The sequence below is a fragment of the Balearica regulorum genome, chromosome W (genome assembly GCF_011004875.1).
Source record: "Balearica regulorum gibbericeps isolate bBalReg1 chromosome W, bBalReg1.pri, whole genome shotgun sequence".
NCBI classification, from domain to species: domain Eukaryota; kingdom Metazoa; phylum Chordata; class Aves; order Gruiformes; family Gruidae; genus Balearica; species Balearica regulorum.
Genome location: NC_046219.1, coordinates 5,466,512 through 5,610,690, shown reverse-complemented (window position 1 = coordinate 5,610,690; position 144,179 = coordinate 5,466,512). Strand labels below are relative to the sequence as shown.

At 44.1% G+C, this 144,179-nt stretch overlaps 1 protein-coding gene across 3 annotated transcripts; it reads right to left on the bottom strand.

Annotated features, from left to right (window-relative positions):
* Window positions 1-24,295: 24,295 nt before the first annotated feature.
* LOC142599145 (chromodomain-helicase-DNA-binding protein 1-like) lies at window positions 24,296-132,287 on the bottom strand. 3 transcript variants are annotated; one of them, XM_075738842.1, is made up of 37 exons: window positions 93,613-93,921; window positions 91,885-92,086; window positions 73,558-73,759; window positions 71,358-71,459; window positions 69,952-70,019; window positions 68,081-68,230; window positions 67,536-67,786; window positions 62,340-62,565; window positions 58,961-59,061; window positions 58,522-58,700; window positions 57,921-58,048; window positions 57,618-57,834; window positions 56,908-56,997; window positions 55,860-56,050; window positions 54,235-54,423; window positions 53,901-54,063; window positions 52,081-52,233; window positions 51,720-51,791; window positions 48,187-48,336; window positions 47,387-47,535; window positions 45,880-45,976; window positions 45,694-45,789; window positions 43,874-44,050; window positions 43,515-43,675; window positions 40,568-40,609; window positions 39,690-39,820; window positions 39,115-39,253; window positions 38,255-38,405; window positions 37,143-37,265; window positions 36,650-36,784; window positions 35,188-35,442; window positions 33,498-33,638; window positions 29,470-29,648; window positions 27,468-27,564; window positions 27,205-27,262; window positions 26,015-26,225; window positions 24,296-25,816 (listed from the first exon to the last, which is right to left on the bottom strand). In XM_075738842.1, the coding sequence occupies exons 2-37, from the start codon at window positions 91,935-91,937 to the stop codon at window positions 25,453-25,455; spliced, it is 5,391 nt and encodes a 1,796-aa protein (XP_075594957.1). In that variant the 5' UTR covers window positions 91,938-92,086; window positions 93,613-93,921; the 3' UTR covers window positions 24,296-25,452. The 3 variants fall into 3 exon arrangements, with proteins under 3 accessions (XP_075594957.1, XP_075594958.1, XP_075594959.1); XM_075738843.1 differs by lacking the exon at window positions 93,613-93,921 and adding an exon at window positions 93,190-93,316; XM_075738844.1 differs by lacking the exons at window positions 91,885-92,086; window positions 93,613-93,921 and adding an exon at window positions 132,198-132,287.
* Window positions 132,288-144,179: the final 11,892 nt, after the last annotated feature.

Sequence of the window (144,179 nt, the reverse complement as noted above, 5' to 3'; positions counted from 1 at the left end):
GGTGTCGTCGGCAAACTTGCTGAGGGTGCACTCGATCCCACTGTCCATGTCACCGACAAAGATGTTGAACAGTGCCGGTCCCAGTACCGACCCCTGCACTTACAGATTTTCTGCCTGGACTGTAAACAATTCACATCATAGGTTTCTACACATTAATAATGCCTAGCCCATTTCTGGATTTACGTAAAGAAATGTCTTGCCAAAGCGACAAAGGAGAATAAAAATAGCAAACTGGAGATCTGGAAATCTAGTGGCAAATGAAAATGCCTACAAAATTGAACCCTTAAGGAGGATGAACATAGAAGTGCATGCTCTTGGATACAGGAAGGAGATATAGCACTGAGCTGCTCAGTCCTTTAAAGCCAGGGGATGGTGTGGGCATGTAATCAGAAGCAGAAATTTAGAAAGGCAATAAATCTTAATATAGAAAACTGAGGTACTTCAGGTACTAGTGGATTAGGCAACAGCTATGTGAAGGCTCTGAGGACTGCAGTGTTAGATTTAGCTGTCAAATTCTTCATTAGTTAAAGGTTGTAGTCTCCATAAATTAACAAGTTTTTATTTTTGCAGATGGGGTGAGATTTTGCAACTTAATACTCAAATATGCCATTAGTTGGTGTGGACCCCAAAGAACGAGGGGAGCCGGTCACTATTAAAGTAAGAGGACTGTCAGAGTTGGCAGCAGGAGTGCAAAAGGCTGCCTGTATTCAGGGGATGTATGAGAGAGGACAATGGGACATGCCGATGGTCGTGCCAGTGGACCTCAGCCACCTTAGACCCCCTCATCAGGAGATTGCCTGATGCTTTAAAAATACATGTACAGTCCTTCAGGGAACAAATTGAGAGAGCCATAGAACATAACTGGCAGGACCTCCAGAATCCAGCACATGTACTAACTTGGGCAAAAGTGCTACACAGTATAGTTACATATGGGCATGAGATGGGGGTGGACTGATCTGTGCAGCGGTGCTGATGGAAGCAGGCAGGTTCGGCAAACTTGCCGGAACCCTCTGTCTGAGCGGTACTCCCCCACACACTGAGCCCTCTCGAGGGAGGTCTGGTAAAGCCCCGGATTCAGATAGGAACAGCCTCTGGCAAATGGTGTTAGCTCTAGGGTTCCCTCGAGCAATGCTGCACAGGCAGTCTACCGACCACATTTGGCAGCTAGTGAGACTGCTGGAAGAGAAGGCTAGGGGTTCAAGCAGTGCAGAAGTGGCTGCCCCACCTCCCTGCTGTACTGCCAACCCTTTCGCAGTCCTGAGGGAGGAACCAAAAGGGTCAAAAAACTAGAGGATGCAGTTTGGGGTTTGGGCTGCCCAATCCGCATAGTGAACTCCTGTCAGTGGCCCCCCCAACAAAGAACCATACATACATATCCCCATGGGTCTGTGGCAGATAAGTTTAGAATTTTTAATTGACACAGGGGGCCCAAATTAGTGTTTTGAATAAGCGGCAAGCTGATGAGTTGGGGATCAAATTTGTGAAAAGCCAGAAATATAGTGGGAGTGAGGGTGTAGCCCAAAAGGGCACCATTTGAAAGTGGTATGCATACATGGAGGGAATTAGCCAGCTACTATAGCTAAAAGAGGGCCCAGTCAAAACCTCCAAAACGCAGCAGCCCATAAACTCAGATCCAGCCATGCTAGGCCAACCCTGTAAGCCCTCTTCCATTAAGGAGGCACCTTAATTTACAACTGACTCAGAAACACAAGGGTTGTGGTTTACCAACATGTCTGATAGACGGGTAGGGCCAAAGTGACAATACAAAGTGTAGCACTACAAATTAGCACCGGGAAGACCGTCAAGGAAGAGGGGGAAGGCAGTGCACAAGTTGGAGAGCTGCGACCCCTCCTGCTAGCTGCCGAAAGCGGCGCCACTGTCATTTGCATTGATTCTTATGCAATCTATAAGGGCACCACTGGGCATCTAGCCAGTGGGAAATAGACCACACTAAGGTGTGGAGGGAAGAGGACTGGCAGTGTCTGCTAGAAATAGGGAGATCATGACACTTAAGGGTAGGATGGATGAAAGGGCACGTGTGGAATGAGACTCCCACCACCAAATGGAATCAGCAAGTGAACCGTTTCGACCAAATCAGAGTAGTTACCTGTGAGAAAGAGGACTGGGATCGTTTAGCCAAATGACTACATGTTAAACAAGGCCATTCAAGCAAAGCAGACCTTTACTCTGAATGCTGATGCTGAGGCTGGCCAATATCCATGAAGGCATGTGAGGTGATTCTTACCACTTTCCCACAATGTCAGATAAGACTTAAAGCCAACCACCCAAAAGCCCCTTCCCAACATATCAGGCAGGGGAAAGCCCTCTGGACCACCTGGCAAATTGACTATATTGGGTCCTTAAGCCCATCCCACGGGAAAAGATACATCCTGGTAGGAGTAGAGGTGGCGTTGGGATTGTCTATGGCCACTGCTGTCAGTGCCGCCATGGATGATCAGTCACGGTTCTGCGGGAATGGTTCGGCATTCTGCCCATATTCAAGTGCATCCAAAGCAACAACGGGTTGCATTTTACAGCTACAGTTGTACAGGACTGGGCACAGGGAGAAGGCATCAAGTGGATGTTTCACACACCATACTAACCCCAGGCCAACGGCATAGTAGAAGGGGCTAATGGCCTGATTAAAAGGCATGCTGATGTCTCACGTTATGATTGGGACTTATGATTGCCCCAAGCAATATTCATCATAAACAATCACTGAGGAGACTATGGGAGCCCAAAGATTCGGGCATTTTGCCTTACTGGACCACCAGCAAGCAACACCCCCCATTACCCAGCAATCAAAGGGGTCAGCTCCCATCAAAAACATATGTGGGACAGCCTGTCATGGTAAAGCTGCATTCTGTTGACATCGTGCCTATGACTCTGACAAAGTCCAGAGGCTTGCATGCCTGGGAGGCCCTAGATGGGAATGGGAAGGCTCATCGCATCAGCACTCAGTGGATAATCCCTGACTTTTAAGACCCGGTCCCAAGGCCCAAGGTGCACTTTGTGTTCTTTTGCAGGATCACGAGAAAGCAGATCCTTCCAACACTCCTGCTGAGACCAATATCGACAGCAGACATGGACAGCCAAGGTCTAGAAAACAATGTGGTAGCCAGATTGATATTGGATTTGCACGTATGGTAAACTTAACTTCAATAATGGCCTGTTTGCCTACCCCTAAGTCAGTGGAGGATCCCCTACCAATCTTTGTGCAAAACATTAACATATCACTAGTCCTTGAATTTACCTGGAGACAATGCAATAATTTCAGCATGGGGAACAGACAGGAAAGGTGGAAGCTACACCCATGCCACCTATAGTTGGTCACCAGGCGCAATAAATGCCAGTTCAGTATGGGAAGCCAAGTGCAACTACCTCTTCCAGCTCCCTGACAAGGCCTGATGAGGTGGGGTTCTAACAGCACAATGCCCTGTTTTAATGTCCCCTGGGGAACCACTGGACATAACACCCAATGGAAGATAGATGATCATTCCCTACAATATACTGAACCGCTGTATTGTACACCAGGCCACCTGGTGTATTAAACACCCTGAAAACAATAGTAAGGAATGCCCCAGCATTTGTCAAAACCCAGGGTTTAAGGGAGCTTGGGAGAACTGCCCCCTCAATTGCACATGGGGACCTAATTGGATTGGGCAAACGAATTGGGCACCTCCAGTAAAGAAATCCCCACTTTGGGACTTCCAGACAGAAATTCACTGCAAAAATATAGACAAAATGCCACTATTATGGTTATACCCTCCCATCTGGGAAGCTTTGATACAGGGCTGCCTGTGTAGTAACACCAGCTATACCTGGCCCACTGCCCTGAAATGTAATATCTATGAAGACTGCCCTGCTCTTACTCCCACCCAAGGCTTATGCCAAACATCCTATGTGCCTGCACCTCCCAATCTAGTATGGGCAGGCTCCAATGGTCGCCTGTATTCTTGCCTACACCCAATGGCCTGCACCTTGGTCATACCCTCCCTTTGCCCTATTTATGAAGAGGGACCTATACCCCACAAGTGATGGGATTGCAGCCCCAGGAGATACAACTGCTAAAAAAGGGAACATGGCAAAGAGTGAAAATGTGACTAGAGTGGTGGCTAGAGGGGCTATTCGGGATGGGGACTGCTTCTGTCAAAAATTGATAGGCCATTCATGACCTAACTTTGCAAGTATCAATTCTAGCCAACTCCACATTGGACAGCCTGGAACTCTTGAATGAATATACCAGCAAAATGATCGCCCAAAATCGAGCTGTGCTAGACTTAATGCTGCTGAAGAGACAAGGTGTGTGTGGGATGCTGAACTTATCCATAGACGACTGCTGCATTTACATCCCAAATGTATCCATACAACTCCAAGACCAAATCGACAAAATGAAGAGTAGCGAAGGATCCAGAGGTGATTGCTGCTGCACTAAACACTAGCTGGTTAGGAAAAATTTTCAATATGTTCAGGTTTTCTCTGTTGGGATGGTTAACAAGTCTTTTACAATCGTTAATAGTGGTTATAGTTGTTGTTGTTTGTATTGTGATAAGTTGCGTTAAGCATATGGTGACATGGTCCATATCCACTGTAAAATATACTCCCTTAAATGCTGCCCCTGAAACTGATGTTCCTCTAAACCCTATCTGTAACATTGCAATTGACATTCTCCCTCCACACCCTGTATGTCTGTTGGATGTACCCATACAACTCTAGAATGGTACCCACCTGTTTATCTGTTGTTATGTGTTTGTTGGTTTCTGTCGTTAATTGACTGTTGATTGTTAACGACATCTTTTAATAGCTGAAGGACACTTAAAGAATGATGATCTAAAATCCATTTATATATTCACAGAATTCTATGATTCTATGATTCTATAAAATGGCATTATAACTTAACCAACAATGTGCCCCATTTTAGCTTTGGAGGCAAGAGGTGTCTGCACCACCACTCCGAAGGAACTGGGTCAGATCATGACAGTGGTCTCAGGGTGGAGTGAGGCAGGAGCACTTCCTCTTTCCTCCCTGTGGGTCTATCAGCATGGCACGGGGGCGGGGGTGTGGTGGCTAGTTTGGTGGGAAGCACATGTGCTGCCAGGCACGTACGCAGAGAACCCCCAGCAACATACCCCAGATACCTGAGCCCATCAGAGACCACCTCAGCCAATAAGTCCACCTAGGAGACCCCCTCCACCAATGGGAGTCATATGTGACCACAACCAATAGATGACCACAGTTCAGATCCAACCCAGGGTATAAATGGGGCCTTCACCAGAGACCTCCTTTGAGTGGTTCTCCTCAGAGCAGTGGGTCTGTGACCGGACGCCCTCCCTTTGGATCAGGAAGCTGTTCAAAGTAACTTCCTGGGATTGGGTGTCCTCACTTTATAGGTGAGTGTTATGCACATTTTGTGTCATCATTCTAAGCTTAGATTCAGTTACACACTGTGTAGTATTAGTTCCCAACTGACATCCTGGACCTGTAAATAAGTTGTGTCTGCCGAAGTGTTTATAATATAAGATCCCTGTTCAGTTTGACTGTTCTACCTTTTTCCTGACTCCATTAAACTTTTTTAGAACATATTTTGTCAGTCTTACACTTCCACGACAGTTGGCGGTGTAAGAATTGCACCTAATGACGGACAACCAAAACTTAAAAACAGAAATTAGGGAACTTAAATTTCTGTTAGTCTCAGTTGAAAGGCAAGAAAAACAACTGCAGGAAAAGTTAAATCTCTTACTAATTCAAATACTGTCCTCAGTCTCAGCTAAACAACTCTGTAAATTAACACGCTGTGTAGACCCCAAGACGTGGGATGGTGACATCTGGTATGATAATGACAATGATGAATTGGTGGCAGATTCTGTTCTTACCCCAGAATCCATGCCTATATGGCCGTTAATCAAAAACAAAACTACAGATGAGGGGGACAATGATGTTCATACTACCATACGCACTATTCCCTGGTCTCCTGCTGAATTGGCCAAGTTGCAGGAAAAGTATTCCAGGAATCTGGAGGAATCTGAGACAGAATATGTGTGGTGAGTCTCCCTTGGGGGAGGGGGGGATCGAATCTTACCGAATGAGGAAGAAGCAGGAGGCTATTGGGGCCCTGGAGTGTTTTTAACCACTACACCAGGCAATCATAATTATTCATTAACGACACAGGCTGCCTATTGGGCTGGCGGCATAGACCCGCAAGAAAGAGGAGATCCCCTTGTTATCAAAACATCAGGATTCTCTGACTTGGCTGTGTCTGTACAAAAGGCAGCCTGCATACAAGCAATGTACGAGAGGGATGTGTTAAGGAGATCCCCAATGCTAGCCCCTATTGACCCAGCAAGGTTAACTCCCCTTATCCATGGCCTCCCGGACAGTCTAAAGACATATGTAGCCAGTATCCGGGATAGGATTAGAGCTGCTCAGGAGGCTAATGCTGTACCTTACCGTGCAGCCCGAGCAGGGAGATCCAACTATAGGGATCAGCTGATTCCCACCTGAAGCAAGTTTGTACAAGAGGTAGTGAATTATGGATACCGCATGGGTTGGATTGGACCGACCACCGGGAAACCACCAGAACCACCCCCTCGACAAGTTCGTCAAGTCCACACCACTAAGCTTAAACCAGAGTTCAAACCAAAGTATTGGTTGGTGCTGCAAACACCAACATATTGGGATTTGATGTGTTGTATGGCAGAATGTGGAAACTCCCCGATGGGTCAATATGGAGTTTTGCCAGACGAGGTGATGGAGAAATAGCATGGCTTGAAGAGGATGAGCCTAAAGCTGTAAATTTATTAAAAATGTCTATACCTTTACCCCCATCAATAATTACCAATGTAAAGCAGTACCCCCTGCCAGCAGCCGCACATTTGAGCATTGACAGAGTGGTAACAGATTTGGAAAAAAGAGATATTATTACTTGCACACACTCCCCCTATAATTCTCCTGTCTGGCCGGTAAAAAAGTCGATCGAACAGTGGTGGTTTACAATTGATTACAGGTGACTGAATGCCAATACCACACCTTTAACAGCAGCTGTACCAAACATTGCAGAATTAGTAACCCAAAGTTGGGAAGTGAAAGATAGCTCTGGAAAACTCCATCAAATCAGTACTAGATGGATAGTACCCAACTTCTAACCTAATATCTGCCAGTCAAATCAAGACCAAGAACTTCTTTTGTGTTCACAGGTACTCTGAATGCCAGGAAATTGCACCAGGGATTGTGGATTCCCCTATACCAATCTAACACGGATTATATGCAGACTACTGACTGGTGCATTAATTGGAATGGGACCACTGGATTACTGGACGATCCCATACAGGTAGATGTCTGTCCTGGTTTTAGCTGAGAGGGTTAATTTTCTTCATAGTAGCTAGTATGGTGTCCTGGTTCTGGCAAGGATAGAGTTAATTTCACAAGGAGCCAGGACAGGTCAGCCAAGCTGGCCAGGGGCTATTCCATACCATGTGACGTCATGCTCACCATAAAAGGGGGCTAGTCGAGGACAGGGGCAGGTGCAGGGCTGTGGGACGGCTGAGTGTCCGGTCAGGGTCAGTCGTCAGATCGGTAAATTGTTTTCTGTTATCACCCATTGTGAATATCTGTTATCAGCACTGTTGTTGATTGTTTCCCTCTCCCTTGCTGTCCCAGTAAACTGCCCTTATCCCAACCCTCGAGGCTTTGCCGTTGTTTTTCCGTTCTCCTCCCCAGCCCGCTGGGGGAGGGGTGAGCGAGCGGCACGTGGTGCTCAGCTGCTGGCTGGGGCTAAACCATGTCATATGGGGATATGTTTTGGATTTGTGCTGGAAATAGCATTGATAACATAGAGATGTTTTTGTCCTATGGACCTACTGTTGAGCAGTGCTTACACAGAGCCAAGGCCTTTTCTGCTTCTTGCACTGCCCTGCCAGCAGGATGGCTGGGGGTGCACAAGAAGTTGGGAGGGGACACAGGACAGGTGACCCAAACTGACCAAAGGGATATTCCATATCACATGACGTCATGCTCAGTTTATAAGGAGCTTGGGGGAAGAGGGAGAGAGGGGGGGTGGCGGCATTCGGAGTGATGGCGTTTGTCTTCCCAAGTAACTGTTATGTGTGATGGAGCCCTGCTTCCCTGGAGATGGCTGAACACCTGCCTGCCCATGTGAAGTGGTGAATGAATCCCTTGTTTTGCTTTGCTTGTGCGCGCGGCTTTTGCTTTACCTATTAAACTGTCTTTATCTCAACCCACGAGTTTTCTCACTTTAACTTTTCCAATTCTCTCCCCCATCCTGATGGGGGGGAGTGAGCGAGTGGCTGCATGGTGTTCAGCTGCCGGCTGGGGTAAAACCACGACAAACTTTAATATTTCTTGCTTAGATAGTCCAAAATGCTATAATTGGAATTGCACTAAAGTTTTGTATTGGGTCTGGCTGAGATGGAGTTAATTCTCCCCACAGCAGCCCTCATAGTGCTGTGCTGTGTATTGGTAGCTAGCAAACTGTTGATAACACACCAGTGTTTTGGCTACTACTGAGCAGTGCCAGCACACATCAAGGCTTTCCAACATTTCTCCCCCCACTCAGCAGTAGGCTGGGGGTGGGCAAGATCTTGGGAGGGGACACAGCCAGGACAGCTGACCCAAACTGACCAAAGGGATATTCCATACCATATGACGTCATGCTCAGCAGTAAGAAACTGAGAATAGGGGGAGGAACAGGGCAGGGGGCATTCGTTGTTTTTTTTTTTTTTACAATGTTTGTCTTCTGGAGTAAGGGGCACGCTTACTGAAGCCCTACTTCCCAGGAAGTGGCCGGACATTGCCTGCTGATGGGAAGTAGAGAATAATCTTTGCTTTTTGCTTTGCTTCCGCGTGCGGCTTTTTTGCTTTAGCTACATTAAACTGCCTTTATCTCGACCCACGAGTTTGGGATTGTTTTTTTCTCCATCTTCCTTTCTCCCCTCCCTGCCTTGCTGAGGAGGCGAGTGATAGAGCGGCTCTGGTGGGCACCTGGCCCCCAGCCAGGGTCAACCCACCACAGGTTTATAATTGCAGTAGTCGAGAGGTCGAAATTCAGAGATTGGGCCCGATAGCTCAAGCCCGCCGATTAGGTTGTATTTGTCGTAATTACACCATTTCAATCATGACACTTGGTCTTATTTGACAAACAGTGATACCCATTCTGATATAATTTGTTCATAACTCGATATACCCTCTATGGGACACACTGTGTGGGTTAGTAGTGATGGAACTTGGACCACAGACTTATCTGTGGAGGGCCGATGATGTCAACACATATTGGGACTGTTAACACTTTGCCCCGTCTGGAGGAAACAACCTCCTGTACCGGCTCTTTGGGGACAAATCAAAAGACAATCGGGAGACCCCTGGCAACACCCGACAACAGGAACTGTGGTTGGATGGGTTCTGGAATCAATTTTCATGCCTCAAATAACAGAATTCCAGAATCGAATGATATTATATAACCTCACCGGACAGATTGAAGCATTGGCTAATGCAACTTGGAAGAACTTAATATACAACTACAGGCAACATTGAAAATGGCATTACAGAACAGACTGATGTTAGATTTGTTGTTGTTGCATGAACATGGAGTGTGTGGATACTTGAACTTAGCCAGCAACACTTGCTGTATCCACATACCAAATGTAACAGAAAGCCTTAATGAACAATTAGACCACATGAAGTGTGTGGCAAAAGTGAGTAGGGATCTTAGGGGAAGCATAGAAGTAGGATGGTTGAACAAACTTTTGCATGGATTAGGATTCTCACTATCAGGATGGCTTGCTGTTTTATTGCAATTTACATTGATAGTAATCATTGTGATTGTTTTATTTTGTGTATTATTAGCTTGTGCCAAATCCATGCTAACCTGGGTATTAATTCATCAAGTACACATAGTGTCTGGGTGGACTGAATTGGAGCTACACCCAAGTAAAGAGAAAGAAACTTAAAATGTAAGGGATACCCTCAAGATTGACTTTATACAAATATGATTTGGATCTTGAATCGACTGACTATAGTCATGGGGTGGATGATGTGAGAATTGCACATAAGAAGTTAAAACCACCAGTGTCTGCTTATCTCTTATACAAACATTGTGGATGGAGATCCGCAAGGTTGGTATGAGAAGCAGCCGAAGGAGGGTGTCTTACGACAGCAGGACAGCCCTGTTTTGGCTGGAGACCTACATCTCCCATCTTCTCCCATCCGTATGTACAATCAGTCTTAAGTGCACTCTATCAAACCATCATGCAATTTTCTCAGCATCACTGTCATTGTGAGACTCAGAATGCTGGCCTTCTTGACATGTCTTCCTCTAGAAAAAGCAGTGTGGTGTGATATTCAGGCAGCAGATGATGGATTTCAAAAACATTAGTCACAATGTACCTTTGTGCCAAACCTAATTTTCTCTCAGGTGGGGCTGACCCTAGTTATGCCACTGCATCAATTAAGTGAAGTTTTCTAATGACATAATTTAAAATATTTCTGTTAGGAGAAGCCATTTTGCACCAAGAGGTGGTGGTTTGTCATGATCTGTATTGGGTCTGGCTGAGATGGAGTTAATTCTCCCCACAGCAGCCCTCATGGTGCTGTGCTGTGTCTTGGTAGCTAGCAAGGTGTTGATAACACACCAGTGTTTTGGCTACTACTGAGCAGTGCCAGCACACCTCAAGGCTGTCTCTCCAACATTTCTTTTTCCCCAGCAGCAGGCTGGGGGTGGGCAAGATCTTGGGAGGGGATACAGCCAGGACAGCTGACCCAAACTGACCAAAGGGATATTCCATACCCTATGACGTCTGCTCAGCAATAAGAAACTGAGAGATAGGGGGAGGAACAGGGCAGGGGCATTCGTTGTTTTTTTGTTTTTTTTTACAATGTTTGTCTTCTGGAGTAAGGGGTTGTGTTGGTTTTGCGTGGCAAGGTTTTGGTAGCGGGGGGGCTACAGGGGTGGCTTCTGTGAGAAGCTGCTAGAAGCTTCCCCTGTGTCTGATAGAGCCAATGCCATCCGGCTCCGAGATGGACCCGCCGCTGGCCAAGGCCAAGCCAATCAGCGCCTCTGTGATAACATATTTAAGAAAGAGAAAAACAGTTAGAGAGCGCTTTTGCAGCCAGAAAGAGGAGTGAGAAGATGTAAGAACATCTGCAGACACCAAGGTCAGTGCAGAAGGAGGGGGAGGAGGTGCTCCAGGCGCCGGAGCAAGATTCCCCTGCAGCCCGTGGTGAAGACCATGGTGAAGCAGGCTGTCCCCCTGCAGCCCATGGAGGGAGGATGAGGGGGTGTAGAGATTCCACCTGCAGCCCGTGGAGGACCCCACGTTGGAGCAGGTGGAGACACCTGAAGGAGGCTGTGGCCCCATGGGAAGCCCGCGCTGGAGCAAGCTCCTGGCAGGACCTGTGGATCCGTGGAGAGAGGAGCCCACGCCAGAGCAGGTTTGCTGGCAGGACTTGTGAGCCCGTGGGGGACCCACGCTGGAGCAGTTTGCTCCTGAAGGTCTGCACCCCGTGGAGGAGACTCACGTTGGAGAAGGCCGTGAAGGACTGTCTCCCGTGAGAGGGACCCCACGCTGGAGCGGGGGAACAATGAGTCCTCCCCCTGAGGATGAAGAAGCGGCAGAAACACCGTGTGATGAACTGACCGTAACCCCCACTCCCTGTCCCCCTGTGATGCTGAGGGGGGCGGAGGTTGAAGCCGGTAGTGAAGTTGAGCCCGGGAAGATGGGAGGGGTGGGGGGAGGTGTTTTAAGATTTGGTTTTATTTCTCATTCCTCTACTCTGTTTTGCTTAGTAATAAATAAGATGAATTCCCTCTCTAAGTTCGGTCTGTTTTGCTCGTGATGATAATTAGAGAATGATCTCTCCCTGTCCTTATCTCGACCCGTAAGTTTTTTTTCATTGTACCTTTTCTCCCCTGTCTAATGAAACAGGGGAGTGATAGAGCGGCTCTGGTGGGCACCTGGCCCCCAGCCAGGGTCAACCCACCACAGGGGTATGCATACTGAAGCCCTACTTCCCAGGAAGTGGCCGGACATTGCCTGCTGATGGGAAGTAGAGAATAATCTTTTGCTTTTTGCTTTGCTTCCGCGTGCGGCTTTTTTTGCTTTAGCTACATTAAACTGCCTTTATCTCGACCCACCAGTTTGGGGTTGTTTTTCCATCTTCCTTTCTCCCCTCCCTGCCTTGCTGAAGAGGGGAGTGATAGAGTGGCTCTGGTGGGCACCTGGCCCCCAGCCAGGGTCAACCCACCACATGATCCCAGTAAGAAAGGCACTCAGACTCTGTTAAGTATCATTTAAAATGCTATTCATTAGAGCTAAAACTATAAATATGACAGTATAGATAATCTTACATCTCTTCAGATGCTGGGAACTCCAAGGCGTGCACTGTGCAGACCCATCTGTGCAAAAGTTCCCTGTTTTTCTCCTGTTGTGGTTTAACCTCAGCTGGAAACTGAGCACTATGCAGCTGCCCGCTGACCCCTCCCCCACAAGGAGATGGGGAGGAGAATGAAAAAAAAACCTCATGGGTTGAGATAAAGGCCGTTTAATAGGATAACAAAGGAAGATTATGATGATGATGATGATAATAACAATAATAAAAATAAAACAAGTAATGCACAAATGCAATTGCTCACCATGATGGAAGGAAAAAAACCCAGCAACCTGATGCCCGGTCTGTTTCCGAGCTGTGATCCTGCCTTCCAGCTGGCTTCCCCAGCTATATATGGAGTATGACGCTATATGGTAGGGAATATCCCTTTGGCCAGTCTGGGTCAGCTGTCCTGACTATGCTCTCCCAGCTTCTTGTGCACCTGGCAGGGCATGAGAAGCTGAAAAGTCCTTGACTTAGTGTAGACACTACAACTAAACCCATTAGTGTTATTGTCTTGGTTTAGCCCCAGTCGGCAGCTGAGCACCATGTGACCACTCGCCCGCTCCACCACACCCCCCCCCAGTGGGATAGGGAGGAGAATGGGAAGACAAAGGCAAAACCTCATGGATTGGGATAAGGACAGTTTACTGGGACAGCAAAGGGAGAGGGAAATAACAACAACAGTACTTAGAATATACAAATTGGGTGATACACAATGGAATTTCTCACCCGACTACCATACACGACTGACCACACACTCAGACCGTCCCGGAGCTGTGCCGTCCATCCCTCCCTGACTAGCCCCCTTTTATGCTGAGCATGACATCATATGGTATGGAATACCCCTTTGGCTAGTTTGGGTCACTTGTCCTGGCTGTGTCCCGTCCCAGCTTCTTTTGAAAATTAACTGTATCCTAGCTGAAAGTAGGACAGTTATCAACATTATTCTCATCCTAAATCCAAAACACAGCACTATACCAGCTACTAGAAAGAAAATTAACTCTACCCGGATCGTCTTGCCGTACCTGATGGGGAGAAGCGAACTGAATGGACTCCAGCGTGCACCAACCTGTTGATGGACTCCATCAGCTCCTCTCCCGCAGTCAGGCAGTAAGCAACACAACAGTGTAATGCTATTGGAAAAAGAGGTATTTTCTAATAGATAAAGTAAGGGAAAAGGGAAATGTCTCTTGGGGAAGTAGCATACATCAGGGGACATTTTCTCCCATCTGAGCTCATAACTATACTGTTTCTACACACTGGTTTTAACAGTGGGAGTTATCCCTCATTCTGTTTTAACGTGGGAGATGTCCCTCGTTCTGTTCTGAATCTGTGAATGATGTAAGAAACATCGGGTTATTCTTTACCAATATGGGCAATGCTACTTCTCAGGAGACTCCCCTTTGTTCTCCCTTAGGATGCATCCTGAAAAATTGGAATAAGTTTGGAGGGGACCTCATGTCAAAAGATAAATTAAAATGATATTGTAATCAATGGTGGCCACAGTATAAATTAGATGACAGTAAAAAATGGCCTGAAAATGGATTTGTTAAGTATATGAAATACCTTTGTTCTTTGCTCTATGAAATGATTGGGAAGTTAGAAAAAAATTGTGGACTTGTGGATTCTAAATATCAAAATGGCATTTGATTAATAAAAAGGATAGTGATTCTTGTTGTACAAGCTATAAATCAAAAAGGAAGGGATGTAAAGCACTATTAAAACTGCAGTGATGACTCATAATCCTAATTGGGGTGACATTCAAGCTCTTTTGGAATATTTGTTTAGTATAGAGGAAAAGAGAACAGTTGAAGCAAAAAGCTAAAGAATGAGGAACCCAGGAATATGGGGGGAGTGCCTAACATGGATATCTGTCTCCCAAAGGGGGATCCCAGGTGGGATCTAAATACTGGTGGAGGGTTACAAAAAAATAAGAAGAGTACCAAAAATTTATCCTGTATGGTATTCAGCATGGAATCCAGAAATCGCAGAATTGGGCAAAATTGCATGAAATACGACAGGGAGATAAGGAACCGCCATCTGTGTTTCATAAAAGATTATGTGAAGCAGCTCAGAAGTGGACTAACCTGGACCCTGAGGATGGAAATATTTCTAAACTTTTTAACGTGCTGTTTATTGGTCAAGCAGCACCTGACGTTAGAAAGAAATTACAGAAAGTAGACGGTGCTGATGACATGCTGCCGGGGTATTGGCAGAAATAGGGTTGGATTGAAGGGGACCAGAGGAATCTGTTAAAGTCTCCCCAGCCAATCCTCTGGTTCCAGTAAAGCTGGGGAATGAAACAGTAGGGTTTTTTAATAGATAGTGGAGCAACTCACTCAGTACTTACTGATTGCAAGGGACCTTTAAGTAAAATTAAAACTAGTGTAATTGGTGCCACCGGGAAAAGATCATTACCATAAGGACTCAGAAATAGCCCAACATTATTTGGTAACGTATTGGCAAAGGAATTAGAACACTGGCAAAATAATAACGGGCACGTAACTTTGTTGCAGTACGTTGATGATTTATTAATTGGCTCAAGTAATTGCAGTGAACATCTAGAAGCTACAATTAGTCTACTGAATTTTTTGAGACTTGCAGGATATTGTGTTTCTAAGAAAAAAGCACAAATAGCAAACGATAGAGTACGATATCTGGGATTTGAAATTATACAGGGACAGAGGAGACTGAGTGCAGAGCGAAAGGAAGCAAGTTGCAGAATTGCTATACCAACATCAAAGAAACAACTAAAAGGATTCCTGGGTATGGCTGGATGGTGTCGGTTGTGGATCCCTAATTTTGGCCAAGAGTCCAGGGAATGGACTGTTGGAATGGACTGCTGAATGCTGAAAAGGGTTTGATGAAATCGAGAAAAGGCTTATGGAAGCTCCTGCATTAGGACTTCCAAATTTAGAAAAACCCTTTCAGCTATATGTGCATGAGAGGCAACAAGTGCCCTTAGGAGCCCTAACTCAATTGTTGAGAAGCTGGAAGAGATCTGTGGGGTATTTCTCCAAACAGTTAGATGACGTCAGTAAAGGATGGCCTGCTTGCTTGAGAGCTGTTGCTGCTACAATTAGTCTACTGAATTTTTTGGGACTTGTAACAGTGATTTTAATTGAAGAAGCCAGAAAACTGACCTTGGGACAAGCTATAACTGTGTTCGTACCCCATACTGTGACCTCTCTCCTAGAAAACAAGGGACACCATTGGATTTCTCCTAGTAGATTGGCCAAATACCAGGCTGCGTTGCTGGAACAGGATGATAATATCCTTTCAATATCTACTACTTTAAATCCTGTGACTCTGCTGCCGATATCAGAACAAAGTGAATTATAACGTGATTGCTTGACAACAATTGAGCAAGTTTATTCCAGCCAACCGGATTTACAAGACACTCCTCTTGTTGATTTTGATCTGGAATTATATACAGATGGAAGTAGTTTCATGTCTGGAGGAAGACGATGTGCTGGATACGCAGTTGTGACCAGAGACCATGTTCTGGAAGCTGAACCTTTATCCTATAATACTTCAGCCCAAAAAGCAGAGTTGATTGCTCTAACTAGAGCTTTAGAAATAAGTATTGGAAATTTGCAATTTGGAAAGAAAGAGGACTTTTGACCTCACAAGGAACCCCTGTTAAATATGGAACTGAGATCATGAAGTTACTACAAGCTGTGTTATCGCCAAAGAAAGTGGCAATAATTCATCGTCGAGCACACCAAAAAGGGAATAAATCGGAGAGCCGATACAGCTGCAAAGGAAGCAGCCCTGAAAAGACTGGATCCGAAAAGGAAGATCAATTAGCTGAACAATTAGATTGTACCAAAATTGAACAAGGATGGTGGGTGACACCTTTAAAGCAACTCCTAATTCCTGAAAGAACAATGGAATACGTGTTAAAGAAATTACACCAAGAAACACATATGGGCTCTGACGTATTAGTCCTGGCTGCTAAAAAAATGTTATAGGGCCGAAAATGCAAAGTATTGCTGCTTATAATCCAAAGGTGGAGAAGAAAACAATAGGGAGAAATGTAAAACAAGGAATAACGCCTGGGGAATACTGGCAAATAGATTATTCAGAGTTACCTAGATGTAACCTATTGGTTAATTTTAACAGATACCTTTTCGGATTGGCCTGAAGCTTTCCCCTGTCACAGCAATAAGGCAAGAGAAGTAATTAAGGTAATGTGAAAAGAAATAATTCCTAGATTTGGTGTCCCAGAAGGAATATCTTCTGACAATGGACCTCACTTCATAGCGGAAGTGGTGCAAGGAGTATTTTTGAAAATAATTTTGAAAATAAAATGGGATCTCCATGGTCCATGGAGACCTCAATCTAGTGGGAAAGTAGAAAGAATGAATCAGATTGAATGCACCTTAAAGGACAGGAAATGATTAAAGAATACTTAATTTCTCTTTTGCAGATTTTATCTTCTTTACATAGGTATTTAAATCAGAGAGCACTGTTGCCGTTGGATACCCCTGTTCATCCCTTTCAGACAGAAGCCCTTGTTTATATTTGGACGTGGAAGGAAAGAGTCTAATTACTAGACAAATGCCTCAATCTTATGTATTAGTTGTGCAAAATGGAAGTGAGACTTGTTGAAAAATAGGATTTTCATAAGTCTCTCTGGTGGGTTGACCCTGGCTGGGGGCCAGGTGCCCACCAGAGCCGCTCTATCACTCCCCTCGTTCACTAGACAGGGGAGAAAAATTATAACAAGAAGCTTATGGGTTGAGATAAGGACAGGGAGAGATCACTCACTAATTATCGTCACGAGCAAAACAGACTGGACTTAGAGAGGGAATTCATCTTATTTATTACTAAGCAAAACAGAGTAGAGGAATGAGAAATAAAATCAAATCTTAAAACACCTCCCCCCACCCCTCCCATCTTCCCAGGCTCAACTTCACTACCGGCTTCAACCTCCGCCCCCCCTCAACGGCACAGGGAGATGGGGAATGGGGGTTACGGTCAGTTCATCACATGTTGTTTCTGCCGCTTCTTCCTCCTCAGGGGGAGGACTCCTCTCATTGTTCCCCTGCTCCAGCATGGAGTCCCTCTCACAGGAGACAGTCCTTCACGACCTTCTCCAACGTGAATTTCTCCCACGGGCTACAGCCCTTCACGAACTGCTCCAGCGTGGGTCTCTCCCACGGGGTGCAGACCTTCAGGAGCAGACTGCTCCAGCATGGGTCCCCCACGGGGTCACAAGTCCTGCCAGCAAACCTGCTCCAGCATGGGCTCCTCTTTCCACGGGTCCACAGGTCCTGCCAGGAGCTTGCTCCAGTGCAGGCTTCCCACGGGCCACAGCCTCCTTCAGGTGCCTCCACCTGCTCCGGCATGGGGTCCTCCACAGGCTGCAGGTGGAATCTCTACACCCCCTCATCCTTCCTCCATGGGCTGCAGGGGGCCAGCCTGCCTCACCATGGTCTTCACCACGGTCTTCACCACGGGCTGCAGGAGGATCTCTGCTCTGGTGCCTGGAGCACCTCCTCCCCCTCCTTCTGCACTGACCTTGGTGTCTGCAGAGTTTCTTACATCTTCTCCCTCCTCTCTCTGGCTGCAAAAGCTCTCTCTCTGTTTTTTTTCCCTTCTTAAATATGTTATCATCACAGAGGCGCTGATTGGCTTGGCCTTGGCCAGCGGCAGGTCTGTCTTGGAGCCGGCTGGCATTGGCTCTATCAGATACAGGGGAAGCTTCTAGCAGCTTCTCACAGAAGCCACCCCTGTAGCCCCACCCCGCTACCAAAACCTTGCCAAGCAAACCTAACACAGTCTCAAAGGGGGGGGGGGAATTGTTACAGCAAAATCAAATGTAACCAAGACTATTGCTGCTAAGGATGACCACTGTCTAGTCCTACCCCTGTGTTAGTTAATGTTTATCCAAACAAATGTACTAATGAAGATGTGATTGTCAAGAAGTAGAAGCATAACTGATAAATTGTTAGTTTGACCAACAAGCCTTGAAGAACTATGTGGACTTGCCAAAAGTACCAGGAAACTAGGGGAAAGGTAATTCCGGCAGGGAGAGATTGCAACCACTGACCCATGGACCACCTACCCGAATTACACCACCTACTCAAAAGATAAAGGCAGAGAAAAAGAACTGAGCATGCATTCTAGTTTGCATGCTAGACGAAGAAATCTAAACCAATCATTTGATAGAATAACAATGCATATGTATTAGAAAGATGAATATGTTAATATTAAGTGTATAAATGACCATCGATTTGTAGATTCGGTGTGCTGTCTTGGGACAGACACCCATATCTGCACAAATATGCAATAAAATACCTCTGCTCTGTGTGTATATTGGCGTGTTGCACACTGGGTAAATGAACTCCCAGTTTTGGGACAACACTGGGACAGCTCCTCTTAGCTCTTATTGGATTTTCTTACAAGAAAACAACTCTATCCATCATTTCTACTGTCCAACAAAAGAATGTTCACATGAAAACTTGTTGCTGCAGCTTTAACGGTGTCCTGGTTCTGGCAAGGATAGAGTTAATTTCCCAAGGAGCCAGGACAGGTGAGCCAAGCTGGCCGGGGGCTATTCCATACCATGTGACATCATGCTCCCCATAAAAGGGGGCCAGGCGGGGAGGGGCGGGTTCGGCGTGTCGGCGTGGCTCCGGGACGGGTTGAGCGTCCGGTCGGTCGGTCGTCGGATCGGTAAAATCGTTCTCTGTTATCACCATTGTTACTATCTGTTATCAGCACTGTTGTTGATTGTTCTCCCTCTCCCTTGCTGTCCCAGTAAACTGCCCTTATCCCAACCCTCCAGGCTTTGCCGTTGTTTTTCCGTTCTCCTCCCCATCCCGCCGGGGGAGGGGTGAGCGAGCGGCTGGGGCTAAACCACGTCAAATGGCAAGGCCTAGTACCAAGTGGGAGCTGCTTGCAATGAGCTGGCTGAGGTTATCTGGCGGCCAAGGGATATATGCAGCACAACACAGGTCAGAAGGTCAAGCTGTACACGCAGCACAACACAGAACAGACCTGGGCCTACTCAGGTTAACAGTTATGTGGATCACTATCTCCTTGAGGTCTTCCCAACAGGATCACTACAGAAACTGAAAACCAAAAAATGATCCTTGATGTTTATTAATTCATTTAACATTGAATTTCATTGGTATTAATAAAAACAACAGTATGAAAGTAGACAACATGTTTTGTAGAAAGTACTAGAAAACAATGTATCAAAATAGAGATTTTTTAAATTTTGCATCTTAAACAGGCATGGGTTGTCTTTGTACCTGCTCTGAAGTGTCTAACTCCATAGTGGGTAATGCTAATAAAATTAACTAAATATAGCTAGAAGATAATTATAATCTCCTAAGATTAGTAAGTCATTATCAGTGCATTCCAGAAATATGGATTGCTTGTGACCTGCTGTGTTGCCCTTCCAGTAGATATCAAAGCCTTGCAAACTTGAAGCTTCTTCCTTTTGTCTAAAGGCCTCATCTACTTCCTGATCAGGCAGTCTGTAGCCAATACCCACCCCAGTGTCACACATGTTGGTCTGCCCACTAATCCTGATCCAAAAGCTCTTATTATCAATCCCTAGGCAGAGCTCCAGGCAACCCTTCTCCTCCCTCACAACTCTCACTCCTTGCCTTCCCAGCCTGTCCTTCCTGAAGGACCAGTATCCAGCCATTGCAGCACTCCAGTCCTGTGAGCTATCCCACCATCTCTCTCTGATCCCAATGAGATTATACACCTGCAAGTACATACAGGCCTCTAATTCTTCCTGCTTGTTTCCTATGCTGTGCGCATTAGTGTACAGACACTTCAGAGAGGTCCACACTCACATTGATTTTCCCAGAAAGGGTGTGAGCTACCCCCATCATGCTGTCCTCTCAGCATGCCCTTATTTGTGTACATACACCTAAGGTCAGCCCCCTTCTGCCCTGTTTTATTGGTGTCAAGGTCTCTTTTGTCTATATCACCCTGCACCTTTTGCTTGCCAACCCAGGCCTCCTCACTTGATTGCAGGTCATTGGTGCTCAAATCATCTGCAAGTCGTGTACTTACTTGACAGTACTGAGAGTCTCACAGAAACCAGAGGCTCTTTAAGTGTAGTTTGTATACCAGGGCATCCATACTGAAGATCACAATGGGGAAAACACTGAGTGACCGAACAGGTAAATGGTGATGCCAACATAAGAGCAGATGAGCTAATGGTAACCAGTGAGAGAATACATTTATCTGTCCTTAAAACACTCATAGCAGCAATGCATTTTTTAATATGCTTTTGCAGACAGACCACCAACCTACTTTTTTTAGGTAATACTGGGGATGGCAGATTAGTCTTAGACTTCCATGTCCAAAGAAGAGCAACAAAGCTGGTGAAGGGTCTAGAGAACAAGTCTTATGAGGAGCAGCTGAGGGAACTGGGGTTGTTTAGTCTGGACAAGAGGAGGCTGAGGGGAGACCTTATTGCTCTCTACAACTACCTGAAAGGAGGTTGTAGCCAGGTGGGGGTCAGCCTTTTCTCCTAAGTAACAAGTGATAGGACAAGAGGAAATGGCCTGCAGTTGCACCAGGGGAGGTTTAGATTGGATATTAGGAAAAATTTCTTCAAAAATGGTTGTCAATCACTGGAACAGACTGCCCAGGGAAGTGTTTGAGTCACCATCCCTGGAGGTATTTAAAAGACGTGTAGATGTGGCACTTAGGGACATGGTTGTTAAAGAAATCTACCAGACGTGAGTTACCCTAGGTTTGCTTTATTGCAGCGCTGGATGCACGGGGGAAACAGCTCCACCCAACGTGCATGCCAGGTGATCACCAACACACAGGTTATATAGGATCGAAACATACATATTCATCATTTTTCCAAGAAAAGGCAGTCCTATGATAATCATTTCTTGGAATCCATTTCCATATTCTCCTCCCCATCACCCATGCTCAGTGATTTGAGTCGGTGGTCCTCAGGGGTCTCTGGTGGTCGTCAGTGGTCTCGCACCCGTGTTCGCTGGATGACCCTCTTCTTGCAGGCATGCGCAGTATCCTTGCTGTGGATGCACCTGTCCATAACAACTTACTTCATAAGATTAATATTCCCAGGCCTATTGTCCGGTTGGGTAGGGACTGTACAAGGAACGTAGCAGCATTGTACATTGCCATGGTCAGTTAGCTTTGTTACCTATTACCTTGATTAGAAACCCCTTTCCCATGATTATAGGCTTTAAAACAGTTCTAGGCCTTAAGCAGCTTTCTAGTTAACATAAGTTTTCTTATAGCTAAGCTTCTATATTTTTTACAATGGTTTAGTGAGGGACTTGGCAGTGTTAGGTTTACGGTTGGACTTAATGATCTTAAGGGTCTTTTCCAACCAAAATGATTCTATGATTCTATGCATGGTAGATGAAACAACTGAATCTTTATCAGCAGCATGAGTTCTCTTGGAGCCGCCAGATTTCTTACTTCCTAAAACCTCTTGTAGAGAACACTAAGATTTGAAACAAGAGGCTTGTTGTCAAATGGATACTTCAGAACTAGACACACTCCTCAATGACTTACCATTATAAAAAAACAAAATAAAGATCAAATCTGCATGTATGGAAAATGAATTATAAATGGTTTATTTGCAGAGGATATGGTACATATCTTACTATTTAGGAGAATCCCACAACAGTCAATCATCTCATAAGCCATGGAGAACACCTCTACCATAAAACTTCATTCCTCTCTGCATTCAGTTAAGTCTTAAACAGCTATAACATGATTAAAGTTAACACAACCTAAATATACTAATTAGCAAATCATAGAATCATAGAATCATAGAATATCCTGAGTTGGAAGGGAACCATAAGGATCATCGAGTCCAACTCCTGGCTCCACACAGGACCAGCCGAATCAGAGCATATGATTGAGAGCATTATCCAGATGCTTCTTGAACTCAGTCAAGCTGTGACCACTTCCCTGGGGAGCCTGTTCCAGTGCCCGACCACCCTCTCAGTGAAGAACCTTTTCCTGATATCCAACCTAAACCTCCCCTGTCGCAGCTTCATTCCATTCCCTCGGGTTCTATCACTGGTCACCAGAGGGAGGAGATAAGCGCCTGCCACCTCAGTCCCCCTCGTGAGGAAGCTGTAGGCCGCGATGAGGTCTCCCCTCAGTCTCCTCTTCTCTAGGCTGAACAAACCAAGGGACTTCAGCCTTTCCTCATACGTCTTCCCCTCTAGACCCTTCACCATCTTTGTTGCCCTCCTTTGGACACTCTCCAATAGTTTTATGTCCTTTTTGTACTGTGGCGCCCAAAACTGCACACCGTACTCGAGGTGAGGCTGCACCAGTGCAGTGTAGAGTGGGACAATCACTTCCCTAGACTGGCTAGCATTGCCGTGCTTGATGCACCCCAGGATACGATCGGCCTTCCTGGCAGCCTGGGCACACTGTTGACTCATGTTCAACTTGCTGTCGACCAAGACCCCCAAGTCCCTTTCAGCATGGCTGGTCTCCAGCGTCTCATCGCCCAGTCTGTATGTATAGCCAGGGTTGCCCCTTCCCAGGTGCAGAATCCGGCACTTGCCCTTGTTAAACCTCATGCGGTTGGTGATTGCCCAGTTCTCCGATCTGTCCAGATCTCTCTGCAAGGCCTCTCCACCCTGGATGGAATTGACAGCTCCTCCCACGACACCTTCTAGTCCTACATCCAAGTCATTTATGAAAACATTAAAAAGAACTGGCCCTAAAATGGAGCCCTGGGGAACCCCGCTAGTGACTGGCCGCCAGCCTGATGTAACCCCATTTACCATAACTCTTTGGGCCCGACCCGTCAGCCAGTTGCTCACCCATCGCACTATGTTTTTGTCAAGCTGTATGCTGGACATTTTGTCCAGAAGGATACTGTGAGAGACAGTATCGAAAGCTTTACTGAAATCTAAAAAAATGACATCAACTGGCTTCCCTTGGTCAACTAGATGGGTGACTTTGTCATAAAAGGAAACTAAGTTTGTTAAACAGGCCCTTCCTCTCACGAACCCGTTGGCTGTGACCAATGACTGTGTTGTCCTTCAGGTGTTTTTCGATAACTCCCAACATAATTTTCTCCATAATTTTACCAGGCACTGAAGTGAGACTGACAGGCCTGTAATTACCAAGGCCTTCTTTCTTGCCCTTCCTGAAGATTAGCAAAGATTCTAACCAAAGCTTATCTTGCTTATCTCTGAAAGATCCAAGATGCCTTTGACAAAAGTGGATGCAGATTAACCATGTCACATCATAGACATGATCAGCCACAATGCCATGCTAATATAGCTACACTGATGGTGAAGCAGACCTAGTGGGACTGCTCTACTGATGTGTTATCATAGTGGATCCAAGATTCCAGCTCACTACCCAAACTATAAGAACTAGGCAGTGGTTGTAGATGCTCCAACTTCTAGATTTTCACCATTTGAAGAGGAAGATGCATAGCACACATGCACAACATTACTAGGCACCACTAGCTAAACACTGCTTCAGCAATTAAGCTCAAAAGCAGAGTTCAAAACCCTCCCAACCCTAGGAAGATGATGAGCTAAGAAATGAAGAAGCATTAATTATCTGAGTTGCAGCCTACATTAAATTAGCTTAAATGTACTTGGCTAAACGATTATTAACTTAGAATGTGCAGCAGCTGTGCCTACAGTGAGATCATAACAGACAGGTACTCTGAAGAGGTTTTGGTTCAATTTTAATGCTTTCATGCAAACTTGGTTAATTGGAAAAAAATGCTCAACACATTGCAAGATGAGAAAAATTGGAGCAACATATTAGCTCCAATCACATGATGCCAGGGTAGATATTTATCTTCCCTAATTGTGTATTAAAATTTAGTAGTTAGAGTTTAATATTTTTATGGTTAAATGAGAAAGGTACACTGTAGAAAAACACCAGCAGAAAACAAGAGCCCACATATCTTTTTAAATTTAATTTGTCAGATAGAAGTTATTGATGTACAATCAGTGTGCATTGTAATAATTCTATTAATAGAAAGCTATTCAAATCTAAAATATTAACTGGCTGCATAGCACATTTGACATTATTGCCCATTTTAAGAGGGAAAACAACTATATTTCCAATAAATTTTGGCTGATTGGGATTCAGAAGTGTTCAGATATTGAACACTCCTTTAAAACCAATGGACTAGAAAAAACTTTCCAGATCACAGTTTAGCTGAATATTTCCCACCATTTCATTACAACTAATCACAATATTGACAGTTTAATAGAAAAACAAACAAAAATGTATCTATCTGAAGCATCCAATAAAAAGGAGGCACTAAATGTAATAATAATGTTCCCTTTCCTCATTTTTGCATTCTAAACAGTGATTTCATAAAGATATTTTATTAAAAAGTGTTAGTACACTGACTTTGTTTCATGCTTGTGACAAGAAGGCCTGAGTTGGTGGGGAAAGGAACAAGCAAAAAAAAAAAAAAAAAGCTCATTTAATTAGTTTGCAATAATTTTTAGCCATTTATTTTATTTTGTAAAAAGGCATTATTACAACTAATCAATCACAAACAGGAGAAATCCTGGCTATTTTACAGTTATAGGTACAGAACTTAAATATTCAAGCTTGTGATGAAAAGCGGCAAGGTGGTTGCAGTGTACAATGTAAACAAATAGCTTTGGAAAGTGAACAAAGTCCTTGAGAATTCTTTACTAAGAAAACAAAACAAACTCCTCATTCCTTTCTGAAACATGATCACAGGTCAGTGTTTAAAAATTCATTTACAAACATAATTTAAACTGTGTTCAGCCTAAAAACAGTTTAATGAGATCCAGTCTGAATGGGGCAGTGTTGAGGTCCCTGTAAAAGTAAACATTTTCCATTTCTTAAAGAGGGGAAGAAAAAAAAAAAGTGCCACAACATTTGCATCACAGTGCAGCATGAACTTTAAATACAAAAATACTTTTCTATTGTTGGGATAATAGACCTTGCATCCTGGAAAGAAGTAACAATACTGCTACTGACCATCCAGTCCATATCTTTGAAATCACATAAGGCAATTACTGTGTTAGCTTACTGTATATGGCTAAAAGAAGGTCCAGAAAATGTTGGTCTTTGTTATGTTTTCCGGCTGCTCCATGTATGTTCGGGCGTACTTTTGTGATCTGATGAGTGTTCAAATGGAGATCTGTGTCCTAAAGGAGATCTTGAACCATAAGGAGACCTCTGATCCAATGGTGACCTTGGGCCACTACCAGAAGCTCTGTGGTCCATTTGCCAGTCTGAGTGGTACCTATAATCTCTGGAAGATTTATGATGGCTGTATTCTGAAGTGGAATGGTGATCTGAATGTATCCTGTGGTCTGAATGGGAACGGTGATCTGAATGAGGCCGACTGTCTTTTAAACTTCCTTCCAGGTTTGACCTGTGATCTCTGCTCCTGTGGTCATCAAACTTTCTATGTTTACTATCACTATAGTATCTGAAAAGATTTACTTATATTAGTATTACCGAACACATAGTAAGAACTACAATTATTTCAATTCGTCAGAACTGCATTAGTTAAATTTCTTTGCAATTCTGCGTTACTCAGAAAAGATACTTTGGTGCTTACTACAAGCATACTGCAAAACCAGGAAGGGAATTCTTAACAGATTTTACAATTGCTGAAACAATTTACCTGCTGTCTTGTTTATAGTGATCCCAGTCTCTGTGTTCTTTTCCATTGCTGAAGGCTGAATAGGACCTTTTCCTAGAGTCACATTTCTTATAAGCATCTCCCTGATGCCTGTCCTTATGATGATCATGGTATTGTGACAAATGTCTATCAGAAGAATAACTGTCCCTGCTACTGTCATCATGATTTGTATTCTCTTTCAGTCTTTCAACATCTGTTTAATAAAGCAGAGGTTATAAGGAAGTCTCATACACTATAAATTTTTTCTTCACCAATTCAAACAGCACTTCTACTTGTCAGATTTAAAGCAATTTAAAAAACCAATATAATTTGACAGGAAAAAAGATCTAAATAATTGAAAGACAAATGTACTAATGTGAGTGAACTGAGAGAAACCTAAGAAGTAAATAGAAGGCAAGCAAGCTAGAAATGTAGATATGTAGGGCTGAGAAACTAAAATTTTCCACCTTACAGACTGAACGGAGAGGATCAGCATGGTCCAAATGAGCAGTGAGAAGAGACCAGGTGCCTTTAGTAGAGCAATTTTAGACAGAATGGTAGGAAGTTCCTCTCTAAGGAGAGATAGCCCTAGCATGAACATCAGTTTTAGAGGTACACTTTGTTAATGAAAGGTTTTTAGTGGTATTCCTAAAATACATTATACTGATTTTAAACCCATGATAATATACTCAAGGTTTTACATAACATGATATAAACCCAAGTATTACAAGAAGTCAAGTGTGGGAGCATAGAAAACCAGTATTATTGTCAACAATAAAAGACATACCATATAACTGATTGCTAACCATGACTTCAGGGAATATCTTTCTTATGATATGGTGACATTACAACTGCTACAAACAGGTACAGAGCCTCCAAGAAGTTTAAAAGTGTTGAGCTGGCCTCTCTCCCTCCTCAAAATTAAATACAAAAAAGTGTTTTGTTTGTTTGGGGTTTTTTAATTAATTTACTTTAAAATAACGGCCAAATAACTTGCTACAAAAATCAGTAAGTACCAAGTTCAGTCTGTGCTCAGTTGAATTTCATCAGCAAACTAGTGAAGTTATGCTAAGTCAGCCTATCCCTATGCTATCCAACAGTATGGGAGTTCTAGGAGACAGTTTTAAACTTATTTCATTTTACATACTGTCATTTAAGATATCCAGCACAATAATATGCTCAATATTTCTTACCTGGATTTCTAATTACATGTGTATTCATGTTGCTGCTAATATTCTGGTCACTGTGTTGCTAAAAGAAACAAGTACAAAAATTGTCATTGATAAATCCCAAAGTTGCATCTGAATCCTTCAGAAAATATCATAAGAAAACAGACTAGTTTACTATGAACAGTAAAATACACTTCAAATATATTGAGTGTACTCAATTGATACTTAATAAATCAGTTATAAAACTTACAATATATATTTGCATATTTAGAGTCTGAAAGTATTACCTGAGATTCTTGGCGTTTTTTGATTGCATGTTTATACAGCTTGTGCAGCTTTCTGGCATCAAATTCTGTAAACTTAGAGACAAAAATCCACAAGTTTCTGAGGAAAAAGAGAGAGAGGTTATAATTCTTCCATATATTAGTTTTTATTGTATCATACAACAGAACATGGACTTAAATGAAATTATTTCAACAGTACTTCAGTAAACTGAAATCATTGTAAAGTCTGTTACACAGAATATTACCTAGCTGCACAGCAAACATTACTTAGCTGTATTTCAAACATTTGAGAAATTAATTCCCTTAATAATTTGTGATTTTGTAATATTTATCACAATGACTGCAGAATGCAAAGTACATGAAAAGTAGTATTAATGGCAATTGTGTTAATAGAATGATTTGTGCAACTGCATAAAAATGTAGTTTTTGATCTGTTGTGCAAGTCTTCTGAAAGATTGTTTGAAATATGTCAGAAAACTTGAGTATTTACTACTCAAGAAAGATTCTTCCAAACTTGAAATCTCTTGCAGTGTAAGAAATTTGACCTACATGCCTAATTTCCGACAGATATCAGGGACAGGATTTTTCCACAGAATTCCAAAGCCTGGTCAAAGCTTTTGAAACCAAATGAGAAATCTGAAAGAGAATGGAAGTAGCATGGCAAAAACTTTGATCCTAATCTATGCTATTAAAGAAAAGGAAAATAAATCAACTCTTTTGGTGTCAAGAAGCCAAAACCCTAAAGACAACATTTGCTTCTATGATTGCAGACACCAGATCTAAAGTCTACAATTCTTTTAGCAAGCTTTACAGGTGGAGTGTTTAAAAGACTACAGAATATTACTGTTCTAATTAGTGTTTAGTTCAGAAACATCTCAAGTGTTTAGACTTAAGAAGCATCTATCTGCTCTTTCACCGTGATGATCTAAACATTATAGTTTTGGCCTAGAGGTTTGCAAAAGTAGATGCAACCAGTCAATGGTGTGCCCAATGACATCTGTATAAGAAATATAGAATTAATACCTTTACTAAATTCTATGTCTTATTAAAGACAGATAAAAGACATATTTTAATAATCTATGTATGGTACTGTAGCATTATTATGAATTAATAGCTCTACTATGAATTTCCACTTAAAGAAATATAATGTTTACCAAGGTGTCTTTAAGACATGGATATTGTTTTTGTATTTCAGTTCACTCTAATATTTTGAGGCAAAGCAAGTACAAACAGCAGAAATATTCTACGTTAACAACAGTCTGCAAGGAAATTAAACACTTGACTGAGTGTTGTATATGGAAGTGCAGGATAGATTTGCAACCATAAAGGATTAAAGTGCACATTATGATAAAACTAACTCAAACGGTATTAAGAACTTAACAACAAAATATAACAAGTTTATAAACCAACATTTTTCTTATTTTTTCCGAAGTTATCACCTCATAGATGCATAAGAACACTTAAAACTCTTCTTTCATTTTGAAATACATCTCTGAGTATGTTATGATAAATGGTTTTTATAAAATCATAGTTAATATCTGATTTCATTTCAGAGTATATTTTTAAAAAGAATAAAGGATTCTGCAACTCAAAATCATTCTAACTTCAACACACAAATTTATAATGGCCTATTTTTAGCATGAATAAAAACCAACCAACCAAACAAACGTCAAAGTTGAAAAAGCCAGATTCTTTAATGATATGAACTCTTTTCCACTACACATTAAATATACTCTAAATAGTTATTTTCTGTTTGCTTTTGGTTTTAAGAAGTAAGATGACTCCACCTACTGGACAAAATGCATTGCTATGCAAGTATGAAAAAGCGAATCCATTAAAAGCTGGAGCCATTTATAATCATCTTTTTATAACTCCTTATTTAATACAGCAGAAAAATACAAGAAAGGGAGAATAAGAAACAAGAGAAATAATTAAAAACTATTCTGTTTAATAGAAGCTATTATAGATTTTCCTTTTTCAAGAAAAATCATGCAGAATAACTTACTTTCTCCACTGTTTAATTTGTTCAGGATTTGTGTACTCCTTTAGACATTCAGTAATGTGGTCCCCAATTTTGATTAAGCACTGTCTAGTATGCTCCAGCTGTTCCCTTTCAGAAAGGCCTTTCTCCGGTCTATCCAGTTGTTTCAATGCTGCTTTGACAGGCCTCATTCTTTCTTTGCACTATAAAATGTAAAAAAGGAATACATTAATTCAAAGGAAAATAAAAAGATTAAAAAAAAAAAAGTAAAACGTGACCCGCCCTTATTGTGCTATTTATACAGGCAAAGACAGTACTATTATAAGCCAAATGAAAAACAAGTCTTCACTCACAGCTCTTTTAGTTTTACTACAAGGTTTCATTTGGAAAAAGTAGTATTTTAAATCCAGTTGAAAATTTACTCCTATATGAAAGCATTAGATTGTATGTAACAAACATTAAAGATTTAAGAAAGCACTAATGTAATATAAAAGATTTTCTGAGGGAAAGGAATTACTCAGTGTCAAGAATAAGTATGAGAATGTTTAATCTATTTTAAGTAGATACTTTCTGCAACAATGAAACTTGGCATTCAACAGAGGATCAGCATTCCTTCTCTGAGCAGTTTTTAAGCCTGAGTTCTATGCAGATACTGACAGAAATTGAGCTATCTATCTAGGATAAAGCTAGTTTAGGTGTGCCCAAATTAGTAACAGTGATGACAACACAGAGGTACCCGTAGATATATTTCATATGTGCATACTTGAATTTTCACACTAATTCAAACGTGTTAATAGTAAATGCAGATAAACCAGTTAGCATGTTTTAAATTATAGAATCGTGTGGTGGGTTGACTCTGGCTGGATGCCAGGTGCCCACCAAAGCCACTCTATCACTCCCCCTCCTCAAATGGACAGGGGAGAGAAAATATAACGAGAGGCTCATGGGTTGAGATAAGGACAGGGAGAGATTGTTCACCAATTACTGTCATGGGTAAAACAGATTCAACTTAGGAAAAAAAAAAAAGAAAAATCTAATTTATTACCAAGAAAACAAAGTAGAGCAATGAGAAATAAAATCAAATCTTAAAACACCTTCCCCCTTCCCATCCCTTCTTCCTGGGCTTAACTTCACTCCCGAATTCTCTACCTACTCCCCCCAAGCAGCACAGGGGGACAACAGGGAATGGGGGTTGCAGTCAGTTCATCACACGTTGTTTCTGCCACTCCACTGTCTTCAGGGGGAGGACTCCTCGCATTCTTCCCCTGCTCCAGCATAGGGTCCCTCCCACGGGAGACAGTCCTCCATGAACTTCTCCAACATGAGTCTCTCCCACAGGCTACAGTTCTTCACAAACTGCTCCAGCGTGAGTCTCTCCCACGGGGTGCAGACCTTCAGGAGCAGACTGCTCCAGCATGGGTCCCCCACGGGGTCACAAGTCCTGCCAGCAAACCTGATCTGGCATGGGCTCCTCTCTCCACGGGGCCACAGGTCTTGCCAGGAACTTGCTCCAGTGTGGGGTCACAGCCTCCTTCAGGTGCCTCCACCTGCTCCAGTGTGGGGTCCTCTATGGGCTGCAGGTGGAATCTCTGCTCCCCACCACCCTCCCTCCATGGGCTGCAGGGGGACAGCCTGCCTCACCATGGTCTTCACCACAGGCTGCAGGGGGATCTCTGCTCTGGCACCTGGAGCACCTCCTCCCCCTCCTTCTGCACTGACCTTGGTGTCTGCAGATGTTCTTACATCTTCTCACTCCTCTCTCCGGCTGCAAAAGCTCTCCCTAACTGTTTTATTTTCCTTCTTAAATATGTTATCACAGAGGCGCTGATTGATTGGCTTGGCCTTGGCCAGCGGCGGGTCCGTCTTGGAGCCGGCTGGCATTGGCTCTATCGGACAAAGGGGAAGCTTCTAGCATCTTCTCGCAGAAGCCACCCCTGTAGTCCCCCCACTACCAAAACCTTGCCACACAAACCCAAAACAACTTGCTTGGAAATACCATTCAATCACCATGGCAAGGTAGACAGATGAAATGCATATTTTTACCTGTCACAAGGTAAACAAGAAGTCAAATGAGTTAGCCTCAACAACCCACAGCAGTAATTTCCATTTGGAAAAGTAAACATGCTAATTAGATTGCATCTGACCATGGCATAATGACGAATATACCTTCTAAAACAGAGGGCGTGGCCAAAAAAATGTTCTATATTCAAACTCAACCTAGAATTGCTCCCACTAAGGAAGAGAGGCAAGTCTGTATATCCAGAATCAAAAATATCAGAGGTTTTGGAGAACATCACCATCACTGTGTCAACATCTAGGGACAACTCAAAAATCAGTGAAGTTGTTCCATTACCAGTTCATGCCATTAAGTAATTAAGCAGCTACATTACATATTGCGCTAACCGCAGCTTAAAGCAACCTTTAAAAAGACAGTTTACAAAGTAGACTGCTGAAGTTAAGTGGAGAGGTGAACAGAGAAGTGTAATTGTACATGGGAATCAAGTGATTTTCAGTCACCTAGCCACATACAAGATATCACGTAAATTACGGATGAGTCACAACATTTAGATAAAAAACAAAAAGCCCACATAAATAAAGTTGTCAGTACCATACTGATGAGACACCAAGATAATTTGCCTCTCACAGCCAGCACCACTGTAAACCTAGTAAACCTGTCTGGCAGTAACAGACAACTGTTGAGACCTGAATGATAGAACTTCCATAGCAGAAAACCCATAGCAGCTGCTCAAACTGACTCCTTAGCATCTTTCCAAAGGCCCCACTCAACCTATAAAACTTTACATAGATTGAGTTTACCTACCTTTTTTTCTTCCAATATCGATTCTGTTGTGGTCAAAAGTAGTGATATAAGTGAAATTCTTTTGGTATCAGAGGTATTACTCTGGTAAGATATTTCTAAGGAACTTAGGATTTGTTCCTTCCTCTAACACAGGAAGTCTGTAATACTTCAACAGCAACTTTGAAACTTAATTTCTCTTAGAATCATAGAATCATTTTGGTTGGAAAAGACCTTTAAGATCCAACCATTAACCTAACACTGCCAAGTCCAACCACTAAACCATGTCCCTAAGCACCACAGCAACGCATCTTTTAAATACCTCCAGGGATGGTGACTCAACCACTTCCCTGGGAGGCCTGTTCCAATGATTGACAACCAATTCGGTGAAGAAACTTTTCCTAGTATCCAATCTAAACCTCCACTGGTGCAACTTGAGGCCTTTTCCTCTTGTCCTATCGCTTGTTACTTGGGAGAAGAGACCAACACCCACCTCGCTATAATCTCCTTTCAGGTAGTTGTAGAGAGCAATAAGGTCTCCCCTTGGCCTTCTCTTCTCCAGGCTAAACAACCCCAGTTCCCTCAGCTGCTCCTCATAAGACTTGTGCTCCAGACCCTTCACCAGCTTCGTTGCCCTTCTTTGGACACACTCCAGCACCTCAATGTCCTTCTTGTACTGAGGGGCCCAAAAGTGAACACAGTACTTGAGATGCGGCCTCACCAGAGCCGAGTACAGGGGCATGATCTCATCCCTAGTCCTGCTGGCCACACTATTCCTGATACAAGCCAGGATGCTGTTGGCCTTCTTGGCCACCTGGGCACACTGCTGGCTCATGTTCAGCCAGCTGTAGACCAATACCCCTTGTTAGCTTACAAAGAACAAAGGGGTATTTGATAAGGCCAAGCCAGAGACTACAGCAGCTGCATTAAAATTCATTCGTTTCTGTCCTTTAAGAAGCAGTATCCACAAATTACTCTTGAGGACAGATCTTCATAGTCTGTATTTTAAAATTATTCAGCGCACAGATGACTAGACAAATACTCTTCACTGTACTGCATAAATGCAATAAAATAAATCTACTGGCCTGAAAACAAAACTGACTTTAGTACAGCATCAATAACCCTTCACTGATCTAAGATTTTACTAACAATACATATCTGTGTTATAATGCGTAACAGCAGAATCAAGAACATCAGAAATTGTGTTCATTTAGAATATCAAGTGTAAACACTAAGTTATCAACAAGGGACTTACCACACTGAATGTCTTCTGATCCAGTTCTTCAGATTCTTCAGATATAGGTACTGGTTCACTAGTTGCAGTAATATGAACTGGAATATCCAACAATGAAACTTTTTTATTTTTTTCTTTATTTTCAGATTTGATTTCATTTACCTAAGAACAAAATATGAAAATGTATTTGATAAGCAAACCTTATTTTGGGGTTGGAATTATACTGTGATTAGGCAATCACTGTAATTACTGCATTCTTTTCAGTAATAAGGAAAAAAAATTCTGACATTCTCATGTTATGTCTCCCATAACATCCTTATAAGCAAGCTTAGGAAGTGTGGGTTGGATGAGTGGACAGTGAGGTGGGTAGAGAACTGGCTGAATGGCAGGGCCCAGAGGGTTGTGATAAGCAGCGCAGAGTCTAGCTGGAGGCCTGTAGCTAGTGGTGTGCCCCAAGGGGTCGGTGCTTGGTCCAGTCTTATTCAACATATTCATCAATGACCTGGACGAGGGGACAGAGTGTACCCTCAGCAAATTCACTGATGATACTAAGCTGGGAGGAGTGGCCGACACACCAGAAGGCTGCGCTGCCATTCAGTGAGACCTGGACAGGCTAGAGAGCTGGGCAGAGAGGAACCATATGAAATTCAATAAGGGCAAGTGTAGGGTCCTGCACCTAGGGAGGAATAACCCCAGGCACCAGTACAGGTTAGGGGTTGACCTGATGGGAAGCAGCTCTGCAGAGAAGGACCTGGGAGTCCTGGTGGACAAGCAGCTCTCCATGAGCCAGCAATGTGCCCTTGTGGCCAAGAAGGTCAATGGTATCCTGGGGTGCATTAAGAAGAGCACGGTCAGCAGGTCGAGGAAGATTATCCTCCCCCTCTACTCTGCCCTGGTGAGGCCCCATCTGGAGTACTGTGTCCAGGTCTGGGCTCCCCAGTTCAAGAAAGACAGGGAACTACTGGAGAAAGTCCAGCAGAGGGCTACGAGGATGATTAGGGGACTGGAACATCTTATGAGGAAAGGCTGAGAGAGCTGGGTCTGTTTAGCCTGGAGAAGAGAAGACTGAGAGGGGATCTTATTAATGCTTATAAATATCTAAAGGGTGGATGTCTAGAGGAAGGGGCCAGACTCTTCTCTGTGGTGCCCAGTGATGGGACAAGGGGCAATGGGCACAAAGTGGAACAAAGGAAGTTCCATCTTCCATAAGCTTCTTGACTCTGAGGGTAACCGAGCACTGGAACAGGTTGCCCAGAGAGGTTGTAGAGTCTCCTTCTCTGGAGATACTCCAAACCCGTCTGGACGCGATCCTGTGCAACCTGCTCTAGGTGTACCTACTTTAGCAGGGGGTTTGGACTAGATGATCTCCAGGGGTCCCTTCCAACCCCTACCATTCTGTGATTCTGTGATTCAATGACAGTACCTTTTATTTTCTCTCTCCGAGGGATGGAGAAAGAGAGTGGACAAGTTTCTTGCACCACTTGCACTCTCAGTCCTGCTAAGCTATGCATCTTTAAAGAGGTAATTTCCCATTTCATTTGTCTGTCCTTGTAGTTACAAGTGGTAAAAATAAAACTTCAAATTATGTAAAAAATTTCAATGAAATGACAACTGTAAAGTAAATGATCCAAAATACCTTTTCAACTCAAAATTGTTCACAAAAACCTGTTGGCCTTTTCTAGTGCTATATAAGAAAAATAAACCTAGTTACCTTTTCCTTTACTTCTTTTTCTTTCTGTGTGGATTCTTTTACTTTGTTTTCTCTCTTTTCTTTAATATTTTTTAATTCTTTCTTTTCATCTTTTTCTTTTTTCTCCCTTTTCAAATCCCTCTTATTTTCTTTTTCTTTTGTCTCTTTTTTTTCTTCAGCATCCTTCTTTATACCAATATCTGGCTCAGGCTTTTCTTCATTTTCTTTTTCTGCTTTTATTTTTTTATGTGGATGTTTCACTGAAACAACATCATCCTGCAATACACAAGTATATATGTCACATGAAATTGAGATCCTAACTATACAAGTTTTGTAACCATCAGTTTAAAATGTACTTTTTATCTGTGTGTGATTTCTTTAAACTTAGGTTTAACACCTATCAAATGGAGCTGGATGCAGTTGTGAAACAAAATGAGACTACTCATTTCCTTGATGTGATACAAAACAAGTACTGATTGGGCAGGGGTAATGGGGGTGTGTGAGAGATTAAGTCCATTTAACTTTCATATCCTGAAAGAAATCTGCCCCTGTAAAAGGTAGTTAAGCTGCAAAGAGCTAAAAAGAATAAGGAAGTGGGCATCACAAGACCGAGCTGATTTTTCAGGGCATGGTGATGATAATAGACCTCTGTTCTGGTTAGCTTTGTTCCAGTAATTTTTTACTGACCAAAAATTAAACATTTACGTTTGCAGGAGAAGGGAACAGAGTTCCAACTTTCTCTTTTCCAGAGGTGTTCTGAAGAATCTAGTGTTCTTTCAGCTGCCTTCAAAGTCATAAAATTAGGTGCAACATGGCCCCTAAACTTCATCTGGTTTGTGTTTGTTTTTTGTTGTTTTTTTTTTCTCTCCAGTGGTTTCTGCTGTGTGATAAATGACCCAACAAAAACAGAGGCCTAAAGGAATACATCAGAAGTAATAAAAACATAACAAAGTTGAGTAGTCCGTTAGAATAATGAAAGCCCTGACATACACAGAAGCCTTCACTTGCATGTCTCAAAACATCATTTATTCATGCTGTTCTTTCTAATCAATCTTTATTTTTCTTTACCTGAGCCTGAACAAAAGTTGCTACCTGAAGAATCATTATCAGTAGTAATAATGGATTAGACAGAAACATTAGTTTTACATTCAGATGTTACATTAAAATTGCATTTCTAGCAGATACAATGCTCAAGTTTTTAAAGAACATTGAAATTGCACAATGTCACTTGTAATTGGGTGACAACATTATTTTATGATATTATAATTTGGAAAACTAATAATAATGTCTGAGCTACAAGCTTATCATTAAATTAAAATAGATATAGTCTTCCATGTGGTTATACTGATGCAATATTAACTGCCGCAGGAGGATGATGCCATTCAAGTGCTCCAATTTTATTAAGTCAAACAGAAGAACAAATAGAAAGTGTTACTAATAGAAACAATTGAATAGCCATCTTTACCATATGAATGATGTTTACCTCATTATCCTCATCATCTTCATCAGATTTTTCTGAGGGTGGTGATGAGGAATCACTTTTTATGTCTTCTTTAATTTTTGCAGCCTTTGTTGCTCTATTCTTCTTAGTTCTTGTTTTCCTCCTCTTTGAATTGCCCTGAGAGCAAATTAGTACCTTTATTATGTAAACTGACAAATATCTTTGCACTACAGTTGCAGAAAAAGATTTGGTTTTTATGTTAAAAAGAAAGCATTCATTTTATTTATTGCCACTAATGACCACCACTTTTCTCAGGACTGGAGACTGAGCCTAATGCAACAGTAGAGAATATATACAAATAAGAGAGAATAAAACAATATTAAACTTGCAATTCATTCCTTAAGTCTCATATATGATTAGCAATACAGAGAAAAATTGCACAAAGCAGAGTGGAACTAAGAATAAAACAAATATTTGCTGACATGCCCATAAGCATATTATGTTATCTTGCTAATGAATATCAAGCTTTACTTACTGCACCAGTAAGTCTTTGCGCTTCTTTTCTTGCAAGGTCTTTATTCAGTAATTTAATGAGGTAATCTGCACGGGTCTGTAATTGCTTGGCCTGGGGTTTCTTATCTGGATCATCAGGTAAAATCTGAGGAAAGCAATAGTAGTATCAACTACGAGTAAACATTATCAAATTAGGAAGCTGCTAGTCTGGAGCACTGGGAACAGAAAAAGCTGAATTAAAAAAGAGGTGAAAACCAATCCACTCCAACTATACCTGACCAATATGCCAGTGTGCTTCAAGGAATGGAAAAATTATTAAACATTTTATTTTTCCCCAAACACACAACTAATGTAGTCTTGGAAATGGTCTCACAAAGTTTACTGTAAACTCAAGAAACTAGCCTCAGATTTCTGTTTCCACTCTCATAGTTTATCTAAAAAGTACAGAGCTCCTGTATCACTGTCATCCACAGATCTCCTAGTTCTGCCTTGTGATTCTAAATGCATTAACTCATTACCACAGGATATTTCAAAAGCCAAAAATATAAATGAGCAGTTTCATAAAACAAGCAAATTAACGGAAGGCAGGGACAGGATATCATTAAACAGATTTGTATACAACCCTGGCTCCTCAAATCTCAAAGATACAGGTTGTTGGCAATATCATTGAGTTTGCTTCAATCCAGTCTTTCCCTAAATGTTTTTCACTATTTCTAATCTGATGAGTATAGCTATTCTCATGTTGTGAATGAAAGAGTTTCAAGCAAAGAAACCAGGGATAGGAAAACCAAACCAAAACCCCAAAACAACCTTCCCTCCAAAAGATCAAGAATAAAATTAACACAACTAGAGCATTTAAACTAGGGAAGCAAAAGATGGAAGAGAAAGAATTCAAGTGACAGAGACCCAAATACATAGAAATACAGAAACATAACAGACTAAGAAGGTACACTTCAACTGAATATATAAAATCTTGAAATCTAATAATTTACCAGAAGGATACAAAGGAGTACAACTGACCTAACTTCTGTGCAATTTCAGTTATCATAAAATAAGCTCTTTCAGTAACTGTTCTTATTAGCATTATTACCTAAACAAAAAAAAGTCCTTGATGAAATTTTGTAGATGACATACCTTCTGTGTCAAACTGAGATCAGGATCCATTTTTATCATTTCCCAGCTGCCATAGCCATATTCATAGATACCTATTAACAGATTGGAATCATCTTCCTTACCCCAATCTATATCAAAATGAGCTGCCTTGGTGTGGCATGGGATGACATATCTAGTAGAAATAAATTAGAAACATAAATAAGTGATCTTCTCCAACTTAGCAAGGGAGAGGGGAACATGCCACACATCACTAAGATCCTGGTATATTTAGGTAAGTAATCCAGATATCTATCAGGTTTTCTTACAATTTCTATAAAATATTTATTGAAATCAGTACTGAAACATGTTTTAAAGTAGATTAAGATATAAAGTACAACAGACATCTATCTGTGGCCATGGATTGAGTCAGAACTGGCTAACCATGAAGATAAGCTTAAAATATTACTCAAGTGTAACTGCTAACTGAATAAGCAGATAGTCTAGAGACTATGATACACAAGGTAGCAAGCTAAAAAGTTCAGAGGGCTAAACTACCAACAATTACCATCTGCTCCACTTTGACAAATACTGCTTTCTCTCAGGCAGAGGTGACACAAAGCAGCTCCTCAACAAGCCTAATTTCTAGTCTGGAATAATTAAGAGTAACTGAACTCGGTCCCCAGTGAATATAGTTCAGAAGCCAAAGCAAATACTGGCTTCTAAGGAGAGGGAAGAAAGAATAAAGAAAGGATGTAGAGCAGATTGCTGCTGCCAGTTCTTAGAGGGAATGGAGTGACACTGGTGTCCCAGTGTGCTTAGAGTCTGGATTGCTTAAATATACGCATAAAAGCCTTGAATAACTGTCTACATTATGATTTCCTTTAGGAAAAGAAAAAAAATACCTTTTCCTTTCTTCTGGATCTGAAGGAATGGATTTGTGCAATGGTGCCAACTCTTCTTCATGAGAGATGACTAGTTTGGCATTCACCTGCACTCCTGATATTCGGAATGTTGGGCCTTTAACTTTCCCAAGTCTACCTCCTTAAAATAAAGGATCAAATTATTAAAATATTTAGACTTTATGTGTATCTTATAGACAAACATAAAGAAAAAAGAAAGTTTGATGCTATAGCAGCAGACATTCAATCATAGCAAATGACTTTTTCTTAACCAAATGCTTTAATTAAACTCCAGAATCTCAAGGTCTTCCAGATAATAATAGCAGATTAATTTTAAATTTCAGGGTAAAGCAAAAACATGCTGCATTCTACTGTGACAACTCGCTCAGGGAAAGGAGGGGAAAAACCAAACCCAAAAAGTCTTCTTACTATAATCCTTTTTTCTAAATCACCTAGCATGATAACATTTTGTTAATGTTTTCCCCTAACGCAACTGTTTTGTTATAATCAGAGTGCAAGAATTATTCAGACCTCTTGACACTTTTTATTTCTCTCCCTCACCCCCAAACATACTTTACCTGCTCTTTCTTGTCCAAAGGAATTGTCCTTTAAAGCCTTAATGCATCCATTATGTACAAGTTCTCCCAGACGTCTAAGGTCCATCTCAGATTTATCAACTAGCTCAGCATCTCTAGCTATAGCATCTAACCTGTAAGAAAACAAATATGTTTTTACAGCTCTAAAACTTTAGTATTATGAATGACTCCTTCAGATTTTGAAACTAGAAGTGATCATGTAAGTTGTTATTCACCCACACTTGCTATGCTGTGTACAATTTTGATCTATGCAGTTAAAAGCAGCTATAGAAAAGAATACTATAACTATTAAAAAGGGTGTTTCACGTAGAGGACATTACAACAGGAACTATAGAGGACCTTAACTGTACAGTTTTGAGTTACATTACTACACATTCTATTAAATAGAAAAGGAACTATTATATATAATAAGATCATATAGACTATAAATAAAGAAAATTAAGGTAGGAAATTATTCTCAAAAACCAGAGTAATACAGAAAGCTTAAAATAAGAACTGACAATGAGAAAAATGGAAAACTGGCAGTTAGTCTGTTGAAAGCCTATGGCTTTATCCACTCTATCAAACAAGAAAATGGAACGATTGTCACTAATGCAGATTAAACAAGACAGTAGGTAAAGTATAAAGAAAAACAAGCAGTTTTGCAAAATTGAAAGATTTGTCATACTGGCTGTCTACATACATACCATATATGAAGAAAGGAAAAAAAAATTTAAATTCATGTTATAGTCAAGGCAAAAGATTAAGCACACTATTTTCTCTTCAACCTAAGTTTTCTCAGTATATTGTTCTAATTTTAATGAAAACAAGGTTCCAAGTTGCTATACAATATACAGTTGCTATACAAATATAAAGTTTACCTTTCAAGTGGGCCACCAAATTTCTTGTAACTCTTGATAAACCTAGTAACAGAAAATAATTTTGCAGTTAAAAAGTATGCTTAACTACACTGGTTTTAAAAATGTATTTGTAAAGTCTTAGTACAGGGCTATGTGGACAATGCGGGGGAAAAAAAAAAAAAAAGAACTAGAGAGACTAAGACAGGTGAGTATGTCAAGATAATCCACCTTTAAAGCCAGAGTTCTGTTTGGTTTAATGACTGATGTAAATAAAACAATAGAAGATACAATTTCTTTCAAAAATTACTTTACTAATTAGTTTCACAAGACAAAGGATTCAGCAATGTGATGTGTCATCATAAAAATCAAATGTGGATTTATAGTAAATAGAGAATTCATACATTATGTTAGGCCTCTCATAATAAAGAAGAGCTAGCTGCAATTTTAAGGTGATTTTGACTTAGGAAAACATAACATGAAAGATAAAGGAATGGAAGCACAAGAATACCCCTGACAAAAGCAGCAAACCATTACATGTTAGATGAAATGAAAAGGAAACAAGGCTCTTTAAGGTTATTTATATAATCAAAAATATTTTATAAGCTTTACAGTATTTCAGAGAAACATGAATACTTAAATTACAGAAGCAAAGTAGCATTTCACAAACCAATCAAAATAAAGCAAAACAATTTCTCCTCCTTCTACCAAAGAAGTAGTTTTAGCACCAAATATTGATGGGACCAGCTGTACAGATTCACTTATGTACTGGGTTTTGCTGAGATAAAGTTAATTTTATTCAGAGCACCATACCTGCTAGTATGTTTTGGATTTGTGACCAAAACAGTGTTGATAACACAGGGATGTTTTCATTACTGTTGAGCAGTGCTTACACAGAGTCAAGGCCTTTTCTGCCTCTCACACCACCCCACCAGCGAGTAGGCTAGGTGTGCACAAGAAGGGAGGGGACACAGACAGGACAGCTGACCCCAACTGACCAAAGGGATATTCCAGACCATATGATGTCAAGCTCAGCAACAAAACTGCAGGGAAGAAGGAAGGAGAGGGGATGTTCGGTGTTAAGGCATCCTCCAAGTAACTGTTAAGCATGATGAAGCCCTGCTTTCTGGGAAGCGGGTAAATACCTGCCTGCTAATGGAAAGTACTGAATTAATTCCTTGTTTTGCTTTGCTTGCGCATGCAGCTTTTGCTTTGCCTATTAAACTGTCTATCTCAACCCATAATTTTTCTCATTTTTACCCTTCTGATTCTCTCCCCCATCCCTCTGGGGGAGATTGAGCGAGCAACTGTGTGGTGCTTAGCTGCCTGCTGGGGTTAAACCACAACAACTTATCAAAATGGATTTTGGGTTTTTTTTTGTTTTGTTTTTTTTTTTTGTTTTAAAAAGCATCATATAACATTAATTCAATTACAATGGCAAGAAATTTAAAACAAAACAAAACTCACTGAACCTTTTGCAGGTATGCTGTGGTTTAGCCCCAGTCGGCAACTAAGTACCACACAGCCACTCGCTCACTCCTTCCCCCTGCTCCCCCCCGGTGGAATGGTGTTGTGGTTTAACCCAGCCGGCAGCTAAAACAACCACAGCCGTTCACTCACTCCCCACTCCCACAGTGGGATGGGGGAGAGACTCGAGAATCGAAAAGGAAAAAAAAAAAAAGTAAAACTTGTGGGTTGAGATAAAGACAGTTTAATAGGACAGAAAAGGAAGATGATAATAATGATAATGATAATCAAAACAAGTGATGCATGGCACAATTTCTCACCACCTGAAACCGATGCTCAGCTAGCTCCCAAGCCGCACCGCCTCTGGCCACCTTCCCAGTTATATACGGAGTATATATGGTCATATGGTATGGAATATCCCTTTGGCCAGTTTGGGTCAGCTGTCCCAGCTGTGTCCCCTCCCAGCTTCTTGGGCACCCCCTGCCTTCTCGTTGCCAGGCCAGTATGAGAAGGTGAAAAGTCCTTGACTGCTTGGCAACAACTAAAAACATCAGTGTGTTATCAACATTATTCTCATCCTAAATCCCAAACACAGCACTATACCAGCTGCTAGAATGAAAATTAACTCTATCTCAGCCAAAACCAGGACAAGTTATATAATATATGCCTTTGCACAGGGCTGTGCTTTCTAATAAGTGTGTTTTATCTAGGAAGAAAATTAACTATCCCAGCCAAAACCAGGACAGATGGGGAGGAGAATCAGAAGACAAAGGTAAAACTCATAGGTTGGTATAAGGATTGTTTACTAGGACAGCAAAGGAAGAGGAAAATAGTATCAACACTACTAATAAAAGAATATACACAGCGGGTGATACACGATGCAAACTGCTCACCACCCAGAACCCGATGCCCAGCCTGTCCCTGAGCAACAACCTCTCCTCCCTGGCCAGCTCCCCCCCCTTATATGCTGAGCAGACCTCATACGGTATGGGATACCCCCTTTGGCTAGTTTGGGTCACCTGTCCTGGCTGTATCCCCTCCCAGCTTTTGGTGAAAATTAACTCTATCCCAGCCGAAAACCAGGACAAGGTATTTCCACAAAAGCGTTCATATCATTTCTTCAAATATAGTTTTTATGTTAAATGATGGGAAGTAGAATATTTAGTTTGTGGGGTTAAAAAAAAAGCTCACCCATTTTAGAAAGTGGTTTTTGAAATCACTGTCTCCAGGGGATGCAGGAAGAATAATACATATTAAAAGACTGTAAAACAATTGAGAACATTTCTCGAACTCAATGTTATCCCTCACCAAAATAGGTTCAAATTTAGGACATAACAGTTCCTTATGTCAGCACCCCAAACTACACAGAGTAAAGCCTTAAATGCCTAGAATAAATTTTTTCAACTAAATTCAGGAAAAACAGACTGTTTTCCATATTTTCCAACTCTAAAATGATAAAAATATGTTTTGCCTCTTTAAACATGCATGTCCCCCCACATCTTACCGCCTAATCTCTGCATCGCTAAATCCTTTAATATTTTCTCGAGGAATAGTTCGTGGTCGTCCACGTTTTTTTGGTCGTTTTCTTTCTGAGATGGAGTCACTATCAGATCCAGAATATCTTCTGCTCCTACTGCGTTTCCCTTCACTTCCATTAAAGCTGATCTGGAATTTCAGATTAAGTAGTTCAAAGCTACATGACTAAAACATTTTATTAATGTGTTATCTAGCCTGTCAAAAATAGGGGGGGGGCACCACCTGTGAAAACCATCCAACCCAAAAGTACAAGCCAAAACAACAGCAATGAAAAAGCAAACAAACAACAACAAAAATAAAAATTAGTTGGTCAAAACCCAGAGATACCTGTTTTGCACAGTTTCTCATCCTTGGGAGCATATATATTTCTTCAAGTTCTTTCTGTCTTTCCTCCTCTTCTATTCGTCGCCGCTGGACTTCTGGAATGATTTCTTCCCAGTTTCTTAAATTTTGTTCTGGTTCCAACTCAATGTCATCTTCATCCATATTGGAAAAGTTAGCCACCTTATGTATTGGAACATAAGTATTTTCACCAAATCAATACATGATTTTATTTAAACACAGAGTCAGTAATTAATATTTTAGGAAAACTTAATTCAGAACGGCATATTTATTTATATATGCACAAAATGTACACATACAAAATGCTTCATGAAGCACTGTCTCTAATGAAAGTATTTTCATATATGAAACACACACACTCCATGCAACATGGCTGAATATAAAGATGAGAATGTTTTTCTTCTTTTATAAGTTGAGTAATACAGAAACACTATGAAATGTCTCCCCAATAGCTGTGATTGTTATTTAATTTCCTACAAAGCAGAAAGCAAGTCTAACTGAATGCCTGAGTTAATATAAAACTATAACAATGTAGAACTAACTGAACATTAATAAACTGTAAAATCACAATATGTTGCAAATGAATGATTAGCAAAAAAGGGATTTAGTACTCTACTGATCCTGCCCTGCTTTAAACAAAACCCAAGCAAAACCACACCACACGTCCCAAACCTAAACAACAACAAAAAGATATAAAAAAACCCCCCAAAACAACCCACAACCACCACACATAATTTGGATCCACTTAATATTTTAAGTGTTATCCAGTTAAGCGTATCTGGCATTCATGTTTACATGAGGGCTAAAAGGAATTTCTAAGTCATCAACTACGAAATTCAAACTTCATTCTCTGTTTTCAGAAGTACCACAGGTGCTTAACAGCATAAAGCATTACATGAAAACCAGCCCTCCCCAGTATTCTAATAATTAAATCAAAGACTAATGTATTTGTAAATCTCTTTCTTATTTTGTTAGCAAAATACATTATGTATTTTTAAATGTTTGCACTGGCAGTATTACCGTGTTGTGGTGGTTTAACCTCAGCTGGACGCCAGGTGTCCACCAAGCTGCTCTATCACTTCCCTTCTCAGCAGGACAGGGAGGGGAGAAAAATAAGATGGAAAAAAACAACCCCAAACTTGCGGGTCAAGAAAAAGGCAGTTTAATACAGCAAAAGCAAAAGGCCACGCTTCGAAGCAAAGCAAAACCAAAAGATTATTCTCTACTTCCCATCAGCAGGCGATGACTGGCCACTTCCCGGGAAGCAGGGCTTCAGTACACGTAGCGGTGGCTCCGCAAGACAAATGTTGTAAAAAGAGAACAAATGCCCCCCCACTTCCTCCCCCTATCTCTCAGCTTCTTATTGCTGAGCAGACGTCATATGGTATGGAATATCCCTTTGGTCAGTTTGGGTCAGCTGTCCTGGCTGTGTCCCCTCCCAAGATCTTGCCCACCCCCAGCCTACTGCTGGGGAGGGGGAAAGAAATGTTGGAGAGACGGCCTCGATGTGTGCTGGCACTGCTCAGTAGTAGCCAAAACACTGGTGTGTTATCAACACCTTGCTAGCTACCAAGACACAGCACAGCACTAGGAGGGCTGCTGTGGGGAGAATTAACTCCATCTCAGCTGGACCCAATACACCTGTATAGGTGAAAATACATTCTATGCCAAAGAGTTGACTTACTGTTGCACCTGTTTCATAAGAATGAAGAAAAGACAAATAGGTGCACAAAAGAAGAAGAAGAAAAAGTAGCATTTATAAAGGAAAGTATAATTAAGGGAAGAGGGAGGGAACAGAGCAATACCTTGAACTGTGAAAGCAACTCATCTCCTACAGTTAGCGGGCCTGGCTCATTATCTCGGGTTTCAGCCCTCTTCAGGATTTCATCTATATCCATTTCCTGAAACAGAAGTTTCTCTTTACAACAAAATAATTCATACATATTTTTAGTTTCTCAGTCCATCAAGTGTAGATGCACTGTTCCATTTACCTGAGGCTCCTCTTCTTCCCCTTCAGGTTCTTTAAAAAGTTCCTCAGCACCAAACTTCAAAATTGCTGATAACTCTTCCTTATGAAAAGGTGTTGAGCTGAAATACAGAAAGTTATAGAATCATAGAATGGTTTGGGTTGGAAAGGACCTCAAAGATCATCTAGTTCCAACCCCCCTGCCATGGGCAGGGACACCCTCCACTAGACCAGGTTGCCCAAAGCCTCATCCAACCTGGTCTTAAACACTTCCAGGGATGGGGCCTCCACAACCTCTCTGGGCAACCTGTTCCAGTGCCTCACCACCCCCACAGAAAAGAATTTCTTTCTAACATCTGATCTAAATCGACCCTCCTTCAGCTTAAACCCATTACCCCTTGTCCTGTCACTACACTCCCTCATAAACAGTCCCTCTCCAGCTTTCCTGTAGGCCCCCTTCAGGTACTGGTAAGCTGCAATTAGATCTCCCTGGAGCTTTCTTTTCTCCAGGCTGAACAATCCCAACTCTCTCAGCCTGTCCTCATAGGAGAGGTGCTCCAGCCCTCTGATCACTTTTGTGGCCCTCCTCTGGACTCTCTCCAACAGGTCCATGTCTCTCCTGTACTGGGGACCCCAGAGCTGGATGCAGTACTCCAGGTGGGGTCTCACCAGAGTGGAGTAGAGGGGCAGGATCACCTCCCTCGACCTGCTGGTCACACCTCTTTTGATGCAGCCCAGGACACGGTTGGCTTTCTGGCCTGCAAGCGCACACTGCCGGCTCATGTTGAGCTTCTCATCAATCAATGCCCCCAAGTCCTTCTCCTCAGGGCTGCTTTCAATCCATTCTCTGCCCAGCCTATAGTCGTGCTTGGGATTGCCCCGACCCACGTGCAGGACCTTGCACTTGGCCTTGTTGAACGTCATGTGGTTCACATGGGCCCACCTCTCCAGCCTGTCAAGGTCCCTCTGGATGGCATCCCTTCCCTCCAGCGTGTCGACCACACCACACAGCTTGGTGTCGTCGGCAAACTTGCTGAGGGTGCACTCGATCCCACTGTCCATGTCGCTGACAAAGATGTTGAACAGTGCCAGTCCCAGTACCAACCCCTGAGGAACACCACTCATCACCGTTCTCCACTTGGACATTGAGCTGTTGATCACAACTCTTTGAGTGTGACCGTCCAGCCAATTCCTTATCCGCTGAGTGGTCCATCCATTGAATCCGTGTCTCTCCAATTTAGAGACAAGGATGTCGTGCAGGACAGTGAAGTTTCAGATAAACACTTTATCTCAGTGAATTTTTTCAAATTACTATAACCATGAGTCAATCAAGCTTCCTTTTGACTTCAATAAAAGCTATATTTAATATGTTAAAAAACGTACAAAGACAATATACTTTGCAGTCTTTACTTACATAACTCCTTACCACATATTTTTTGCCTTTTATTAACCAAGTGAAATGACTTGCATCTTTATTCAAATAGTCAGGTATACTTTAGCATAAGTTAATATCAAAGAAAAAACAAATATACCTGGAAGGAGTAGATCCTGTATGTAGTACAGTTTTCCCTGTAGTGTCCATTCTCTGAATTACTAAGTGATCTAACACCATCTTTTTCTTGGCTCTTTCAAGAATATCTTCTTCTACTGATCCTTTTGTGACTAGCCGATAAATATTAACCTATGCATATTATAAAAAAAGCTTGATTTACATGCCCACAAATTACACATAAAAAAAAAATTGAGATGAAGTTAACAAAAAACCCTTGAGCAATGTTAGTCGTGCTTACAAATCTAAATGTTATTGAACTAGTATTTCATATATGAAACCAGTCAATCATGTTACCATAGTCTCTACATAAACTATTTAAAAAAATAAAAGAAAGAAATTCTTAGACCTCTCCTCTTTAAACTTCCATGATTAGGCACAAGCATGGCCACAAGAAAAAGTGTTAGATCTGATTACTACTTGAAGTATTCTGCAAGAAAGAAACCCAAGGAGAACTATGAAGTATTTAACTTTAAGTAAAATGGATGCACCTGAAGTATAGCGGTTACTTTCTAGAATGACATGATGCCAATGACCATGGGACAAGTCCACAACTCTTCCTACCCATCCATATACTATGGCTGCCGTGCAATCTCTCCAAATAGGGAGATTTTTTAATATTTTTTTAAAAAGGCAAATTAGCATTATTAACATTTTTAGACATTCTTGGCAAGTATTAGTTATTCTCAAAATACATGAGGACTGCGATGGCCCAGACAGACAGCTTATGGCTACCATATGAAACCCTCCTTCAGGTTTGGAGCTTAAAAGACAAGTGTGTACCTGTTTCTTCTGTCCAATCCTATGAGCTCTAGCCTGCGCTTGCAGATCATTCTGTGGATTCCAGTCAGAATCAAATATAACTACAGTGTCAGCAGATGCCAAGTTTATACCTAATCCTCCAGCTCTGGTAGACAGCAAAAAACAGAAGTCCTGAAATTATAAAATAAGAAATAGCTTTATATATATTAGCTATAATATTCTTCAAGAAACCAATATAACACTTCTTTATATGCTCTGTGGAGCAGACTATGAACTCATACACTTCTTTAAAGATACCATAAACACGTTAGACTTGTAATGCAATAAGGTGCTTGTCATGGCTAAAGCCAGATCTGTATTACAATAGAATAGACTATTTCAGTTGGAAGGGACCTACAACAATCTTCTAGTCCAACTGCCTGACCAATTCAGGGCTGACCAAAAGTTAAAGCATGTTATCAAGGGCATTGTCCAAATGCCTCTTAAACAGTGACAGGCTTGGGGCATCGTCCACTTCTCTAGGAAGCCTGTTCCAGTGTTTGACCACCCTCTCAGTAAAGAAATGTTTCCTAATGTCCAGTCTAAACCTCCCTTGATGCAGCTTTCAACCATTCCCACACATCCTGTCACTGGATATCAGGGACAAGAGATCAGCACCTCCCTCTCCACTTCCCCTCCTCAGGAAATTGTAGAGACCAATGAGGTCGCCCCTCAGCCTCCTTTTCTCCAAACTAGACAAGCCCAAAGTCCTCAGCCGCTTCTCATAGGACATTCCTTCCAGCCCTCTTCTGGACACATTCAAGGACCTTCACATCCTTCTTAAATTGTGGGGCCCAGAACTGCACACAGTACTCAAGGTGAGGCTGCACCAATGCTGAATACAGCAGGCTAATCACCTCTTTTGACTGGCTGGTTATACTGTGTTTGATGCACCCCAGAATGCAGTTTGCCCTCTTGGCTGCCAGGGCACACTGCTGACTCCTATTGAGGCTGCTGTCAAGCAGCATGCCCAGATCCCTTTCTGCAGGGCTGCTCTCCAGCCACTCCTCTCCCAATTTATGCTTGTGCCTGGCGTTACTCCATCCCAGGTACAGAATCCAGCATTTGAACTTGTTAAATTTCATCCCATTAATCATAGCCCAATGCTCCAATCTATCTAGATCCCTCTGCAAGGCCTCTTGTCCCTCGAGAGAGACAACAGCACCTCCCAGTTTAGTATAATCAGCACATTTACTAGTGGTGCATCCAGATCTCCTGCATCCAGATCATTCATAAAAACTCCTGCATCCAGATCATTCATAAAAATATTGAAAAGAACTGACCCTAGAATTGAGCTCTGAGGAGGTCACCAGACAGATGTAGCCCCATTCACTACAATCCTTTGAGCTTTGCCATTTAGCCAGTTCTTCAACTAGCACAGCGTGTACCTGCCCATTCCACAGTTGGACAACTTGTCCAGAAGGATGCTGTGAGGGACAGTATCAAAAGCCTTACTAAAATCCAGAAAAACTACATCCACTGCCTTCCCTCCATCCACTAGGCACGTGACCTTATCATAGAAGGATATTAAATTAGTTAAACAGGACCTTCCCTTTGTGAACCCATGCTGACTGTTCCTGATGATTGCATTGTTCTTTAAATGTCTTTCAGTAGCACCCAGTCTGATCTTCTCCATAATTTTTCCAGGAACTGATGTTAGACTAACAGGTCTATAGTTCCCTGGGTCTTCCCTCATGCCCTTCTTGAAAATTGGAATAACATTGGTTAGCTTCTAGTCAGCAGGGACCTCCCCAGGCTCCCAAGACATTTGGTAGATGATTGAGAGGGGTCCTGCCGTAACATCCACTAGTTCCTTCAGTACTCTGGGATGAATCCTATCAGGCCCCATGGACTTGTAAACACTCAGCTTATACAACTGGTCCCTTACAATTTCAGTGTCCACAAATGGAAAGACACTGTTCCTGCACTCATAGTCCTCTGACTCAGGGGACCAGGCAGCCCAAAGTCTATCAGTATTATTAAAGACTGAGGCAATAAAAAGCACTGAATGCCTCTGTTTTCCCTGCATATACAAACCATGGCTCTGTCATCTTCCTGCAAAGCCTGACCTTGCTTCCAGAGATCATACAGTTTCTTTTTCCTCTTGAGCTCCACGAGGAGTTCCCTGTTCAGCCAAGCTGGTCTTCTGCCCCACTTGCTTGACTTTTGACACAGTGGAATTGCCTGCTCTTGTGCTTCTAAAAGGTGATTCTTAAAGACTGACCAGCACTTGTGGACTCCTAAGCCCTCAAAAGCAGGTTCCCAGGGTAGTCCAATAAGTAGCTCCTCGAGTAGCTTAAAGTTTGCTCTCCTGAAGTCCAGGGTAGCAACTCTGCTGTCCTTTTTTCTTGTTACACTGAAAATTTTAAACCCAACCCTTTCATGATCACTGTGGCCAAGACAGTCACCTACCATCACATCCCCCACAACTTCTTTTCTATTCACAAACAGCAAGTCTAAGAGGGCATCTTTCCTAGTTGGGTCCCTGAGTACTTGTGCCAAGAAGTTATCTTCCACAAACTTCAGGAATTTCCAAGACCTGCTTGTCACAGGAGTATGATGTTCCCAGTTGATGTCTGGGAAGTTGAAATCTTCCATAAGGACAAGGGCTACTGATCCAGAGATTTCTCCTAATTGCCTATAGAATAACTCATCAGTGCTATCATCCTGGCTGGACGATCAGTAGTAGACACCCACTAGGACATCTCCTTTGTTTTCCATCCCCCTAATCCTCACCCAGAGGCACTCAACCACATCATCACTAACTGTAAGGGCTGTACAATCAAACCTCTCCCTTGCGTATAGTGCGACACCTCCACCTCACCTGCCCTGCCTATCCCTCCTGAACAGCCTGTAGCCCTCCATCCCAGCACTCCAATAGTGGGAGTCATTCCACCAAGTCTCACTAATACCAATGATATCGTAGCTCTGGGAGCTGACCAATGCTTCCAGTTCATCCTGATTGTTTCTTATACTGCATACATTGGTGTACAAGCATTTCAGATATGCTCCTGAGCCTTCTGTGCTCCCAGAAGTGTAAATGTTCCCACCAGCATTGCTACCCTCAGGCGATGCCATGCCAACCCTTGTGTCCTGGTTTCAGCTGAGATAGAGTTAGTTTTCTTTCTAGTAGCTGGTATAGTGCTGTGTTTTGGATTTAGGATGAGAATAATGCTGATAACACACTGATGGTTTTAGTTGTTGCTAGGTAGTTGTAGTGTTTACACTAAGTCCAGGACTTTTCAGCTTCTCATGCCCTGCCAGGTGCACAAGACGCTGGGAGAGCATAGCCAGGACAGCTGACCCAGACTGGCCAAAGGGATATTCCCTACCATATAATGTCATGCTCCGTATATAACTGGGGAGGCTAGCTGGGAGGCAGGATCACTGCTCAGAAACAGACTGGGCATCAGGGTTGTTTTTTTTCCAACCCACAAGTTATTTGTTATATTTGTTGGAGGGAAAAAAAATAAAGCCAAGTAGATTAAAAACCCAACAACTCACTAATACCATACCTCTGATCCTTCTGCATTAAAATGATCCAGGGCTTGTTTCCTCAATTCCCCTTTTATTGATCCATCAAGTCTCTAAAGAGATTGAATAATACAGTTAAAAAGGAACTCCTACTATATTCTAATAAGAGCAACTTGAATTTTCAATTACCAAAACAATTGCAGGGGAGGGAATAAGAGTAATGTAACATTTCATCTTTCTAATTCATCAGTTTCATTTCAAAATACTATTTAGCATATAGTAATTGCCAGTCTTTTCCTGTACATAAAATTAAATCATAAATCTTTCTACAAAAAGGACACTTTTCTTAAGATAAAGTGGTAAAGATCAAGGCTTCTTGGCTACTACCAGCAAAATTCTTACCTGAAAGGGAAACTGACGATACTTCAAATACTCTGCTAGGATGTCTAGCATCCTCACCATTTGAGAGAAAATCAATACTCTGTTGCCACGTTCTCGTAGACGAATCAGTAGCTTGTCAAGAAGGATTAGTTTCCCACTGCTACGTATTAAATGCTACAAGAGAAGAAAATGTGTATTGCAAAGCAATTTCACCTCAACACTAATATACAATGCAGATGGTTAGACATTCATTAACTGAATATGAAAGTTTAATAAATATTTTAGTCAGTCCTGATCTTGTAAAAACTCATTGTCAAAGCATTAAGTACTCTAACTGAAATCAACAGGAGTACTGACTAGCATGCTTTTCACATAAATGCATTTCTCAACTCTGGCTCATAAAACAGCATCTTAACATTTCATTAAAATATTAAGTAAATATACTGTGCTATGAGTTAGAGCAGTTACACTGTAGACTCAAGTTCTTTTCTACCAAATAAACAACAACAAAGAGACTACCTTAGTACTACTTGCTCCTAACTTTGTCTTTTGAACAGAAATAAGCATTGCTACTTGATCCTCTAAGTATTTTTAAACAATGTCTAATCAGTCAAGTTTCTCAGGCAAGATAAAAGCGAGAGGAATCTTGTTTGTAGAGGTCAACAGGCTTTAGCTAGGTTACAATGTTAAGCCTTCTCAGCTCCAGTGGGAACAACTAGAACAGAAACTCAGGTGCATGCTGAATTTAATGTTGAAAATGTTAGGCCTCTTTAGCTGAAGGGGCTCAGGATAGAATTTTGGGGAATAAAAAATTTGGAGTTAAGTGCTTTTATTCTTTATGACAGAAATGAGAAGGATGTATCATTCATAATTAGAGCTAACAAAGCTTATTCAGATGAGCCAAGGAAATCATTGTTACAAGTATGCAATTATTAGCAATAATGGCTGAACAGTGATGAGTTTAATTATAAATTTAAGAAGTTAGAATGTGCCAAGTTGCAAATGAAACATCCTTTAGCTTTGATAAGCACTTTATAATATAAAATAGCTTGTGATTTCAATCTAGTAGTTTTGAGAAAGTATTTAAATTATGAACTTCAAAGCTTACAGAAAAAAACCCAACCTGATCTTTAGAAACATTTATGTTCTTATAAACTGCATCAATTATAACAGTCCTTTTATTTGTTGCTGTGGTTCTCAACAGTTTTAGTACAAAGATTAGTTACAAAAAAACCCAAACTATAAACTCACAACACAATCACAGACCATCTTTGGTAGTGATGCTATAATTGCTTTCATTTATAACAACAAAACCAGACTAAGATTTGGATGTTTATTACTTTTATTTCCTTTTATTTTGGTTGTTTGAAGGTATGCAGAGAACAGTGTTTGATTACAAAAACGCTTAAAGAGATTCTGCAGATAACTTTCCACTATCACATGAATTGTTGGTGTACCACTGCCAGTCACATGCATTTGCATTCATATTCAATTTACCCTGTTTATTTAACTGCTTTATTTTAATCTGGGTTTAAAATAGGTCTTAAGTTTATTTAGTCTGAAAATACACAGACTATTTCAAACTATTTCCTTTTTATTTTGGTCATAATTCAAGCCAGGGGTATTTTATTTAGTATTGATCTCTCTTATTCAGTTCTAGTTAAAAAAATCAACCAAACAAAAATAATTAATTCACTTATCTGTAAAAGTCTGGATGCACATTTAATAGAGAACTTGTTTTTTCTTAATATACTTTAATAAGAACTAATAAATTGCCAGAACACTACAAAATTACTGCACGCATATTAGAGATGTAAAAAAACTTTAAAAAAAAAAATTACCTGTAAGGCCTCCTGTTTATTATAGAATTCATTATCATCCGGTGGTTTAATGAGGTAGCAATGGTTACAACACTTCTTGAGTTCCATCATAATGTTCAAAAAGCCTGAGGTGCTGCCTTTTGAACCTTTACTCAGGGCTTTATAATTCCTGGTTAAAATCCACCTATGATATAGAATGTGCAATGGAAGTAATTTCTAACTATTTGTGGAAATATGAAGGATGTATGCTCTCAAAATATCAGTTCAAATTGCATTATGAGAACTATTACACTTCAGTAATTTTCATATAGACATATCATTAAAATAGCAGGAATTAAAAAGTGTTATTACTTACTTGTAATATTGCTTCTGCAATGCACTCATTTCCATCCTCAAAATTTGTTCAACCTTAGCAGGTAAAGACTTTTCTACATCTTTTTTAACTCTTCTGAGTAGAAATGGTTCGAGTTCTTTGTGAAGACTTGCATAACCAAACTCTCTCCCTTTGCCATGCTCCTCTTCAAAATGTTCCCAGGAAGAAAACCTTCAACATAGAATCATCATAGAATCATAGAATGGTTTGGGTTGGAAGGGACCTTAAAGATCATCTAGTTCCAACACCCCTGCCATGGGCAGGGACACCCTCCACTAGACCAGGTTGCCCAAAGCCCCATCCAACCTGGCCTTGAACACTTCCAGGGATGGGGCATCCACAGCTTCTCTGGGCAACCTGTTCCAGTGCCTCACCACTCTAACAGTGAAGAATTTCTTTCTAATATCTCATCTAAATCTCCCCTCCTTCAGCTTAAGGCCATTACCCCTTGTCCTGTCACTACATGCCCTTGTAAACAGTCCCTCTCCAGCTTTCAACATAAGAAAGAATTAAAGGTAAAATAGTGACATACTATGAACACAGACACACAAAGACCGTAAATATACCACATGCCCACAAACACATATGGATTTCTTCCTTCTGTTTATTTAATAAGTTTCTGAATTTGCATCTCACAAGAAATTCCAAATATTTTGTCTGCAAATAGGAGAATGGAAATTTCCAAACACTTTTGCAGAATGAAAATTCAGAACAAACTACTGAATTTTAATTTCTCCAGTGAAAACCAAATATTTTACTTTTCTGCATGGAAACCCAGGTAGAAGGTTGCAGAAATTCCATTATATTTCTCAAGAGCAGCATGAAAAAACAGTTGTATAGCTGGAGGAAGTGCAAGAGAACAGACCACTTCACATACTTTTTGCAGCTCGTATGGACTAGCTGAAATGTGATTATCCTTTGGTATGTGCTAACAGACTAAGAGAATGGACTTTGTGATCAAATGAAGAATAGGTGCAAGACAACAACCTTTGTGGGTTTGCTTGTAAGGTTCTGAAGAAGTCAATGCAATGCATAGCTCTGAAACTAATTGGAGCTACAGTGCTTTGTATTTACAAGATATTGAAAAGGAACATGTGCTCTTATTTATCCCAGATATAAAAGATGTATAAAGATAAAGATATATATAAGATATAAAATACCTATGCAAACCATAAGGGCAAATTGGCTGCCTGACTGAACTACTGGATATTGGGCATTGTGGTACAATCTTGTTTTCATTCGTGGTACTAACACAGAAAAGAAGACATCCTCAGCCCTATTCTATTTCCCTAGAGTAAATTCATATGATTTTCCTTTTAGATTAAGATGAAGCATCTTTTCAGGGTTCTGAGCCATACATCAATCTATCTTTTTTGTGGACTGCTAAAACAGAAAAAGTGACAGCTGCTACTAAAACAATTTATCAAGAACAGCATGGAAAATATGTGCATCTATTTTATATAAAATATTTAAACTATTTCATGATGCAATTCTTTATCTATATTGATTCTCCAATCACTACAATATTCCACTGTAAGAAACTTGACCACAAAAAATCCCCACACAAAAACAAACAAACCCCAAACACCAAACAACATGTTCCTTACTTTTCTGGCATGATGAAGTGCAGCAAAGACCAAAGCTCTTTGAGGGAGTTTTGCAGAGGGGTTCCAGTAATAAGAAGACGATGATTAGACTTAAAGTCTATTAAAGTCTTGTACAGAAGGGAATCATCATTTTTTAAACGATGAGCTTCGTCAACTCCTATAAATACCCAATTCAGACCACCAAGGAATGACTTAAAGAAATTGGGGGGGAGGGAGAGACATTATACAAGTTAATATATTATGCAATTTCTGACATTTTACATAAGGTTATATATACACCATCACTCCTTTTATTTTAATAACAAAGACACACCTATATGTTTTTAGTATTAATTATGGTTTTTATGTTTGCTAGATTCAACAAAAGGCTATGCAGGCATCCCAAGTTTCAAAGGAAAGTATAAACCACATTTATACTTGGGGGGGAGAAGTAGGGCAAAAAGTTGATCTATAAATTTTCAATTGACAAAAAAAAAAAAAAATCCACTATTGACTCTCTTCTTTCCAGCATGTATAAACAAATGAAATAGAAAGTCAATAAGCAGATTTTTTTTAATTAAAATTTTCATATGCTGTTAGGATTAACAATAAGTCTATATGCTACCACCATGAAGAAAGTAGTAATATACATATACATAATACTGGACACACAAATACAAAGATAAAACATGGGATTTCAGAGTCGTGAATCACAGGTGTTTGGGGCTAGGGGTTGGTTTATTTTTTTTCAGTTCCTGGATGATGGTCTACAGGAAAGTAGAGATTTTAAGCTGTGAAGAAATTACTACAGTAATGTGAAGCTCAAACAAACTGAAGAAAAAGAAGTTTTACCCACTCAATATGGAGGGGGAGGGAGGGGCAGAAAGCCTCACCACACATACATAAAATCTAAAAGTGCTTAAAGAAAACTTCACCGTCATACTTCCAAGAGTAAAGCTGTCATACTCCCCATCCATTTAATGGCCCAGAACCCAAATATGTGCCAACTCTAAAGGAGTTTTACATTCTACAAATTATTTTATCTCCCTGAAGAAGTAAGTGTGATTACCTTATCCTTCAGCAAAATTTCATAAGTTGTTAGAAGTATATTAAATTTTAATCGCTTGGTCTGTGGATGCATCCATTCATGAGTTCTTATCTACAAGAAGAATCAAGTGAACTATAAGCTAGAGAAAAATGGTCTTATTGATTGGTATGACTTCAGGTAATATAGTAATATAGATGTTAAGTGACATCATACAAAAATCTGATCACAAAAAAGGAACATAACATGTGAAGCTTTTTTTTTTTTAAAGTTATTAAACAGTGGTGGTGGTGGTGAGTGTTCGTTGTTTTTTGTTTGGTTGGGTTTTTTGTGGATTTTTTTGTGTGTGTGTGGTTTTTGTGTGTGCTTTTTTTAAAACTTTAACGGATAAGGTTACTTACATTCCTCCTTTCAGAAAACAAATTAAGATTATGTCTGTCTGTCTTAAATATTTATTTTATGCACCTAAATAATCACATGACAAAAGACAATTTATTTCCAAATGCAAGGCTGAATTTTTAACCCTTTCTATTATTAAGCAGGAATAAAATCTTTCACATACATTTATATTGGATCAAAATTTATGCTTTTGATTTGCACTTTAAACACATACAATGTTTCAAATAAGTATTTGCTCATTCCTAATCAAAATATTAGAGATTAGCATAAGACAGGAACATGAAGTGAGTCTTGTTTACCACTAATCTTTTTCAACGATACAAAGAAATACTCACCATATTTCTGCTAGTTATATCTCCTAAGTAAACCACAGCATTCATCTGAGGAGCCCAAGTTTGAATCTCTCTTTGCCAAGATGTCAAGGTAGAAAGTGGCACGACTAGCAAGAAAGGCCCATACAGTTGATGTTCATGAAACAGGTAGTTGAGAAAAGAAATTGTTTGTATTGTTTTACCCAGACCCATTTCATCTGCAAGAATACAACTATTCCCTCTAAAAAAACAAAAAATAAATAAATAAATAAATTTATAAATGCTTTCAAATTAAAACCAGCAAGACTAATTTAAGACTATACTTACTTGCACCACGAGTGAGCAAGCCAGTTCAGCCCATTTAACTGATAATCTCTTAACTCTAAACTCTCATGTCCTCCAATATAAGATGGTTGCTTCTTTAGTGCAACAAACCTCGGCCTCTGTTTTAGAATCTGTCAAAAGCAAACTTAGCATCAGTCCTACTACTAAGTGAAGTTACCAAAAGGTCTTCTTATAGAAACAAAGTAGCAGTAGGAATCTGTTTAGTCACCAAGTCTAGTCTTTATTCATCACAGACAACTAGGCCAAATAAAAATATCAACCCATTTGCAAGACAAAATCAGTTTGCTGATCTAAATTCCACAACAGAAGTGGCATGAACTTGTTCACAAAGGTTACTTTTAAAACAAATTAAAGTACTAAATAATTCCATCTCTGAATGGCAATAAAATAAGTAGGGAACAAATATCTACAAAAGGCTATTCTTAGCGGTGATACTTACTACATATATAAACATAGCTATCATTATTACTGTTCTGGACAACATTCAAAAAATATTTTATAATATGCATCTGGATGCATAAAATATGTCAACTTTTTTTTTTATTATCACAACTGTATAAATCCATTGACATTACACACTCACCTTGCAGTCCTTAAATGGAGTGGTTTTAGATTGATTTCTGCTAAAATACTCATCAATACACGCCTGAAATTTTTTGGCAATGAGAGCACCATCTTCCCAGCTACATTCTGAGTAAGGCAGACCCTGCCATTTGCAATAGTAATCTGGATAACCAGCTGCTGATTTCTGATTTGAATGAGCTGCAGAAATGTATCAGAGATACCACATCAATATTTTCTTTCTGTATTTTAAGAAAACACTCATTTTAAGTGATAATACAATATGAACTAGTTTCACAGCAAAAACAGTATGACAACTTTTCTCTTCATCAGAGATTTTGTTTTGCCTTAAGTTGTTAGAGATATTAATAATCTAAATTTCTTAACTATAAATTCAACATGCAAGCAATAAACTTGTAATATTCTCAACACTGTTTTCCATCTGGAAGTTTGTCACGTACCAATTATCCTTTCCACTATCTGATATTGTTTATGTAGATCATCTGTAAGTTCCTGCTGGCAGTTATAATATTCCACGTCTTCCGGAGAAGCATTTTTCAGCCTGAAATGGGAATTTATTTGCAGCACTTATTACATTGTGTAGTTCTAAAACTAAGAAAACCTGGCAATTTTAAAGCTCTGAACATAAGCACCATAGGAATGCTGCTTAGAGAGCTTCTTTGAAGCTACAACTCTGAAATTCCTGCTATAAAAGCGTTGCATCTGGCCTAGGTACCTCATCACTGATGACTGAGAAAGCTTATCAAGAGACATTACTATCAGCTACAGCTTGTACTAGTCACGCAGATAGTTTAGAATATCTGTTCTCAGCACTGAGTAGTGTACTTCACATGGTATTTTCACAGAAGAGCACTGACAGCTCACTATAAGAATCTATCTTATGAGTAGGAGTCACTAAAAATCCCACCACTATTCACAGATTATATTAAACATAGTAATAAAATTGAATACCAAAACACAGATAACTTCCTGACACAGCTGGTGAGCGAGCCAACTAGGGAAGGTGGCCTGCTGGACCTGTTTGCAAACAGAGAAGGACTTATGAGTGATGTGATGGTTGGAGGCCGTCATGGGCGTAGAGATCATGAAATGATAGAGTTGTTGAATCTTAGAAAAGTAAGGAGGGGGGGGCAGCAGAACTGCCACCTTGGACTTCTGGAGGGCAGACTTTGGCCTGTTTAGGGGCCTGGTCAACAGAGTCCCTTGGGAGACAGTCCTGAAGGGCAAAGGAGTCCAGGAAGGCTGAACATTCTTCAAGAAGGAAACCTTAAAGGCACAGGAGCAGGCTGTCCCCATGTGCCCAAGGACGGGCAGGTGGGGAAGACCACTGGCCTGGCTGAATAGAGAGCTTTGGCTAGAACTCAGGAAAAAAAGGAGAGTTTATGGCCTTTGGAAGAAAGGGCAGGCAACTCAGGAGGACTACAAAAATGTCGTTAGGCTATGCAGGGAGAAAACCAGAAGGGCCAAAGCCCAGTGAGAACTTAACCTGGCTACTGCAGTTAAAGACAATAAAAAATATTTCTATAAATACATTAACAACAAAAGGAGGACTGAAGAGAACCTCCATCCTTTAGGAGGGAAACATAGTGACAAAAGGATGAGGAAAAGATTGAGGTACTTAATGCCTTCTTTGCCTCAGTCTTTAGCAGTAAGACCAGTTGTTCTCTGGGTACCCAGGCCCCTGAGCTGGAAGACAGGGACGGGGAGCAGAATGAAGTCCCCAAAATTCAAGGAGAAATGATTAGAGACCTGCTACACCACTTAGACACACACAAGTCTATGGGGCCGGATGGGATCCACCCAAGGGTACTAAGGGAGTTGGCAGAAGCACTCACCAAGCCGCTTTCTATCATTTATCAGCAGTCCTGGTTAAGCAAGGAGGTCCCTGTTGACTGGAGGTTAGCCAATGTGACGCCCATCCACAAGAAGGGCTAGAAGGAGGATCCCAGAAACTACAGGCCTGTCAGTCTGACCTCGATGCCAGAGCAGGTTATGGAGCAGATCATCTTGAGTGCCATCACGTGGCACATACAGGACAACCAGGTGATCAGGCCCAGTCAGCATGGGTTTATGAAAGGCAGGTCCTGTTTGACCAACCTGATCTCCTTCTATGACCTGGTGACCCATCTAGTGGATGAGGGAAAGGCTGTGGATGCTGTCTATCTAGACTTCAGTAAAGTCTTTGACACTGGAGAAACTGGATGCTCATGGCTTAGACAGGCAGACGCTTTGCTAGATAAAAAACCAGCAGGATGGCCAGGCCCAAAGACTTGTAGTGAATGGAGTTAAATCCAATTGGCAGCCGGTCACAAGTGGTGTTCCCCAGGGCTCAGTCTTGGGGCCAGTTCTCTTTAATATCTTTATCAATGATCTGGATGAGGGGATTGAGTGCTCCCTCAGTAAGTTTGCAGATGACACCAAGTTGTGCAGGAGTGTTGATCTCCTTGAGGGTAGGAAGGTTCTACAGAGGGATCTGGACAGGCTGGATTGATGGGCCAAGGCCAACTGTATGAGGTTCAACAAGGCTAAGTGCTGGGTCCTGCACTTCGGTCACAACAACCCCATGCAACGCTACAGGCTTGGGCATGAGTGGCTGGAAAGCTGCCTGGCGGAAAAGGACCTGGGGGTGCTGGTTGACAGCCGGCTGAACATGAGCCAGCAGTGTGCCCAGGTGGCCAAGAAGGCCAACAGCATCCTGGCTTGTATCAGGAATAGTGTGGCCAGCAGGACTAGGGATGAGATCATGCCCCTGTACTCGGCTCTGCTGAGGCCGCATCTCAAGTACTGTGTTCACTTTTGGGCCCCTCAGTACAAGAAGGACATTGAGGTGCTGGAGCGTGTCCAAAGAAGGGCAATGAAGCTGGTGAAGGGTCTAGAGAACAGGTCTTATGAGGAGCAGCTGAGGGAACTGGGGTTGTTTAGCCTGGAGAAGAGAAGGCCGAGGGGAGACCTTATTGCTCTCTACAACTACCTCAAAGGAGGTTGTGGTGAGGTGGGTGTTGGTCTCTTCTCCCAAGTAACAAGTGATAGGACAAGAGGAAACGGCCTCAATTTGTGCCAGGGGATGTTTAGATTGGATATTAGGAAAAGTTTCTTCACCGAATTGGTTGTCAATCACTGGAACAGGCTGCCCAGGGAAGTGTTTGAGTCACCATCCCTGGAGGTATTTAAAAGATGCATTGCTGTGGTGCTTAGGGACATGGTTTAGTGGTTGGACTTAGCAGTGTTGGGTTAACAGTTGGACTTGATGATCTTAAGGGTCTTTTCCAACTGAAACGATTCTATGATTCTATAGCACTAAAACATAAGGATTTGTTTCACTTCTTGGTTCTGAGGCTTTAACAGAAGTTTGAGACAAGAAAACTAAATGCTGTAATGTTTTGAGTGCTTTAGCCATTTCTGATTTTTTTTAATCTCTGCAGCAGTTCCTGAAGAACTCTGACCAAAATACAATCAATCAATGACAAAATTAGTAAAAGGTAAGATTTAAAAGAAAAACAGAAAACCCACCACCCATCTTGTTAAACCTTCATTTATAACAGACACATTAAAATCTTGGTGCAGAAGCTGCTTCCTTAAAGGTCTGATTTTACAAGATGTGTGAGTATTCTCACTTACTGAAGTAAAGTTGGTATGCTCAGAATCTTACAGTATCATAAGGTGTTATGGAAGTTTCAACTTTAAAGCTTTTGTCTTCCTGTTGTATAGGCACTTGAAACTATGCCTTCACAAAGAAGCAATAGAACTCACAGAAACACAATAAAATATCTATATTGTTAAAAAAATATGCAACATGGAAGTAGTTATAAAAATACTCACCAGCGTTTTGTTTCCTGATCCTTTTTCTTATAGTTGTCCAGTTTCTTCATTCCTTTAACATTTTGTTGCTTCAGTGTTTCCTCAGTTTCCCAAGTATTATGGATGTGTGACCAGCCTTTCCATTTAATAAGATACTGTACTTCTCCTAACTCCTTTGACTTTTCAAATCCAGTATTTGGGTCACCATCTGCCTCAACTGCATAGATGGTGGTTGCAGCACCAGTGGCTGATAAAGAAACCACAACATAAGGCTTGATTAAGCGTGCACTGCCATAAATTACCCAGTAAAAAACATACTGCAGAAAGCAATTTGTGATGCTCTTATATGAGCATGTAACTTGACTAATTATATCTACAACTCTTATGTCTTATATTGAAGAATTATGATGTAGCTATATTAACACACACAAGTATACCAATGAGATTCAAAATGCAACCAAAAAATTCTGCACCTAACCTACAGTATCTCATTTCATGAGAATTTTCTTAGCATTCCTAGTTTTTCTAGTAATCCCCAGAGAACACTCCACTAACACTGAATATAACAGATATTTGATGTTGCGCTTAATCAGTCTTGAGACTTGAATAACCTACTATTCAATTATTACTATGGATGCTATAAATCCAGTTCACAGAATTGAAGAATGGTTGAGGTCAGATGGGGCCTCTGCAAGTCATCTGGTCCAACTCCCATGCTCAAACAAGGTCACCTAGAGCCTGTTGCCTAAGACCATGTCCAGATGGCTTCTGAATATCTCCAAGAAGGGAAACTCCATCACCTCTTTGCTCAGTCACCCTCACAGTCAAAAAAAGTCTTTCTTGATGTTCAGATGGAACCTCCTGTGTTTGTTTGTGCCCATTGCCTCTTGTTCTGTCACTGAACACCAATGGAAAGAGCCAGGTATTTATATACATTGATGAGATCTCCCTTGAGCCTTCTCTTCTCCGTCCCAGCTCTCAGCTTTTCTTCATAGGAGAGATGCTCCAGTCCCTTCATCATCTTCGTGGCCCTTTGTTGGAGTCTCCCCAGTAATGCCATCAGTTTCTCATACTGGGGAGTCCAATACTGGATACAATACTCAAGATGTGGCCTTAACAGTGCTGAGTAGAGGGGAACGATCACCTCCCTTGACCTTGCTGTCAATACTTTGCCTAATGCAGCCCAGGATATCATTAGCCTTCTTTGCAGCAAGGGCACATTGCTGGCTCATATTCAACTTGGTGTCCACCAGGACCCCCAGGGCCTTTTCTGTAAAGCTGCTTTCCAGCTGGTCATCCCCCAGCATGTACTGCATGGGGTTATTCTCCCCAGGTGCAGGACTTGGCACTTCCCCTTTATGAACTGCATGAGGTTCCTGTCAGCCCATTTCCCCAGCCTGTCCAGGTCCCTCTGGATGCCATCCCATCCCTCAAGCATATCAACTGCACCACTAGGCTTGATGTCATCTGCAAACATGCAGAGGGCACACTCTGCCGTATCATCCAGATCATTAATGAAGACACTGAACAGGACTGGACCCAGTATTGAATCCCTGGGGTACACCGCTAGTTACTGGCCTCCAGCTAGACTTCACGCCACTGATCACCAGCCTCTGGGCCCAGCCATTCAGCCTGTTTTCAATCCACCTCACTGTCTGCTCATCCAGCCCATACATCAACAGCTTGTCCATGAGGATCTTATGGGAGAATGTCAAAGGCCTTCCTTAAGTCCATTTAGACTATATCCACTGCACTCCTCTCTTCTACCAAGCCAGTCACTTTATTGCAGAAGGTTATCAAGTTGGTCAAGCATGACTTCCCCTTGGTGAAGCTATGCTCTCTACTCCTGATGACCTCCTTGTCTTTCATGTGCCTGGAAATGGTTTCCAGGATTAGCTGCTCCATCACTTTCTCAGGGACTGAGTGAGGTTTACCAGCCCGTAGTTCTTGCAGATAGGAGTGACATGCAAACAGGTAACAACAGACAAGGAGAAGGCTGAGGCGCTCAACAACTTTTTGCCTCAGTCAGCACTGGCAACCTCTCTTCTGACACCGCTCGAGTGGATGGACCTCAAGACAGGGACTAGGGGAGCAAAGTCCCTCCCACTGTAAGAGAAGATCAGGTTCGAGAACATCTGAGGAACCTGAACATACATAAGTCTATGGGACCTGACGAGATGCATCCCAGAGTCCTGAGGGAAGTGGCTGATGCAGTTGCCAAGCTACTCTCCATCATATCTGAAAAGTCATGGCAATCAGGTGAAGTCCCTGGTGACTGGAAAAAGGGAAACATTTGCATCCATTTTTTAAAAAGGTAGAAAGGAGGACCCTGGGAACTACTGATCTGTCAGCCTCACTTCTGTGCCTGGGAAGATCGTGGAACAGATCCTCCTAGAAAGCTATGTTAAGGCACATGAAGGGCAGGGAGGGGATTCGAGACAGCCAGCATGGCTTCACCAAGGGCGAGTCCTGGCTGACCAACCCAGTGGCCTTCTATGATGAAGTGACTACATCAGTGGACAATGGAAGAGCTATGGATGTTGTCTATCTGGACTTTGACACAGTCCCCCACAACATCCTTCTCTCTAAATTGGAGAGATACGGATTTGATGGGTGGACTGTTCAGTGGATGAGGAATTGTTTGGATGGTTGCATCCAGGGGGTAGTGGTCAACGTCTCAATGTCTGGATGGAGATCAGTGATGAGTGGTGTCCCTCAGGGGTCTGTATTGGGACCAGTCCTGTTTAATGTCTTCATCGATGACATAGACAGTGGGATCGAGTGCACCCTCAGCAAGTTTGCAGATGACATCAGGCCGAGTGGTGCAGTTGATATGCTTGAGGGATGGGATGCCATCCAGAGGGACCTGGACAAGCTTGAGAAGTAGGCCCATGTGAACCTCATGAGGTTCAACAAGGCCAAGTGCAAGGTCCTGCATGTGAGTCAGGGCAGCCACCAGTATCAATACAGGCTGGGGGATGAAGGCATTGAGAGCAGTCCTGTGGAGAAGGACTTGGACTGGCAATGTGCGCTCACAGCCCGGAAAGCCAACCGTATCCTGGGCTGCATCAAAAATAGCATGGCCAGCAGGTCAAGGGAGGTGGTTCTGCCCCTCTACTCTGCTCTAGTGAGACCCCACCTGGAGTACTGCATCCAGCTCTGGGGTCCTCAGCACAGGAAAGACATGGACCTGTTGGAGCGAGTCCAGAGGAGGGCCACAAAAATGATCAGCGGGATGGAACATCTCTCCTCTGAAGAAAGGCTGAGAGAGTTGGGATTGTTCAGCCTGGAGAAGAGAAGGCTCCGGGGAGATGTTATTGCAGCCTTTCAATACTTAAAGGGGGCTTATAAGAAAGATGGAGACAGACTTTTTAGTAGGGCCTGCTGTGATAGGACAAGGGGTAATGGTTTTAAACTAAAAGAAGGTATATTCAGACTAGATATGAGGAAGAAATGCTTTACGATGAGGGTGGTGAAACACTGGCACAGGTTGTCCAGAGAGGTGGCAGATGCCCCATCCCTGGAAACACTCAAGGTCAGGTTGGATGGGGCTCTGAGCAACCTGATCTAGTTGAAGATGTCCCTGCTCATTCCAGGGGGGTTGGACTAGATGACCTTTAAAGGTCCCTTCCAATCCAAACCAGTCTATGATTTTATGACATTTGCTTTCCTCCAGTCCTCAGGCACTTCTCCCAGTTGCCATGATTAATCAAAGATTATTGAGAGTGGCCTCGCAATGACATCTGCCAGCTCCCTCAGCACTTGTGGGTGCATCCCATCAGGGCCCACGGACTTACGTATGTCCAATTTGCTAAGTATTCCCTGACCTGACCCTCTTCCACCAAAGGTACATCATCTTTGCTCCACACTTCCCCCAGTCCCTGGGGCCAGAGATTCCTGAAGTCTTGATAGTAAAGACTGAGGTGAAGAAGGCATTCAGTACCTCAGCCTTTTCCATGTCCTGTGTTACCAGGACCCTGTCCCATTCAGCAGCATACCCACATTTTCACTAGTCTTTCTTTTGTCACCTATATACTTATAGAGGCCTTTCTTTTTGCTTTTGACAAGCCTCACCAGATTCAATTCCAAGTGGGCTTTCGCTTTCCTAACTGCATCTCTGCATGCTTGGAGAGTGTCTCTATTCTTCTCAGGTTACCAGTCCCTGCTTCCACCTTCCATATACCTCCTTTTTGGTTTTGAGTTTTGCCAGGAGCTCCTTGTTTATCCATGCAGGCCTACTGGTATTTTTGCCTGACTTCCTGCTCGTTGGGATGGGCTGGTCTTGAACTATTTCTTCCTAAACTCGTTTTACCAGTTTTGGTTTTTTCTTCCCTGTCTTTGGAATCTTATGTGGGATAATTTTTAATTAAATACAGTCAATATTTCAGCTGAAGCACACTAGCAGCAGGAAACAGGCTCGTTTCTGTGAGGAGAGCCAAATGAGGAAGTGGACCCAACTAGATGCAGGGGACAGATATAGCAACAGAGCATGGCAATAGGAAAGGACAGCACAAGCACTAACAACATCTGGGAATACAGAACATAAGAAGCCTAGTCCAAAAGGCTTTTAACACATCAGTGACACTGTGCATTGGAGCAAGGGGCTAGAGTAAGAATACACTGGAATTTAGGACAGTATGGGAAAAGAAAGTTGAGAGGAAAGAGGACACTGCATCCCATCAGCTGCTGGAAATATGACACCCCTAGCATTATTCATAAAATTACTTTTAGAAGTGCACATGCAAGTACACCACTGAAATTTTAGATTCCACCATCCATTGCATTGTATTGGGACTATTTGCACAGGAATAACTGAAATCACAGTCTCAATGGTTCAGCCTTCCCAACATCATCCTTCAGCATTCAGGCTACTGGTTAGCTGTCCTACCCAGTCCACTTTTTCTCCATCCCCCTGTATACAGTTTATACCTATCAAATATCAATAAACTGTACAAATAGTGGTGTAACAGTATGGTATGCAATATGGAGCTATATTCTTTTTGCATTAATTAGTTACTTAAGTTCTTCTATATTTTACTTTATAGGGATTACAAAAGAAACATCTTTATGAGTATGAAAAACAAAATAAGATTACTTTCTGGTATTTTGAAACTTATTCTTTACAAACATCATGGGTTACCTACAGCTGAGAACAATTGCTGTTTACATTGCACCACAATGCACTGCAGCATCTTAAGAACACTGATAAAAAAATACCTCCTTTTCGGCCAATTCGACTATCCATAAACTTCTCTATAGTTTCAAATTCATCTTCTTCAGGCTGCGGGACATCTTCTCCACAAACTTCCAACAAGTCATCAGAATCTGTCTTGGTTTCTTCAGCTTCTTTGTAACTAACATTGACTGTTGCCTGGCGACGAGATCCTCTCTTGTCATAGTCATCATCCGATGAATCAAGCTGCCTCTTTTTCTGTCCTGAAATCTTTTTGCCACTTTTTGGCTCAATTCTTGAAGACAATAAGATACAACATAACAGTAGGGTTTCAACATGGACAACTACAAGCCTTCTGTATTTGTTTCTGAATACATATATTTCATGACTGCTCAGTTACGCCACTTTCAGTTGGAGCAGACAGGAAAGAGGTATTCAACACAAACCACTGGTATGATAACATATTTTGTAGCTTAAAAAAAGTCTTCAAGTTCCGTAATAAATATTAATGTTTTTATTTGCTTGTGTAGTAGTACAATATTATGAATTAGAAATAGTACCAGAGTATCTGAAATGCAAGATTTCTTACCTGCTTGGAGGTTTCTGGCTTTTGACCTTGTTTTTTGGCTCATAGTCAGATTCACTATCTTCACAACTGCTTTTCTCTCTATCTTCCTCTGATTCAGAATCAGAACCAGTTCCTGATACTGACCCTGACCCAGACATTTGCCAGTCTTCACTGTACATATTGAGAGACAAAACAGTAACTCACATTAGGTTTTTTGGGGGTTTGTTTGTTTTGGTTTTAAATCAGGTATTCACCACAGGTTTGCTGCTTTAATTTCAACATTCTTCACAGAAATAAAAATGTTATAATAGTCATTTCAGCTGGAAGGACAGAAAGTTATCATGAATCATGAGTATCTCTGTGCTCCTGCTTAGCTGAGATCTACTTTGCAACAGGAAAGATGAACCCACTGATCAACAGTATCTTACTTCAGACTCCGTTTGTACAGAGAAATTTAATCTTAATAGCTTGGGAGGGGGGAAGAAAGGTCTGGCATACATTCTTGAAAGGTTGCTAAATCTTTATACTACCATCTGTTATCAGGTTTAGGGGTCTTTGACCAAGATGCTCAAACAGTACTAATGGCCTTCAAAGGTGGAATATTACTCAAAGACCTTTTCATTAAATTTCAGATCAGGAAGCCTAAAAATCAGTGCTTTGACACTTCTTTCACTTAAATATGCATTGGTCCTAGAAGTTACGTTTTCATTGTGGTCAATACATCTATGTGTCTTGGAAATACTATAGAATCATGTCTCTTTAAAAGATTTTTTTTTTTCCTACAAGCAGTAAAATAAAAAGCGCCCAAACAACAATCTTCCCCAAAAATAATAACCCCCCCCACACACTCCAAACCAACCAACTCCCCCACCCTATGCAAATCCACAACCTGTATTTATTTGAAGATATAGACAACATATAAAACACTATACTCTAGGGCTTGGATCCCATACTAAGTTATATAGAGAGAAATCTGATCTGCATGTCAGATAACTGCAAACATACTTGTTCAAAATAGGTATAAATCAAAATTGAAGCACTGGATATACGAGGTTATTTGGTTACTAGTTTCTAAACTTAAATATCTTTCCTGTAACAGAGTATGTTATTAGGTGTAATCACATTCTTAAATAACAGAAGACTGAATAACAATTCATCACTAGAGAAGTAATATTTTGCATAGCAAGCTTTTTTGCCTCCACCTTCCCCCCCAACCATTTGTTGAAGATATTATATTGGCAACCCTGAACACTGAGATGATTCAATTAACTGGAGAAGAGGAATGAGAGAATGATTCAATTTCTATATGCTGTTCATAAAAAAACCCCAAACAAAAACACCCCCCTATAAACACATGGGTCACTATCCATGAGAAGGTATAGCCTTTTTCACAAACTTTTTGATCTATAGCTTAAAACCAGCTCAATTTCAACTTAGCTTTATTGACTAGCCAAGACAGTTTATTACTGTCAAACCTGTAATAATTTTGGGGGAGTTTGCCTCTAAAGTGTTTAAAAATTTGGCATGAACTACAGGATTCCAACTTAAATTTTATCTGAGACAACCTACTTAAGTAGTTTCCTATTTCTTCAATAATTTTCAGGGAGGATCTTCAGCTCAAAAATATGCCTCAAATAAGACTACTTTAAAAATAAAAAGTGCTGATGAATGTTTTTCAACACCACTGTAGGTAATACAGTCTCTTTTGCTCAGAAATGAATAGTAATATATATGTTCCATTGAGAGTATTTATTTTAAAATATTCTAAAACATTAATCAAAATTGAGAAGCACAAGATTATGTATTTCAAGTGCAGAGAACTGAAGCCTGGGTAATTATAAGCATTATGTCACCATAACAAAAGATTATATTACTAATGAAAAACATCTTACTCTCTATGTTTTTTCTTCTCGGTTTCACTGGAAGAGTCATCTGCAGAATCTTCACTGCTTGATGAATCCTGCAGATGAAGAAAAGAATATATATGATTCATTACCACAAAAAGAATGAAGTATTTTTAGTATTAAAAAGATAATTCAGCTCCCACTTTCAAACTGTAATCATATTCTTCATATCTTATCATCTTCATCCCTCTCAGTGTAGCCACTGATATTGAATAAGATCAGGATTGCTACTGATTTTGTATTTCTCCATCTACGAATATACCATGTCAGCAGAACTCTAGAAAACACTACCAAAAAACCTGTCTTAAACTATAATCATTGTGCCTACATATAGTCATAGTTTAGACTGCTGCAAGTTAATAAATCAAGACAAAGGTTCTATCAAAAGCCTAATAAAATCTCCTGCCCTTTGAGAGCTCTCTCACCTTTCATATCCTCTCACATTTAAACACCACTAAGAAAATTTTGAGAATAGCATGTATGTTTCTTCTCTCTCCACTCCTAAACAAAAAATAATAAATAAATCGATGAATCCTCTTAAAATTATTCTCCTAAAACCAATCTCATAGAGATTAAATTTAGATAATTGTTATCCTGAAAAAGTCTTCAGGAAAAAGTACTTAGCAACAGCTATAAATTAATATTTTAACTATATATGATTAATTCCTTTGTTTAGTTTTAACAATGAGCAGCTAAATCTGACTAAAAAAAAGACCCTCAGAGTAATGATTAGACACTTGTGATCACAATGCTTATTTTTTTTTATAATGAAGGAAATATGAAAGTCTGCTTTTAAATAAATTCTAATTCACAGCCACTAGTGTCCTTAAAAGATATTCCTACTGCAGAAAGTCAACTTTTGTTTAGTCTATGGTTTAGGTTTTAAAAATCTCTAAAATTGAAGTATGGTTCTCAAAATACAAGAATTCTTTTATAACTGTTACAAAAGTTGCAAAAATCTAGCTTTCTACTCCATATAGTGCTTTTGAAAACTGTAGCAGCTACCTTTATATAGAAACAATTGTGGAAAAGTCTTTTAGCATTTTTAACTGTCTTTATGGAACTCAGAAGGCAGGAATTCAATGAAAATTAATAGTGCATGACTTGAAAATTTTGTCCGTACACCACAGAATATCTAGCTAAAAATATCAATCTAAACTGCTATCATTTAGCACAACTCACCTGAAAACATGCAACTAAATATTTTTCCCCCTCTGTGTTTCCTTATAAACGCATCAGTTATTTGAACATTATTTTTATAGACTAAACCCAGACATTTTAAACACACATGCACTGAAGAGAACAGAACTTGGCTCTAAATAATTTTATTCTAACGTATGGGGTAATGAGGCATGCATGTTTACATTTTATTTACTAACTTATATGTTATTCACCTCTTCTGAACCACTGTCTGATGAGGCTGCCTTCTGCTGCTGTTCCTTCTTGAGCACTGCTGATCTCTGCACAGCAAGTATACTTGGACTGGACTTCCAAAACTGAATTGGAATTCAGATACAAGAGTCATTTAAACCTATTGAAACTTTAAAGTTTACCACATACTTTTCTTAAGATGAGCAGCATCACTATTAAGAGGGATCTCAATTTTATTAATAATAAAAATTTCACTATCAAATACTGCACACATTAATAATATTGGATAACATTTTGAAGTAGTGAGACTTCTGCACAAAGGACTGTTATGAGAATTGCCTGCACAATTTTTACAGTAAGTATAACAATAGTTATGCAGGCCTCTGTATTATTAAGATAACTTTTTTTTTTAATGTAAATTTTTAAACTGATCTAGATAAGTCCTTTCAGGCCACTTAGCTGATATATTTTTGCTTCATATGGGAATACCGAAGTACATAGAATATCTCAAGTTGGAAGGGACCCATAAGGATCATCGAGTGCAACTCCCTGTTCCTCGCAGGACTACCTAAAACTAAACCATATGACTAAGAGCATCATCCAGATGCTCCTTTAACTCTGACAGGCTTGGTGCTATGACCACTTCCCTGGGGAGCCTGTTCCAGTGACTGACTACCCTCTCAGTGAAGAACCTTTTCCTAATGTTCAGTCTGAACTTCCCCTGATGCAGCTTCATTCCATTTCCTCGTGTTCTATCACTGGTCACCTGAGGGAGGAGATCAGCACCTCCCCTTCCACTGTCCCCCTTGAGGAAATTGTAGACTGCAATGAGGTCACCCCTCAGCCTTCTCTTCTCCAAGATGAACAAGCCAAGTGACCTCAGCCACTCCTCATAAGTCTTGCCCTCGAGACCTTTCACCATCTTGGTCACCTTCCTCTGGACACACTCTAATAGTTTGATGTCCTTCTTATATTGAGGCACCCAAAACCACACACAGTTCTCGAGGTGGGGTCACACCAGTGCAGTGTAGAGTAGGACAATCACCTCCCTCAACCAGCTAGATGCACCCCAGGACATGGCTGGCCCTTTTGGCTGCCAGGGCACACTATTGACTCATATTCAACTTGCCATCAACCCAAACCCCCAGATCTCTTTCCACAGGTCTGGTCTCCAGCCTCTCATCCCCAAATTGTACGTATAACCAGGATTATCCCATCCCAGGTGCAGAATCTGGCACTTGCTCTTGTTAAATTTCATATGGTTGGTGATTGCCCAGCTCTCTAGTCTATCCAGATCTCTCTGTAAGGGCTCTCTACCCTCGAGGGAGTTCACAGCTCCTCCTAGTTTAGTATCATTGGCAAACTTACTTAATGTACATTCGATTCCTGTGTCCAGATCATTTATAAAAACATTAAAGAGCACTGGCCCTAAAATTGAGCCCTGGGGAACCCCACTGGTGACTGGCTACCAGTCTGATGTAACCCCATTTACTACAACTCTTTGAGCCCGACCCATCAGCCAATTGTTCACCCATCGTATTCTGGACTTGCCTAGCTGTGTGTTGGACATTTTGTCCAGAAGGATACTGTAAGAGACAGTATGAAAAACATGAACATGAATAACAACAAAAAACACCCACCAAAAAAGAATCCTTATCAGCCTTTGAATCTTACAATAGGAAATATTTTATTACCTTTCATATATATATCATATATCATCCAAATTAAGGCCATATTACACAGAGGAGAGTTGAGGTAACTTTCATCCATTGCATTTAAGAGATTTCTAAACACCACTTTTTTTTTTTCTAAATTTGGCAGACTTTTTCCTCATACAGAAGACAAGCCATATCTAAGCCTGAAATTGTCATACAATCATTTATTGATATGAAGAAACTAAGCATTAGAGAGACAACTTAAAAAATTTAGAGATAACAACATTATGTGTGGCTTGGTCTTCAAAAACATGTAATAAGTTAATAGGTGCTTCTGGGTGATAAAATTTAGGTAAGTATCTAACTGTAGGTATTTACAGAGATGAGAATTTAAGAGCCCAGTGTTTGTTATGAGAGCTAAGCGTGTGCATCCACTAACCCAATCAAGTTAAAATTCTAAGTAAAAATTATGGGGTTTTTGTTTAAATTAAAACTGCTCTTGTAACTACTCTGCACAGAGTGGGGTTTTTTTCCCCCCCAAAGGGTTAATTTATAGGTTTTGTTTTACCTCAGATCCATCAACTTTTGGTGGTGGTTTAGCTTGAACTTGTTTCTTCTCTCTAGATGTGTCAGACTCTGATTCTGATTGACTGCCTGACTCTGAACCAGAGTCACTGCTACCTGATTGACTGCTACTTCCATCACTACTGCTTCCAGAGCTTGAACCAGATCCAGAAGCTGATGCTGACCCAGAATCATCATCTGATTGGCTGCAATTAGAAGTTAACAGAATATTACACAATGGCTAATTAAACAGGATTAAAAAAAAAAAAAGTCACATTAAAAAGACTTTAGCTTCACCTATAAATCAATTTTTAGGTTAGTCCAGACACATGGATAGCATACAAATGAATGCACTGGATTAAATAAATCAGGAATGAAAATTCAGAGTTTAATCAGATACTTTTCACTAAACCTTAAAAGAAAAAAAAAAAAAAAGAGAGAGAGAGAAGCAAGAAAGAAGGGAGAACATTAATCATTAATGTAGAGGAGCCAAACAAGGGTATTTCTCACCCACCCAAACCCTTACTTAGCTCTATCAAACCCCACATATTTTTGTGTATACACACACACACACAATTGTTTTGTGTCGCCCCCTCCAATTATTTTTTTTTGAGCATGCATTTCTTCAAAGCAAATATAAACTCTATTCTGTTTCCCTAGTCTTACTTTTTTCATAAAAACAATAGGGGGGAAAAAAAGTATCTTTAAGGAAGTACTTGCAAACTACATTTAATGTTGCGATTTGGACCGACTATATACAAAATACTACCAAACACTTGATTAAATAAAGTGTTTATAAAAGTAACTGGAAAACCAGAAGTGTGTTGTCACACATAATATAAATCCATGCAAACCATCTTATACTGTTAAAATAACAGCAGTAAAATTCCCCACACAAACTCTGAATTTGTCACTGATATGACTTGTGCCAAGTCATATAATCAGTGACCGTTGCATATTCTTGAGCCACTGGATTATTCCACCTGTATATTCATTTCACACTAGATTTAACATATTTAAATAAAATAATATTTAAAGTTAAACATTTATTTCATGAGTATTCAAAAATATAGAAACATTTGGTTTTCTAAAACAATTTTACAAAGGAACAGAGTTAAAACTTTAATTAAATTCTTTATTAGGTGAAATACTACCATACTTTAGAGATATCACAAGGGAAAACACTGGAATTACAACACCACACAAGCAAAATAATTTTAAAGTATGTACACTTGGGTTGCAAGCATTTAAAAAGAAACAAACCCCCAGTAAAGGTAATAAAATCCAAAACAACAAAAAAACCAAAAGCTGATATCAAAGTCTAAGCCTATCACTGCCAGCTCAATTCATCTGGTTGGGGGTGTGTGTGTGTGTGGTGGTAGGTCAATCATCTTCTGCACTAGAACACACTTAATTGACAACATTTAAAGCCACAAAACAGAACCACTATTCTCTCTGTTGCTAACACCAATTAAATGTACTAGAGAGGGAAAAAAATGAATTAAGCTATTCACAAACTGATTCCTGTAGACCTCAACTAACCATCTACATCTGTTGACTTTGAAAGAAAGAAACAAAGCATAAAAAGCTTCCATATTTTGAAGTGGGGGATATGAAGAAATACAACTGCTGGGTTTACTTACACTTGCTGAGGAGAAAACTGGGGAACAACAAGGCTGCTCCAAACTTCCCATTCCTGTCATCAAGGGCCTACTTCAGGCATGATGCTATAACACTAACACATTAGCCTGACTTGAAAAACAAAAGCAAGGCACTCACTGTAGAATATGACTGGAGTTTAAACTATTTACCAGAAATTAAGGGCAACATCCACCGTGATTCACCAAAGATATTTTAAATACAATAGTATTATTGTTCACAACTGTTACCTTACCTGTACTGTTGGGTAAATTAGAGCATTATAAAACAATAGCGTTTCTCAACATAACACAGTACCATAGGTAAATGTCATAGGGACTGTGGAAGATGGTACATGAAGAGAAGAAAATTCAGCAAGAAGACACCTCGAGACACAAGTAAATACCTGCCAGACAAGTCCCTGTGACAAAATTCCACCAAAAATGCCTAAATCCTACATTTAAATAAATAAGAAAAAAATCATGTAAGATTCATTTGATGGGAAATTTTAACAGTTTAATGTTTTTCAACATAGGAAGTAAGTGGCAATTCAAAATCAAAAGGATTGTGAGATAGAAAGAAAAAGTCTAATAAATATTACAAGTGCTCAGGAGCTAAATGTAAAGAACACAACTAATTCCAAATAATTTTCTCTATAAAGAGATCAACTATCATCTATGCTCTCCATTATGTAATACCAATCTGTCAATAGATGTGGATCATACAATAGTCAGTGTTCAGACAAAATACATAGACACCTTATCTTGGCAACACTGCCTCTTAACAATGGCTGCCTGGAATGGATTCCCCACTGGGCTTAGCAGGATCAGCAAAATAAGACCTATCTCATCACCCCTGCTTCTCACAATAAATTGACCCAATTTGGACACAAGGAGGGTAATATGACCAGATGCATATCAAATAATAGTAACACCTGAAAAAGAGTAAAAGTTTCAAAGTAGGTATTCAACTGACTTTATTAATAAATACAAAATTATAATTTAAATCTGTAGCTAGAAGAAAAAGGGATTTGGTCCTGGTTTTAGCTAGGATAGAGTTAATTTTCTTACTAGTAGCTGGTATAGTGCTGTGTTTTGGATTTAGGATGAGAATAATATTGATAACGCACTGATGGTTTTAGTTAATGCTAGATAGTTGTAGTGTCTAGGACTTTTCAGCTTCTTACGCTCTGCCAGGTGCACAAGAAGCTGGAAGAGACTGAGAGCAGCCCTGAGGAGAAGGACTTGGGGACGCTGGTGGACAAGAAGCTCAACATTACGCAGCAACATGCGCTTGCAGCCCAGAAAGCCAACTATATCCTGGGCTGCATCAAAAGAAGCATGACCAGCAGGGAGGTGATTCTGCCCCTCTACTCTGCTCTCGTGAAACCCCACCTGGAGTACTGCATCCAGCTCTGGGGTCCCCAACATAAGAAGGACACGGAGCTGTTGGAGCGAGTCCAGAGGAGGGCCACCAAGATGATCAGAGGGCTGGAGCACCTCTCCTATGAGGACAGGCTGAGAGAGTTGGGGTTGTTCAGCCTGGAGAAGAGAAGGCTCCAGGGAGACCTTATAGCAGCCTTTCAGTACCTAAAAGGGGCCTACAAAAAAGATGGTGAGCAACTTTTTACAAGGACATGTAGTGATAGGACAAGGGGTAATGGATTTAAACTAAAAGAGGGTAGATTCAGATTAGATATTAGGAAGAAATTCTTTACTGTGAGGGTGGTGAGGCACCGGAACAGGTTGCCCAGAGAGGTTGTGGAGGCCCCATCCCTGGAAGTGTTCAAGGCCAGGTTGGATGGGGCTTTGGGCAACCTAGTCTAGTGGAGGGTGTCGCTGCCATGTGTGCTGGTTTTGGCTGGGATAGAATTAATTTTCTTCATAGGAGCTAGTATGGGGCTATGTTTTGGATTTATGCTGGAAACAGTGTTGACAATACAGAGATTTTTTCGTTATCGAGCAGTGCTTACACAGAGTCAAGGCCGCCTCTGCCAGGACACACCACCCCACCAGCAAGTAGGCTGAGGGTGCACAAGAAGCTGGGAGGGGACACAGACAGGACAGCTGAGCCAAACTGACCAAAGGGATATTCCATACCATATGACATCATCCTCAGCATATAAAGCTGGGGGAAGAAGGAGGAAGGGGAGACATTCAGAGTGATGGCATTTGTCTTCCCAAGTCACCATTACATGTGACGGAGCCCTGCTTTCCTGGAGATGGCTGAACACCTGCCTGCCCATGGGAAGTGGTGAAAGAATTCCTTGCTTTGCTTGCGTGCACAGCTTTTCCTTTACTTATTAAACTGTCTTTATCTCAAGCCACGAGTTTTCTCACTTTTACCCCCACCAGGGGGGAACGAGTGAGTGGCTGTATGGTGCTTAGTTGGTGGCCAGGGTTAAATCATGACACCTGGAAAGATGAAGAGGCACCAATGGTGAATGAAGTGGCTGGCCAACTCCAGCAATACAAAGAAAATGTCTCTTCCTCCCTATGGGCCTGTGTCTCAGCCATGGAAAGGCTGTCTGAAAAAGCAAAAAAACTGTTTGAGATACTGTCCCAGGAGCTCCGACAGCTCAAAGAGGATACGTCCAAATCCCCACATGTACAGACCAGTATTTCAGCTATTGGGAGTAAGCGTTCCTCTGCTCAAGAGAGAGGATATAGAGGGTACACACCAAGAAGCACCCTGTGGTTTTACCTGAGTGACCATAGAGAGGAAATGAGGAAGTGGGATGGAAAACCTATCTCGACCCTAGAGGTATGGGTACATGAGTTGAAAGGAAGAACAATTTCAAATGGAGATTCTTCTGGGAAAACTGCTGCTCCAGCCTCCAGTGGGCAGTTCCCCAGAAAGAGTAGTAGGGCTGATCTTACCTCTGGTCTTATGGAAGGAGCTTCTGATTCGTATTTACAAGAAGTAACAAGGATGGGATTCGAACTCACGTGCACCACACGAACCCATTCATTGGTAATGAATACTACAACCAGGATTAGAGGGGCCCTGCCTCCAGCCAGGTGGAGGAAAGGGACAGCTGGGTTTACTGGACTGTGTGGATCCGATGGCCTGGCACGTCAGATCCACAAGAGTACAAGGCCCTAGTGGACACCGGTGCACAGTGTAGCCTAATGCCATCGAGCCATGAAGGGGCAGAACCCATCTCTATTTCTGGAGTGACAGGGGGATCCCAACAGTTGACTCTGTTGGAGGCTGAAGTGAGTCTAACTGGGAATGAGTGGGAAAAGCACCCATTGTGACTGGGCCAGAGGCTCCATGCATCCTGGGCATAGACTACCTCCGGAGAGGGTATTTCAAAGACCCAAAAGGCTACCGGTGGGCTTTTGGTATAGCTGCCTTGGAAGCAGAAGAAATTGAACAGCTGTCTACATTGCCCAGTCTCTCAGAGGACCCTTCTGTTGTGGGGTTGTTAGGGTCGAAGAACAACAGGTGCCAATCCCTACCACAACAGTGCACCGGCAGCAATACCGCACCAACAGAGACTCCCTGGTTCCCATCCATAAGCTGATTCATACATTGGAGGGTCACGGAGTGATCAGCAGAACCCGCTCACCCTTTAACAGTCCCATATGGCCAGTGTGAAAGTCCAATGGAGAGTGGAGGCTGACAGTAGACTATTGTGGCCTGAATGAAGTCACACCGCCCATGAGTGCTGCCATGCCAGACATGCTGGAACTTCAATATGAACTGGAGTCAAAGGCAGCCAAGTGGTATGCCACAATTGATATCGCTAATGCATTTTTCTCAATCCCTTTGGCAGCAGAGTGCAGGCCACAGTTTGCTTTCACTTGGAGGGGCATCCAGTACACCTGGAATCGACTGCCCCAGGGGTGGAAACACAGCCCCACCATTTGCCATGGACTGATCCAGACTGCACTGGAAAAGGGTGAAGCCCCAGAGCACCTGCAATACATTGATGACATCATTGTATGGGGCAACTCAGCAGAGGAAGTTTCTGAGAAAGGGAAGAACATAGTCCAAATCCTGCTGAAGGCTGTTTTCGCCATAAAACAAAGTAAGGTCAAGGGACCTGCACAGGAGATTCAGTTTTTAGGAATAGGATGGCAAGACTGGTGTCATCAGATCCCAATGGATGTAATCAACAAAATAGCAGCCATGTCTCCACTGACCAACAAAAAGGAAACACAGGCCTTCTTAGGTGTTGTGGGTTTCTGACGAACGCACATTCCGAATTACAGTCTGATAGTAAGCCCTCTCTAACACGTAACCTGGAAGAAGAATGATTTCAAATGGGGCCCTGAGCAACGACAAGCCTTTGAACAAATTAAACAAGAAAGAGTTCATGCAGTAGCCCTGGGGCCAGTCCGAGCAAGACAAGATGTAAAGAATATGTGCTGTACACCGCAGCCGGGGAGAATGGCCCTACCTGGAGTCTCTGGCAGAAAGCACCAGGGGAGACTAGAGGCCGACCCCTGGGGTTTTGGAGTCGGGGATACAGAGGATCTGAGGCCCTCTACACTCCACCTGAAAAGGAGATATTGGCAGCCTATGAAGGGGTTTGAGCTGCTTCAGAAGTGATTGGCACTGAAGCACAGCTCCTCCTGGCACCCCGACTGCCAGTGCTGGGCTGGATGCTCAAAGGGAGGGTCCCCTCTACACACCATGCAACCGATGATACATGGAGTAAGTGGGTCACACTGATCACACAACGGGCTCGAATAGGAAACCCCAATCACCCAGAAATTCTGGAAGTGATCACAGACTGGCCAGAAGGCAATGATTTCAGAATGTCACCAGAGGAAGAGGTGACACGTGCTGAAGAGGCCCCACCGTATAATAAACTGCCAGAGAATGAGAAGCAATATGCCCTGTTCACTAATGGGTCCTGTTGCGTTATGGGAAAGCATCTGCGGTCGACGGCTGCTGCATGGAGTCCTACAAGACAAGTCGCAGAAACTACTGAAGGAGAAGGTGAATCACACTCCCACAAACCTGCCAAGGCAATCTCCATCTTCTTACAATGGACGAAGCAACCACCGGATTGCTGGAAACATATCCTGTGCCCCATGCCACTGCCTGGAACACTATCCTGGGCATTGAAAAACAAGTCTTCTGGCAACATAGCACCCCAGAAAGAACTGAGTCTGAAACAAACTCATAGGCACTTGGGCCAAAGAGCATGGCACTGAGTGGGTGTATCACATCCCCTATCATGCACCAGCCTCTGGGAAAATCGAACGATACAATGGACTGCTAAAGACTACACTGAGAGCAGTGGGTGGTGGGACCCTCAAACATTGGGATAGCAGAGGCCACCTGGTTAGTCAACACTAGGGGGTCTACCAATCGAGCTGGCCCTGCCCAATCTAAACTTCCACATACTGTAGAAGGAGCTAAAGTCCCTATAGTACGTATGAAGAATATGTTGGGGAAGACAGTCTGGGTTAGCCCTGCTGTAGGCAAAGGTAAACCCATCCTCAGGATTGCTTTAGCTCAAGGACCTGGGTGCACTTGGTGGGGAAGTCCAATGTGTACCTCAAGGGGATTTGACTTTGGGTGAGAATAGCCAATAAATTTAATTTTATGATGTTAATTGCTAAATAACCCTGCTATTTTATGTCATCATTGCTACAATTGCTATATGCTGTATCAATGATATCACCCAAATTAATGAAGGATGAACTTTGATGACACCGAGCAAAGTGCAGTGATGATGGAACTAGAACTGGCTTCAGCACCCAGCAATGTCCTTGAAATCGACATCTTCAACCCACAGACCGCGAGTATGGGCTGCGCCAGATACACCAGCCACAAGCTCTGGATGCAGCATGCAACAATCCAACAGCACATACCATCTCTCCCGCCCTGAGAGACTGTAATGACAGACAGAGCCCAAAGTCATGGACTAAATGAACTCAATGGACATTTTAGAGGGATGGCCCATAGACTAATGGAATGATATCTGCGTGTGTGTGTATGTGTGCATATATATCTCTCTCAAAGACAGGGAAAGAGGTGGTGATTAATTGGAAAGTGTAGGATCTGGGCATGGCGTAAATGGTATAGAATAAGGGGTGGATAATGTCCTGGTTTTCAGCTGGGATAGAGTTAATTTTCACAAGAAGCTAGGATGGGACACAGTCAGGACAGGTGACCCAAACTGCCCAAAGGGGTATTTGATACCATGACATCATGTTCAGTGTATAAGGGGGGAACTTGCCTGGGAGGAAGAGTTGCTGCTCAGGGACAGGCTGGGCATTGGGCTCCAGGGGTGCAATGTGCCAGCAATGCATTGTGTATCACTCATTTTGTATATTCTTTTATAAGTATTGTTCTTGTTATTTTGCTCTCCCTTTGCTGTCCTAGTAAACTATCCTTATCCCAACCCATGAGGGGTTTTACCTTTTTCTTCAGATTCTCCTCCCCATCCCATCAGGGGGGAAGGAGTGAGCAAGCGGCCACGTAGTGCTTAGCTGCCAGCTGGGACTCAGACAGACACCTGAAGTAGCCTAAAAGCGAAGGTTTGGGTACAACACAACCAGCCTTTTTTTTCCCCCTCTTTCTAAAAAGCCTGCATGAAACTGAAAGGTAGGAGGCAATCTTCAGGCACCTAAGCCTAAATTAGAACCTTCCTGTCATTCCCTTGCCTTTTCTGAATATACTCAAGAGACTGGTAGAAAAACCATACATACCTTACATATAATGAGAGAAAGAGACAGTGTACAAAACTTAATTTTCAGTTAACTATTCACTTGCGTTTGTCAATTTACCCTATCCTACCGTATCATATTATGTCCTCCCTTTGCCCTTGCATTGCTATCTTCTTCCAACCAACTCTGTCCTGTGGTGTAATTTGCTTCCCCCCCCCCCTTCTTCACTGATGAATGTGCTTCCAAGAAGAGACCAAACATCAACAGAAATTATAAATACTATCAATCAAGACTAGAATTGGAAGAACTCTAGATCTAAAACAATAGGGCAAGGCAAATTAAGCTACTGACTAAAGATGCTGTTAATATGATGTATACAGAAAGGGAATATTCAGTATTTGCTGTTGAAGAGCATTTGTGCTTTTTTAGACACTTAATTCTGTTACTCACAACAGAATTCCTGCTTTTCTAAGTCCCTCTTTTGAACATGTGTCATATAAGCCTTCCTCCCCCTGCTTCAAGCAATTATTTATATTGTTTATATATATTATATATATATAAACCCCAGTAAAATTAGAACAGCATTATTTGATAAAAGGTATTCTTGAATAAGAAACCATACATTACATACACTGCACTTTGTTCAATTGAAAAAACCCCCAAACAAAACAACAACCAAACCCAAAACCAACAACACTAAACAAAGACAGGAATGCATGAGACTGCACAAAACAGTTATAGGAGCATCACAGGACCATGGAAAAAAGAAGTGAACGTGATGGATAAAGCAATAATGATGACCTCTTCAGTCCTTTTGAAGTGAGACTACTTCTTTACCATGCAAACAAATCACTGCAATGACGACAAAGTTAACTGACAATGCTAACCTGCAGCAGTAGGCATGCAGGAATATATACTAAGAATGAATAGCATGCTCTCAGGATGGGATTTCTACATGAAAAAGTATAGTTTCATGTATGTTGGCAAACCAATGTAAAGTTTACAGAGAGCATCTTCCAGGATATGTAGTAAAGAAGCTTCTCGCACTCCTAGCCCTTGAGTCAAATAATTGCATTTGTACAGCAGCATATGTCAAATCTGATTTGGTATGAAAGTTTGACACAACTAAGAAGTTAGTCTGTATTACATTTTATAGACACTGTCTCTGGATATTCTCAATATATTTAAGAGTAATTTAAGAGAGATCCACAAAACCAAAATTTATTCTCAAACTGTTTTGCAAGAAAAGCAAGATAGCTTACCAAGAGTACCAAGAGATAATTGTTGCATGTTTGCACCTGTTAATTTTTCAAACCCCAATAAATACCTATGGAATAAAATAAGAGTACACTTTGGGGAGATGACAGAAGACAGACTTAAAGAAAAACATCACTGAAACATTAAAAGCAAGCACTCTGTCACAGAGTCACTAATACTTTTCAGTAGTCTTAGGTGTAGCTTCACTAGCTTACCTCTTAAAACAAGGTCCCCCTGATCAGAACACATAACTAGGAACAGCCAGCTAATTTATACAAGGCACTAGGAAAAGAGACTTCAAGACAGAAAGCTACAGAAGCCATGCTGTAAAAGCACTGTTAGAGCATTTAGACTCCTATATAAGGTCTAGGTTGATAGAGGACCCAAGAGAGGACAATTTATCACTGCTGATTTAGAGGGCATTCATTACATTAAAGTGCCTTAACAATCCTCCAATTTAAAACCAACAGGAAACAGAATATCAATTTGAGCAAAATAAAAGTTTAACCCATTAAAACCAGAAAAGATTAATTTCTGCAAGGTCTTTGAAAAGCATCTGAGATGACACTTCACCATTATTTTAATAAACCAGAAGTCCAAGGAAGGTCATGTATTTGAATATTAAGAACCCCTTCCAGAATGAACAGAAGTAACAGACAATAAATGCCAAACTCTTAAAACTGAAAGTTCATAGGTAAGTTTATTTAGGCAAATATAATGCAAGTGGGCTTTTTTCTTTTTATTAAACTGAACTACTCAATCTGATTTAGATGCATAAAAGAGATTCATCTTATTCATCACCACTAATATAAAGCAAAGGGAACAAAGAGTATTAAGTTCAGGCTACCAAGAAGTGTTATTTCCCATCCTCATCTATTCTGAAGCACGAACTTGATTCCCTTTTCCTGACTTAGGCTGACAACTCAAATTCATTTGCCAATTAAAAATAGAAGTAGGATGGTGAGACACAAAGACAAAACCTTCTTCCCCTCAACCCCCTTCTTCCCCAGCTCACTTTCAATCCTTTCATTCCCAACTCTCTATCTCATCCCTCCACCCCTGGGGGTGGGATGAGAATGTGGAATGGGGAGGTTACAGTCAGTTCATAACAGCTCATCTGCTGCTCCTTCCTCTTCACACTTTTCCCCTGCTCCAATATGGGGTCCCTCCCACAGAATAGTCCTTCACTAACTGCTCCAGCATGGGTCCTCTCCACAGGGTACAGTCCTTCAGGAATGGACTGCTCCAGTGTGGGTCCCCCAAGGGGCTGCAGTTCCTGACAAAAAACCTATTCCTGTGCGGGCTCCTCTCCAAAGGCTGCAGATCCTGCCAGGAGCCTGATCCAGCATGTGCTCTCTACAGGCTGCAGCTTCCTTCAGGGCACATCCACTTGCTCCAGCATGGGGTCCTCCACAGGCTGCAGGGTGGATATCTGCTCTAGAGTGGTCTTCTCCACAGGCTGTAGGGGAATCTCTGCTCCAACACCTGGAGCACCTCCTCCCCCTCCTTTTTCACTGACCTTGGTGTCTGCAGAGCTGTTTCATAGAATGGTTTGGGTTGAAAGGGACCTCAAAGATCATCTAGTTCCAACCCCCCCTGCCATGGGCAGGAACACCCTCCAGTAGACCAGGTTGCCCAAAGCCTCATCCAACCTGGCCTTAAACACTTCCAGGGATGGGGCCTCCACAACCTCTCTGGGCAACCTCTCTGTTTCTCTCACATTTCCCCCCCCTCATTCCTCCCTCTCTCTCTCTCACACGCACTCTGCTGCACAGCGTTTTACCCTTTCTTAAATCTTATCACAGAGGTGCCACCAGCTTCACTGACTGGTTCATGTTTGGCCAGTGGCAGGTCCATTTTGGAGCCAGCTAGAACTGGCTTTGTCCAGCACAGGGGCAGCCCCTGGTCTCTTCTGACAGAGGCCGCCCCTGCAGTCCCCTCAATACCAAAACCTTGCCACATAAACCAAATACAACTATCTCTACACATATACACTTTTTCCTTTTTTTTTCTTTTTTTTTTTTTCCTCTCTTTTCCTAATTTGTATTAAATACTTCTACCAAAAAGAAACCAATAGATGAGAATACTTCCGTAATTATGCTTGGGGAATCTTTGTTTTAACTTCCACTTAGGTTTCTTGAAAGCAGAAACTTAGAATAGTGGCTTTCAATTTATCTTTTTAATCTTCTGTGGAAGATATAAGTTTATACAGCAAATTCAAGCCTGCTGACAAAGAATTGGCTTTATTTAACTATCTTTTGTGGTCCACAGACTATTAAATCAACAAAGCAAATTCAATCCATAGAATTTACAGTCTTGTATTAACATCAGCTTTCAAGAACATAAAAGATGGTAAGGGACCTTGGTGCAAGAAGACACTTTCTACTTACTGGAAAAAGGAAGTATAATGCACCCCAGCCAGCTACTTTCCAGATAAGCTACAGAGAAGTAAGGCCTGCTCAAGTGCTCCATGTGTTGTTCTACAGGAAACATAGGAAGAGCAAAGAGATGGGAAACCAGATTGCTATTCAATTGGTACCAATGTTTCATTTCTACGTTCCCTATTCTACCTGGAACTTGTGTTGCAGTTCAGCTATAATTACCCTTACTTGCTCATTAAGCTTTCTTAATGCTAGCTAACATGTATTTACTCCCATTCAAGTTTGCAAGAGAATGCTTTTAAGAAAACTACACAAAAATGCATTTCTTAAATTTAAGAGTCAGTTTCTCAGAGCATTACTATAAAGTTTTTGTGCTTATACTTACTTGCTATCCAGATAATGTCTATCTGTGATATTTCACCTAGAACTACTGAAAACATTCCAGAGCAGTGATTTCAAGTAAATAAAAAACTGGAGAGTAGACTCCACTGTAATTATTACACAGAAATTCTAACATCAAGCAGCAAGATTAGATTATAGTGTTTATGTCAGTCTACAACCTTCACCATGCTTGGCACTAGCACAGATTTATAGATTCAGAGGTTGCTAACATGGCCAAGGAAAGTCCAAACAGTGCAACAACAAGTTATTAAACTGTGAAAATACAAGAGATTTGCTTCTACTTGTGGCCAAGCAGAACTTCAGGCTCAGCACCTGCAGCAATGGAAAGATTTCTGGTCATCTACCAACCAGATGAAGAGACTCAACAGCGGAAAGGAACACAGGAGCACGGCAAATTGGCCATTTCTTTCCCACATGCTTCAGCAATGCTTCTTCACAGTCAGTCACAAGGAACAGAAGACAGCTACTATCCCTTACCACGGTGCTAGCCAGTGTATACAGTATAAGGTTTCCAGTTAGCCACTTCTCCAACCCTCCTATTGCTGAGAATACTACAGGCTTTCCACAACTTATGCAATTCACAGCAAACGTTTCTTTAAAACAAAATAAAGCAGTATCCATGAGGCTGTGTATTTCTGTAAAGCCAGCCCTAATCCACTGCTTCTCTTTACTTCCCAAAGTGGCTTTGTGTAGAGATAGTGGCTCCCCTAGATGTGGCTATATTTAATTGTGATCAGGACTGTCACCCCAGAGCAACAACCATGGAAGCTTACACAGACATCAGAGAGGGAAAAACAGCCTTGCTACATTTGTAAAGTGTCATATTTTTAAAGCGACATACTTTTCAAAGATTCATTGTCATTATTACCAACTGCAGATGTTATTGCTATGCCACTCTCAATCATCTTTGAAAGGTCATGGAGAACAGGAGAGGTGCCTGAGGACTGGAGGACAGCCGATGTCACTCCGGTCCTCAAAAAGGGCAGGAAGGAGGACCCAGGAAACTACAGGCCAGTCAGCCTCACCTCCATCCCTGGAAAGGTGATGGAGCAACTTATTCTGGGGATTATCAATAAACATGTGGAGGAGAAGAAGGTTATCGGGAGTGGTCAGCATGGATTCACCAAGGGGAAATCATGCCTGACCAATCTGATGATAGCCTTCTATGATGGCATGACCAGCTGGGTGGATGAGGGGAGAGCAGTGGATGTTGTCTACCTTGACTTCAGCAAGGCTTTTGACATCGTCTCCCATAACATCCTCATAAGCAAGCTTAGGAAGTGTGGGTTAGATGAGTGGACAGTGAGGTGGGTAGAGAACTGGCTGAATGGCAGGGCCCAGAGGGTTGTGATAAGCAGTGCAGAGTCTAGTTGGAGGCCTGTAGCTAGTGGTGTGCCCCAAGGGGTCGGTGCTTGGTCCAGTCTTATTCAACATATTCATCAATGACCTGGACGAGGGGACAGAGTGTACCCTCAGCAAATTCGCTGACGATACTAAACTGGGAGGAGTGGCCGACACACCAGAAGGCTGCACTGCCATTCAGCGAGACCTGGACAGGCTAGAGAGCTGGGCAGAGAGGAACCATATGAAATTCAACAAAGGCAAGTGTAGGGTCCTGCACCTAGGGAAGAACAACAACCCCAAGAACCAGTACAGGTTAGGGGTTGACCTGATGGGAAGCAGCTCTGCAGAGAAGGACCTGGGAGTCCTGGTGGACAAGCAGCTCTCCATGAGCCAGCAATGTGCCCTTGTGGCCAAGAAGGTCAATGGTATCCTGGGGTGCATTAAGAAGAGCACGGTCAGCAGGTCGAGGAAGATTATCCTCCCCCTCTACTCTGCCCCCGTGAGGCCCCATCTGGAGTACTGTGTCCAGTTCTGGGCTCCCCAGTTCAAGAAAGACAGGGAACTACTGGAGACAGTCTAGCGGAGGGCTACGAGGATGATTAGGGGACTGGAGCATCTCTCATATGAGGAAAGGCTGAGAGAGCTGGGTCTGTTTAGCCTGGAGAAGAAAAGACTGAGAGGGGATCTCATCAATGCTTATAAATATCTAAAGGGTGGATGTCAAGAGGATGAGGCCAGACTCTTCTCTGTGGTGCCCAGTGACAGGACAAGGGGCAATGGGCACAAAGTGGAACACAGGAAGTTCCATCTGAACATGAGGAAAAACTTCTTCACTTTGAGGGTGACCAAGCACTGGGACAGGTTGCCCAGAGAGGTTGTGGAGCCTCCTTCTCTGGAGATATTCAAAACCTGTCTGGATGCCATCCTGTGCGACATGCTCTAGGTGATCCTCCTTCAGCAGGGAGTTGGACTAGATGATCTCTAGAGGTCCCTTCCAACCCCTACCAATCTGTGAACTATATCACCAATGCTGCTGCCTAGATTTGTCACTGTATCTGCCTTCATCTCTCCTTTTCTATCTATTTTTGAAAGTCTGACTTTCTCTGCAGTTTCTTCCCAGCAGCAATTCTCAATTACTTTCTCAACTTGTTTTGCTTCTCTTCTAGCATTCTGAATGGAACAGAATCACTAAAAGCCTAGCAATTATAATTTGCCATCAATAGTAGCTATTTTTTTACTGATTTTATTTCCATTCTGTAGAATTCCTATTTCCAGACCATTTGAAGACTAAATGCAGTTTCATTTCCCTGGTTACAGTTAGATATCTGTCTGCAGTCACAGCTAGCTTAAGGAATTTTCCTCTTAGCGAAAATCATTTAGAGTTCTGGAAAACTTGAAGAAGGGGGAACAATGACACGACACCAACAAACAAAACCAAACCACAACAACTACAGGGGCAAGTCATACTAAGGTACTCCATAAGCATCAAACATCTTCCACAATAATTATTTTAATAATGAAAATAGGCCAGACAGAAAAAGGGCTCAATTCTTTAATATTGGAAGCCTTCATCCTTCATTTACAAAACCAGAGTTTCCTGATAGCAAATGGCAAGCATACAAATAGGTTTTCCAAGATCTGTCTGTGAATTAGCCTACAGGGTTAATGACTGATACAAGCCCAGGGGAAAAAAAGTTTAATATTTTAAAGCTTTAAAATTTTTAAAATGTGCTCAGCAGCACATTTAAGATGCAAAACAAAGTCTCACTTCACAGGCAACTATCATGTTTTAAGTAATTTGCATCTTCCTGATATTTACTTATAATAAAGTTTTCTGGAAGCTTTTTTGATATTTAGTTGGTTTAGTCTTATGAGAATTGCTACAGCTTTTTAATAACTTTGTGTGTTGGTTTTGCGTGGCAAGGTTTTGGTAGCTGGGGGAGGATACAGGGGTGGCTTCTGTGAGAAGCTGCTAGAAGCTTCCCCTGTGTCTGATAGAGCCAATGCCAGCCGGCTCCAAGATGGACCCGCCGCTGGCCAAGGCCAAGCCAATCAGCACCTCTGTGATAACATATTTAAGAAGGGAAAAAAACAGTTAGAGATTTTGCAGCCGGAGAGAGGAGTGAGAAGATGTAAGAAACTCTGCAGACACCAAGGTCAGTGCAGAAGGAGGGGGAGGAGGTGCTCCAGGCGCCAGAGCAAGATTCCCCTGCAGCCCGTGGTGAAGACCATGGTGAGGCAGGCTGTCCCCCTGCAGCCCATGGAGGAAGGATGAGGGGGTGTAGAGATTCCCCAGCAGCCTGTGGAAGACCCCACACTGGAGCAGGTGGAGACACCTGAAGGAGGCTGTGGCCCCATGGGAAGCCCGTGCTGGAACAAGCTCCTGGCAGGACCTGTGGACCCGTGGAGAGAGGAGCCCATGCTGGAGCAGGTTTGCTAGCAGGACTTGTGACCCCGTGGGGGACCCACGCTGGAGCAGTTTGCTCCTGAAGGTCTTGCACCCTGTGGGAGACCCCCATGCTGCAGCAGTTCATGAAGGTCTGCAGCCCGTGGGAGAGTGTCACGTTGGAGAAGTTCGTGAAGGACTGTCTCCTGTGAGAGGGACTCCATGCTGGAGCAGGGGAATGATGAGAGGAGTCCTCCCCCTGAGGAGGAAGAAGCGGCAGAAACAACGTGTGATGAACTGACCGTAACCCCCATTCCCCATCCCCCTGTGCCGCTGATGGGGGGCTGGAGGTTGAAGCTGGGAGTGAAGTTGAGCCTGGGAAGATGGGAGGGGTGGGGGCAGGTGTTTTAAGATTTGATTTTATTTCTCATTCCTCTACTCTGTTTTGCTTAGTAATAAATTAGATGAATTCCCTCTCTAAGTTCAGTCTGGTTTGCTCATGATGATAATTAGTGAGTGATCTCTCCCTGTCCTTATCTCGACCCATAAGCTTTTTGTTGTACTTTTTCTCCCCTGTTTAATGAAGGAGGGGAGTGATAGAGCGGCTCTGGTGGGTACCTGGCCCTCAGCCAGGGTCAACCCACCACACTTTGATATACTGGTATTTACAAGTGGTCATAGTTTGATACACAGTATTATTCCTACATTATCTTTAGCTAGGTGGCTCGTTTCAAGTAGTAAAAAACTTCATAAATACAAAGTCATCAGAGTTGTCCCCAATAAGTTAATGTTTACTGGAAATCTTATTTATAACTCTCTAAAAGTTCAGAAGACTAGCTTTCTTCACACTTTTATTTTGTTGATGTTCCTTTACTCAACCGACAAGGCTTGTTTTGGGTTTGGTTGTTTTTTTTGTTTTGTTATGTTTGGGTTTTTTGTTTGGTTTTGGGCTTATTTTAATATAAGTAATTGGGAATATTTTGCCACTTAGTAAAAGAAATCCAAAATTTGTTTTCTAACTAGACAAGTACCATTTTTACTAGAAGCAGAAATCTAACCCAAAAAAAAGCTCACAAATTATTCACATGATTCAAAGTTTACTGACTTTCTAGAATATTTCTAGGCATAATATGGAAGCTTGACATAAAAAAAAAAAAAAATACACAAGAGTTGTTAAAGTTTCTTTGGTTTTACTGCTCATAGGTTTCCTAAAGATTTGCACCTAATATCACCTAAACACTTCTCTTCCCCCTTCTTCCCATCCCATTACTCACTATGCTACATGCAAGCTTAATGGCCAGGACATGCTGAATATTCAGCCGTCCATTATGTTGTTCTTGAATTTCTTCACTTGGGGTGATAATTTAGATCTATCCTCTCTACCCAAGTGGCTGTTTTGATAAAGCCCACAGAACTCAGTTTTCTTTATGACCTGACTGATGGAATCAACAGGTTCAACAGGCTGTGATCAGAAAGAGGAAGAGACAGACAGATGGGGAGACTGACAGCATGATCACAACCACTTCTGTTTGTAAGTTTGCCTTGCCTTCTTAAATCTGCAGCATTCATCATATTCAGTTTTAGAAATATTAACTTCCTAGTGCAGTAGATACTTGTTGAACTTAGCAGTGTTCTAGAATAAGGATTTAATTCCACCTCTACAAGTTCACTGTTATCCTCATCTTGCAGCAGGGAAGTTCTAGCCAAGCTTTTCCAACCAAGTGAACCCTCTACACATTCTAGAACACCAGCAATGGATGTTAGAGGGGTGGATATTTTTTTTTTTAATTAAAACAGCTGGGAAAACTATACTTTCACTTTGGAAAACAAACATGAAGTTAACACTTTCCGTTGTACTACTTTGACACCTCAACAAATTTAAAAGGAAGCCTCACTAGAATTAACAGTTCACTGTTCCAACTTTAGAGATACCCTAGTTTGGGGTTTATACAGCACATACTATGCATGCATAGCCTGCACTTCATAGACACAAGTTTAACATTTCATCTTTTGACTTCAGACAACTTTTGAGTAAAAAGAGTAATGGATGCTGATAGAGCTTAAATAGTATTAAAACTGTGTTACGTAAGGTATATACACATGATTGTTACAGTTATTAAATGAAGCTAACTGATTCTAACAAGCAGATTAAGCATCTGTAAAAAGAGCATGGCTGGTCCTCCTAATTAACAGTATACTTGCTCACCAGGAAGCTTTGGCACAAAGTTAAAACGTAAACCAGTTCTAATAAAATACAGGAGAATACATATTCAAGGACTGAAAGTGCTTACCTTGACTCTCCACTACTGTTTCTTACAATGTCTTCGTCACTGTGCCCATTCATTGTAAATATTAAGAAGTTTAAAAGATAAATAGAAGTCCACTCAGGTAAGAATGCGGACGTCAAGAATCTACTTCTTCGTACTCTTGTTTTCCAGGTGACTTGTTTACTCAACTGTTCTCTGCAGGTATTGAAGATTTTTCCCAAATTATCTAAAGTAGTAAAAGAAAACGTTGATGTAATTTGAAATATTTGATGGTTGCAACTGAAAGATACTGAAAATAATGTCCTGTTCACAACAACACTGAAAGGGAGCATCTATCAGATTTGACATCTTTTCAACTGAAAAATAGCTTTTGGTACGCCATAGTACTGTCTTAAGAACAGCCAGATCTAACTTTTAAAGGAAAACAGCCTCCACAAACATATAAATATAAATTACAGATATTAATGCTCTAAGATCTGATTAGCAAAATTATTTCATGCACAAAACAAACATATCAGAAGCATTTCCAGACACAGGCATAATGTTTACATCCAGTTGGGAGTAGAGGCAGGAAAAAAAAGACTGTCCTATTTTTAAAAATTGGCTCAACTACATCAAGCTAACAAGATTCCACAGATGGAGTGATCATTATTTCATATACATGAACATCTTCAATCAGATCTCTACCGTGTCAGATGCACCTAGAAAAAAGTTTAGGCTCACTTCAGATGGAGTGCATGTATGAACTCACTGATAATAAACTAAAGAGCAGCGCCTCTCACAGATTTAGTGATGTGAAAGCGATTAGAGGCTCGCCTGCAGGTTGCCTGCCTCGAGGTGCTCTCCTCTAATACAGCCCGACCTATAGCTCATGATGGAGGCAGGGACCGCCTCGTTCCGGGATGGAAAAAGTCCTGCGCTCAGGCACCATCTCAGACAGCAAGGCCACTCCAGCCAGCAAACAAAGGCGATGACGGAAGAAAAGCGATAGTAAAGAGCACTGTAACCCCAGAGAGGCCGCGAAGAGAGGCTGGGGCCCCCGCGGCGGCGAGCCGGGCAGCTTGGTGGTTCCTCGCGGATCGGCCGCTGCTGCCCAACGAGGCCAAGCTCCGCGCTGTCTGCCCTCCTGCGCCCAGGGTGCGAACACTCTGCCGCCTCCAGGACCAGCACTCCCCGGGCCCCAGGAAACATCTTTAGCGGCCGCGAAACTCGCTCCTTGTCGCCCACTCCCTGCTCCGCGACGATTCCCCGACCACCCGCACCGCGCTCTCGCGGCCTCCCGTGATCGACCACTCCCGGGGAGAGCCCAGGCCAGGGCTGCCTCCCTACCTCCTGCGGGTTCACCTCCCACCCCCGGAGATGGCCCTCTGCTGGTGGCGCGACCCGCACAGGCGCCGCTCCTGGCCAAGGCTCCCTGGCAGTATTGCCAAGGCGGCCGCTGTTCTCCGTGCTCGCTTCTCCCAGCGCCCCCCCATGGCCAGAGAGGAGCGAAGGCCGCACTCCTGCCTCCCAGCCGGTTCGTCACAGGCTCCCCCCGCAAGAGCCAGCAAAAGAGGCTCAACCCCGGCTGCCCGCCTCAGCTCTCACAGTTCCCTCCCTCTTCGGAAAACAGCGAGCGGGCCCAGGAGCCCAGCCCCGCGCTGGGCATCCAACCCCTTCTCAACACCAGTCGCCTCCCCATCCATCTTAGAAAGCGACAGCCACCGCACAACTCCGGACCAGGGAAAGGAGCCATGGCGGGCCTCTGCCTACCTGCGTGCGTGCGCCTGGCCTCCCTAGAGCTGCCCTGGTCCGAGACGGCGCTACACCCCACGAAGAGGTCTGTGCTGCAACCTACAGCCGGGAGACTGCTCCTGCGGCCGCCACAGGGCCTGGGCCGCCGGCTCCTTACAGCCCCACGCGGCGGGCTCGCCTGTAGCCCCCAACGGCTTGAAAAATAGGGCCCCAAACCGGGCAGGGAGAAGCCTGGGGAGTAGGTGCTGTGTTGCTCCGCCGCCGTTTCTTAAGTTCTCCCGACCACCGCCATCATGCTTCCACTCCGCTCAACCTCCTCCTCCTCCCTTAGTCGGATGGAAACCCTGGGCGTGATGTCAGTCCTGCGCCCTGGGACAGAGCGGGGAGGAGGAGGAGCAACAGCCGGGAGGGGACAGCGCCGCCGGGCCATGGCGGCAGGAAGGGCCGCTTGGAGGGGGTGGTGAAGCCAAAGCGGCCTCCTTGCCACGCCGGATACTGCCGGGGCCGGGGGGGTAGCAGGCGCCCGTCCGCCGCAGCAGCGAACGGGCGCTGAGGCCGGTGCCGCTCCTGGTGCCCGCTGCAGCTCCTGTGTGAGGGGGCAGGGCGCGGCCTGGCCTGAGGGGCACCCATGACCTGTGCAGCGTGGCAGGGAACCTGATCTAGGCCACACGTTACTGTTTAGTGTGGTGTGGGGTTTTTTTGTTTAATTTTTTTTCTGTCTAAAATCAGAGCCCCTAACAAACACATATGCATGTCTTAGTCTTCCTATGCGGTTACAAGTGGCATTACAGCATATTTAGGAAGGCTTGGCATGCAGCTGCACAGAGGACACTTGCCTCTGTGAGGAAGGCATCCCTCAGCCTGAGGCAGAGCACTCCTTTCTTCCTCTTGATACCTATCTCAAGTTGTTTTAAAGTGATTAATAAGAAAGCTGTTTGTTTAAGGGCACTCATGTTCAGAAAAAATCACGTAAATTGTGCTATTGCTGGAGTCTACATGTTACCAGAGTGGCAAAAGTAGTGGCTGCTGACTGAAAGACTGCGCTCTGAGCAACACAATTGCACAGCCAAATGTGTTGGAAAGAGGAAGTGATTTACCTGCTTTCTCCTCTTTGGATTCCCACATATGCAATTACACCGCATCATGCTAGGGAGGATTGTGGGGTTATTACTGACCAGGATGTGGTACCAGACTTGGAATTTTCTCCAGCACCCTGCAAGAGTAAGAGAGGTTGAGATTAACATGAAAACAGTTTGCTCATGAAGGAAGGAAAGGCTCAAAAGAAGAAAGTCATTGTGTGGGTATACCAGAGCAAGGTGGCTACAGTAGCTGTCATATCAGTTCATACTTGGAGTTGTTTTGGCCAGGAGCCAGCATCTGAGCCACAGTCAGTCAGCTGGAGATGGCCTAGGGTTTCTCTCATGTCTCCCCCCCCCAGGGTGAGCAAAGCTGGGCAGTCAAGGCACCTGCCACTCCCTCAGCAGGGCTGCAGGGGTTTCCTGTGGCTGCTCCTTGGGCTCACCAAGTGTTGGGATCAGCTGTTACACACAGCAACTCCATCTCCATTTTGGAACCAGACTGAAGCAGCAGAGGCTAGGTGAGGCACTTCCACTAGTCCATCTCTCAAGCACCATAGGAAAATACCTCAAAATCTCAGGAGTTGAAGACAGAGAGAATAAACTTTTTTTTCCCCCGCTTAGAGTTAAAAAAATGCATAAGAAGGTGTTCAGACAAGAAAACAGCTTCAAATCCTACAAAAAAGCTGTGTTAGACTACGTTCCTTCCTGAAGCACTTAAGTTTGCCTAAGTCGGCTTAAGGGAGAATACTTCATTGTGATAGACAAAGATGCCACAAGATCAACAGACTTTAAACTCCAGAATGTCAGAATGAAAAGAACTGCTTTAAATTAAAAATTTTAATTTAAATTAAGGTAATTAACACTGAAACACTTTACCAAGGTGTACTGAGTGTGGCTGGGATGGAGTTAATTTTCTTTGTAGCAGCCTGCATGGCACTGTGTTTTGGATTTGTGGCTAAAACAGTGTTGATAACACACCAGTATTTTGGGTATTGCTGAACAATGCTTGCACAGCATTGTTGTCCAAAAAGTGGATTCATTGCCCGGTGTACAATAAGCCAATTCTCACACACACAGGAGAGATAATGCTTTTTATTCAGGCCTGGGTGCTCAGTGGATTTCCACAAATCAAGCACACCTAATGCTGGTTCTCTTGTCATATTTATACACAAAAGTTACAAATTAGTACACTCCCAGTTACAATGATTGGTTCATATTTCTTCACCTAGTATGTAAACTAGAATACACGCTCAGTTCTTTTCTCCGCCTTTATCTTTTGAGTAGGTGGTATAATTTGGGTAGGGGGCTCATGGGTCGGTGGTTGCAGAGACCCTGGCCCAAATTACCTTTCCCCTAGTTTCTCAATATTTCTGGCACTTCCAAATGGTTCTTCAGGGTCTGTTGATCAGACTAATGATTCATCAGTTATGCTTCTACCTCTTCACAATCATGTCTTAATTGATACATTGTTTGGATAAATATTAACTAACATAATGGTAGGACTGTACAATAGCCATCCTTAGTAGTACCTAGCAACTATTTACAAAACTATCTGTGACATTCTTAACTATGGAACTATGAACAACTATCTGTAACTTCTTCGCTACAGAATCACGATTAACTTTTAACTTTGATGCCGGATATCAGCATCAAGGCTTTCTCTTTTTCCTACTCTGCCTGCACTGCAAGTAGGCTGGAGGTGGGTACGAGGGTGGGAAGGGACACAACCAGAACAGCTGGCTCAAATTGGCCAAAGGGATATTCCATACCATACAATGTCATGCTCAGCAATAAAAAACGAGGGGAGGGGGTTTTAGGGGAAGTAGCTATTGCTCAGAGACTAGCTGGGCATCAATCTATTTGTGGGAGGTGGTGAGTGATTGTCTTTGCATCACTTGTTTTGTGTTTTTGTTTTCTTTCATTTTCTTCTTTCCTTTAGGTATTAAGTTATCTTTATCTTGACCCAGAATTTTCTTGCTTTTGTTCTTCCTAGTCTCTTACCTGTCCTGCTTGGGTGGGTTGAATGAGTGGCTGTGTGGTGCTTAGCTGTTGGATAAGGCCCCAAGTCTGCAAACATTTTGAATAGTCTCACAGTTTCCTGGTATTCCTCTGGTGAATATTTAGGGCAATTACTTCATTAAGAACGATATATTGTGCAAGATTGGCTATAGAGTAAGGAGGTGTGGCTGTATGTAAATTAAGTATATTTATAATAGCTTATTTTAGCTATCAAAGGTAACAATAGCTGTGAAAATATGATAGCATTAGCATAAATTAATAATTGGAGTATGTACTAGGGAAACTTAACAGCAGTACTATCAAGATTATAACATCATCTGTTGTGGCATATGCTTCCTTTTGCAGATGCACACTACCTCTACAGTTACATCCAGCCCAGCATATCAGATGTCTATGGAGAACTACTGTATTGTTTCCAGAAGGCTCTGGAATGCATGATATTACTTTAATTAAGCAATAATGCATGTACTTGCACCCACTACAAACACCCTTTTGCCAGGAAGGCATTACATATCACTTTCACTATAATCTGTTATGACAGGGTAGTTTGCTAAAAATTCTCTTTTTTTTTTCTCCAGGACTTCAACACCAGTAACTTCCACATCCAAATTAATATGGTTAAACCTACCTCTTTTCCAATGAGAATTAATCCTTGGCTTGTTTGTAACACTTCATAGTTTACTTAGAGCTGTGAGGTATATTTGCTTTCTGTCTGTAGCAGAGATGCTCACCTGTGTCCACTAAAAAGAAATTGCTTCCTGAACACAGCACTTAAAAATACTAGCTATGCTTTGTAACCTAGGAGATACTCTTTAGTCCCCAAGATTTCTAAGCATGTCTCAAAGTGCAGTTCCCCTAGGAATTATCTGCATGTGCCCTTTTCTTTGTTTTCAAAGAAATTAAGGTGCCTTACTTACATTTGCCAACCTCACCTGCAATCACTACCAATACTAGACAGGCTTCAGATTCAAGCAGAATAAAGTTCTGTTTCAGCAGGACATGAAGTTAAACTCCCAATTACAAAATCTGGAAAAATCTACATTTTATGTTATATTCTACTTAATCTTCAGTTTCCCCTCACCCGAGCCACTTCAGTTCTGGCAGCCTAGTTGACCTGCTTGTTGACTCAGTGTTCTTCAGTGGCACGGCTTTTGAGCATGTGAGCATCTATATGATGGACCTTTAAAGCAATGTTTTCTATCTGGGCAGTAATATCTTGCCCAGATGGGTTTACCTCTGTGCTGCAAGTTGGTCTGTTTCTATTTGACATGGTTTAGCCCCAGCCGGTAGCTAAGTGCCACACGCCGCTTGCTCACCCCTCCCCCGGCGGGATGTGGAGGAGAACGGAAAAACAACGGCAAAGCCTGGAGGGTTGGGATAAGGGCAGTGTACTGGGACAGCAAGGGAGAGGGAAACAATCAACAACAGTACTGATAACAGATAGTAACAATGGGTGATAACAGAGAACGATTTTACCGATCCGACGACCGACCGCACGCTCGACCCATCCCGGAGCCACACCGACACACCGAACCTGCCCCTGCCCGACTAGCCCCCTTTTATGGTGAGCATGACCACATGGTATGGAATAGCCCCTGGCCAGCTTGGCTCACCTGTCCTGGCTCCTTGTGAAAATTAACTCTATCCTTGCCAGAACCAGGACATTATCCACCCCTTATTCCATACTATCTACGTCATGCCCAGATTATTTTACAGATCTCATTGCCTTACTCTATGGGCTATCGCTCTAAAATGTCTGTCGAGTTCATTTAGTCCATGGCTTTGGGTTCCATCTGCCATTACAGTCTCTCAGAGCAGGAGCAATGGTGCATGCTGCTGGATTGTTGCACGCTGCATCCGGAGTTTTCACAGCCGGTGTATCTGGTATGGTCCATGCTCACAGTCTGGATGCCAAAGATGTGATTTTTGATGAAGTTTCTGGGCACCAGTTGAAGTCAGTTCTAGTTCCATCATCATGGCACTTTGTTCAGTTTCAAAGTCCATCCTTCATTAGTTTTGGGTGATTCTTATGGTCATACCATTGATACAGTATATCGCTATTAATATCATGCAATTTAATTTATGGGCTATTTTCACCCAGAATCAAATCCCCTTGGGGTACACACCGGACTTCCCCATCTTTTCTCATCACCCACCAAGTGCACCCTGGTCCCTGAGCAAAAGCAATCCCGCAGATGGGCTTGCCTTTGCCTGAAGCAGGGATGACCCAAACTGTTTTTCCCAACATATTTTTCATGTGCACTACAGGAGCTTTATCCCCTTCTACTGGGCGTGGAAATTTTGACTGGGCAGGGCCAGCTCGATTGGCAGATCCCCTAGTGTTAACTAACCAGGTGGCCTTTGCTAAATGTGTGTCCCAGTGTTTGAGGGTCCCACCACCCATTGCCCTCAGGGTGGTGGTTTTTAGCAGCCCATTGCACCTTTCAACTTTCCCAGAGGCTGGTGCGTGGTAGGGGATGTGATACACCCACTCAATACCATGCTCTTTGGCCCAGGTGTCTATGAGGTTGTCCTGAAAATGAGTCCCGTTGTCTGACTCAATTCTCTCTGGGGTGCCATGTCGCCACAGGACTTGCTTTTCAAGACCCAGAATAGTGTTCCGGGCAGTGGCATGGGGCACAGGATATGTTTCCAGCCACCCAGTGGTTGCTTCCACCATTGTAAGAACATAACGCTTGCCTTGGCGGGTTTGTGGGAGCATGATGTAGTCGATGTGCCATGCTTCCCCATATTTATATTTCAACCATCGGCCTCCCTACCACAGAGGCTTTACCCGCTTGGCTTGCTTGATTGCAGCGCACGTTTCACATTGATGGATGACCTGTGAGATGGCGTCCATGGTCAAGTCCACCCCTCGATCACGGGCCCATCTATATGTCGCATCTCTTCCTTGATGGCCTGAGGTGTCATGGGCCCACTGAGCTATGAACAATTCACCCTTACGCTGCCAGTCCAAATCCACCTGAGCCACTTCAATCTTGGCAGCCTGATCCACCAGCTGGTTGTTCTGATGTTCCTCAGTGGCCCGACTCTTGGGTACGTGGGCATCTATGTGATGTACCTTTACAACCAGCTTCTCTAGCCGGGCAGCAATATCTTGCCACAGTGGGGCAGCCCAGATGGGTTTGCCTCTGAGCTGCCAGTTGCTCCGCTTCCATTGCTGTAACCACCCCCACAGGGCATTGGCCACCATCCATGAGTCAGTGTAGAGGTACAGCATTGGCCACTTTTCTCTTTCAGCAATATCTAAAGCCAGCTGGATGGCTTTCACCTCTGCAAACTGGCTCCATTCACCTTCTCCTTCAGCAGCTTCTGCAACTCGCCGTGTAGGACTCCATACAGCGGCCTTCCACCTTCGATGCTTTCCCACAATGCGACAGGACCCATCAGTGAAGAGGGCATATTGCTTCTCATTCTCTGGCAGTTTATTATACAGTGGGGCTTCTTCAGCATATGTCACCTCCTCCTCTGGCGACATTCCGAAATCTTTCCCTTCTGGCCAGTCTGTGATCACTTCCAGAATTCGTGGGTGACTGGGGTTTCCTATTCTAGCCCGTTGTGTGATCAGTGCAACCCACTTACTCCATGTATCATCGCTTGCATGATGTGTAGAAGGGGCCCTCCCTTTGAACATCCAGCCCATCACTGGCAGTCGGGGTGCTAGGAGGAGCTGTGCTTCAGTGCCAATCACCTCTGAAGCAGCTCGAACCCCTTCATAGGCTGCCAATATCTCCTTTTCCGTTGGAGTGTAGCGGGCCTCAGATCCTCTGTATCCCCGACTCCAAAACCCCAGGGGTCGACCTCGAGTCTCCCCTGGTGCTTTCTGCCAGAGACTCCAGGTAGGGCCATTCTCCCCAGCTGCGGTGTACAGCACATTCTTTACATCTGGTCCTGCCCGGACTGGCCCAAGAGCTATGGCATGAACTATTTCTTGTTTAATTTGTTCAAAAGCTTGTCGTTGCTCAGGGCCCCATTTGAAATCATTCTTCTTCCGGGTTACATGGTAGAGAGGGCTTATTATCAGACTGTAATTTGGAATGTGCATTCGCCAGAAACCCACAACACCTAAGAAGGCCTGTGTCTCCTTTTTGTTGGTCGGTGGGGACATGGCTGCTATTTTGTTAATAATATCCATTGGGATCTGACACCGCCCATCATGCCACCTTATGCCTAACAATTGGATTTCCTGCGCAGGCCCCTTCACCTTACTTCGTTTTATGGCAAAGCCAGCCTGCAGCAGGATTTGGACTATGTTCTTCCCTTTCTCAGAAACTTCCTCTGCTGAGTTGCCCCATACAATGATGTCATCAATGTATTGCAGGTGCTCTGGGGCTTCACCCTTTTCCAGGGCACTCTGGATCAGTCCATGGCAGATGGTGGGGTTGTGTTTCCACCCCTGGGGCAGTCGATTCCAGGTGTACTGGATGCCCCTCCAAGTGAAAGCAAACTGTGGCCTGCACTCTGCTGCCAAAGGGATTGAGAAAAATGCATTAGCTATATCAATTGTGGCGTACCATTTGGCTGCCTTTGACTCCAGTTCATGTTGAAGTTCCAGCATGTCTGGCATGGCAGCACTCATGGGAGACGTGACTTCATTCAGGCCAGGCCATGATAGTCTACCGTCAGCCTCCACTCTCCATTGGACTTCCGCACTGGCCGTATGGGACTTTTAAAGGGTGAGCGGGTTCTGCTGATCACTCCCTGACCCTCCAGTTGACGAATTAGCTTGTGGATGGGAACCAGGGAGTCTCTGTTAGTGCGGTATTGCCGCCGGTGCACAGTTGTAATAGCAATTGGCACCTGTTGCTCTTCAACCCTCAGCAACCCTACAACAGAAGGGTCCTCTGAGAGACCAGGGAGACTAGACAATGGTTCAATTTCCTCCGCTTCCAAGGCAGCTAATCCTAAAGCCCAACGGTAGCCTTTTGGATCTTTGAAATACCCTCTCCTGAGGTAGTCTATGCCCAGGATGCACAGAGCCTCTGGCCCAGTCACAAGGGGGTGCTTTTCCCACTCAGTCCCAGTTAGACTCACTTCAGCCTCCAACAGAGTCAACTGTTGGGATCCCCCCATCACACCAGAAATAGATATCGGTTCCACCCCTTCATAGCTCAATGGCATTAGGGTACACGGTGCACCAGTGTCCACTAGGGCTTTGTACTCCTGTGGGTCCGATGTGCCAGGCCATCGGATCCACACAGTCCAATAAACCCTATTGTCCCTTTCCTCCACCTGGCTGGAGGCAGGGCCCCTCTAATCCTGCTCGCCATAGTCACTACTCACCTCTTGCAAAAAGGACTTAGAAGTCCCTTCAAGAGGATCAGAAGTGTGATCTGGCCTTCCACTTGGTCTGGGGGGCTGCCTGGTGGAAACTGGAGCAGCATTCTTTCTGGAAGAGTCCCTTTTTATGACTGTCTTGCCTTGTAGCTCATGTACGCGTGCCCGCAGGGTTGAGGTGGGCTTCCCATCCCATTTCCTCATGTCTTCTCCGTGGTCACGCAGGAAAAACCACAGGATACCTCGTGGTGTGTACACTCTATATCCCCTCTCTGGAGCAGAAAAACGCTTACTCCTAACAGCTGAAATCCGGGTCTGTACAGGTGAGGAGTAAGACATATCCTCTTTGAGTTGCCGGACGTCCTGGGACAGTTTCTCCACAGCTGAGACGAGGGAGGAAGAAAGGCTCTCCTCATATTGCCGGAGTCGGCCAGCCACTTCACCCACCGTGGATGCCTCTTCACTTTTCCAGTCGATTACTGCCAGTGAGTTGGCATACGATGATGGTGCACTTCGCACAAATTTTCGCCACATGGGTCAGGTACACTGGACTTCATCGGGGTCTGTGGGCAACTGCGCGTTGTCCGGATCATAATAAACCATCTCCCGCACAGCTAATTCTCTCAGGTACTGGATACCTCTCTCCATGGGGGTCCACTTGCCTGGCCTACATACGACATCTTCGCTGAAAGGATACCTTTCCCTCACACTTGACAGGAGTCGCCTCCAGAGGCTAAGGGCCTGTGCTTTCTTCCCAATTGCTTTGTCAATGCCCCCTTCCCTAGACAAGGATCCCAGCTGTTTGGCCTCCCTGCCCTCTAATTCCAGGCTACTGGCCCCATTATCCCAGCAGCGGAGCAGCCAGGTAATAACGTGCTCCCCTGGAAGGCGGCTGAAATCTTTCCGCATATCTCGCAGCTCACTCAGGGACAGGGATCGGGTGATCGCTTCTGGTTCTGGCTCTTCTTCCTGTTCTCATGATGGTCCCGGTTCATCATCATCTTTCACTAAGCGAACTGATTTCCTTGTGTATTTCTTTTTGTGTATAGAGGCAACTGATACTGGTGTGGGTTGATCTTTTGGCTCGACTACAGTGCCTGTTGCGGGGGTTTGGGCAGCTGCAGTGCCTGTTGCAGGGGCTTGGGCAGCTGCAGTGCCTGTGGGTCCGCTCTCTCCCTCTGGATGGTGCTGTCTACTATCAAGCAGTGTTTGATAGATCGTGGCCAGGGCCCAGCACAGTACGGCAAGTTGTGTCTCCTTGGAATACCCACAGCATTTTCAGTTCAAATATTCTACCATTTTATCAGGGTCTTGCAGTTGTTCGGGAGTGAAGCTCCAAACCATTGGGGGTGAGAAGGTCTCTAGATACCCGCCCATACTCTCCCACATGCCATGCCAGTCCTGACCATTCAGCCTCGGGGAAGATCCCTGGGTGGTACTCTTGATAAAATTTTTGCTAACCCTGAACAGGAGTGGGAAAGCATTCAGGAGACCTAGCAATAAGAATATACTGGCCTGGACATTCCAAGGGTATTCAAAATTCTCAAAAACTGTTGTAACCAACCAAAAGGGAAAAGGGGAGGTGAAAGAGTGGGAGAAGGTATCCCCCCCTGTCTTCCCCATAGATTGGGTCCAATTATTAATCAATTCTGAAAGATATTGACCGAGGTACAGGCCTGACCAAAATGCTACATACACATACCAGCTCAGACCCATGACTGTCAATGATATCTTATCGTAAGTCATTATCACACAATACAACGACATGAGAACAGGAACCCCTCTCCCAGAGGTGATAAACAGCACCACAGGGATCGCATAGAGTAAACACGGGTTTACAAACCAGAGCCATGTAACCAAACAGAACATCATTATGACCAGCAACTGTTTCAATAACATCATAAATGCTTTTAACAACTTTGTTTTAACGCACTTGGGTCAGACCTGTCGTTATCACAGCCCCTCGAGCCCCACGTTGGGCGCCAAAAAGGACTGACGTGGTTTAGCCCCAGCTGGTAGCTAAGTGCCACTCACCGCTGGCTCACCCCTCCCCTGGCGGGCTGGGGAGGAGAACGGAAAAACAACGGCAAAGCCTGGAGGGTTGGGATAAGGGCAGTTTACTGGGACAGCAAGGGAGAGGGAAAACAATCAACAACAGTGCTGATAACAGATAGTAACAATGGGTGATAACAGAGAACGACTTTACCAATCCAACAACCAACCAGACACTCAACCCATCCCGGAGCCACGCCAAACCCACCCCTGCCCGACTAGCCCCCTTTTATGGTGAGCATGACGTCACATGGTATGGAATAGCCCCCTGGCCAGCTTGGCTCACCTGTCCTGGCTCCTTGGGAAATTAACTCTATCCTTGCCAGAACCAGGACACCATTGCTGTAGCCACCCCCACAGTGCATTTGCTACCATCCATGAGTCAGTATAGAGGTGGAGTACTGGCCACTGGCAGTCTCTAGGGCTAACTAGATGGCTTTCACTTCTGCAAACTGGCTCAATTCACATTTCCAGTGTAATGGTTATGGCTGGGATAGAGTTAAATTTTTTTTCATGGTACCTTGTATGGGGCTCATTTTGGATTTGTTATCAAAACTGTTGATAACACACACATTTTAGTTATTGCTGAATGGTGCTTACACAGCATCGAGGCCTTTTCTGCTTCTCACTCTGCTCCCACAGCAAGTAGGCTGGAGGTGCACAAAAAATTGGGAGGGGACACAGCCTGGACAGCTGATCCTAACTGACCAAAGGGATATTCCATACCACATTATGTCATGTTCAGCAATAAAAAACTGAGGGAAGAAGGGAGGGAGGGGGGAATGTTCAGACTGATGGCATTTGTCTTCCCAAGTAACTGTTAGGCATGATGAAGCCCTGCTTTCCTGGAGATGGCTAAACATCTGCCTGCCAATGTGACATAGTGAATGAATTCATTAATTTGCTTTTCTTGCATGCGCAGATTTTGCTTTACCTATTAAATTACCTTTATCTCAACCCACAAGTTTTCTTAATTTTACCCTTTCATTTCTCTCCCCCATCCCACTACAGGTGGAGTAGGGTTGAGCAAGCAGCTGTGTGGTGCTTAGCTGCTTACTGGAGTTAACCCACAACACCCTTACAAAATATGCATATATCTCAGTTTAATGTAAGTGATTATTTACAAGTTAAAATGAAACAGAACAACTTCAACTGGTACAAGTGTGTGCATACATTTGCTTTAATTAACTACATTGGTTTAATTGAATTGGATGATAAACTGATAATTGGGCAATTATGATTCAAGGCTGTCCTTAAACCTGACATGTACAATAAACCAAATCCTTTTTACAAATTACTGCCTTGTCTGGACAGAGTATTTGCACCTGATTGGAACATCTGAACAGTGACACTGAATTAGTGCATTGGCTGAAGGTTTTGCTGAACAGATTAAAGAAATAATTAAAACAGTGGCATTTAAATGGTTATAATGAGGCTTCAAAGTTAAAATCCATCAAGACAGCTGAGAAAAGTTCACACTTTCTGTTGCTGTTTTGTTTGGTCTGTCTTTAAATTGCTCTTGGCTTGCTGGAAATATTAATTTTCTCTAAAAGTCTTTTGTTTGCTTTATAAGTATAGTGTTGATATAACCTTCTCAGTGTTTAGCTAGGGAAAGTGTAAAGTGAGAGTGAAGTTTTGTTTTTAGTTTTTTTTTTTTCTTCCTTAGGCAGTAATTCTTGATATTTTTAAATAAAGGAAGACCTATAACTACAGTAGACTACTTCAGACTATATTCTGGAGTAGGGGAAAAATTAATTCCTGAAGGCTTACTTAATCACAATAAGCACTTACATGGCTGAAGGTAAGAGCAATAAATTTAACATCTAGGGTTGAAAAAGAAACTCATAGCCATGATCCCACAAGCAGTAAATTGTATGAAGAAGTGTCAGATGATAGTTTTAAACATTACTATTTTCTTCTTCAGTATACTTCCTCATTTAGTTAACTCTTATTTTTATTGTGTTTTTTTTAAATCACACTAATTCTACACATATCTATTTTAAATATCCTATGAAAGAATTATTAAAGAACTTCTTTATTAAGGGGAAGATGAGTTTGCCATGCAGTTGGTTTTAGAATTCTTGTTTAGTTCTGTTTTGGAATTTGATAATGAGAGAAATAGATTGTTTTCCCTGTGATGTCCTCATTCTGTGATAATATTGCCCATCTTTAGTTTCCTTTTAGTTTTGATGTGTCCGGAAAAGGAAAGACATTTCCTGATAGGAATAGAATGTATATGGTTTCTGGTTTATGTTGAATTTATTTATTTTTGGCCTATGCTTTCAATTTTTCCCATTCTTATTACAGAATCATCGAATGGTTTGGGTTGGAAGGGACCTTAAAGATCATCTAGTTCCAACCCCCCTGCTGTGGGCAGGGACACCCTCCACTGGACCAGGTTGCCCAAAGCCTCATCCAACCTGGCCTTGAACAATTCTAGGGAGGGGGCATCCACAACCTCTCTGGGCAACCTGTTCCAGTGTCCTACCACCCTCACAGGGAAGAATTTTTTTCCTTATATCTAATCTAAATCAACCCTCCTTCAGCTTGAACCCCTTACCCCTTGTCCTGTCACTACACTCCCTGATAAACAGTCCCTCACCATCTTTCCTGTAGGCCCCCTTCAGGTACTGGAGGGCTGCTATAAGGTCTCCCCAGAGCCTTCTCTTCTCCAGGCTGAACAACTTCACCTGTCTCAGCCTCTCCTCACAGGAGAGGTGCTCCAGCCCTCTGATCAGCTTTGTGGTCCTCCTCTGGACTCTCTCCAACAGCTCCACGTCCTTTGTATGGTGGGGCCCCCAGAGCTGGATGCAGTACTCCAGGTGGGGTCTCACCAGAGCGGAGGGGGAGAATCACCTCCCTTCAACCTGCTGGTCACACCTCTTCTGATGCAGCCCAGGACACAGTTGGCTTTCTGGCCTGCAAGCACACATTGCTGTATTATGTTGAGCTTTTAATCTATCAACACCCCCAAGTCCTTCTCCTCAGGGCTGCTCTCAATCCATTCTCCACCTAGCCTGTAACTGTGCTTGGGATTGCGCCGACCCACGTGCAGGACCTTGCACTTGGCCTTGTTGAACTTCATGCGGTTCGCACGGGCCCACCTCTCCAGCCTGTCAAGGTCCCTCTGGATGGCATCCCTTCCCTCCAGCGTGTCGACCACACCACACAGCTTGGTGTCGTCGGCAAACTTGCTGAGGGTGCCCTCGATCCCACTGTCCATGTCGCCGACAAAGATGTTGAACAGTGCCGGTCCCAGTACCGACCCCTGAGGAAGGCCACTGGTCTCCACTTGGACATTGAGCTGTTGACCACAACTCTTTGAGGGCGGCCATCCAGCCAATTCCTTATCCACCGAGTGGTCCATCCATCGAATCCATGTCTCTCCAATTTAGAGACAAGGATGTCGTGCGGGACAGTGTCAAATGCCTTGCCCAAGTCCAGGTAGATGATGTCAGTTGCCCTTCCCTTATCCACCAATGCTGTAACCCCATCATAGAAGGCCATCAAATTTGTCAGGCACGATTTGCCCTTAGTGAAGCCCTGGTGGCTGTCACCAATCACCTCCTTATTCTCCATGTGCCTGAGCGTAGTCTCCAGGAGGGTCTGCTCCATAATTTTGCCAGGCACGGAGGTGAGACTGACCGGCCTGTAGTTCCCTGGGTCTTCCTTTTTTCCCTTCTTAAAAATGGGGGCTATGTTTCCCCTCTTCCACTTGGCGGGAACTTCACCGGACTGCCAGGACTTTTCAGATATGATGGATAGTGGCTTAGATGGAGAATTAAAAAATAAATAGAATGCAACCATGTCCTTTTTTTTTTCTCATTAGGAAGCTGTGGGAATTGCACCGAAGAGGTTAAAAACACCATTGTCCACTTCTCTCTTATACAAACATTGTGGATGGAGATCCGCAAGTTTGGTATGAGAAGTAGCCGAAGGAGGGTGTCTTATGGCAGCAAGATGGCCCTGTTTTGGCTAGAGAATGTGGAATAAACAGATAGATGGTTTCTGTGGTTTCTACACAGAATCTTGAAGGCCACGTGTGAGAGACTGGACTGTAAGAACATTTGTCTCAAAGATCTCTTGCTCAAGCGGAAAACCCCTCCAGCTACTGAGTGCGATAAGGATGATTACAGGGTCGTAGAGACTTTCAACTTGTGAAAAATGCCCTGCGGGGTCATGCGCCACTGAGTCAGGTGACAGTCACGTGAAGAATGGGGCTGGAACTGCAAGAAGCATGTGCGCATGTGCAGGAATGCAGAGCCGTGTCGTACATGCCATCATTGTGAAAGCCGCCAGCAATATAAAAAGGAACTGCCAAGACGAGGGGGCGCGCACCTTCGCCCACTGCCGCAGAATGAGAGATTTGGACACCCCTCCCGAGATGCTGTGGATCCGTGGCGGTGACTATTCTTGCGATTCTATCCCAGAGTCTTGCTTGGTTTTCTGCCTTTCTTTTCTGCTCTATTCTATCGCTCTTATTGTTTACCTTTACTTTTTCTTCATAATAAAAACTGTTTCCGGTATACGGCATTTGACCTCATTCAAATGTGTCTTAATCTCATTCTCGGGATTGTATCGAAACCTCCCCGACATTGGATCGGGACATTAAATTGGCGTCACGGACAGGATCCCTTGAGATGAGAATGCTGTATTGTTTCCCAAATATGCGAGACCTCTCAAGAACATAAGGGAGGTGGGCTTGTGTTTTGTTTGAAACTTGCGTGCTGCCTTTCTGAGATGACCGCTTCCCCGCTTTAAAAGCCCCTCAGGAACGTAAGGGGAGCGGGCCTGTATTTTGTTTGAAACTTGCGTGCTGCTTTCCTGAGATTACTGCTTCCCCGCTTTAAACAAAATGAGTGATGATAGAACTGTTCCTTCGGGAAGGGAAGTTTTGTTTAATTTTCTAGAGAAACATAAAGTGCGACCCTCTGTGCCCGCAGTAGACCGGGCTCAGGGAAATTGGCATAATTTACAGGGCATAGTTGACCGAATGAGCACCTCGCACAAAGATGCGAGACTAAGAGCAGGAAAAGGAAAAGCGGTTATTTGTGCCATTCTTGGTGCTAGCTTAGGCTAGAGATCGTTGCTGTACTGCGGAGTCCCTAACTATCAAATCCCTTCAAAGCCTTACCTGGTCCCTTCAGGGGCAAGTGGCAGAATTAAAAGAAGAACTTAAGGCGGAAAAGGATCAAGTGAAACATTTGCAGACTACCCTTAAGGAGCAGCTCCTTGCAGATACTACCCGCGAGGAAATTCCCCCAAGATCAGAAATTGGCTACCCCTTTGACAACCGGCAGGCGGCAAAAGAGAAAGTAGAGAAATTAGAACCGCTTTGTGACCCTTGGTCAAGACCGAGTACGTTTATGATGATGAGCAGGACCAGTCCCCCCAAGTTACAACCAAGGAAGTCCGCTATACTGCTGTTGAGTTGGCGAAACTAAAAAAGGAATTTGGCTGAACCCCTAAGGAATCAGAAATGGAATATGTGTGGAGAGTATCATTGTCTGGAGGGGGGACACCAGATTCTGTTAAGTGAAAGAGAGGCGGAAGGGTATTAGGGACCAGGAGTGTTTTTAACTATGATTCTATAATTACTGGGAACCACCGTGCCCCCTGGTCTTTGACCCAACGGGCAGCCTATTGGGCGGGTGGCTTGAACCCCCTGGAGAGGGGGGACCCTCTTGCGATTATGGGGACTGTGGATCAATTAGTAGAGAGTATGCAGAAGGCAGCTTGTCTGCAGATGATGTATGATCAAAAATTGGAGCCTAGACAGGAGTCCCCAATGATGATGCCAGTAGATCCCGAATGAATTACTTCTGTTATAAGGGGACTCCCCGATTCCTTGAAACCAATTGGTATACAATTACAGGGAAAAATACAGGTGATGCCCCCAGGCGACAGAGTTGCGGCTCCTTTAGAAGGACTTACACCACACCACCAACCCTCAGACAGGAAAATGTGGACCTGGGGGGAGGTGGCCCAAGAATTGATTAATTATGGGTGCAAGTATGGCCCCGTTAACCTTTCAACTGCCAGAACGGACCCCAGGGGCTTGAGGCGAGCGGAAGTAAAAATAGTTCCACGCCCCGGGAACGATAGGAGAGTACCTCTCGCCAGACCACCGGGAGGGAGAGACATCCTGAACAGATGTAATAGACTGTGGGCGGAGGGACAACAGAAAGGGATCCCACGTGACTTAATGGACGGACTGCCAACAGACAAATTAGAAAAGTTGGTAACAGGATGGCCCACTAAATTGGCAAATGGAGAAGTGGATTTTGAGGATGCTACTCCCAGTGCTCCCCCCTTGATTAATTTATCAGAAATAAATGTCCCCCAAAACCTGGTGGGAAACTAGATCCTTTGCCCTTCAGTGGTGAGCAGAGGGGCGAAGGTTGGATATATATGAGACAGCTCACTGAGAATGGCCGGGGTGATTTGCTAATTACAGGCCTTGTAGGACCAGAACAAGTTCTGGTCACGTTTTTGATAGATACTGGTGTTCAAATTTCAGCTATTAAAACAAAAGATGCTGCTAATTGTGGAGTTACATCCTCCAAGCAAACACTGTTTGTGGCAGATGCATTTGGCAATGTTCAACCACAGGCATTGGCAATGGTCAGCCTGCGTCTGCCGGGAGAAGATAGTGCCACTACAGTGGCCACGGTAGTGTGAAAGTTTCCATTCAACCTCTTGGGACTTGATGTTCTGAAAGGGAAGACCTGGATTGATAATAAAGGGAGACAGTGGTCATTTGGCTCCCCCGCCGTAGATATTCAGCTGCTACAAGCTGCGCCACTACTTCCCCCTTTGAAGCTTGCAAATGTTAAGCCTTATCCGATACCTTTGGGGGCCAGAGAGGGAATAACACCTGTATTAGAGGACTTAAAAGGACAAGATATCGTGATTCCGACCCACTCTTAACTCTCCAGTGTGGCCAGTACGAAAACCTAACAGCACGTGGAGATTAACGGTAGATTATCGCAGGCTCAATGCAAATACTGGTCCATTGACAGCAGCAGTACCCAATATTGCCGAGCTTATAGCTACAATCCAGGAACGAGCCCACCCGGTCATGGCGACAGTGGATGTTAAAGACGTGTTTTTTATGGTTCCCCTGCAGCCTGAGGACCAAGATCGCTTTGCTTTTACCTGGGAAAGCCAACAATTCACTTTCACCTGACTCCCACAGGGATATAAGCATTCCCCCACTCTAGCCCACCATGCATTAGCACAGGAGCTAGAGGTAATTCAGACAGAGGAGGAGGTCAGTGTTTACCAGTATATTGACAACATTCTTGTGGGAGGGGATGAAACAGAGAAAGTCTGGATAACTCAAGATAATATAATTTCCCACTTAGAAAGTTTGGGGTTGAAAATTCCACCGGAGAAGATACAAACACCCTCAAGTGAAGTTTTTAGGAATCTGGTGGAAAGGGGGAATGACATGCATTCCACCGGACACCCTTTCCTCATTAGATCAGATCAAAATGCCGGAGTCGAGAAGGGATTTGCAGCATGTACTGGGATTACTTGTGTTTTGGAGAAAACATCCCTGATTTCTCGATTATTGCAAGACCCCTGTATGACTTGTTGCGAAAAGGGGCCCAGTGGGAATGGACTGAACCCCATGAAGAAGCATTGCAGTTGCTAGTGTTTGAAGCAACTGCCCATCAAGCTCTTGGTCCCATTCACCCCACCGACCCCATCCATATTGAATGGGGATTTGCCAAGACCAGGTTGTCAATACATCTATGGCAAAAGGGCCCTGAAGGACCCACTTGTCCTATTGGGTTCTACTCCCGTAGTTTTAAAGATGCCGAAAAAAGATATACAACCTGGGAAAAGGGCTTGTTTGTAGTCAGTTTAGCCTTGAGAGAGGCTGAATGGACCATTCGGCAACAGCCATTAATACTTAGAGGCCCCTTTAAGGTAATCAAAATGGTTTTAGCAGGAACTCCGCCCCCTGACAGGGTGGCTCAGAGAGCCTCCATGCGGAAATGGTATGCTCAGATAGAACATTATTGTGACATTTTTACAGTGTCTGAGGGAACCGCAAAGAGGTTCATTCAAGAAGAGATGGGCTCAGATAGAGAAACACCCGAACTCCCTCCTGTAGTACAAGTGGTCCCTCCGTTTTCTGAGCAATTGCAGAATGCTTGGTTTACTGATGCTTCCTCCAAGTGAGAAGGAAAAACTTGGAAATATCGAGCTGTAGCATTCTGCATAGATGCAGATAAACAAATAATCACTGAAGTGGAAGGCAGTGCTCAAGTAGGGGAATTAGTTGCAGTGTGGAGTGTTTTCCAACACGAAGCCCAATCTACCTGTCCTGTCTATATCTATACTGACTCCTATGCTGTATTTAAAGGCTGTACTGAATGGCTTCCATTCTGGGAACAAAATGAGTGGGAAGTCAACAGGATACCCATGTGGCAGAAAGAAAAGTGGCAGGATATCTTGACCATTGCTAGACAAGGAAAGTTTGTAGTAGCCTGGGTGGCTTCCCATCAACAGGATAATATCCCTGTTAGCCAATGGAATGGCAAAGCTGACGAGTTAGCCTGATTAGCTCCCCTCCAGAACACTCAAATAGCAGAAGACTCGGAGCGATTGTTGGAATGGTTGCACGTGAAGAGGAAACATTCAGGGATCAAAGACCTCTACTGTGAGGCCCAAGCTCGAGGTTGGCCAGTTACTAGGGAGGAATGTAAGACTTGTGTGTTCGCTTGTGAACAATGTCGTACCCGCTTAGAAAGACACCCCCTAGAAGAAGATCCCCTACACTTGAGGGAGGGGAAAGGGCTGTGGGAAACCTGGCAAGTGGACTACATTGGTCCTTTCCAAAAGTCAGAAGGGAAACATTATGTGTTGGTTGGAGTAGAGGTAGTGTCAGGGTTAGTCCAGGCCAAAGCATTTGCCAGAGCTACTGGAGAAAACATGGTGAAAGCTTTGAAAGAGTGGTTTGGCACCTTCCCCAAACCACAGTCGATTCAGTTGGATAACGGTTCTCACTTTACTGCTAAAATAGTCCAGGAGTGGGCAATTTGGGAAGGAATCTTGTGGGTACACCATACTCCATATTATCCGCAGGCAAATGGAATTGTAGAAAGAACTAATGGTTTGTTGAAGCGCTTTCTTAAGCCGCATAAGCCCGGATGGGCTGAACGGCTATGGGATGTGGTTACCAGTGTTAATAGTCATTGGGGAATAAATGGATGCCCAAAAATCACAGCATTTTGTCCAAAGGCTCCAACCATTATGCCAGCCCCATGCGGCTCTGAGTATCCCAAGAATCCGTCGCACTTTCCGGGCCAGCCCGTTTTGGTCGAACTCCCTACTGTGGGGGCTGTACCCCTGGTACTGGAAACCCCAATGAATAAGTATGCCTGGAAAGCAAAAGATGCTCATGGGAAGGAACACAAGATTAACACAAGGTGGATTATTCCATCCTTCTAACCACAACTCTCTTCTGGTTCCTGGAAGAGAACCGAGTTTGTTTTCTTTTCTCTTTCAGGTGAAGATTCCGAAGCCTGTCTGAAGGAATCCGTGAATGTATGAAGTTGCTGATTGTCTGTGGAATTTTGTTAATCTTTCTAGGATGTGTAGCATACTATCGCAAATGGCGTTTTGGCTGGCCATTATCACCATCTTTAGTATTGGAGGAAGTTTCTGCGCCCCCCCCCAAAAAAAAAGTTGTTATGGCAAAATGAATTTGTTGTTCTAGGCCAACAGGTAGCTAATGCTTTTAATCTTACTAAGTGTTGGGTTTGTGGTGGACCGTTAGGTTTAGAAAGTTGGCCATGGACTGTTATCCCTATTTCCCCCAAATGGCTGGTGAGCAATCACAGTGAAATCAAAAATGATACCTATTGGGAAGACAGTACATCACTGCCCTGGCCAATACAATACCCAACTCGTGGAGAATATTGTATAGCCTCCAACAAAATTAATACTGGAAACTTCCTAGGGCGATCTAACTGTAAATTGACTTACAGTTATGGTAATACTTCCACTGAGAGGATGGACTGGAGATGGCAAAATGAAACAGGTGGTGTTTGGTATCCAGGGGGATTCTGGTCCCCAGATGGGAGCTTAGGGTCCCACTGGGAAGGGTTAATTAATTGTTCCTGTTCATATAATAGTTCAGTAGGAGCCTATTACTGTACTAATTGTACTTCAAATAACTCCCCCATAACCCCCTCCCCCCCCGAGTCTGTGGGCACAAGGCAATTATTGGGACAATCCAAAAGGATCAAATTCATGGAGCCCCTTTGCCAATGGGCATTGTGCTCTGAAGGGACATTATTGGGTGTCTGAAGGGACATTATTGGGTGTGTGGCCAATTTGCTTATAAACTGTTACCAGCAAATTGGACTGGGGTGTGTTATGTGGGGGCAATCCACCTCTTGTTTTTTTTCCTACTCCCAGAAAATGAAGGTGACGGGTTGAGTGTTAAGGTATATGATGATCTCAATCAATATTGGCGGTCCATTGATACCTCTATAGCAAGTGGAAGTAGTCAAACCTTGGGCAAAGATGAGTGGACCTCTCGACGTATCGTAGAACATTATGGACCTGCCACCTGGAACCCTAATGAGTGGGTTAGCGGTGCTCGAGAACCTACCTACATTTTAAACCGCATTATTCGATTGCAAGCCATCCTAGAGATTATCACTAACGAGACGGCCTGTGCTCTTGACCTATTAGCGGATCAAGCCACGCAAATGCAAGCGGCAATATTTCAACATCATATGGTTCTCGATTACCTGTTAGCCGAAGAAGGGGGCGTCTGTGGTAAACTAAATGATTCTAACTGTTGCTTAAAGATTGATGACAACGGGAAAGTTGTCAAACCAATTGCCACAGGAATACGGAAGCTGGCCCATGTCCCTGTTCAGACATGGAAAGGCTGGGACATTGACTTATTCTCCTGGCTCCCAGGTGGCCCATGGGTTAAGTGAATCTTATTCTACTTGGTATGTGGTTTCGCCATGCTAACGTTTTTACCATGTATTATTCCATGTTTTATACAATTGATTCAAAGTGTTGTAACCAACAGGCAGTTTGTAACTACTGTTTCACCCGAAGGTGTTAAGCAAATTCGCGCCATACGTCAATCCACGCCATCAGTAGTGCGAATTGTATGAAGTGCTCTTTTCTAACTTTTTTCTATATAACTATTTTTTTTCAAAACCGCCATGGGTCCTGAGGCAATCTTTGAGCCACAGGGTGGTGTGATAGACTGGACTGAAAGAACTTTTGTCTCAAAGATCTCTTGCTCAAGCGGAAAACCCCTCCAGCTACTGAGTGCGATAAGGATGATTACAGGGTCGTAGAGACTTTCAACTTGTGAAAAATGCCCTGCGGGGTCATGCGCCACTGAGTCAGGTGACAGTCACGTGAAGAATGGGGCTGGAACTGCAAGAAGCATGTGCGCATGTGCAGGAATGCAGAGCCGTGTCGTACATGCCATCATTGTGAAAGCCGCCAGCAATATAAAAAGGAACTGCCAAGACGAGGGGGCGCGCACCTTCGCCCACTGCCGCAGAATGAGAGATTTGGACACCCCTCCCGAGATGCTGTGGATCCGTGGCGGTGACTATTCTTGCAATTCTATCCCAGAGTCTTGCTTGGTTTTCTGCCTTTCTTTTCTGCTCTATTCTATCGCTCTTATTGTTTACCTTTACTTTTTCTTCATAATAAAAACTGTTTCCGGTATACGGCATTTGACCTCATTCAAATGTGTCTTAATCTCATTCTCGGGATTGTATCGAAACCTCCCCGACATTGGATCGGGACACCATGGTGCCCAGAGTGAGACCTTTTGCTTCATGATCCATGAAATGACTATTAAAGTTGACACCCCTAAATATGCTAATGAGCTAAAAGAAGTACATGCTAAACATATATGACCATAGTACTTGACTCTCCACCCAAATCATGTTAAATGTCACCCCAGGGAGGGATCAGCTAAGGTTGGGATATAAAGGATATTGAGAAAGTTACCTCCGTGGGGGGAGAGAAGAAATTGAAGACCCCAAAGAGGCAGTCGACAGGCTGTGCTCCTTCTCCTCCACCCAAGATAAGGACACCTTCTTGGTAAGCAATTGCATTTTCACCCTTTTGGTGAGAATACCCGTGATAGTATTTTGCTAGCATTATAATTATAATCTTAGTCATATATTAGTGCTACTGCAGTAAGTGCATTTATCAACGGCAATTCCGAACTCTTTATATCTGTCGCTTTAATAAACTTTCTATTAGTTTCAATTTGCGAAACTGTTTCAGTGAAAGTCCTTGTTGAGGCTCTGACAGGCAAACGTTGACTCTGATAAGTGGCTACACACAGAATCCTTTAGACATAACCCATTGACCAAGTCTGGGACTAAGATTGGACCTAGCCACACCTAGGCTCCTCTCTGAGAAGGAGTTTAGAAAGTAAAGGGGTCCTTTCTGAATCTCGTGACTCAACGGGAGGGCCTCCCTCAGCCACACATCAGACTACCTTTTTCGTGACAGACGTTCTAATATAAGAACAGTATCAGTAATGGGTAGGACAGAAACTACCTCTTAAGGACTCTCTTCTGTCTGACTGTAAAACACTCCTCAACATTTAGGTTTAAACTTATTTAAAACTTCTATTGAACAGTCAAAAACTGTCAACTCTGGAATGCAGACTTAAGTCATCATAAGTCTGAGAGCGTTGTTAGGGGATTTCTGGGATATGTTTCCTTCTTCAGGATATGCAACATTAATATCATACAGGGCTTGTTCACCTGGCCCCTTTGTTGCTTTCCTTGTTTGCATGCTGGTGTTTCATGAACCTGTAGTAGCCTCTTTCTTGATCACTTCTAGATTCAGCTAGCTGGCCTGGTTGGTGGAGTGTTGGTCAGATGCATCTGGCAGATAGAGTACCACAGCAAAAGGTGTAGAACTGGGCAGCTGTCAGGTAGCATGCACCTTTACTTACCAGAAGGCATTTTCTTAGCTGCAGGCCGTCCTCTGTTGTGACACAGTGTTTCTGAGAAAATGTTCCTCATCTGATAAGCATTAACATTATGTAACCTAATGCATAAGATACTGTGGTGGGTTCACACTGGCCAGCAGCTAAGCATCACACAGCTGCTCGTTCACTTCCTGCCCCCTAGTCAGACCAGGGAGAGAATCAGAAGGGCAAAAACATCAAGGTTAAAAAGTTCAATAAGTAAAGGAAAGAAGAAGAAAAAAAACCCCACAACCCAAAATAAAACAAGTGAAGGAAAAGTAATCATTTGCCACCTCCCACAAGAAGATGCCCAGACAGTCTGAGCAATGGCTGCTTCCCCCAAAAGCCCCTCTCCTCAGTTTTTATTGCTGAGCATGACATTGTATGGTATGGAATATCCCTTTGGCCAATTTGAGCCAGCTGTCCTGGTTGTGTCCCTTCCCAGCCTCATGCCTACCCCCAGCCTACTTGCAGTGCAGGCAAAGTAGGAAAAAGAGAAAGCCTTGATGCTGTGCAAGCATTGTTCAGCAATACCCAAAATACTGGTGTGTTATCAACACTGTTTTAGCCACAAATCCAAAACATAGTGCCATGCGGGCTGCTACAAAGAAAATTAACTCCATCCCGGCCACATCCAGTATAATCTCCACCACTTCTTCCATACCATTTCCATCATGCTCAGGTCCTACACTATTCAATTCATCCTCATTAACCACCATTCCTTTCCCATCTCTACTGGCTTTGCGTGGCAAGGTTTTGGTAGCAGGGGAGCTACAGGGGTGGATTCTACGAGAAGCTGCTAGAAGCTTCCTCTATGTCAGATAGAGCCAATGCGAGCTGGCTCCAAGACGGACCTGTCACTGGCCAAGGCCAAACCAATCAGCAACGGTGGTAGCATCTCTGTGATAACATATTTAAGAAGGAGAAAAAAACCCCTATGGAAGAAAAACTGCAGCCAGACAGAGGAGTGAGAAGATGTGACAAACTTTGCAGACACCAAGGTCAGTGCAGAAGAAGGGGGAGGAGATGCTCCAGGCACCACAGCAGAGATTCCTCTGCAGCCCATGGAGAAGACCATGGTGAAACAGGCTGTCCCCCTGCAGCCCATGGAAGTTAATGGTGGAGCAGATATCCACCTGCAGCTTGTGGAGGATCCCAGGCCAGAGCAGATGGATGTGCCCGAAGAAGGCTGTGACCCTGTGGGAAGCTCGCACTGGAGCAGGCTCCTGGCAGGACCTGTGGACCCATGGAGAGAGGAGCCTATGCCAGAGCAGGTTTGCTGGCAGGACTTGTGACCCTGTGGGGGACCCACGCTGGAGCAATCTGCTCCTGAAGGAGTGTACCCCATGGGAGAGAACCATGCTGGAGCAGTTCGTGAAGGACTGTAGCCCGTGGGAAGGACTCACGTTGGAGAAGATTGTGGAGGACTGTCTCCCATGAGAGGGACCCCACGCTGGAGTGGGGGAAGAATGTGAGGAGTCCTCCCCCTGAGGAGAAAGGAGCGGCAGAGACAAGGTGTGATCAACTGACTGCAACCCCCATTCCCTGTCCCCCTGTGCCACTCAGGGAGAAGGTAGAGAAAACTGGGAGCAAAGTTGAGCCTGGGAAGAAAGGAGAGGTGAGAGGAAGGTGTTTTAAGGTTTAGTTTTTATTTCTCATTATCCTATTCTGATTTGAATGGCAATAAATTAATTTTCCCCAAGTCAAGTCTGTTTTGCCTGTGACAGTAATTGGTGAGTGATCTCTCCCTGTCCTTATCTTGACCCACGAGTCTTTTGTTATATTTTATGTCCCCTGTCCAGCTGAGGAGTGGGAGTGATAGAGCAGCTTTGTTGGGCACCTGGCATCCAGCCAGGGTCAAGCCACCACACCGTCCTTTAATATATGCACAGATATCATCCCCTTAGTCTATAGGTCACCTCCAATAAATGTCCACTGAGTTTATTTAGTCCATGACTTGGGTTCCATCTCTGTGGTGAGTGTTCAGGACAGCAGAGGTGGTGTGTTGTGATATAATGCATATCATCTCCTGGCTAGGTGGCTGGTGCCATCACAAGGGTTTGGGCTTTTACAACAATGGGATGTTCTTTGACTATAACCTGTTAGGGAGGGACGGGGCGCTGGCGAGGGCCCTCGGCCTACTGCTCAGAGACATGCTGGATGCACTACAGCACGCTTGAAGCCTAGAGGAGACGAGCCAGGGGCCCCGGATGCAACAGGAACCAGTGGGGTAACACTGGGAAGATACATCAAAAGAATCCCAGCCACCCCAGCCAATAAGTCAGCCTCATCGGGGGCACAACTGAAATGTCTCTACGCAAAAGCACAGAGCATGGGGAATAAACAAGAGGAGCTGGAGATATGTGTGCGTGCCTGCAAGGCTATGACCTTATTGGCATTACAGAGACGTGGTGGGACAGCTCCTATGACTGGAGCGTTGGGATGGAAGGCTACAGGCTCTTTAGGAAGGACAGGCAGGGCAGGCGAGGAGGGGACGTCACCCTCTATGTCAATGACCAGCTGGAGTGCATGGAACTCCACCTGGGGATGGACGAGGAGCTGACTGAGAGCTTATGGGTCCGGATTAAAGGGAGGGCAGGGACAGGGGACATCATAGTGGGGGTCTGCTACAGGCCACCTGACCAGGGAGACCGAGCGGATGAGGCCCTCTATAGGCAGATAGGAGCAGCCTCACGCTCACAAGCCCTGGTCCTTATGGGGGACTTCAACAACCCTGACATCTGTTGGAGGGACAACACAGCTGAGCGCAAGCAGTCCAGGAAGTTCCTGGAATGCATTGATGATAACTTCCTCCTCCAAGTGACAGAGGAGCCCACGAGGAGAGGGGCCATGCTGGACCTTGTTCTCACCAACAAGGAGGGCCTGGTAGGGGATGTCAAGCTCAAGGGCAGCCTTGGCTGCAGTGACCATGAAATGGCGGAATTCAGGATCCTCAGGGCAGCGAGGAGGGCACACAGCAAGCTCACTACCCTGGACTTCAGGAGAGCAGACTTTGGCCTCTTCAGGGATCTGCTTGGTAGAATACCATGGGACAAAGCCCTGGAGGGAAGAGGGGCCCAAGACAGCTGGCTAATATTCAAGGGTCACCTCCTCCAAGCTCAGGAGCGATGCATCCCAACCAAGAGGAAGTCAGGCAAAAATGTCAGGAGACCCACATGGATGAACAAGGAGGTCCTGGGCAAAGTCAAACACAAAAAGGAAGCCTACAGAAGGTGGAAGCAAGGGCAGGTAGCCTGGGAGGAATACAGAGAAACTGTCCGAGCAGCCAGGGATCAGGTGAGGAAAGCCAAAGCCCTGATAGAAATTAGTCTGGCCAGGGATGTCAAGGACAACAAGAAAAGCTTCTATAGGTATGTCAGTGATAAGAGGAGGACGAGGGAAAATGTGGGTCCCCTCCGGAATGAAACGGGAGACCTGGTTACCCAGGATATGGAGAAGGCTGAGGTACTCAACGACTTCTTTGCCTCAGTCTTCACTGGCAAATGCTTGAGGCACACTGCCCAGGTCACAGAAGGCAGGGACTGGGAGAATGCAGAACCGCCCACTGTAGGAGAAGATCAGGTTCAAGAATATCTAAGGAACCTGAAGGTGCACAAGTCCATGGGACCTGATGAGTTGCATCCGTGGGTCTTGAGGGAACCGGCGGATGAAGTGGCCAGGCCACTCACCATCATATTTGAGAAGTCCTGGCAGTCCGGTGAAGTTCCCGCCAAGTGGAAGAGGGGAAACATAGCCCCCATTTTTAAGAAGGGAAAAAAGGAAGACCCAGGGAACTACAGGCCGGTTAGTCTCACCTCCGTGCCTGGCAAAATCATGGAGCAGACCCTCCTGGAGACTATGCTCAGGCACATGGAAAATAAGGAGGTGATTGGTGACAGCCACCATGGCTTCACTAAGGGCAAATCATGCCTGACAAACTTGGTGGCCTTCTGTGATGGGGTTACAGTGTTGGTGGATGAGGGAAGGGCAACTGATATCATCTACCTGGACTTGGGCAAGGCATTTGACACTGTCCCGCACGACATCCTTGTCTCTAAATTGGAGAGACATGGATTCGATGGATGGACCACTGGGTGGATAAGGAATTGGCTGGATGGTCGCACCAAAAGAGTTGTGGTCAATGGCTCAATGTCCAAGTGGAGACCAGTGACGAGTGGCATTCCTCAGGGGTCGGTACTGGGACCGGCACTGTTCAACATCTTTGTCAGGGACATGGACAGCGGGATCGAGTGCACCCTCAGCAAGTTTGCCGACGACACCAAGCTGTGTGGTGTGGTCGGCACGCTGGAGGGAAGGGATGCCATCCAGAGGGACCTTGACAGGCTGGAGAGGTGGGCCCGTGTGAACCGCCTGAAGTTCAACAAGGCCAAGTGCAAGGTCCTGTACGTGGGTCAGCGCAATCCCAAGCACGACTATAGGCTGGGTGAGGAATGGATTGAAAGCAGCCCTGAGGAGAAGGACTTGGGGGTGTTGATTGATGAGAAGCTCAACATGAGCCAGCAGTGTGCGCTTGCAGCCCAGAAAGCCAACCGTGTCCTGGGCTGCATCAAAAGAGGTGTGACCAGCAGGTCGAGGGAGGTGATCCTGCCCCTCTACTCTGCTCTAGTGAGACCCCACCTGGAGTACTGCGTCCAGCTCTGTGGGCCCCAGTACAGGAGAGACATGGAGCTGTTGGAGCGAGTCCAGAGGAGGGCCACCAAGATGATCAGAGGGCTGGAGCACCTCTCCTATGAGGACAGGCTGAGAGAGTTGGGGTTGTTCAGCCTGGAGAAGAGAAGGCTCCGGGGAGATTTAATTGCGGCCTTCCAGTACCTGAAGGGGGCCTACAGGAAAGATGGTGAGGGACTGTTTATCAGGGAGTGTATTGACAGGACAAGGGGTAATGGGTTTAAGCTGAAGGAGGGTCGATTTAGATTAGATATGAGGAAGAAATTCTTTACTGTGAGGGTGGTGAGGCACTGGAACAGGTTGCCCAGAGAGGTTGTGGAGGCCCCATCCCTGGAAGTGTTTAAGGCCAGGTTGGATGAGGCTTTGGGCAATGTGGTCTAGTGGAGGGTGTCCCTGCCCACAGCAGGGTTGTTGGAACTAGATGATCTTTAAGGTCCCTTCCAACCCAAACCATTCTATGATTCTATGATTCCATGATTCTGTATGATCCACCTGTCTAGAAGAGGCAAGGGAATCTTTGGCAGCAGGCTGGCCAACTTAGTGAAGCAGGCTTTAAACTGAAGGACTCAGAGGGGTGGGGTCCAAAATGGTAATGCTCATGCTACTGCATACAACTGGGGAATAAGCCAGGCTACCAGAGCAGCAACAAATGTTCCTTAGATGCTTCCTAAGATGAGAACCAGAAGGCCAACCACCTCAAGGGTGTATATGGCTATGGTGGACCCTCTTGCACCCCTCCAGGGAAAACTCCACACTCAATTACCTCTCTGAAATGCCTGTACACCAATGCACGCAGCATGGGGCATAAACAGGAAGAACTAGAGGTCTGTGTGCGGTCGCAGAGCCATGATCTCATTGCAATTACAGACACATAGTGGGATAGATCACGACTAGAATACTGTCATGGACATTTATGTACTTTTTAGGAAAGACAGGCCAGCAAGGCGAGGTGGTGGAGTTGCTCTTTATGTGAGAGAGCAACTGGAATGTATTGAGCTTTGCCTAGGGGTGGATGAAGAACGAGTCGAGAGCTTATGGGTAAGAATGAAGGGGCAGACTAATATGGGTGACACTGTTGTGGGTGTTTACTACAGGCCACCTGATCAGGAAGAGGAAGTTGATGAGGCCTTCTACAGACAGCTGGAAGTAGCCTCATGATCACAGGCCCTGGTCCTCATGGGGGACCTCAACCACCCTGATATTTGCTGGAAGGGCAACGCAGCCAGGCACGCACAGTCCAGGAGGTTCCTGCAGAGCATTGATGATAATTTTTTGACTCAGATGGTAGAGGAGCCCATGAGGAGAGGGGTGCTGCTGGACCTTGTAGTACCAAACAAAGAAGGATTGGTTGGGGATGTGAAGGTTGGGGGCAGCCTTGGCTGCAGTGACCATGAGATGGTGGAGTTCAGGATCCTGCGTGGAAGGAGCAGGGCAGTAAGTAGGATTACAACCCTGGACTTGGGAGAATCCCATGGGTTAAGGCTCTAGAAGGTAAGGGGGCCCAAGAGAGCTGGTCAATATTCAAGTACCACTTCCTCCGAGGTCAAGATCAGTGCATCCTGAAGAGCAGGAAATCAAGCAAAGGAGGCAGGAGACCTGCATGTATGAGCAAGGAGATCCTGGAAAAACTCAAAGGGAAGAAGGAAGTTTACCAAATGCGGAAAAAGGGACTGGCCACTTGGGAGAAATATAGGAATGTAGTCAGAGTGTGTAGGGATGCAACGTGGAAGGCTAAGGCCCACTTGGAATTAAAACTGGCAGAGGAAGTCAAGGACAACAAGAAGGGCTTTTTCAAGTACATCAGCAGCAAAAGGAAGACTAGGGAAAATGTGGGCCCACTGCTGAATGAGGTGGATGCCTTGGTGATGGAGGATACAGAGAAGGCAGAGTTACTGAATGCCGCCTTTGCTTTGGTCTTTACTGCTAAGGTGGGCCTTCAGGAATTCCAGACCATGGAGGTAGGACAGAAAGTCTGGAGAAAGGAAGACCTTCCCTTGGTCGAGGAGGATCGGGTTAGAGAACACTTAGGCAAACTTGACATCCACAAATCCATGGGCCCTGATGGGATGCACCCACGAGTGCTCAGGGAGCTGGCAGATGTTATTGCTAGGCCACTCTCAATCATCTTTGAAAGGTCATGGAGAACAGGAGAGGTGCCTGAGGACTGGAGGAAAGCCGATGTCACTCCGGTCCTCAAAAAGGGCAGGAAGGAGGACCCAGGAAACTACAGGCCAGTCAGCCTCACCTCCATCCCTGGAAAGGTGATGGAGCAACTTATTCTGGGGATTATCAATAAACATGTGGAGGAGAAGAAGGTTATCAGGAGTGGTCAGCATGGATTCACCAAGAGGAAATCATGCCTGACCAATCTGATGATAGCCTTCTATGATGGCATGACCAGCTGGGTGGATGAAGGGAGAGCAGTGGATGTTGTCTACCTTGACTTCAGCAAGGCTTTTGACACTGTCTCCCATAACATCCTCATAAGCAAGCTTAGGAAGTGTGGGTTAGATGAGTGGACAGTGAGGTGGGTAGAGAACTGGCTGAATGGCAGGGCCCAGAGGGTTGTGATAAGCAGCGCAGAGTCTAGTTGGAGGCCTGTAGCTAGTGGTGTGCCCCAAGGGGTCGGTGCTTGGTCCAGTCTTATTCAACATATTCATCAATGACCTGGACGAGGGGACAGAGTGTACCCTCAGCAAATTCGCTGACGATACTAAACTGGGAGGAGTGGCCGACACACCAGAAGGCTGTACTGCCATTCAGTGAGACCTGGACAGGCTAGAGAGCTGGGCAAAGAGGAACCGTATGAAATTCAATAAGGGCAAGTGTAGGGTCCTGCACCTAGGGAAGAACAACAACCCCAAGAACCAGTACAGGTTAGGGGGTGACCTCCGCAGCACTGCAGAGAACGACCTGGGAGTCCTGGTGGACAAGCAGCTCTCCATGAGTGTCGTGGTTTTACCCCAGCCGGCAGCTGAGTACCACGCAGCCGCTCGTTCACTCCCCCCCATCGGGATGGGAAAGAGAATTGGAAGAGTTAAAGTGAGAAAACTCGTGGGTTGAGATAAAGACAGTTTAATAGGTAAAGCAAAAGCCGCGCGCACAAGCAAAGCAAAGCAAGGAATTCATTCACCACTTCCCATGGGCAGGCAGGTGTTCAGCCATCTCCAGGAAAGCAGGGCTCTATCACGCGTAACGGTTACTTGGGAAGACAAACGCCATTGCTCCGAACGCCGCCGCCCCCCCCTCTCTCTTCCCCCAAGCTCCTTATAAACTGAGCATGACGTCATATAGTATGGAATACCCCTTTGGTCAGTTTGGGTCACCTGTCCTGTCTGTGTCTCCTCCCAACTTCTTGTCCACCCCCAGCCATCCCGCTGGCAGGGCAGTGCAAGAAGCAGAAAAGGCCTTGGCTCTGTGTAAACACTGCTCAACAATAAGTCCATAGAACAAAAACATCTCTATATTATCAATGCTGTCTCCACCACAAATCCAAAACGTATCCCCACACTAGCTACTATGAAGAAAATCAATCCTCTCAGCTGAAACCAGGACAATGAGCCAGCAATGTGCCCTTGTGGCCAAGAAGGTCAATGGTATCCTGGGGTGCATTAAGAAGAGTGTAGCCAGCAGGTCGAGGAAGATTATCCTCCCCCTCTACTCTGCCCTGCCTCAGCCTTCTCCTTGTCTGTTGTTACCAATTTGCCAGTCGTGTTCATCGGGGGTGGGGGGGGAGGCGGGGAGGGTATGCTTTCTTTGACCTTCCTTCTCTGGCTGACATACCTGTAGAAGCCCTTCTTATTATTCTTTGCATCCCTTGCCAAGTTCAGCTCCAGATGCACCTTGGCCTTCCTAACCCCATTCCTACAACATCAGGCAATGTCCCTCTGCTCTTCCCAGGATACCTGTCCTTGCTTCCACTGCCTGTACCTTTCCTTCTTGCCCTTTAGGTTGACCAGCAGGTCTCGACTCATCCATGCTAGTCTCTTGCCTTCCTTTCCTGATTTCTTACACCTGGGGATTGAGAGCTCTTGTGCTCTATGGAAAGCATCCTTAAAGATCTGCCAGCTCTGTTCTGCTCCCTTGCCCCCTGAGGGCAGTTCCCCGAGGTTCTTATTGACTAACTCCTTGAACAGTCGGAAGTTTGCTTTCCTAAAATTCAGGGTCGTGACTTTACTCTTTGCCTGTCCTATATCCCTCAGGACTGTGAACTCCACCAGTGCGTGATCACTGCAGCCCAGGCTGCCTCCAATCTTGATGTCACTGATTAGCTCACTTGCGTTGGTGACCAACAGGTCCAGTATTGCATCCCCTCTGGTAGGGCTGTCTAATTACCTGGCTTCAGAAGTTATCCTCAATGCACTCCAGGAGTCTCCTGGATTGCCTGCAGCTCGCCATGCTTCTTTTCCATCAGATGTCAGGGTGGTTGAAGTCCCCCAGCAGGATGAAAGCCTGCAAGCGTGATGCCGCCTGTAGCTAGAGTAAGAAGGCTTTGTCAATAGGCTCCCCTTGATCAGGCGGCCTGTAGTAAACACTGACCACAAGGTTCCCTTTGTTGCCTCCATCTCTAATTCTTACCCATAAGCTTTCAACCTGCTCGTGGATATTCTTCAAAGACAGCTCTTCACAATCTATCCATTTCCTGACAAAGATGGCACCCCCCTCTGCCCCTCCTTCCTTGCCTGTCCCTTCTGAACAGCCTGTAGCCATTGATAGCTGCACTCCAGTCATGGGATTCGTCCCACCAAGTTTCTGTAATGGCAACTAGGTCGTAGCTTTCTAGCAGCATGGTGGCTTCCAACTCCTCCTGTTTGTTTCCCATGCTGCGTGCATTGGTGTAGAGGCACTTCAGCTGGACTGTCAGCCATGTCACCTTCTTAGAGGAACACACCTTAATTCCTTTGATTTATTTCCCTGGTGTTTTCCTGTTGGCTTCCTATTACCTCAGGAACCCCTGGCTCATCTCCATAAGACTTCAAGTATGCTCCAGTATACCTAGCGCATCTCAGAGCAACAGGCTGAGGGCCCTCGCTAGCACCCGGTCCCTCTAACCTTGGTGTGTCATCCCACAGCTTGTCATGGGCAAGCCTGATAATATCCCCCTCCCCTTTCAAGTCTAGTTTAAAGTTCTGTCAATGAGCCTTGCTAGCTCACGAGCAAAGTCCCTCTTCCCCCTTTGAAAAAGGTGAATCACATCTGACATCAGCAGGCTTGGTGCCATGTAGGCCATCCCATTATCAAAAAACCCAAAATTGTGGTGGTGACACCAACCATGGATCCACCTTTTAATAGGCTGGGTCTGTTTGTTTCTTCCAGTGTTGCTGCCTACAACTGGAATGAGAGAGGAAAAAATAACCTGTGCTCCAGATTCCCTTACCAATTGTCCCAAGGCCCGGAAGTCTCTTTTGATTGCCCTTGGACTACATGTTGCAGCTTCATCGCCACTCACAAGGAAGAGCAGTAATGAGTAATACAACAAGGACCATACCAGGCTAGGAAGTTTCCTAGTGATGTCCTTAACCCAGGCCTCAGGGAGGCAGCAGACTTCCTTAAGAGGAGGGTCTGTCCAGCATATTGGACTCTGTTCCCCTCAGAAGGGAGTTGCCTACAACTATAACCCATCTTTTCTTCTTCGTGGAGGTGATCGTGATATGGGGGTGTCCTGGGTTCGATTGGGATAGAGTTAATTTTCACCAGAAGCTGGGATGGGACACAACCAGGACAGGTGACCCAAACTAGCCAAAGAGGGTATTCCATAGCATGTGACGTCTTGCTCAGCATAAAAGGGAGGCCAGTTGGGGAGGGGCGGGGTGGTTCCAGGAGGTGTGGCTTGGGGACGGTCTGACTTCAGGACGGGTCTGAGCACGTGGTCTGAGTTGTATGGTCGTTGGGTGAAAAACTGCATTGTGTATCACCAGTTTTGTATATTCTAAGTACTGTTGTTATTTCCCCTCTCCCTTTGCTGTCCCAGTAAACTGTCCTTATTCCAACTCAAGAGGCTTTGCCTTTGTCTTCCCATTCTCCTCCCCATCCCACCAGGGGAGGGGGGGGTGAGCGAGTGGCCGCGTGGTGCTCAGCTGCCGGCTGGGGCTAAACCATGACAGTCCTTTTTGGCACCTACCGTGAGGCACGAAGGGTTCAGATAATGACAGATTTGACCCGAGTATGTTAAAACAAAGTTGTTATAAGTATTTATTGTATTATTTTAAGCAGCCGCTGGTCACAGTGGTGTTTTGTTTGGTCATGTGGCTGTGGTATCTAAACCCTTACTTGCTGTACATATTCCTTGCTGTCCTGGTTTCAGCTGAGTGGGTTAATTTTCTTCATAGTAGCTAGTATGGGGATATGTTTTGGATTTGTGCTGGAAACAGCGTTGATAATATAGAGATGTTTTTGTTCTATGGACCTATTGTTGAGCAGTGCTTACACAGAGTCAAGGCCTTTTCTGCTTCTTGCACTGCCCAGCCAGCAGGATGGCTGGGGGTGCACAAGAAGTTGGGAGGGGACACAGACAGGACAGGTGACCCAAACTGACCAAAGGGACGTCATGCTCAGTTTATGAGGAGCTTGGGGGAAGAGGGAGAGAGGGAGGCGGCGGCATTTGGAGCGATGGCTTTTGTCTTCCCAAGTAACTGTTATGTGTGATGGAGCCCTGCTTCCCTGGAGATGGCTGAACACCTGCCTGCCCATGGGAAGTGGTGAATGAATCCCTTGCTTGGCTTTGCTTGTGCGCGCGGCTTTTGCTTTACCTATTAAACTGTCTTTATCTCAACCCACGAGTTTTCTCACTTTAACTCTTCCAATTCTCTCCCCCATCCTGATGGGGGGGAGTGAACGAGTGGCTGCGTGGTGCTCAGCTGCCGGCTGGGGTAAAAGGACTGTGGTGGGTTGACCCTGGCTGGGGGCCAGGTGCCCACCAGAGCTGCTCTATCACTCCCTTCATTCAATAGACAGGGAAGAAAAAGTATAACAAAAAGCTTGTGGGTCGAGATAAGGACAGGGAGAGATCACTCACTAGTTATCATCACGAGCAAAACAGACTGAACTTAGAGAGGAAATTCATCTAATTTATTACTAAGCAAAACAGAGTAGAGGAATGAGAAATAAAATCAAATCTTAAAACACCTCCCCCCACCCCTCCCATCTTCCCAGGCTCAACTTCACTACCGGCTTCAACCTCCGCCCTCCATCAGCGGCACAGGGGGATGGGGAATGGGGGTTACGGTCAGTTCATCACACGTTGTTTCTGCTGCTTCTTCCTCCTCAGGGGGAGGACTCCTCTCTTCATTCCCCTGCTCCAGCATGGAGTCCCTCTCACAGGAGACAGTCCTTCACGACCTTCTCCAACGTGAGTCTCTCCCACGGGCTACAGTCCTTCATGAACTGCTCCAGCATGGGTCTCTTCCATGGGGTGCAGTCCTTCAGGAGCAGACTGCTCCAGCGTGGGTCCCCCACGGGGTCACAAGTCCTGTCAGCAAACCTGCTCCAGCGTGGGCTCCTCTCTCCACGGATCCACAGGTCCTGCCAGGAACTTGCTCCAGCGTGGGCTTCCCATGGGCCACAGCCTCCTTCAGGTGCCTCCACCTGCTCCAACGTGGGGTCCTCCACGGGCTGCAGGTGGAATCTCTACACCCCCTCATCCTCCCTCCATGGGCTGCAGGGGGACAGCCTGCTTCACCATGGTCTTCACCATGGGCTGCAGGGGGATCTTGCTCCGGTGCCTGGAGCACCTCCTCCCCCTCCTTCTGCACTGACCTTGGTGTCTGCAGATGTTCTTACATCTTCTCACTCCTCTCTCTGGCTGCAAAAGCTCTCTCTGACTGTTTTTCTCTTTCTTAAATATGTTATCACAGAGGCCCTGATTGGCTTGGCCTTGGCCAGCGCCGGGTCTGTCTTGGAGCCGGCTGGCATTGGCTCTATCAGACACAGGGGAAGCTTCTAGCAGCTTCTCACAGAAGCCACCCCTGTAGACCCACCCCGCTACCAAAACCTTGCCAAGCAAACTCAACACATTTGCAAGGCTGTTTAACACCTCTGGGAGAGGGATCCAGATTCTCATTTTACTGTACTGTGCGATATCAACTGATCTGATAACATAAATGGTCATGAGCTTAAGTTGGTATTTGTATGGGGCTTTGCTGTCATGCCCATACCTCAGACGACATCTTTTTGAATTCATTAATAATCGCATGCAATCTATGGGAAAGATGAGGGGGGGATACTTTCTCTCACTGTTTCACCTCCCCTTTTCCATTCAGGCTAATCACAGCAGCTTTTGAGAATTTTAAATATCCTTGGGATGTTCAAGCCAGAATGCTCCTATTGCTATGTCTCCTGAATGTTTTCCAGGTCTTGTTTAGAGTTACAAAGAAGTATTTTAAGAATACCACCCAGAGATGTTCCCCAAGGCTGAATAGTCAGGACTGGCATGGCATGTGGGAGAGTACGGGCAGATATCTAGAGAACTTCTCTCCCCCAATGTTTTGGAATTTCACCCCCGAACAACTACAGGACCCTGATAAAGTGGTAGAATATTTGAAAGGAAAATGCTGTGGGCATTCCAAAGAGGCACAACTTACTGCACTGTGCTGGGCCCTGGCCTCAATCTACCAAACACTGCTCGATAGTAGGCAGCACCATCGGGGGAAGAGAGGGACAACAGACCCACTGGCACAGCAGCTAGCCCAACCCCCACGACAGGCACAGCAGCTAGGTCAAGTCCCACGACAGGCACTGTGGATACTCAAACCCCTACAAGAGGCACTGTGGCTACTCAAACCCTGGTGACAGGGACCACGGGTGAACCAAAAAAACCAACCTGTCCTGGTATCAGTCTCCCCTATACACAAGAAGAAATACACCAAGAAATCAATTTGCTTAGTGAAGGATGATGAACCAGGACCATCACGATAACAGGAGGAAGATGCAGAACCAGAAGTGATCACCCAATCCCTGTCCCTGAGTGAGCTGTGAGATATGTGGATTTCAGCCGCCTTCCAGGGGAGCACATTATTACCTGGCTGCTCTAATGCTGGGATAACAGGACCAGTAGCCTGGAATTAGAGGGCAGGGAGGCCAAGCAGCTGAGGTCCCTGTCCAAGGAAGGGGGCATTGACAAGGCAATTGGGAAGAAGGCACAGGCCCTCAGCCTCTGGAGGTGACTCCTGTGAAGTGTGAGGGAAAGGTATTCCTTCAGTGAACACGTTGTATGTCAGCCAGGCAAGTGGACCACCATGGAGAGAGGTATCCATTACCTGAGGGAATTAGCTGTGCGGGAGATGGTTTATTATGATCCGGACAATGCACAGTTGCCCACAGATCCTGATGAAGTCCAGTGCACATGACCCATGTGGTGGAAGTTTGTAGGGAGTGCACCATCACTGTATGCTAACTCACTGGCAGTAATGGACTGGAAAAGTGAAGAGGTGCCAACAGTGGGTGAAGTGACTGGCCAACTCCAGCAATACGAAGAAAGTCTCTCTCCCTCGTCTCGGCTGTGGAAAAACCGTCCCGGGAGTTCCAGCAATTCAGAGAGGATATGTCCTATTCCCCACCTGTGAGGACCAGAATTTCAGCTATTAGGAGTAAGCGTTCCTCTGCTCCAGAGAGGGGATATAGAGGGTACACACCACGAGGTATCCTGTGGTTTTACCTGTGCGACCATGGACAGGACATGAGAAAGTGGGATGGAAAGCCTATCTTGATCCTACAAGCACGAGTACATAAGTTACAAGGCAAAACAGTCACAGAAGGGGATTTTTCCAGGAAAAATGCCCTCCAGTTTCCAGCGGGCAGTCCCCCAGATCAAGTGGAAGGCCTGCTCATACGTATGATCCTCTTGAAGGGACCTCTAAGTCCTTTTTTCAAGAAGTGAGTAGCGAATATGATGACCAGGATTAGAGGGGTGCTGCCTCCAGCCAGGTGGAGGAAAGGGACAGCCGGGTTTACTGGACTGTGTGGATCCGATGGCCTGGCACATCAGATCCACAAGAGTACAAGGCCCTAGTGGACACCGGTGCACAGTGTAGCCTAATGCCATCGAGCCATGAAGGGGCAGAACCCATCTCTATTTCTGGAGTGACAGGGGGATCCCAACAGTTGACTCTGCTGGAGTCTGAAGTAGGTCTAACTGGGAATGAGTGGCAAAAGCACCCCATTGTGACTGGCCCAGAGGCTCCATGCATCCTGGGCATAGACTACCTCCGGAGAGGGTATTTCAAAGACCCAAAAGGCTACCGGTGGGCTTTTGGTATAGCTGCCTTGGAGAAGGGGGAAATTGATCCATTCTCTACTTTGCCTGGTCTCTTGGAGGACCCTTCTGTTGTGGAGTTGCTGAGGTGAACAACAGGCGCCAATCCCTACCACAACAGTGCACCGGCAGCAATACCGCACCAACCGAGACTCCCTGGTTCCCATCCATAAGCTGATTCATACATTGGAGGGTCAGGGAGTGATCAGCAGAACCCGCTCACCCTTTAACAGTCCCATATGGCCAGTGTGAAAGTCCAATGGAGAGTGGAGGCTGACAGGTGACTGAATGAAGTCACGCCGCCAATGAGTGTTGCTGTGCCAGACATGCTGGAATTAAAACACAAACTGGAGTCAAAGGCAGCCAAGTGATATGCCACGATTGATATCACAAATGCATTTTTCTCAATCCCTTTGGCAGCAGAGTGCAGGCCACAGTTTGCTTTCACTTGGAGGGGCGTCCAGTACACCTGGAATCGACTGCCCCAGGGGTGGAAACACAGCCCCACCATCTGCCATGGACTGATCCAGACTGCCCTGGAAAAGGGTGAAGCCCCAGAGCACCTGCAATACATTGATGACATCATCGTATGGGGTAACATGGCAGAAGAAATCTCTGAGAAAGAGAAGAACATAGTCCAAATCCTTCTGAAAGCTGGTCTTGCCATAAAACGAAGTAAGGTCAAGGGACCTGCACAGGAGATTCAGTTTTTTAGGAATAGGATGGCATGACGGGCGTTGTCAAATCGCAATGGATGTGATGAAGAAAATAACAGCTATGTCTCCACCAACCAACAAAAAGGAAACACAAGCTTTCTTAGGTGTTGTGGGTTTCTGGAGAATGCACATTCCGAATTACAGTCTGATAGTAAGCCCTCTGTACCATGTAACCCGGAAGAAGAATGATTTCAAATGGGGCCCTGAGCAACGACAAGCTTTTGAACAAATTAAACAGGAAATAGTTCATGCCGTAGCTCTTGGGCCAGTCCGGGCAGGACCAGATGTAAAGAATGTGCTGTACACCGCAGCTGGGGAGAACGGCCCTACCTGGAGTCTCTGGCAGAAAGCACCGGGGGAGACTAGAGGTCGACCCCTGGGGTTTTGGAGTCGGGGATACAGAGGATCTGAGGCCCGCTACACTCCAACGGAAAAGGAGATATTGGCAGCCTATGAAGGGGTTCGATCTGCTTCAGAGGTGATTGGCACTGAAGCACAGCTCCTCCTGGCACCCCGACTGCCAGTGATGGGCTGGATGCTCAAAGGGAGGGTCCCCTCTACACACCATGCAACCGATGATACATGGAGTAAGTGGGTCACACTGATCACACAACGGGCTCGAACAGGAAACCCCAATCGTCCAGGAATTCTGGAAGGGATCACGGACTGGCCAGAAGGCAAAGATTTTGGAATGTCACCAGAGGAAGAGGTGACACGTGCTGAAGAGCCCCCGCCGTATAATAAACTGCCAGAGAATGAGAAACCATATGCCCTGTTCACTGATGGGTCCTGTCGCATTGTGGGAAAACATCGGAGGTGGAAGGCCGCTGTATGGAGTCCTACATGGCGACTTGCAGAATCTGCTGAAGGAAAAGGTGAATGGAGCCAGTTTGCAGAGGTGAAAGCCATCCAGCTGGCTTTAGACATTGCTGAAAGAGAAAAGTAGTCAATGCTGTACCTCTGTACTGACTCCATGGATGGTGGCCAATGCCCTGTGGGGGTGGTTACAGCAGTGGAAGCAGAGCAACTGGCAGCGCAGAGGCAAACTCATTTGGGCTACCAAATTATGGCAAGATATTGCTGCACAGCTGGAGAAGCTGGTTTTGAAAGTATGTCATGTAGGTGCCCACGTACCCAAGAGTCGGGCCACTGAGGAACATCAGAACAACCAGCAGGTGGATCAGGCTGCTCAGATTGAAGTGGCTCAGGTGGATTTGGACTGGCAGCGTAAGGGTGAATTATTTATAGCTCGCTGGTCCCATGACACCTCAGGCCATCAAGGAAGAGATGCGACATATAGATGGGGTCGTGACCGAGGGGTGGACCTGACCATGGATGCTATCTCAGAGGTCGTCCATGAATGTGAAACGTGCGCTGCAATCAAGCAAGCCAAGTGGGTAAAGCCTGTCTGGTATGGAGGACGATGGCTGAAATATAAATATGGGGAGGCCTGGCAGATTGATTACATCACACTCCCACAAACCTGCCAAGGCAAGGACTATGTACTTACAGTGGTGGAAGCAACCACCAGATGGCTGGAAACATATCCTGTGCCCCATGCCACTGCCCGGAACACTATTCTGGGTCTTGAAAAGCAAGTCCTGTGGCGACATGGCACCCCAGAGAGAATTGAGTCAGACAACGGGACTCATTTTTGTAACAACCTCATAGACACCTGGGCCAAAGAGCACGGCATTGAGTGGGTGTATCACATCCCCTACCATGCACCAGCCTCTGGGAAAATCAAACGGTACAATGGCCTGTTAAAGACTACCCTGAGAGCAATGGGTGGTGGGACCCTCAAACACTAGGACACACATTTAGCAAAGGCCACCTGGTTAGTTAACTCTAGGGGATCTGCCAATCGAGCTGGCCCTGCCCAATCAAATGTTCCATGCACTATAGAAGGCGATAACGTCCCCATAATACATATGAAGAATATGCTGGGGAAGACAGTCTGGGTTGTCCCTTCTTCAGAGGAAAGCAGGATTGCTTTTGCTCAAGGACCTGGGTGCACTTGGTGGGTGATGTGGAAGAATGGGGAAGTCCGATGTGTACCTCAATGGGATCTGATTTTGGGTGAGAATAGCCAATAAATTAAATTATCTGTTCATAGAATCATAGAATCAGAATGCTTTGGGTTGGAAAGGACCTCAAAGATCATCTAGTTCCAACCCCCCCTGCCACAGGCAGGGACACCCTCCACTAGACCACTTTGCCCAAAGCCCCATCCAACCTGGCCTTGAACACTTGCAGGGATGGGGGCCTCCACAACCTCTCTGGGCAACCTGTTCCAGTGCCTCACCACTCTAACAGTAAAGAATTTCTTTCTAACATCTAATCTAAATTCAGGCAGAAAGCCCTAAGCTCTGTGCTCGCCAGGAAGCATGTGGCAACACAGACAGAACTGCCACAGAAGCATGCAGCCACCCAGATCTCAGGCTGCCGGGAGTGCCTGAGCTTGGCACTGGCAGGGGAAGGCAGTAGTGAGATTGGCTGCATGAGGTGTGACCAGGTGGACGACCTGCTCAGCCTGGTGGCAGAACTCCGTGAGGAAGTAGAGAGGTTAAGGAGCATAAGAGAGGCTGAGAGAGAGATAGACTGGTGGAGCCAAGCTCTGCCCTCCCTGAAGCAGAAACAGGGACAGCTAACAGACCAAAGCCAAAGTGAAGGGGACCCTGTATCCTCCCCTCGCTAGGCAGAAGGCAGCAGCCTCAAAGAGGGGATTGAGTGGATACAAGTTCATGCGCGGCGCGGCAGGCAGCGAACCTTCTCCTCCTCACCCACCTCACCTTCCCATGTACCCCTGTGCAATAGGTACGAGGCTCTGGCTGTGGAAGGCCACTCGAGCAAGGATATGGATGACAGTCAAGCTACTCCAGAGGTAGCACCTAGGCCCAAAAGGCCCATGCCTCGGGTCGTGACCACCCCAACAAAGAAGAAAAGGAGAGTTATAGTCGTAGGGGACTCCCATCTGAAGGGTACAGAGGGCCTGATATGCAGGGCAGACCCTCCTCTCAGAGAAGTCTGCTGCCTCCCTGGGGCCCATGTCAAGGACATCACTAGGAAACTCCCCATCCTGGTACAGCCCTCTGACTATTACCCACTGCTGCTCCTCCATGTGGCTGGGGATGAAGCAGAGACACATATCACGAAAGCGATCAAAAGGGACTCCAGGCTCTTAGGGCAGTCACTGAAGGATTCGGGAGCGCAGGTAATATTCTCCTCCCTCCTTCCAGTTGAGGGCAGCAATGGTGGGGTCTCACCAGAGCAGAGTAGAGGGGCAGGATCACCTCCCTTGACCTGCTGGTCACACCTCTTTTGATGCAGCCCAGGACACGGTTGGCTTTCTGGGCTGCAAGCGCACACTGCTGGCTCATGTTGAGCTTCTCATCAATCAACACCCCCAAGTCCTTCTCCTCAGGGCTGCTTTCAATCCTTTCTTCGCCCAGCCTGTAGTTGTGCTTGGGATTGCCCCAACCCACATGCAGGACCTTGCACTTGGCCTTGTTGACCTTCATGCAGTTCGCATGGGCCCACCTCTCCAGCCTGTCAAGGTCCCTCTGGATGGCATCCCTTCCCTCCAGCGTGTCGACCACACCACACAGCTTGGTGTCGTCGGCAAACTTGCTGAGGGTGCACTCGATCCTGCTGTCCATGTCCCTGACAAAAATGTTGAACAGTGCCAGTCCCAGTACTGACCCCTGAGGAACGCCAATCGTCACTGATCTCCACTTGGACATTGAGCCGTTGACCACAACATCTTTGTAGGCCTCCTGAGTTGCCTGCCCCTTCTTCCAAATGTCATAAACTCTCCTTTTTTTCCTTAGTTCCAGTCAAAGCTCTCTGTTCAACCAGGCCGGTCTTCTTCCTTGCTGGCTCATCTTTTGGCACATTGGGATGGCCTGTTCCTGCGCCTTTAAAATTTCCTTCTTGAAGAATGACCAGCCTTCCTGGACTCCTTTGCCCTTCAGGACTGTCTCCCAAAGGACTCTGTCAACCAGGGCCCTAAACAGGTCAAAATCTGCCCTTTGGAAGTCCAAGCATCAGTGGCTTGAGCAGGACCGTGGGTCAGAACCTGTGTGCCTGGTGCTGCTAAGGGGGCAGGCCAAGTGTCTGTATCATCTCCACACCTGGTGTGCATGGGAGTGTTCGTGTATAATTTACCAGTAAACCTCAAACTGGACTAGCTAGCAAGTAGGAGACCCTTGGTCCAGGCATGGGATATCAGGCAGGAAAGGGTCTGTGCTGGTATGCCCAGGACGACTTGTGAGTGTGGAGTGCTTGTGGAATGAGAGCGTGAGTGCATGTGTGTTTGCTAGTGAGCATCAAGTTGGACTAGCCAGTGAGTAGGGGACCTGCAAAGAGGGTAAGAGGGCCCAGGATCCAGGCAGTGGTACCAGCAGCAGGCTGTGCCAGTACTTAAGGGGATCTGCAAATGTGTGTGCATGTGCTTGTGAAACCAGTGCTGTGCATGTGCTTTCACTAGTGAACTGTCTACCAGCCAAAGAGGAGGAAGGGGACTTGACTGCCTATAATTAAATTTTATGTGAACCCTGTATGTAGGTGCTGTTCAAGGCAGCACTTAGTCTGTGGTACCCTGTGTGATTGGTGTGACAATTGCACATAAGAGGTTAAAAACACAGGTGTCCGCTTATCTCTTATACAAACATTGTGGATGGAGATCCACAAGGTTGGTATGAGAAGCAGCCGAAGGAGGGAGTCTTACAGAGGCAAGATGGCCCTGTTTTGGCTAGAGAATGCGGAATAAACAGATAGATGGTTTCTACAAAGAATCTTGAAGGCCATGGTGCCCAGAGTGAGAACTTTTGCTTCATTATCCTTGAAATGACTATTAAAGTTGACACCCCTAAATATGCTAATGAGCTATAAGGAGTACATGCTAAACGTATATGACTATAGTACTCAACTCTCCACCCAAATCATGTTAAACATCATCCCAGGGAGGAGACAGCTAAGACTGGGGTATAAAGGATATTGAGGAAGTTACCCCTGTGGGGGGAGAGAAGAAATTGAAGGCCCCGAAGAGGCAGTCAATGGTCTGTGCTCCTTCTCCTCCACCAAAGATAGGGACACCTTCTTGGTAAGCAATTGCAATTTCACCTTTTTGGTGAGAATACCTGGGATAGTATTTTGCTAGCATTATAATTATAATCTTAGTCATATATTAGTGCTACTGCAGTAAGTGCATTTATCAATGGCAATTCCGAACTCTTTATATCTGTCACTTTAATAAACTTTCTATTAGTTTCAATTTGTGAAACTGAGTCACTGTAAGTCCTTTGAGGGCTTATCACGGAACCACACAAACTAGGCCAGTCCAGTTAACAAACAATCAAACATATTTATTTTACAAGATGGAAGGGGAAAAACTGAGTTTTGTTCTAATTGAAACCACTCTGGCTCCAACAGACATTAACAATTCACAGGTTCAGGATGTCAGTTGGGATATTAGTACTACACCGCTGACTTAAAAGCTCCTAAGCTTTATGGTTGATGACCCAAAATGCGCAAAATCACTCACCCGTGTAAGATGAGGTCTCTCAATCTGTACAGAAGATGAACCGTAGGTGGTGTCCCAACCCACAGGGAGAGCCTCCGACTGCAGACCCACTGCTCCGAGGGAGACCAACTCAAGATGGCCTTCTCACGGGACTCCATTTATACCCAATTCGAATCTGACCTGTGGTCATATATGGTCATGTAGGCCTCCTATTGGCTGAAGACCTCAGCTTTGTCTCCCGTCAACTGAAACGGCCACTGCCATGCAGGCATAATTCAAACTGTGGCGGGAAGGTTTTCCCGTGGGCTTTGTTGGGGCGGGTGTATCTGCCACACAATTCACCCCGTGACCACAGTCATGGTTCGATTGGTTTCCTTGGAGTGGTGGTACAGTCACCTCTTGCCTCCAAAGTTAAAAGGGAGCACAGTCTTGGTGAGTCTTAATGCTCATTGTGGATCATCGTTTCTCCATTGTTCTATGGCTATATTGGGATATCATTTGCATGAACAGGTTGTAAGGGAGTATATTTTACAACTGACACAGATCTTACTATCACGCGCTTAATACAACTTATTATAATACAGATTACAACGATTATAACTACAATCATTATCAAAGACTGAAGGAGACTGGTTAGCCATCCAGCAAGAGAAAATCCAAACATGTCAAAAAGTTTCCCCAGCCAGCTCATTCCTAGTCCAGCAATGATCGCTTCTGAATCTTTGGCTACTTTCTTCATCTGGTTGATTTGGTCTTGAAGTGGTATTGCTACATTGGGGATGTGGACGCAACAGTCATCCATTAAGTTCAGAACTCCACATACGCCTTTCTCCTTTAACAGCATCAGGTCTAAACCAGCTCGGTTTTGAATGGTCATTTTACTGGTATGTTGTAATTGATCATTTAAAAGCTTCAGGCTGTCAGATGTGGCGTTGGCTAAAGCCAATAGTTTTAGGCCTAGATCCAAAATGGCTTGTCGGTTTCGTACTGGGGCAATTCCTTCTCCAAATAATGATTCCATCCACCACCCAATTCGTGCTGGGGCTTCTTGCCATCCTTTCTGTAAATCCCTTGGTCTATGGTCCCACCACTGGTGTGGGATGGGCCCTTCCCGATAAATGGGACAGAGGGAGAGCACGGCCAGTGTACAGGCTAGCCCAGGAATAATTGAATGTAGTCGGGAATATAGGTGACTGTCAGAGCATGTCCATACTAAGTTAGGGGGTGCAAGGACAGTGGACGTTTGGCATGAACCTGGTATGGTAGTAATAGGGGGACAATAGCCTTCCTTACTACAATCTGAGACAGAGGGTCATGAGTAACTGGTATTACTGCACAAGCAGCCCTGTGTTATAGCTCTCTTAATGGGAGGGTATAGCCATAGTAATGGCATCTTGTCAATGCCTTTGCATCCAATTTCTACTTGGCAGTTCCAGAGAGGAGATTTCCTTGCTGGGGGTATCTTAAACTTGTTCCCATCCCAACTGGGCATGTAGGTATGTCTAGTCCATGTGCAGTTGAGAGGACAGTCAAATGAGATTTGATTACATGTGCGGGGACACTCATTACTATCCCTTTCAGGGTGTTTAATGGTTTTATATATTGTAGAGACTGATCGTCAGCACTCCAACAAATATTATATTCAGTAGCTCCCCATGAAATATAGGGACATGGTACAGTGCCATTCACACTCCACCCCGTGGCGTCAATAGGGGGTTGGAGACTGTAATTGCATCTTGTATCCCAGACCGAGCTCGCATTTAATGCACCCGGTGACCAACTATAGACAACGGAAGTGTAACCTTTGCCTTCAGGTCTCTTGAAATACCAGCTATAATTGTTATATTGCTTCCATGTGAGCTCAAGAGCAAGTGATATGTTAATGTCTTGCACAAAACTCAGTAAGGGGTCTTCCGCTGACGTGGGGGTAGGTAGACAAACCATCACTGAGGTTAGATTCATCATTTGGGCAAACCCTATATTCATTCTCACTACCATGTTGTCATCCAGGTCCTCATCCAGTATTACTATTGCTAGTAGGAGCAGCAGGACAGTGCTCTTCTTCTTTGTCCTGTAAGAAAACACAAAAAAATCGAGCCTCGGTTCTTTGAACCAGGTTTCAGGGTTAAAAATCATGGATTATCCACCGAGTACTAATACAGTGGGTCTTTCTGCTCCCGTCTAGGGCTTCCCAGGTATAAAAGCCTCTTGGTTTTGCCAGGGTCATGGGTACAAAGCCAATAGAAGGTAGTTTCACCATGACAGGTTGGCCTGTGCATGTCCTCAGTGGGAAGTGGTCCTTTTGATCATCAGGTATGGGGGTGTCGCCTGTCAATGCTCCTGTGGGACAAAATACTCAAATCTTTGGGCTTCCGTAATTTCCCCATTGGTTATTAACAGTGAAGACTGCTTGTGGCAATCGTATGTCCCAGTTATGGCGCGAGACATCAGTGTGTCTTTTAACAAAACCATTGGTTTGCTCAACTATCCCATTGGTCTGGGGATAATATGGTGTGTGAAACACCCATTTGATACCTTCTCTCCCCGCCCAGTCTTGTACCACTGTGGCTGTGAAATGTGACCTACTGTCACTCTGAATACATTCAGGAATGGGCAAAATACCAAACCATTCTTGCAGCACTTGAACTGTCTGATCTCCTGTGGCTGTGCCAACGGCTGTGGCCACGGTTAATCCTGATACCACCTCTACTCCTATCAAAGTATATCTCTTTCCATGTGAAGGTCTCAAGGGCCCGACATAATGAATTTGCCAGATGCTCCAAAGAGTTTTGCCTTGTTTCATATGCTGGGCAGGGGCTTGATTTGGGTGGCTGGCCTTGAGCTTTATTTGGCATCGTGGGCAGGCCGTAAGAATTGCTTCACATTTTTTCATAGACACTGGCCATCCCCAAGACCAACATTCGTAACAGAGATCTGTCTTTCCTGAATGGCCTCGCTTAATGTGTAGCCATTCAGCTAACCGTTTCCAGTCCTCCTTTTCATTATTAATTACCCTGATTTGGGCTAGATGATCTACCTGTTGGTTCCATTTTGCAGCAGGGGTTCCATTCCTTGCATGGCCTGTCACCCATCCCACCTTTAGGGGTCGTGATCTGCCTATTTCTAACAATCGTTGCCAGTCCCTAGTTCTCCAGACCTTTGTACGGTCCACTTCCCACCCACTGGATTCCCATTGGCATATCCACTCTGTGGCACCCTTATAGGTTGCATAAGAATCAGTATAGATGGTGGTGGCACCATTCTCTGCTGCCAGCATGAGAGCATGCAATTCTCCCACCTGTGTGCTACCTTCTCCCTCCTCTGTGACTGTTTTCCTGGTACCAATTTCCAGTGCTGCTGCTTTATATTGCCACTTTGATCCTGTTTGGCAGGCAGATACATCAGTGAACCACACTCTCTGTGTATCCGACTTTGCAGATAGTTCAGGTGCCTCTGATTGTGGAAAGTTTATGAGGTTGGCCTAACAAGGCTGGATCTGGATTAACAGGTTGTTGGAACTTAGAGACCTTAACTGGGCCCTCTCTCAATTGCAGTAACTGACTAAATCCTTCTAGGTAGGCATATCACTTCCGTACTGTGGCCTTTTGGGCTACACCAGGAAAGATGGTTGCTGTTTGTCTGTATTGAAGGCTGAGGTAAGCCTAACTGGGAATGAGTGGCAAAAGCATCCTATTGTGACTGGTCCGGAGGCTCCATGCATCCTTGGCATAGACTACTGTCACAGAACCTCACAAACCAGGCCAGGCCAGTTAACAAAGTAAAAAAATGAGATTTATTTTACAAGATGGAAGGAAAAAAATAAAACTAAATTTTATTCTAACTGAAACCGCTCTGAGGCTCCAACAGACATTAACAATCTACAGGTTCAGGACGTTGGTCGGGATGTTAGTAGTGGGCTTTTGATCTAGCTGCCTTGAGTACAGAGAAGATTAAACAGCTGTCTACCTTGCCTGGTCTCTCAGAGGATCCTTCTGTTGTGAAGTTGATGTGGGTCGAAGAACAGCGGGTGCCCATTGCTGCAATTACAGTGCACTGGCGACAATATTGCACTGATCAAGACTCCTTGGTGTGACGCATGGACTTGACTCCTTAACCAAACCAGCTGTAGTTTGGTACAGGCTCCAAAGGACATAAAGGCCTAAGCCATAACCAGGCCAAGAACTTCTCTAGTTCCAATCTGTTCTCTGAAAACCCACAAAGAAACAGAGCGTCACAGTGAACATCAATGGATATGAGCTTGGAACATCAATCATGTGATTAACACATGAATGGCGGGTGGCTTTTCCAAGGCTCATTTATCAAGGAACAAAGAAAATTGTGAGTACAAACAGTTTCATGCATAACTTTTCTATTGCAAGTAATTTGACTACAAGTCAACCACTTTATTCCGGAAATATGACAGCCCAAGTGAGCCTTTTTTGCGCTCTCCCTGCTAAGCAGCTGGTCGCATGGCAGTGATCTCCCCTTGAGCTGGGATGCCTCTCAAGCTTGCTCCTCAAGGCAGAGAGACCTCTCACCAACTGCAGATCTTTGGTAAGAGGCCAATATTGCGCATAACCTTGTATTATAGTGCACTAAGATTTTGTCTTGGTAACTTTATTTTTTCCTTGGTCGTTTTGAATCTTTGTTATATCCTTTGTGCAGTACAGTAATAGAGTCAACCTTGCCATCAAACTTTGTTAAGTTGCATTTTTACAGCATCATATTTCAATAAAACTACTTTTGCTGATACCTTTGACAGTGGTTCTTTAAGTGGTCTAAATCACCCATTCGCAACAAATTGGCATAGTCGGCAGGGTCCTAAAACAGGATTTGTGACAAATTGGTGGCTTCACGACAAATTGGTGTAGTTGGCAGGAATAGGTTGGAACTACAGAAGTTCTTGGCCTGGTTACAGCTTAGGCCTTTACCTCTTTTGGAGCCTGTACCAAATTACCTCTAGTATGCTTAAGGAGTCAAGTCCATCCACCACAGCAGGGAGTCTTGGTCAGTGCAATGTTGTCGCCAGTGCACCAACTGGGTTCCAATCCATAAGCTGATTCAGCAACTGAAGAGCCAAGGAGTGATCAGCAAGACACTCACCCTTTAATAGTCCCATATGGCCAGTGCAAAAATCTAATAGAGAGTGGAGGTTAACAGTGGACTATCATGGCCTGTATATGGTTTGCGTGACAAGGCAGGAGGCTACATGGTGTCTTCTGTGAGAAGATGCCAGAAGCTTCCCCTATGTCGAACACAGCCAGTTCCAGCTGGCTCCAGTACAGACCTGCTGCTGGTCAAAGCTGAGCCAATCAGTGACAGTGGTAGTGCCTCTGTGATAACATATTTAAAAAGGCGTAAAAACTGCTGCACAACAGCAGCAGGGAGAGAGGAGTGAGAAGATGTGAGAGAAACAACTATGCAGACACCAAAGTCAGTGAAGAAGGAGGGGGAAGAGGTGCTCCAGGCACCAGAGCAGAGATTCCCCTGCAGTCCATGGAGACCATGGTGACACAGATTGTCCACCTGCAGCCCATGGAGGACCCCATGCTGGAGCAGGTGGATGTGCCCTGAAGGAAACTGTGATCTCATGGGAAGCCCGTGCTGGAGCAAGCTCCTGGCAGGACCTGTGGCCCCATAGGGGACCCACATTGCAGCAGTCCATTCCTGAAGAACTACAGCCTGTGGGAAGGACCCACACTGGAGAAGTTCATGAAAGACTGTATCCCATGGGTGGGACCCCATGCTGGAGGAGGGGAAGAGCATGAGGAGGAAGGAGCAGCAGAGATACACAAGTGTTATGAACTGACCACAACCTCCATTCCCCATCCCCCTGCATAGCTCGGGGAGAGGAGGTAGAGAAGATGGGAGTGAAGTTGAGCCTGGGAAGAAGGGAGGGGCAGAGGGAAGATGGTTTTAGATTTTTTTTCTTATTTCTCATTACCCTATTCTGATTTGATTGGTA

Coding starts and splice junctions, on each gene's coding strand:
- LOC142599145 (XM_075738842.1), bottom strand. CDS start 91,937: ATGAATGGGCACAGTGACGAAGACATTGTAAGAAACAGTAGTGGAGAG. Junction 44,051..45,693: donor AGTTGCTTTCACAGTTCAAG/GTATTGCTCTGT, acceptor CCAATACATAAG/GTGGCTAACTTTTCCAATAT. Junction 29,649..33,497: donor ATCAGAAGACATTCAGTGTG/GTAAGTCCCTTG, acceptor TACATTTTATAG/TGCAAAGAAAGAATGAGGCC.